The 136,825-nt window shown below is 64.0% G+C and overlaps 5 protein-coding genes across 14 annotated transcripts; 3 read left to right on the top strand and 2 right to left on the bottom strand.

The window, feature by feature from the left end:
* The first annotated feature begins 24,521 nt into the window (after positions 1 to 24,521).
* Positions 24,522 to 32,269, top strand: SEPTIN5 (septin 5). 2 transcript variants are annotated; one of them, XM_025267149.2, is made up of 12 exons: positions 24,522 to 24,672; positions 24,818 to 24,828; positions 28,742 to 28,838; positions 28,933 to 29,019; positions 29,215 to 29,338; positions 29,414 to 29,548; positions 29,649 to 29,766; positions 29,854 to 29,955; positions 30,639 to 30,735; positions 30,820 to 30,955; positions 31,078 to 31,180; positions 31,309 to 32,269. In XM_025267149.2, exons 1-12 carry the CDS (start codon positions 24,630 to 24,632, stop codon positions 31,363 to 31,365), a joined length of 1,110 nt encoding a protein of 369 aa, XP_025122934.1. In that variant the 5' UTR covers positions 24,522 to 24,629; the 3' UTR covers positions 31,366 to 32,269. The 2 variants fall into 2 exon arrangements, with proteins under 2 accessions (XP_025122934.1, XP_025122933.1); XM_025267148.3 differs by lacking the exons at positions 24,522 to 24,672; positions 24,818 to 24,828 and adding an exon at positions 27,926 to 28,145.
* A 128-nt stretch (positions 32,270 to 32,397) lies between these two features.
* GP1BB (glycoprotein Ib platelet subunit beta) lies at positions 32,398 to 33,516 on the top strand. The gene is made up of 2 exons (XM_006065537.4): positions 32,398 to 32,532; positions 32,732 to 33,516. Exons 1-2 carry the CDS (start codon positions 32,523 to 32,525, stop codon positions 33,337 to 33,339), a joined length of 618 nt encoding a protein of 205 aa, XP_006065599.1. The 5' UTR covers positions 32,398 to 32,522; the 3' UTR covers positions 33,340 to 33,516.
* A 23,312-nt stretch (positions 33,517 to 56,828) lies between these two features.
* On the top strand, positions 56,829 to 64,782 carry TBX1 (T-box transcription factor 1). 4 transcript variants are annotated; one of them, XM_025267145.2, is made up of 9 exons: positions 56,842 to 57,139; positions 58,156 to 58,266; positions 59,389 to 59,746; positions 61,396 to 61,497; positions 62,132 to 62,303; positions 62,715 to 62,870; positions 63,434 to 63,501; positions 63,580 to 63,680; positions 63,961 to 64,574. In XM_025267145.2, the coding sequence occupies exons 1-9, from the start codon at positions 57,097 to 57,099 to the stop codon at positions 64,431 to 64,433; spliced, it is 1,584 nt and encodes a 527-aa protein (XP_025122930.1). In that variant the 5' UTR covers positions 56,842 to 57,096; the 3' UTR covers positions 64,434 to 64,574. The 4 variants fall into 4 exon arrangements, with proteins under 4 accessions (XP_044785792.1, XP_025122930.1, XP_044785794.1 ...); XM_044929857.1 differs by lacking the exon at positions 63,434 to 63,501 and having other exon boundaries at positions 56,829 to 57,139; positions 63,961 to 64,782; XM_044929859.1 differs by lacking the exons at positions 56,842 to 57,139; positions 63,434 to 63,501 and adding an exon at positions 57,294 to 57,652 and having other exon boundaries at positions 58,159 to 58,266; positions 63,961 to 64,782.
* An 8,210-nt stretch (positions 64,783 to 72,992) lies between these two features.
* On the bottom strand, positions 72,993 to 101,775 carry GNB1L (G protein subunit beta 1 like). Of its 2 annotated transcripts, none has more exons than XM_025267142.3 (7): positions 101,208 to 101,775; positions 83,418 to 83,535; positions 82,908 to 83,033; positions 81,245 to 81,407; positions 79,015 to 79,113; positions 76,462 to 76,677; positions 72,993 to 73,455 (listed from the first exon to the last, which is right to left on the bottom strand). In XM_025267142.3, exons 1-7 carry the CDS (start codon positions 101,596 to 101,598, stop codon positions 73,204 to 73,206), a joined length of 1,365 nt encoding a protein of 454 aa, XP_025122927.2. In that variant the 5' UTR covers positions 101,599 to 101,775; the 3' UTR covers positions 72,993 to 73,203. The 2 variants fall into 2 exon arrangements, with proteins under 2 accessions (XP_025122927.2, XP_006065596.2); XM_006065534.4 differs by lacking the exon at positions 101,208 to 101,775 and adding an exon at positions 99,053 to 99,610.
* Positions 101,776 to 108,202: 6,427 nt separating this feature from the next.
* On the bottom strand, positions 108,203 to 135,059 carry TXNRD2 (thioredoxin reductase 2; the record flags this gene model as incomplete). 5 transcript variants are annotated; one of them, XM_025267134.3, is given in 17 exon segments in its annotated part: positions 108,203 to 108,365; positions 109,220 to 109,400; positions 110,073 to 110,170; positions 110,484 to 110,555; positions 111,756 to 111,848; positions 112,066 to 112,161; positions 113,215 to 113,351; positions 119,629 to 119,803; positions 120,940 to 121,031; positions 121,636 to 121,655; positions 128,791 to 128,861; positions 129,740 to 129,802; positions 130,199 to 130,277; positions 130,905 to 130,979; positions 131,345 to 131,486; positions 131,606 to 131,662; positions 134,995 to 135,059. In XM_025267134.3, coding segments are annotated over 16 exon segments (1,459 nt in total), but the record flags the coding sequence as incomplete, so codon positions are not given.
* Between the last annotated feature and the right edge of the window lie 1,766 nt (positions 135,060 to 136,825).

The raw sequence follows: 136,825 nt of genomic DNA, 5'->3' as shown, positions 1-136,825 counted from the left end.
CCTGGGCGTCGGCAGGACGCTCAGCTGTTTCGATGGCTTGGCGTCCTCCAGCCCAGCATCTGGACGGCTCCCACCTCTGGTGAAAGCCCGCAGTGGCCGCCTCGACGGTAGGGCTGGAGGGTCAGGAGAAGTGGCAGAGGCCCCTTCCTGACTGACCGCCGGGGTGACTGGCCGTGCCCCACGGCTTGGCCGAGTCGCCCCGTTCCCCAAGCCTCTCTGGAAGCTGTGCTGTGTCAGTTCCCGCGATTGGCCTCCGGGACGCGGGGACCATCCAGTGTGCGGCCCACAGGAGCCTCTCCCCACACCGAGGACGGGGGGGCCGGCGCGTCCTGGAGGTGCTGGGTCACCTGCTGTTTCAATGAGGCCGCAGGACGCCGAGGAGGGAGAGGGACGCTCAGAAGGTCACCTCCAAGTTAAAAAACACGTGCAGCCCAGTGTGCGTGGCAGCACCACTCGCGGTAGCAAAGCGTGGAAGTGACTTAAGTGTTACTGACAGACGGGTGGACAAAGTGCGGGACGCGCATACAGTGGAGCACGGCTCAGGCGCAAAAGCAGTGATGCGATGCCGCAGGCTGCCACCGGACCGCGCTGGAGACGGCCACCCCGGGCAAAGCGAGTCAGGGAGACAGACGCCACGTGCCGTCACTGACGTGTGAACCTGAAACAGCACACAAATGAACGCGTCCACGAAAGAGAAACAGACTCAGAGGCGTGGGCAACACACTGGTGGCTGCTCGGAGGTGACAGAGGCCAGGACTGGGCGTCGGGAACCAGCAGAAGCAAACGCGTCCTGGCCATCCGAGCACGGGGCTGGGAAAGAATTTCTAGACACACGGGATTTCAGAAGGGAGTGAGTTTATTCAGAGCAAAGAGCAGAGATAATGAGTGCAGCCGGCCAGGAGCCGATGCTTTCCATGGGCTGTGTGTGTGAAAGTGTTAACTCAGTCGTGTCCAACTCTGCAACGCCGTGGACTGTAGCCCGCCAGGCTCCTCTGTCCGTGGGATTCTCCAGGCAAGAACACTGGAGTAGGTTGCCGTGCCCTCCTTCAGGGGATCTTTGAAAGCCAGGGATCCAACCCTGGTCTCCCACATTGCAGGCGGATTCTTTACCGTCTGAGCCACCCGGGGAGCCCCAGCCTTGATATGGGACTCCACAAAACTATTACATATGAGATGGGTAAACACAAGGCCCTACTGCAGAGCACAGGGAACTATGATGTAGTCACTATCTTGTGATGAGCCGTAATGGATACGGATATTTTAAAAAGAATCGTCTGTACGTGTATAACCACATCACTTTACTGTACAGCACAACATTGTAGATCAACGATAAAGTGGAAAATAGTGAAAGTGAGGTCGCTCAGTGGTGTCCGACTCAGTGCAACCCCTTGGGCTGCAGCCCACCAGGCTCCTCCGTCCATGGGATTTTCCAGTCAAGAGTACTGGAGTGGGGTGCCATTGCCTTCTCCAGGGGATCTTCCCAACTCAGGGATCGAACCCAGGTCTCCCACACTGCAGGCAGACGCTTTACCATCTGAGCCACCAGGGACAATTTTTTATAATTAAAACAAAAAGGAAGAAGGTGGCATGTGCTGTTGGCTGAGCTGGTCTGGCCCGATGGGTGGGCATGCACTGCTCTCTAGTGGCGACCCGCGGCAGGACACAGGGGCTTTCTGGGAAGCCGGTGACCCCCCCCTCCGTGGGTATCACCCGCCGTCTCAGCTCCACGCGTGTTGGCGCGTGTTCTGTGTCTCGCGCTGCAGTCGGGCCAGATGAAGGACACAGCGTTACAGGCTGTGCTGTGTCTGGATAGTCATCCTTGCCGCCCCCCGGATGCCCAGCACGTCGGCCCCTGGAGTCGGGCCCTGATCCTGTGTGGCTGGTTCTTTCTGAGAAGAGCGAGGAGGACTCAGACGCACACAGGGATGACCGTGTGAGGACACGCAAGAAGGCGCATCTCACGAGGGGAAGGTCATCTTCAGGGGCTTCACCCCAGACCTGTGTCCTTGGGGGCTGGGCTGCCCCGCGGCCCCTTTGGTGCTGGGACTGAAATTCAGGCCTGCCCACCCCCGACCCCACTCTCAGGTCAGGCGCTGCTCTGCACCCTGGGAGTGTCCAAGGATGCCCCCTGCTCTGGGGGCTGATGAGGGCACCCCGTAGGGCCTCTTCCCATCCTCTGGCCAGCCCACCACGCACCTAGGGCTTTCCCAGGCCTGCCGGCCAGGAGTCAGACCCCAGCTGCTTGGGGCTAAGCCCCACCCACGTGGTTCTGTCACGCTGGAGCAGGTCCGAGAAAGCCCACAGGCCCCTGAGCAAGGCTGGTCCTCAGCTCAGGTGAAACCAAATCTCATCAGGCAGGCCTGGGGGATCTGTCTTCACAATACATAGAGAACTGCAACTCAGGAATAAGAAGATAAACAACCCAATTTAAACACAGGCCAAGGACTTGAATAGACGTTTCTCCAAAAGATACAAAAATGGCCAATAAGCACGTGAAAAGATGGTCCATGTCATTAACCACCAGGGAGATGCAAGTCAGAGCCCCAGTAAGATGTCGCTTCACAGCCACCAGGACGGCTTTTGTCGAAAAGAGACACAATGATGAGGATTGGCAGGAACGCTGGGACACGGGAACCCTCAAACACCACCAGTGAGAATGTAAAACAGCACAGCTGCTGCGGAAAGCAATCGGACAGCTGCTCAAAAAGGTAAACACAGTTGCTGTGAAACCCAGCAATTCCACACCCAAGCACACACCCAAGAAAACTGGAAGTGCGACCACTCACACACACTTGTACACAAATGTTCACACCTGGCTCCTAGCAGCCAAAAATGGAAACGACACAAATGTGAGTAAACAAAGTGTCACATACACATATGTGTAATGCATGTGCATATACACGTATGTGCGTACACATGTATGCCCACACACATGCATACAATGGAGTGTCCATCAGTCATATAAAGGAACAAAGTCCTGATTCACGGGGCAACACAGGTGGACCTCGAGACCCCGATGCTGAGTGGGAAGAAGCCAGACACTAAAGCCCAGGTATCGGCCTTTGTTTCTGTTTACGTGAATGAGACGGCAGGTGAATCAGAAGTTGCCAGGGGCTGGGGGAAGGGGAGAATGGGAGTGACAGCGGATGGGCGCAGAGCTTTTTTGGGAGGTGATGAAGATACTCTGGAGTCTGGTAGTTTATGGTATTACATAACTTTAAAAATATATCTGTTGTTTAATTATTCAGGCGTGTCTGACTCTTGCAACCCCAGGACTATATAGCCCACCAGGCTCCTCTGTCCACGGGGATTCTCCAGGCAAGAAGACTGGAGTGGGTGGCCGTGCGCTCCCCCAGGGGATCTTCCCCACCCAGGCATTGAACTCATGTCTCTAATGTCTCCTGCATTGGCAGGCGGGTTCACCGTTAGAGCTGCCTGGGAAGCCAAATAAGAGATCAGTGATGTAAAAATCACTTTGGCTAAAATAATTTGTATTTCTTTCTAAACTCTTCTTCCAGAGTAAAATAAGCGTCTTTCTGGTTATGAACAGGTTCTGTAGTAGGGGATCTGTTCCCGGTGGGGCTGAGGCCCCCCCACGCCGCCCTTCCACACGGCGCTGCAGGAGCCACACGGGGGCGCTGTGGCCCCCACTCCGCTCAGGGCTGAGGCCGCGGCCGGGTCCCCAGGCCAGCTGCCGTTGGAATCCTTGCACCTCAAGGCAGAGGGCGCCCGGGGAACCCGGGGGGAGAAGCCGGGGTGAGCTGGCTGGGCGGCTGAAAGGAATCATGTTTCCCTGGGTTTTATGTTGTCAGATGTGATGAGGGTGTGGTGATCATATTTTAGAATTTGCATCTTTTAATGTCTCCCAGAATATTTAAGAGTGAAAATATGCCTGGTCCATGCTGGAAAATACTTTAGCAGAGGGCGTGAAAGAAACGAAACAGATATGAACCAAATGTTAATAATTTTAAAGTTTCCCTGATGGGCGTCATTGCTGTCCTGTAGCCACTAAGTCGTGTCCAACTCTTTTGCTCCCCGTGGACTGTAGCCCGCCAGGCTCCTCTGGTCCATGGGATCTCCCAGGCAAGAATACTGGAGTGGGTTGCTATTTCCTTATCCAACATGTATCTAAGATCTTTATCTATGTATCTATATCTATCTATGGATGAGATAATATTAAATGAAACCCTATATATCCATCAACTGATGAGTATATGGGGGTCCATTTAATATTATTTTACTGTAATATTATCTCATGCGTAGATAGGTGGTGCTCGTGGTAAAGAAGAAGCTGCCTGCCAACGCAGGAGGTGGAGGGTTCGATCCCTGAGTCAGGAAGATCCCCTGGAGGAGGAAATGACAACCCACTCCAGTATTCTTGCCTGGAGAATCCCACAGACAGAGGAGCCTGGTGGGATACAATCCATAGGTCCCAAAGAGTCGGACATGACTGAGTGACTAACACTCTCACTTTTTCACAGATTGCTGAGATGAGCACACACGGAACATCATCCCCAAGATGCCCCAGCGCTCTGTCCAGTGGCCAGGGGTGACGGCCAAGCTGGTGACGGGCTGGGAGTGAGGCTTTCAGTGGTGGCCACTTGGGGACCCTCTCAGGAGGGGACTGGCGGAGTGCCCGAGGTGGGCAGGCCGAGAGTGTCTGGGGGACCGGGATCCGTCAGCACCCAGCCAGGCAGGACGGCTTGTTCGGCCCTGTGCGATGCAGTCAAGTCGCGCAGAGCGGCTTGTGGGAGGACCTGCTTGGTGTCTGGTCAGCCGCCTCCCCAAGGTGAAGACAGGTCGGGCAGGTTGCTGGATGGCCTGGCCTGGGACACACCCTCCCAGGAGAGGCTCGTTTATCTGATGAACAGGTGACGGGGTAGGGAACCACTGGGGATTTCCATTTTCTTCTTTATGTTTTCCTTTTAAGTTTTCAAGTTTTCTACAGAGACATTTTACACTAAGAAAAATAAGCGAACGGCACTAAAACTAACATGACGTTGTGAATCAGCTTTACTCCAATATAAAATGTAAGAATTTAAATAATAGTGAGTGGTACTTTCAAAAGCCAAAGTGTGCAGAGCTGCAGGAGGGTTCATTGCGGCTGGTGAGGATGGGAAACGGCCTAGTCGCATAGGAAGACCGTTAGGCAGGGCCTGGCACAGCTGGACACACTCCTGCTCCACGATTCGCAGTCGTGCTCCTTGGGGTTTATTTAATCAGAGGCGCTGGAGATGTCTGTCCACACAACAATTGGCATGTGGGTGTGTGTAGCTGCTGCTTTATGGATAATTGCCCAAACTTGGAAGCACTGTTCCAGGAGGTGAATGGATAAAGAAAATGTACAGACAATGGAATATTATTCCGCCCTAAAAATAAATGAGCTATCAAACCATGAAAAGAGGGACTTCCCTGGTGGTCCAGTGGTTAAAACCTCAGCTTCCAGCTCAGGGGGTACTGGTTTGATCCTTGGTTGGAGAGCTAAGATCCCATATGCCTCCTGGCCAGAAAATGAAAGCATAAACGATATTGTAATAAATTCAATAAAAACTTTAAAAATGGTCCACATCAAGAAAAAAAACTAAAAAAAAAAAAAAAAAACACATGAAAAGACAGAAGAGACTTAGATGCAAACTGCTGAGTGGAGGAAGCCAGCCTACACAGGCGGCACACCGTGACTGCCAGTATACGAGGTTCTGGAGAGGACAAGGCCAGGGAGACAGGGAAATGACCCTCGGCTTCTAGGGGCTGGGGGAGGGAGCTCTGAGTAGGGGGAGAAGGAGGGTGTTCAGGGCGGAGACACTGCTCTGCCCCGTACTCTAGGGGGGGCACGCCATCACACTGCTGTCCCCCTGTGGCGTGGGCAGGAGGGGCCCGATGCAGACCGAGGACCCCCGTGAGGCAGACACGTGGGCGGAGTCCTGTCGATTGTCGGCGATGAGTGCCGATGGCGGGGGAGGGGGCGTGGGAAACCGCTCTGCTTCCTGCTCAGTCGTGCAGTGACCCTCAGCTGCTCTAAAAATAAAGCCTATTAAAACGTTTTAAAAATAAAAGTGAATGTGAGCCCGCGGAGGCTGGGTCTCAGTGCGGCGGCGGCTCCAGGCCCAGCGCGAGGGCTCGGGGGCCCTGGGCGTGGGCAGAGTCCGCTCCCGGCCCGCCCCGCGGCGGGACCCCGCTCGGTCGCACAGCGTGTTTGAGTCTTGAGTGTTTTTCTTGGCTTGGATGGACAGGGTAGGTTGTGCTCTTTGTCAGTTTTGGAATTGAAGGTATTTCTAAGAAACGCAGCCAGGATCGTGGGAACATCCTGAAGCCGTTGGCGTGTCTGGAGTCTGGAGTCAGCCTCTCCCGCCCCCTCTAACCTTCCCCCTCAGCCTCTGCCCTCCAGCCTCCTCCCCCCACCCCAACTCGGACAGCAGCTCAGTGCCTGGCCTGTCTGGAGTCTGCAGTGGGCCCTGTCCCGCCCCCCAGCCTCCCCCGCCCCGACTGCACCCCCACCCCTGGGCAGCTCAGTGAATGTCCTTCACTTAGGTTTCAAACTCAGGCGTGGACAGTCGAGGAGACTGCCCGCACCCTCCCCTACCCCCGACCATGGTCACTTCTTCTTTCTCCTGATCCCGACCTGTGCCAGCAGAGTGGACAGTTGAAGGGGCCAGGCCACCTGGTGTGTTCCAGGCCACTCCTGGCCCGCCCCCCCCCCCCCGAGTTAATTGCAGCTCTGGTGGAGCACAAGCTGAACAGACCGGAACCCCCTCAGGAGCCATTACATTAGGAAAGAGGGGTGCTCCCTGGTGGCCCGGTGGTTAGGACTCCCCACTCCCACTGCAGGGGGCCCGGGTTCCATCCCTGGTTGGGGAACTCAGATCCTGCTAAGGAAGGCAAGTTACTAACTGCTGCTTTGTAATGAACTCCGCGTCTTAAACAGCACAGTATCCTCAAGTCAGGGGCCTCTCTGCTCAGCATCTCTCTCAAGTCACTGACAAGGTGTCGGTCTGGCCGTGGTCTCTTTGGAAGGCCCCACCAGGAAGCAAAGGTCCTCCATGGACTCTGCTCCCCGGATGTAAGATGAACTTTCCAAAAATCAATTACATTTTCTATATGTTAGAATGAAACACACAGGCTTCCTCAGTGGCTCAACAGTCCACCTGCAATGCAGGAGATGCGGGTTCGATCCCTGGGTTGGGAAGATCCCCTGGAGGAGGGCATGGCTACCCACTCCAATATTTCTGCAGGGAAAATCCCATGGACCGAGGAGCCTGGTGGGCTACAGTCCATGGGGTCGCAGAAGTCGGACACAAATGCGGCAACTGAGCATGCTCCCGCAGAATGAAGCACATAACATTTGAAATTCTTCACAAAATGAGATACATGCAAATCTGACAGAACGTGGACACAGAAGACTGAACAGGACTGCTGGGAGAAACAAGGGATGGGTTATCCCTAAGCACAGCCACCTGGACTAGTCACCAGAGAAATACGTGAAAAACAATCCCAAAAGGTCGGATGATGCGGGAGACCTCCCAGGGACTGAGGGTTTGGTTCCAGACCACTGAAATAAAGCAAATACTGCAACAAAGTACCTCACACGGAGTTTTTGTTTCCCCAGTGCAAATAAAAGCGGCGTTTACACCAGACTGTAGTCTATTACGTATGCAACAGCATTATGTCTTAAAAAAATGTACAGGCCATAATTCAAGAATATTGCTGAAAACTTCTAACCATCATCTGAGCCTTCAGTGAGTCAAAGTAGCAACATCACAGATCACTGACCACAGATCACCCTGCAAATACAGTAACGATGAGAAAGTTCGAAATCTGGTGAGAATTACCAAAACATGACACAAAGACATGAAGTGAGGAAGTGCTGTTGGAAAAATGGCCCAACAGACTTAATCTACTCGGGGTTGCCACAAACCTTCAGTTTGTGAAAAAGAAAAACAAACAGAAAAAACGCCGTTTATCTGTGAAGCTAATAAATCAAGGTGCGCCTGCATACACGTCCATTTTCATTCATATAAACTGTTGAAATGAAAAAAAATGATGAGAATGGAGAGCCGATTAGTGGTTGCAGGAGGTAGGGAGGGGGTGGGGTAGGAGGGAAGTGGGCGTGGCTAAGAAGAAACAGCACGTGTCCCTCTGGGCGGAGACGTCACCGCGGTTCTGCAAAATCTAACCGCTGGAGGAGCTGAGCGAAGGCCACAAGGGCTGGCGCCAGGGGCGGCGCCGCTCGGGGGTCCTCACTTTGCGTGGGGGGCAATGTGGGGCCAGCCGCGTGCTGGCGTCCCTTCCGGAGACGGGGTGTCGTCTGCTCTCGGGGCAGGCCAGGCTCCCTGTGGGCTTACAGTTGCCGAAGAAGTGCATTGCACCACAGCGCGGCCTCCACCCGTTTGGGGAGCGGGGCCCCAGGACCTGCTGGGGGTGGGACGAGGTCCCCAAATCCCCCCACCACGCTCGCGACACGCCCTGTGCAGAGACCGCCCCCCCACCTCGCCAGCCCGTGTGCTCGGTGGACCGTGTGGGGGTCGGCGGGGGACACCTGGGCCCGGAGGAAGGCGGAGGAGCGGGGCTTCGCGGCCGCAGCACCCTCGCGCCTGCAGTTTGCCGTTGGGTTTGTGGCGGCTGCCGGCGAGTGTGGAAACCGTAGCGGGGCGGGCTCCAGCGGCGAGGCCGCGGGGTTGCTTCACATCCGTGTCCTCACTCCGCGTCTCGCCATCCTTCCGGCCCGCCCCGCTCCCCCGTCCCCGCCCGATGACCCGGCCTCCAGCGCCTCCTGCCTCCGGGGATCTAGGTGCCCACTGACCGCACGTTACTCCCCCAGAACACCGGCCTGGCCACGCCTTCCCAGAACCACCCTGGTCTGTCTCAACGTCGCAGTGGAGCCCTGGACCCCTCCAGACCAGCTCCCACGACCCCACCTGGCAGCTCTGCGCTGGGACTTGGTGCCGTTTACAGCCGCCCACTGGCCCTCTAGCCTGCCCTTCTTCCGGGCTCGCGGGCCACATGCTATGTCCTGACCTTGACCCTGACTCCCACCCCTCCCTTTTTGGTGGCAGGGTTTGCAGGCCTGTCTTATCCCAGCTTCCCAGGTGACTCAGTGGGTTAAGAACCCACCTGCCAATGCAGGAGACCCTGGTTTGATCCCTGGGTCAGGAAGATCCCCTGGAGAAAGAAATGGCAACCCACTCCAGTATTCTTGCCTGGGAAATCCCATGGATTGAGGAGCCTGGTGGGCTACAGTCCATGGGGTCCCAAGAATCAGACACGACTGAGACAACCATCAGCTTATTCCACAGAACAGAGCCTTCCGGCACCCCCTCCCGCCGGGCTACTGCGCTGTGGTTCCGGATTGTTCCAGGCTCGCGATGCCTGCTGACGAGGACGACTGCCCACATGTCTTCCCACTGCTGGACGTGAGCCTCAGGGCACGTTCCCAGAGGGGATCGCAAGTCCCAGGGGAAAGGGATGTCCCGTCTCTTCAGACGCCACCCTGCTGGTCTGGGCTGCCCCCACGTGTGAGCGTGAGAGCCCAGCCTGTGCCCGCCTCTGGCCTGCGGTCCGCCTGGCACGGCCACTTGCTTGGCCTCTCCCTGGCGTGAGTGTGCGTGAGAGAGTGTGCGTGAGTGTGCATGTGTGTGCGTGAGTGTGCACGCACACGCGTGTGTATATGCGTGAGTTTGTGAGTGCGTGAGTGTGCGTGTGTATGTGCGCGTGTGAGTGTGCATGTGTGAGTGTGCGTGTGTATGAGTGTGTGTGTGCATGTGCATGAGGGTGAGTGCGTGTGTGAGTGTGCATGTGCGTGTGTTGCGTGAGTGTGCGTGTGTGTGCGTGTGTGTTCACGTGAGTGTGTATGTGTGAGTGTGGGTGTGAGCATGCATGTGTGTGCGTGTGAGTGTGCGTGCACGTGAGTGCGTGAGTATGTGCGTGAGTGAGCATGAGCATGCATGTGTGTGAGCGTGCGTGTGAGTGTACGTGAGTGTGTGCGTGTGAGTGTGCATGAGTGTGAGTGTGCGTAAGTGTGTGTGCATGTGTGTGTGTGAGTGTGCACGCGCGTGAGTGTGCGTGAGTGTGAGTGTGCGTGAGTGTGTGAGTGTGCGTGTGTGCGTGCATATGAGTGTGCGTGCATGAGTGTGCATGTGCGTGTGTTGCATGACTGCGTGTGTGTGCACGTGAGTGTGCGTGAGTATGTGAGTGTGCGTGTGAGCATGCATGTGTGAGCGTGTGTGAGTGTGCGTGAGTGTGCGAGTGTGCATGAGTGTGTGTGTGAGTGTGCGTGTGTGAGCATGCATGTGTGAGCGTGTGAGTGTGCATGAGTGTGTGTGAGTGAGTGTGAGTGTGCGTGAGTGTGTGTGGCCCGTTCTCGTGCTGCGTGTTGACCATCATCTGCATTTTACAGTCTCCTGTCTCCACACCCGACTTGCTGGGCGTCCTTAAAAGTTCCCAGTGTTGGCACATCAGCCCCTGGGTGCACCCCGCCCCGTCATTTTCACCTCTCCGGCTGCCTTTCAGGCGGGCGGGGATGCGATTTTCTGTCGCTGCCTCTGTGTCTTTTATCATGTATGAGTTCTGCGTGCTCAGGCCCCGTCTGAAGGCACTGGCCCGGGTTTCAGAGTGCAGGGCTTCTGTGGTTCCGCTCGCCGGTGCTGGTGTTGCGCCATTGTGCTTCCGTTTTGTGGCGGTGGGCAGCGTGCAGCCCGTGCTCCCTGCTTCTGCGTGACCCCCAGCTGTGTCCCTGTCGTTTTATTTTCAGAAAGCCCACCGCTCCCCTGCCTTCATCGTGTACTGAATCTCCAGATGAGCTTGGCTCTGCTCCTGAATTTTCTATCAATGCAAGTCACGTTCGTAATTTAAAAGTTTCTAGGGACCATAGTAAAAAATAAATAAAGAGAAACAGGTGAGACTAATTTTAATTTTTTTTAAATATTTTTACTCATTTGGCTGCACCAGGTCGTGGTTGCGGCCCATGGGATCTGGTTCCCCAACCAGGGATCGAACCCAGGCCCCCTGCATTGGGAGCGCAGAGTCTTAGCCTCTGGACCACCAGGGAAGTCCCTGACTGTAATATTTTTACCTGAATCTACCCAAACATCACTTGAGGTACGGTTGGTATAGGCACATGATTACTGGAGCGTGGGCTGCTTTGGGTCAGGAGACGGCGTGTGCGGCTCTGCGTCGGGACATCACACCCCAGGGCCAGCGGCCGCTGGGACACATGCCAGCCTGCCCCCCCAGCCCGTCCTCTCGGGGCTGCCCTCGCTGTGGCCACGGTGTGGCCCAGGGTGCGTGTGTCCGGCGGGCCTTCTCCTCGCAGAGCTGGGGCTGCCGTCTTCCTCCCCAGAGAACAGTCTCCCCTCCAGGGGGAACTGTCCTGTGGGGGTAGCTGGCATTTTGGTGAGAAAGCAGGAGAAATCCATTTGTTCTGGAGCTTGTCCTAGGAGAATTTGTCTCTCTCGTTTTGCTGATTGGAGGTCTGTTCATCTGCCAGGGATCGGGAGACGATTCTTCACTGAATATGAAATTTTCTTCTGCTTCTACCAACCAGCTTTGACATAGCTTCTTAGAAAATGACAAACTGGGAAAATAAAAATAGAAACCAGTGATGTACCTTCTTATCACTGGCTCATCTGCTGAGTGCCCGCCTCCTCCAGCGGCGGGGATGTGGATTCTGAAGGAAACGGGACTCTGTCTGTGTTCACATTTCTGGCTTCATGCTCAGGAGACTGTAATTGCTTTTCTGCAAACTTGGCTCTTTCTGTTTGCTCCGTGTCACTCTTTCTGCCCCAGGACGATTCTTCCCTGTGAGTCGTGCCCAGCCGAGCCGCAGATGGGCCTTCTGGGCGTGACTCTGTGCTCTGGGCCCGGAGTCCGCCTGGGGAGCCCAGTGCTTCCTGTCGGAATTCCAGACTCTGGGCTGGCTGCTGGGGAGACCGCCCGGCTGGCCCTCAGTGCGAGGGGGGCTGGGAGCCCAGCAGGCGGGGCTGGGGACACCGTGAGTCAGCTGTTAGTCAGCCCGTGCAGAACGGGCCCTGCAGGTTCTCACGGTGCGCAGGGCAGGGCCGCAGCATCTGCACAGGAGCCGGTCTGGGGCAGGGCCGCCTGGCCTTCCCTGCCCAGCGGACGCCCCTGGCCGGGTGGGGCCGCCAGCACCGTGGTTCCTGCCCTTTCCTCAGCTTGGCCTCCAAAGGCAGCCCTAACCCAACCCCAAGCCTGACCCTGAACCTAAACCATAGTCCTAACTCCTCAGTTCAGTTCAGTTCAGTAGCTCAGACGTGTCCAACTCTTTGCGACCCCATGCATCTCAGCACGCCAGGCCTCCCTGTCCATCACCAACTCCTGGAGATTACTCATACTCATATCCATCAAGTTGGTGATGCCATCCAGCCATCTCATCCTCTGTCCTCCCCTTTTCCTCCTGCCCCCAATCCCTCCCAGCATCAGAGTCTTTTCCAATGAGTCAACTCTTCGCATGAGGTGGCCTGGAGTTTCAGCTTTAGCATCATTCCTTCCAAAGAACACCCAGGGCTGATCTCCTTTAGAATGGACTGGTTGGATCTCCTTGCAGTCCAAGGGACTCTCAAGAGTCTTCTCCAACACCACAGTTCAAAAGCATCAATTCTTCGGCACTCAGCTTTCTTCACAGTCCAACTCTCACATCCATACATGACCACCGGAAAAACCATAGCCTTGACTAGATGGACCTTTGTTGGCAAAGTAATGTCTCTGCTTTTCAATATGCTCTCTAGGTTGGTCATAACTTTCCTTCCAAGGAGTAAGTGTCTTTTAATTTCATGGCTGCAGTCACCATCTGCAGTGATTTTGGAGCCCCAAAAATAAAGTCTGACGCTGTTTCCTCTGTTTCTCCATCTATTTCCCATGAAGTGATGGGACCAGATGCCATGATCTTTGTTTTCTGAATGTTGAGCTTTAAGCCAACTTTTTCACTCTCCTCTTTCACCTTCATCAACAGGCTTTTTAGTTCCTCTTCACTTTCTGCCATAAGGGTGATGTCATCTGCATATCTAAGGTTATTGTTTCTCCCTGCAATCTTGATTCCAGCCTGTGCTTCTTCCAGCCCAGCATTTCTCATGATGTACCCTGCATATAAGTTAAATAACCAGGGTGACAATATATAGCCTTGACATACTCCTTTCCTATTTGGAACCAGTCTGTTGTGCCATGTGCAGTTCTAACTGTTGCTTCCTGGCCTGCATACAGATTTCTCAAGAGGCAGGTCAGGTTGTCTGGTATTCCCATCTTTTTCAGAATTTTCCACAGTTTATTGTGATCCACACAGTCAAAGGCCTTGGCATAGTCAATAAAGCAGAAATAGATGTTTTTCTGGAACTCTCTTGCTTTTTCGATGATCCAGCGGATGTTGGCAATTTGATCTCTGGTTCCTCTGCCTTTTCTAAAACCAGCTTGAACATCTGGAAGTTCATGGTTCACGTATTGCTGAAGCCTGGCTTGGAGAATTTTGAGCATTACTTAGTAATTACTATTACTAGTAAGTGTGTGAGATGAGTGCAATTGTGCGGTAGTTTGAGCATTCTTTGGCATTGCCTTTCTTTGGGATTGAAATGAGAACTGACCTTTTCCAGTCCTGTGGCCACTGCTGAGTTTTCCAAATTTGCTGGCATATTGAGTGTAGCACTTTCACAGCATCATCTTTCAGGATTTGAAATAGCTCCACTGGAATTCCATCACCTCCACTAGCTTTGTTCTTAGTGATGCTTTCTAAGGCCCACTTGACTTCACATTCCAGGGTGTCTGGCTCTAGGTGAGTGATCATACCATCGTGATTATCTTGGTCGTGAAGATCTTTTTTGTACAGTTCTTCTGTGTATTCTTGCCATCTCTTCTTAATATCTTCTGCTTCTGTTAGGTCCATACCATTTCTGTCCTATATCAAGCCCATCTTCGCAGGAAATGTTCCCTTGGTATCTCTAATTTTCTTGAAGAGAGCTCTAGTCTTTCCCATTCTGTTGTTTTCCTCTATTTCTTTGCATTGATCGCTGAAGAAGGCTTTCTTATCTCTTCTTGCTATTCTTTGGAATTCTGCATTCAGATGTTTTTATCTTTCCTTTTCTCCTTTGCTTTCCGCTTCTCTTCTTTTCACAGCTATTTGTAAGGCCTAACCCTAACTCCTAGCCTGACCCTAAACTCTAACAACACTAACCCCTAGCCTGACCCTGACCCCGAAACTAAATACTAACCCCTGCAAGAGCCTGACCCTAAACCCTAACCCTAACTCCTAGCCTGACCCTGAGTCCCAGGATGCTCCCAGAAATTTCTCGTGTGGAGAGGCCCTCCCGTCGCGCACCGAGCGGCAGCTCCTGGGTGTCCCACCGGGCGCCTTATGCATGTGCCAGCCTGTGTGTGTCCTCTCAGGAGCTTCGTGCGTGTGCAAGCACACGAGTGTGCAGAAGTGCGTCTTCCCCGGGGCTGCCTTCCACACACAGGCCGCGCCTGTGCCCACAGGCCGGCGACTTTTTTCTCTTTGTTATTATTATGATAAACCACATCGTGGGCTCTGCTCTCATAAGTGTCCCACAGTTACGTTAACTCCAGGGGCTTCATACAGCAGATCCTAGAGCAAAACTAAGACTTTATACTGGACTATTTTTATTACTTATATTCAAAAGGAGTTACAGTAGAATGTTCATAACGTGGGCTTCCCAGGTGGCTCAGTCAGTAATGAATTCGCCTGCAATTCAAGAGACTCGGGTTCAATCTCTGGGTTGGGAAGAGATCCCCTTGGAGTAGGGACTGGCAACCCACTCCAGTATTCCTGCCCGGAGAATCCCATGGACACAGGAGCCTGGGGGCTGCAGTCCGTGGGGTCGCCAAGAGGCAGACACGACTGAGCGTGCACGCACACACCATAACACAAAGGCCACCATCGTAGCCACTTCTAAATGCATGGTTCCGTGGCTTTGAGTCCACGCACATTGTTGGACAACCCTTCCCAGCATTATCTCTAGAACTCGCCGTCTTCCCAAACTGATGCTCCGCTCTCTCCCCACCCCCCACCCCGGCCCCCACCGTCTATTTCCCGTCTCTTTGAAGCTGACAACCCAGGGACCTCGTGCAGGGTTTGTCCGGGGTCTGCCCTTTCCACTGGCATCGGGTCCTCAGGGCTCATCCTCGTTGCAGCCTGAGTCACGTGTCCTTCCTGCGGAGGCGCACGTGTCCCACCACAAGCCCTGACCACGAGCCCACGGCGCTCCCTACGGCTCCCGGAGGGCAAGAGGAGGGGCCACTGAAGCTGTCGGAAGCCGACTCCGTGGCACTAAGGGGTGTGCCTAGGCACGCCCGTCCTCGTTCCACACACAGTGGCCACAGCCCTGCCCTGGTGCCTCCTCCCTCCCGGATGGAGGAGCCGGACGATGAGCCCAGGTGATCAGGGATGCAGAGCGGCCTCAGGGTCCAGTGACTCCACTCCCTGGACACCTAACTCCACAGGGGCGGAAACGTGTGTCCACACAGGGCTTCATCCCGACTGCTCATTCCAGCCTGTGCATGCAGACGAAAAGGGGAACCACCCACGTGGCATCAACACACGGGGGGACAACACGTGGCCCATTCAGTCAATGCAACGAGGTTCCGACACAGGCTGCCGCGTGGCGGGCCTCGAGAGCTGCTTCTCAGAGAGGGCTATGTATTGTGTGATTCCGCCTGTAGGCACCGTCCAGAGCGGGCAGATGTGCAGACCTGGGATGACCAGGGCCGGGGGGGCGGGGGGCGGTGGTGGTGCCCGCGAACGGGTTTCCTTTGGGTGATGGAGGCAAAGCTTTGGAAGGTCCTGAAGCCCTCGGAATGACACCCTGTGTAAGGGAGGGCCTCCTGGCCTGTGAACTATGCCTGCGCAGGACGCGTCCTCGTCGTGGCCTGTGGCTGTGGCTGCCCGGCCCTGTGTGCACCCTGGGAGCCTCTGAACGCACAGGCTAGGTGGTGAGTGGTGTGGTGATGAATTGTCTCAATAAAGCGCGTGGCCAGGGGCCCGGGGCGAGCGTGGTGTTTCCGAGGGAGGCGAGGCAGCCTGTCGGCTAGGGTTGCCTTGGGAGGCAGGGCTCAACTCCCGGGAGGGGCTGTGTGTACGGCAAGGGTGCAGCCTGAGGCCTGAACCACACAGGGTCTCAGGGGTCCCCACTGTGGAGGTGAGGTCAGTGTGGCCAGACCCAGGTCCGAGCCCGAGGGGCGCAGAGCAGGTGGCCGTGGGTGGTGTCGTGGGCTGAGCCGTGTCCCCAGGTCCATGTGTTGAAGCCCCAACCCCAGTGCTTAGAATGTGACCGTGTTGCAGACGGGCCTTGAAAGAGGTGGCTGAGTGAAAAGAGGTCACTAGGGTGACCCCACTAGGGTGGGGCCCCAACCCAAAAGAACCCAGGACCTTTTGAGACAGGAGGTCAGGACGCAGACACACAGAGGTGAGGATGCGGGGAGATCATGGTGGACACTCGCCAAGGAGACGGAACTGCCCCAGCCTCAGGCTTGCAGCTCCCAGACCATGGGGAAGGGACTCCCGCCGCTGAAGCCCGGGGCGGGGGTGCTAGGTGCTGGGGGAGCCCTGTGAGGAACTGCGGGCGCATTGCTGAAGCAGAATCCATGCTGGATGTGGAGCGAGAGGGGAGGGGACGACCAGAGTGGTTTGGGATTCAGATCCGAGCTGCTGGTGGGTGGGGACCCCGCACGTTAGACGGTAAACCAGGCAGAGCAGAGTGGTCCGCTGGGGGCTGTCCAGGGACCCCCAAGACCGTCCCCAGCCTCTGCCAGGGGGGTTGAGGACCCAGCAGCCCTGGGCGGCCCCCAGCTCCTTCCGCGCCCCCTTCACGGGCTCCAGCACCAGGGACTATCTGCACGGGCAAGTGAAAGCAAAAGCCAGAGATGCCCGGGGCTCAGCGAGGACCCCGAGGTGGGAGGGGGAGAAGGCAGAGTCCAGGGGCGCCCGGAGGTCAAGCCCAAGGTTCCCAGAGCACCTCCGCCATCGTGGGGAGGACCCAAGGGGCCAGCAGTTTGCTGCAGGCGGCGCGGCCCCTCTGAGGAGGGCCCTGCCCCTTGCCGCCTGCCAGCAGGGGCTCAGAAGGGTCTCCTTGGATCCATGAGTGGGGAAGCGGAGGGGGTCGTGAACGCAGGGAGCATGGAGATGGTGCCAGATTTTCTGAGCCCTGGAGCGGGGGCGGGGTGTCAACGTTCCAGATAAAACCCCCAAAACACAGCCCAGTGCCCCGCCCCAGCTGCTCTGACAGCGTGCGCTGGGCTGGTCCTCAGCGGCCAGGCTCTTGGGTGGCCCTGCCCGGGAGTGTGCCCCCTCACTCAGCACCCGCCCTGGAGCCTGAGACGTCGCCCTCGGCTCTGACGTCCTCCCCGGAAACCCCTGCCAAGCCAAACACGCCTGTGTGGGGCTCCGTCCTGAGTCAGAGCCGTGTGGCCACGGGCTGGGCTGGGCTGTCCTGTCCCTGAGCCCGGCCACCTGCCCCCGATACATCCCCATGGGTCCCAGGCCGCACCCAGTGTGAGGTCTCAGAGGCACGTGGGGGTCTACAGGTCCCACGCCCACCCCCACGCCCGACCACGCGCCTCGGACGGCCACCCCTCCCTCCTGTCCCGCAGGCCTCAGGGTAACTCACCTTGATGGGGCCGTCCCCCACCTCCGGCCCTAGTCCACCCCCGGCTGCTGGCCAGAGACAGGTCAGTGTCCATCATCCAGGCTGTGAACAGAGAGAGGACTGGCCAGGAAAGAGGAGCGTTGGCAGATTTTATTTTTCAAAGACGGGCCTGAGAAGTCTTCCAGGCCACACCTTCTCCTGGAGCTGTGACGCCCCATGAACACGAGGGTGTTCACGGACAGAGGGTTATAGGACAGGGACGCTGCACAACCTCCCCGGGGGCTTGAGGCCCCCGCGTGGTCAGGATGTGGGCCAGCCCCCCCAGATATGGTGGAGAGAAGCCACAGGGCTTAAGGGAGGTGTCCAGCTGGCGGCCCCAGTGGCAGACACCGAAATCACACAGCCGACCCAGCTGAGCCCTCCTGAGGTTCTGACCCACAGGAACCACAAGAGATTAAAAAATGACTACATTGATGTTGGACTATAAAGAAAGCTGAGCACCAAAGAACTGATGCATTTGAACTGTGGTGTTGGAGAAGACTCTTGAGAGTCCCTTGGACTGCAAGATCCAACCAGTCCATTCTAAAGGAAATCAGTCCTGAATATTCATTGGAAGGACTGATGCTGAAGCTGAAACTCCAATACTTTGGCCACTGGATGCTAAGAACTGACTTACTGGAAAAAACCCTGATGCTGAGAAAGATTAAAGGCAGGAGGAGAAGGGAACGACAGAAGATAAGGTAGCTGGATGGCATCACCGACTCAATGGACACGAGTTTGAGTAAACTCTGGGAGTTGGTAATGGACAGGGAGGCCTGGCGTGCTGCAGTTCATGGGATCTCAAAGAGTTGGACACGACTGAGCGCCTGAACTGAACTGAAATTGATGTGTTAAGTCACTAAGTTTCAAATTGTTACGCAGCAACAGATAGTCATTTCAAAACAGACTAGAATTCAGAAGGAGATCTGCGAGAAAGCTAAAATCTTGAGTTTCATCAGCCGTGTCACGGCAGTTCGGTGGGGAAGGTTAAATTGTTTCAACAAACAGCGCTAGAACAATTGGATAAACTTTGATCTCTACCAACACCATACACGCAGATGAGTTCACAAGGGGTCACAGACCTAAAGACAGTGCTATAAATACAAAGCTTAGGGAAGAAACAGAGAGAATATGGGTCATGACCTTGGAGTAAGTAGGCAAAGATTTCTTGGAGAGAACAAAAGAAGCTTGAGGTAGAGAATGAAAAATCAATAAATTGGAACTTACCCAAATCACAAACATCTGTTTCTTTTCATTTTAATTTTTTTTTTGCCACATGGGATCTCAGATTCTGAACCAGGGATTGAACCCAGGTCTCCTGCACTGCAAGGCAGAATGTGAGCCACCGGGGAGGTCCCCCAACCAAGTTCAAAAGCAATTTGACAAGGAAGGAGCCAGCAAATGCTTTGGGAGCAAGTGGACGCTCACAAGCCATCAAAAACGTCAGCCAACCTCTTGTACCTCATACAAGAACAAGCTCAAAGTAAAATCATGGACTTAGACTTAAAACATAAAATTGAAAATTTAGGGGGAAAAGAAAAACGCTTTAGTGCCCAGAGCTCAGCAGCAAATTCTTAGACTTGGCATTCCTCTCCCTGCGCTGCTGTGTGACACCCCCGCATGGTACCCACTGGGAGGACCGGGTTAGCTATCAGCTGCGCACCCTGCCCAGGAGGCCGGGCCCAGCTGTCCACGGGGTGAGCACTCTGGGGTGAGATGGTCCAGGACCCCTCAGGGTGTACTGGCACCCGAGGGTGCTCGTGCAGAGTTGTGGCTGCAAAAACCAGCCTTTGGCAAGAGCTCACGGGAGGGGAGGGAGTCCTGGCAACACCTGACCCCTGGTGGTCCCGCTCGGGGGCCTCAGGCCCGGCTCCCAGCGCACCCCGGATCCGGCTCGCTCGGCCCAGTGGGTCAGTGGCCAGAAGCACTCAGGCTGGGCTCTTCCCGACTCCGAGCCACTGGTGACGGAGGCGTGGGGGCTCCTGCTGCCCTCCACTAGAGGGGCTCAGCGTGGCTCCCCTCATTTGGCTGCCTGGGGCGGGCACAGCTCTGCAGAGGAGCCCCCCACGGTCTGTGGCCAGAACGAGGGGCATGAGGGACTGAGCCGAGACCCCGGGGCCTTCCTGCCCTTCCTTGGATGCCCAGGGCCGGCCGCCCGCAGCCATGTCCATGCTGTTCACTCCCGGGGGGTTTTCTCACCTGTCCCTGGCCTGATGACCCCAGGACGGACATGGGGTTGGGATACAGCGGGGCACGGGGGCCAGCCTTTGGAACCCCAACACCCAGCCTTCCCTGGAGGGCAGAGGTGGTCACGGGGGAGGGCGGGCCTGGGTCTGGGTCACCGTGAAGCCCCAGACCTGCCTGCACTTGGTGAGGGGCCCTGGCCCTGGTCAGCAGCGCCCACTGGCTGAGTTACTCTGCACTCCGTCGTCTTCCAGATCCCGTCTCATCATGAAGGCGTGGAGGCCCCCCGCCACCGGCCCTCGCCAGGGAGGGGCGCTGCTGCTGCTCCGGGTCCCCAGGCTGGGCCCCTGGGGCCGAGCACAGGCGTCCTCTGTCCCTCGGTCCAGCTGTCCAGGGAACGGGGCCGCGGTGTGGACCAAGGCTCTGTCTGGTGGCATGCGGTGGTGCTGGCGGTGCCCTCCTGGCCGGGCAGCTGCCGTGGACGGTGTGTCCCTTGGACGGGGCTGCTGCCCGCTGGACGTGAGAGCCTGCTCGCCCTGTCACAGCGATCTAAGGGGAGGTGAGAGCAGGGCTCTCCACGGCCCCTGGCTGCACATACGAGCTCCTCACCCTCCGTATTGGGGGCAGCTGTCCCCACGGCCCCCTTGCCGGCCTGTCTGGGCAGAGGGCACCCCGGGGTCTGGGGTGGGTGGGCGGGGCTGCGGCCTACAGCGCAGGACGGCCACACCCCCACCCGGGCCGAGGCCTGCCTGCTGCCCCAGGGCCCTCGCTCAGGCCTTTGTCCTCCTTGCTCTGAACCCCACTTCCCGGTCTGTGCCCAGGCATGGTGCGCGCCCCCCAGCAGGGCTGAGCAGGCTGAGGCCCGCAAAGCACGCTGTCCCCCTCACCCTCAGGGTGTGGGGTTGGGGGAGGATGACTCACCTTTCTGCACACCAGGAAGCCCCTGGGAGAAGAGGACACCTGGACCCCAGCCTGGGCGCCCCCCACAACGGCCCCAGCATCACACTGAGAAGCGGGGACCTCAGAGGGGGACAGTCCTGAGCCAGAAGCCGGCGGGCACAGCACAGCCCACCGGGCGGGATGCAGGAGGTGGCTGGGCAGTGGCAGAGGGGCAGGGCGAGGGGGTGCCCACCGTTGGGGCCTGAGCAGCGTGCCCCCATCTGTCAGCGCAGCGGGTCCTTCTCTTGCGCCAGCACTGAGCCTGACCGGGGCCTGCTCTGCAGGGCCCCGCACCTGGGCACAGACTGCATGAGTGCGTGACCCAGGGCACCACCCTTGGGCCAGTGGGGATGGGCTACGGGAATCACAGCCCCTGTGTGCCGAGTGGGGGGGTGGGGTCTGTCTTGAGCCCCATGCTGTCACCAAGGACGGGGACCCCAGCCTCAAAGGGTCTGAGTTTCTGAGCGGGCTGGGACGCAGGGAAGAGGGTGTCCTGCACGCCACAAAGGTGCTCTCGGTGGGTTAGCTCCACTTTGAGCTGACTATGGTCCTTCTGTGTCCCCGTGAAGGGCAGTGTGGTTCTCCTCCTCTCCTCTGAAGCGGGGTTCAGAGCAGGTAGCCCTTTCTTCAAAGAGGCGGTCTGACCCCCGCAGCCCAGAGACGGGGTGTTGATGGCCACGCTGTGTCCAGCTCGGCTTCTGCCCTCGAACCTGGCCTCAGATGGACCGAATGCTCTGGAGTGTGTTGCCAGCGGCCCCCAGTCCCCTGGACAGGCTGCCCTGTCTCGAACCCGACACCTCCGGGCTTAGGGCTTACACAGAGGCACCAACGCCCACGTGACCACAGATGCCCACGCGTCTATGTTAACAGGAAGGACGATTCGGCACCAGCTAAATGCGGCCTCTGGAGAACTTCCGAAATAAAAAGAGGTTTTTTTTGTTTTGTTTTTCTGAAAAGCGTCAAGCTATTTGTAGCCCAAGCTGGTTGAGCAGATTTTTCTGGGTGTAGCTTATTTTTTCATTCATTACCTTCTTTTTCTTGTGAATTAGAAAGTAGCGTTCTTCCCACCCGGGAGCATCGCTCTGACTTCTCCCTGTACCACTGCCAGCTTTCCTGCTCCGGCGGTGGGGGCGGGCTCAGACCTGCTCCCCCCAGCCCAGGAGGCTGGGTTTTCCTTTAACCACAGCCCCGCAGTGGGAGGCAGGCTGGCCGGGCCCGGGCTCTCCTACCCAAGGTCACCCGCCCCCAGGGTCGTGACCTGCAGTGGGCAGGGGCCGTGGAAGGGTTGCACCAGGTGGTCAGTTGGCAGCATCCAGGCTGGAGAAACCGGAAGAGGCCCCCCTGCCATCCCACCTGGCAGAGCAGAAGACGGGCCTGTGAATCACTGGCCAGAGCCTACACACTTGCTCGGGCAGCGAAGCTGTGATCTGTCGCTCAGAGTCTCTCAGCTGGAGCGGCAGCCCCTGCATCTGTGGCAGGATTCGGGGTGTCCCCTGGACTCACGGCCGGGTTAGAGGGGAGCAGACCCTACCCGCTTCCCACCCCGCAGCCCGGGGCGTTTCGCTCACCCCTGGGCGTTTCACCAGAGGCCTGACCCAGGCCTGCCCTAGGGAGTCCTGGGGCTCCGGGCCCTCTTGCCATCAGCTCCAGGCCCAAGACTGGGCTGCAGCCCACCTTTGCTGACCCCACCCTCCCCTGGAGCACACATAGATGAGAAAAGAGCTGCCTCTGTGGTGCCCCACCCCTCCCTGCCTCTTGTCTATAGGATTGTTTTAAAACCTGTAATCTGCCAAGCTAGGCCCTTCCAGCAGTCCAGTCCCCTCAGGGCTGAGTTCAAACTCCCTGACCTGGGGCTGCCTGGAGCCCCTCCCAGACCCCCAGGACAGGGCGGCTTAGCCCTTTCTCCAAGTCTCAGGCCTGCCTGGGCCAGTTGGTGCTAACTTTTGAAGTGTCCTTTCTCACTGCTATGGAGTCCATGTCCTTTCTCTCTACCCCATGGACAGAGGAACTTGGTGGGCTACAGTCCACGGGTCACAGAGTCGGACACGACTGAGCAACTTCACTTTCACCTTCTCACTGCCGGATGGGACCGCTTTGCTAAGCTCCAGGTGCCCTGAGATGGGGTTTCCACAGAGGCCCCCAGGGTTGGTGAAGGCTCAGAAGTCCTGCCTCGCACTCCAAGTGTCCCCTCTGGCCCCACGCCTTTATCCACAATCCCGAACTCCCTAAAGCTCTGAAAGAAAGGTTTTCAAACTCTGGTGACAAAGCCAGTCCTAAACCAACATACACGTTTACCGTGGTCTTTATTTATTCCAGTTCATGGGAACAGTTGCGTTTCACTACCAAAATCTTAAAAAATTTTTTTAGTATTTCTTTTGGCGGCGTGGCATGGGGGGACCTTAGCTTCAAACCAGGGATGGAACCCGAGCCCCCTGCAGTGAAAGCAGGGTGTCTCGACCTCGGGCCGCTGGGAAGTCCCTCAGCACAAGAATTTCAAGGCACAGCCCCGGGGCCCTGTGAGGTATCAGGTCATCTGTGAGCGGGTGAAAGTCCTGAATTCCAAACCCTCTGGCCCCAAGGCCTGGGGCAGGGTAGGGGTGGACTGGCCCCACACCTCGTGGTGGACCGGGCGGGGGCCCCGGGGGAGGGGACCCCGACCAGCCGGGCAGCAGTGAAGGTGCTGCCCCCCGACTTTCACACTGAGAGGGGACACAGTCTGCCCAGCGCCGGCGCTCAGAGATGGCAGAGCCCACAGGCCAGCAGAGGGCCCAAGGGCGCAGGAGGGTGGGACAGGATGGGGCTTCCTGCCTGTGGAGGGGTCCTCACCTGGGGGGCTGCTGACCACAGGCCTGACGTCCCTCCCTGAGGGACTGAGAGCCCCAGACGTGCCTCCTGGGGGGCGCTCCCGGCGGGGTCCAGGCTGAGGGCACCTGGGAGTGTCGCTAGGAGTGTGGCAGTGACCGAAAGAGACAGGAGGCACCCGGCCTGGGGAGACCTCAGCCTAAGTGGGGTGCAGACCCTGGCCCGCCTTCAGAGCGCCCGGGAGGCCCCTTCTCAGGGTAGTCTCAGTGGGTCCACCTGCGGGTGTGCAGAGCACAGGGCACTGGGGTGGCAGCTCACCCTCACCCCTTACCAAGGATCCCAGAACTGGGGCGGACCGGCTGCCCAGGTGTGTGTACTCACAGAGCCAGGTACAGCCACCAGCAGCTGCCGGGGAGGAGCCGGGCTGGCCGCGCTCCAGGCATCAGGCTTTCTGCCTGGACAGGGCCAGGAGTGGGGCTCCGCGGGCCAAAGCCCCTGGCATCCATCCTGATGAGTTGGGGGGGGCATGCCCTGACCTCAGCTGGGCAGAGCCTGCCAGGCCAGCTCGGTGGTGGAGCATGTATGAGGCCCGAGCCTCTGGGGGCCGGCTTTACAAGGCGGGGGGCCACACCAAGGATGATCAGAGGTCAGGTGTGGGCGGGGGTCCCATGAGGGGGGAGGAGTCACAGCCGGGGTCTGGGTAAGGGGCCGGGGATCGGGCAGGGACGGTGTTGGGGGGCCGGGGGCCCTGGGCAGGGAGGGGGGGTGGTGGACAGCGGCCGCGGTCACGGGGGCCGGGTGCAGTGCGGGTCTCGGGTGCCCCAGCGCCCGGCCGGCGGGAAGGGAGGGCGTCGCCCCAGGCCGCGGGCGCGGGGCGGTGGGGGCGCCCGGGTCCCCGCCCCCGCCGGCCGCGCCGGGTCGCGCGTGGGCGCGGCGGGCGCCGATTGGCTGGCGGGCGCGCGGGCGGGGCGGGCGGCGGCGGCGCGGAGGGGCCGGTCACCCCGCAGCCCGGCCTTGGCCTCGGCTCGTCGCCGCCCCGCCCGCGCGCACGTCCCCCCGGCGGCCACCATGAGCACAGGCCTGCGGTACAAGAGCAAGCTGGCGACCCCAGGTGAGCCCGGCGCCCGCCCGCCCGCGCGCGCGCGCGCCTTTGTCCCCGCCGCCCGCGCGCCTCTCATCGCGTGTCTCGGTCTCTCTCCCGCCCGCCGGCCGGCCCTGGACACCGACCCGACCCCCGACCCGACCCGCACCCGCAGAGGACAAGCAGGTACGCGTGCGCCGCCGCTCACCCGGCCCGCAGTCACCCATTGTGCCAACAACCCGCGGCGCCCCGGCGCGACCCCGCCCCCGCCCGCCGTCATCCCGCCCTGTCGCGATAGCCGATCCTCAGCCCGGGTGCTGCCGGGCGGAGGCGGCGCCGTTCCGAGGTCCTGGATCCTGACCCTGGCTTGCGCAGCGTGGGCCCCTCCCCGATGGGGGATGGGCCGGGTGCCCCCTCCCACTGGTCCAGCGCCGGCCTCTCCTTGTTGAACTGGCCCGAGACCGCCTGCTGGGGGTCCTGAGGGAGCCCCTGGTCATGGAAGGCCAGGGGCGGGGGGAGGGGTCTGTGTCCAGCAGCCAGGGCCGTCCCAAAGCTGCCCCACACAGAGAGGGTGGGCAGCTGCTCGGGCCACCCCACCCAGCTTCTCTGCATCCTCTTCCCACTGAGCGATGTGAGTTGGCTGACCTGGTGCCTCTTCCCCAGACTGGGAGCCTCCAGGGCCTGGTCTGAGTCATCCCCCTGCCCAGCATGGATCTTCAGACCTAGGGGGTACAAACTGGTTCACCCAAGGGCCAGCCTGGACCCCCACCCTCCAGTGCACAGGTCTGGACAGGAGGCCGCCTGGACACCCACTGCTAACCTAGCTGAGGTCAGGTTTAAATATCGAGGCGACCCCACGGAGAGGGGCGCATCTGGGGAGCTTGGGGCCCTGGGGCAGCCCCACTGGCTGAGGTCTCTCTGCTCAAGCGCAGCCGTGTTTTGGGCAGAACAGGAAGGCCGACTCAGGCACCAGGGTGGCCTTGGCAACCCTCGTCAGGGATGGGGGTTCACACCCTGGGTGGAACCCCGCAGTATTGGCCCAGGTGTGGCAGGCGGGCGGAGCAGCCTGGCAGGTGGGGCTGGGGCTGGGAGTCGAGGGCTGTGCCCTGGGCTGGGTGAGGCTTGTGGGGAGGGGCCTCTCATCCTCACCCTGCCTGCAAGGGGCTCCCCGGGGAGCCAGGGCCGGGAGCTGCCTGCTCGTGCTGCGGGTCGAACAATGCAGGAGATGCAGGGCCAGCCCACCAGCCTGCCATTGTTCAGGGAGAGACAGGGGAAGCCCCAGGAGACCAGCCCCCCTGCTCCAGGGCCTGTGGACACTTGGGGTCCCCTGCTGGGGCTCCAGCCCCGCTGGGCCGGTGTCTGCCCCACCTGGAGCTCAGCTAGGACCGGCCTCACCCATGCCTGCCCCTGGGGCACGAGGCAGAGGGCGTGATGTGGGTGGGGTGTAGCTTCCCCCGGGATCGGGCCCAGGAGCCAGGCGTTTGGGGCAGGCTCCCCGTGGGTCTTCACTGTTCCATTGTTGGTGTTCTGTGCCTCAGCCTGTTGCCCCTCCAGGAAAGAGGGGGACTCTATGGACCCCTCCGTGCCCACCACCTTAGGCATTGGGTGGGGGGCTCTGGTGGTCCCCTGTGCCCTCCCCCACTGCACCCCCTCTCAGCGAAAGTGGTGGCCCCACTGGCTCTGGCTCCTGTCCCCAGAGCCGGTGGGGAGATTCTAAGAATGAAAACGCCTCGAGAGCATCAGGCACCAGGCGGTGGGGAGGAGGTAGGCGCGGCACGTCTGCGGCTCCAGGAGTCCTCAGCAGTGTCTGAGGACCAGACAAAGCGGGCGGCAGGGCCCTCTCCTTGGGGACCCCCAGGGAATCCCCAGCCCTGTGCAGGTGAGGTGGGACGTGGGCTGGGCTGGCAGGGGCTGGGCTTGTCCCCGGTCCCGGGCCTCCCGAGGCTGTGCCTTACCAGTGGGCAAACCGAGGCCGTCTGGGCAGTGCACCCTTCAGGCCCCAGGGTGTGGGGAGATGAGGCCAGGCCCGCTCTGTCCTCGGAGGTGCCCCAGGCCCGAGACGTCAGCTTGTCCACCCAGCAGGAGCTGGTCCTAGCAGCCATGTCTAAGGTGGTGCCTGGGGTTGGAGGCTGGGGGATACTCAGCCCAGAGGCCCCCCACAGGTCCACGTGGAGGGTGCTTTCTTGGAGCCAGGGTGGGGGGGCCGGGCTGTGGCCTGTGGCCCGCCCCCGGCCCCCGCCCCCCCCCCCCCCCCCCGCCCTGTCCTCTTGGATGAAAGGCGCTCCTGTTCCCAGAAGTGGACCCACCCCTCCTCCCCAGGTGCCAGAGGCCTCCAGGCCCCATGGCAGCAGCTCCGGCCTGGACGGGGGTACAGAGGCCTCTTAAGCAGGGAGCTAGGAAGGGAGGGTGGGTGGGGGTGTGGGGGCCTCCCAGCCCTACTGACGGAGTTCACAGCCTGTCCACCTCTTTGGATGCTCAGCTCCTTCCCATTGGTCTGGCCTATTCAGATTCTGGTGGGGGCCTGTGGGGTTGGGGAGAGGCTGGGTTTGGGGGCTCAGGAGACCCCCGTGGTCCCTGGCATCACTGCACAGGCGAGAGGGCGGAGCTAGCTGGAGCCCCCCAGGCCCCCTATTGCCCAATCCTGGGGGTGAGGGCAGGGTGGAAGCTCAGACAGAGTGCCCCCCGGGAAGGGGTCCGCTCCATCAGCCCCCCTCGGCTGGCAGTAGCTGTCTGGCCAGCAGGGCTGGCCGGCGGGTTTGGGGAGCCACGCACGGGCCACAGCTTCCGCGTTTGCAGAGGGGATGGGGGGCGGGCATCTAGGGCTCTGACCGCTCCCTCCCGCCCGACGAGGGCCTGGGTGGGGAGCGGGTCTCTGCCCTCGCAGGTTCCCCGCTGGTCTAGGCGGCCGCGGCGGTAAACATTCTCCGGACACACGCGGGGGGCGGGGCGCGCAGGGAGGGGTGCGTCTGTGGGGTTCGGGGGGCCGGGCGGGAGCGCGCGGATGGGGCTCCCTCTGGCGGCGGGCGCGGCGGCGCGGACCCGCCGTGGACCAGCCCCCGCCGTGCAGTCGCGGGGCTGACGGCCCGAGCCGCGCCGCTCCGCGCGCAGCCGCCTGCCTGCCGAGCTGGGCCCTGCCCTCCTCCGCTCCGATGGCTCCGCCCGCGCGGCCTCATTTCCAGGCGACTGTCTCCCGGAGACCGCGCGCTCCCGTCCGGCGCAGGGACCCGCTTGTGCCCGGGGCTGGCCGTCTGGGGCCGGACCCGCGGCTCGAGGGGGACCTCGGGGTCGCGCATCGCGTGAGCGCCGCCCCGCCCCGGGCCCCGGTGCCCGCGTCCGTGCGCCCCGGGGGCGAGAACACGCCTGGCGGCGGGCGGGCCTGACGCTCTGGGCCCCAGCGTGCGCGCGGTCCCAGGCTGGCGGGGATGGACTCGCTGGCAGCGCCCCAGGACCGCCTGCTGGAGCCGCTGCTCTCGCCGCGGACCCAGGCCCAGAGGCGGCTCAAGGTGTGTGTGCAGCGGGGCGCGGAAAGTGGGTCAGCGCGCGCCCACCCCGGTGTCCGCACTGGCGATATGACGGGGCCGCAGGGTCCTGGGGTCCTGGGCTGTGCGCGGGGCCACGGGGAGGCCGGGGGCTGCTGTCTATAAATAGCCGCAGCTCCACCGTCGCTGCAGCCAGCCGCCCCCGCGGCTGGATCCGGGCCAGATGCGGCCTCCCACCCCCTACTTTCGCGGAGGGGTGAGTATTGAGGTGAGGGCTTCTCCAGCTTCGGAGGTCCTTGGGCACGTCTGAGGGGTCCGGGTCCTGGTGCCCTCTGCCCCCCACCCAAGGACACTGGGCTCACTGGATGTGCCTGTTGCCCCCGCTCCAGGCACTGACTCGGCCTCTGTGAAGCCCTTGAGGGCACCACCACCCTCCAGGCCCACCTGCCTCCCACCTCAGGGGGGCCTTTGCCCACAGACCCTCGCCTGCTGCTGCCACTGAGAAGCCCCTCTCCCGGGGGACCCTGCCCTGCTGCCCCCTGGCCTGAGCTCGGTAGGGGCAGGGGCCAGGGCTGCTCCCGGAACAGGAGCATGCCCCTGACCTGCCCCACCCCCGCCAGGACGTCGACAAGCAGTACGTGGGCTTCGCCACGCTGCCCAACCAGGTGCACCGCAAGTCTGTGAAGAAGGGCTTCGACTTCACGCTCATGGTGGCCGGTGAGTGGCCCAGGCCCCAGGGCGGGCAGGGGCACGGGCAGCCATGCTCTGTCTGGGGCCTGGGACCTGACTTCCCCACTGCATCTGTGGGCAGGGGAGTCAGGCCTGGGGAAGTCCACACTGGTCCACAGCCTCTTCCTGACCGACCTCTACAAGGAGCGGAAACTGCTGAGTGCCGAGGGTGAGTGGGCCCCACGCCCCCTGCTGGGTGACCCTTTCAAGGGCTCCTTCCAGGTCCAGCCTCGATCCTCTGTCCCTGAAGCGTGGGTCCAGACCACCACCAGGCCACGTAACCTGGGAGTGTCTGGGGTGCCCGGGGGTAGGAGTCAGGGCCGCAGAGGCCACTCTAAACCACCCCCCACGCCCCCCGCCCCAGAACGCATCAGCCAGACAGTTGAGATCCTAAAACACACGGTGGACATTGAAGAGAAGGGGGTGAAGCTGAAGCTCACCATCGTGGACACACCGGGCTTCGGGGACGCCGTCAACAACTCTGAGTGGTGAGGAAGGCTTGCCTGGGCTGGCCTAGCCCCCGGCTCTCAGCCCGGCTGGCCTCACGTGCCCCCTACCCCCAGCTGGAAGCCCATCACCGACTATGTGGACCAGCAGTTCGAGCAGTACTTCCGGGACGAGAGCGGCCTCAACCGCAAGAACATCCAGGACAACCGGGTGCACTGCTGCTTGTACTTCATCTCCCCTTTCGGGCACGGGTAGGTGGCTGCCCTGGCCAGGGGGCCCGGCCCGCCCGCTCCTCAGGCACCCCCTCCCGCCGCCCCCGCCCCTCAAGCCCCTCACCCCGGCCCCTCACAGGCTGCGGCCGGTGGACGTGGCCTTCATGAAGGCCCTGCACGAGAAGGTGAACATCGTGCCCCTCATCGCCAAGGCCGACTGTCTCGTCCCAGGGGAGATCCGGAAGCTGAAAGAGCGGGTGAGCCTGCGGGGCTGGGGGTCTGCGCGGGGCTCAGGGGGGACTGAGGCCGCCAGCCCCTCCCCTGACAGTCCTCGCTGGCTGCAGATCCGGGAAGAGATCGACAGGTTTGGGATCCACGTGTACCAGTTTCCTGAGTGCGACTCGGACGAGGATGAGGACTTCAAGCAGCAGGACCGGGAACTGAAGGTGAGCCTGCAGCACTTGGGGGACCCCAGAGGCCACGCTACAGCGGGTCTAGAGGAGCAATGGGGCCCTGGTCTGACCTGGGGCGGGGGGGTGGCGTGAGACTTTCATCTAGGCTGTAGAGTCTTAGCCGGGGGTGGCTCAGGTCCCGGCTGGCCAGTGTGGTTTGGGTCCTGTGTGGTTCATGGGTCATGGAGTGCTTGCCAGGATACGAGGGCACGGTCACTGGCCAGGCCCCACCCTGGCCCTGCGCTCAGCCCCCTTCTCGTACCCCAGGCCTGTGCATGCCCCGACTACAGAGTCCTGAGCTCTGGGGGAGGGAGGTGGCTTTGAGTGGTGATGGAGAAGCCAAGCTGGGGACAAGTGGCCACTAGGCCAGGACCAGGGTGGGCCCTTCACCCCAAAGTCAGCAGGGGTATCACTAACAGCCGGCACAGGCTCCACTCTGGGGAAGGAGGGGGAGGGTACATCTGATTGGGCACAGCCTGGCAAAAGCCCTCCATGTAAGTGGCACCAGCTCTGGCTTCAGCTGGCAACAGAGAGGCCCAAGGTGGGGATAACAGGGTCTCTTTGGGGAGAGGTTATTGTTGGGGACACTGGAGGTGTGCCCATGCCCCTCTTGTACCGTGGACCTCACACCTATGCTAACTGGGCATGAGCCCTTGCACCTGCCCCTCCCCCCCCAGGAGAGCGCACCCTTCGCTGTTATCGGCAGCAACACGGTGGTGGAGGCCAAGGGGCAGCGGGTCCGGGGGCGCCTGTACCCCTGGGGGATCGTGGAGGGTGAGTCCAGGCCTGGGGCACAGCCTTTGGGTGGGAAGGCTCCCCTGGGCCGGTGGCCTACTCACCGGCCACCCCTGCCCACAGTGGAGAACCAGGCGCACTGCGACTTCGTGAAGCTTCGCAACATGCTAATCCGCACGCACATGCATGACCTCAAGGACGTGACCTGCGACGTGCACTACGAGAACTACCGCGCGCACTGCATCCAGCAGATGACCAGGTGCGCGCCCCCGCCCCGCCCGCCCCCAGTCCCCGCCCGGAGGTGCGGGAGTCGCAGGGCCGTGCTGGTGGCGAGGGTCAGCCCGGCCTCCAGCAGCCTTGTCCCCGGTGTCCACCCTGCAGCAAGCTGACGCAGGACAGCCGCATGGAGAGCCCCATACCCATCCTGCCACTGCCCACGCCCGACGCTGAGACTGAAAAGCTCATCCGGATGAAAGATGAGGAGGTGGGCGGGGAGTGGGGGGCGGAGCCAGGCTGGATAGGCGGGGTGGGGTGGAGCCAGGCTGGGCGCAGGGGCAGGCCCCGCCCACCGCTCGCTCACACCGCCCCCTGCCGCTCCTGCCCCACCCCCAGCTAAGGCGGATGCAAGAGATGCTGCAGAAAATGAAGCAGCAGATGCAGGACCAGTGACCCCGCCGCAGCCCCACGTGCCATAACTATACTGCCGGCTTCCGGGCTGGCCCTTCCCACCCCCGGACCCCGACGGGCCTGGACTCGACGCCGGATTCATCTGGATCGCCCATAGGCCCGGGCGCGACCCCCAACCCCAGAGTGGCCCAGACCTGGTTTTTTTCCCCTCCTGTTCTCAGAGACGCTGGGTCACAGCCCCCAGCCAACCCTAATTTATTCTCAGCATCGACCCCTCCCCTCGTTTGTATCTGCTTCCCAGGGGCCTGGACGTTGCCCCCCCCCCCCCCCCCCATCCAGACCTCTCTGGCTTTGGGGCGCTGGATCTAAGTTGGGTGGTGACTTGTGAGATCTGCCCCCAACCGGAAGGTCACTGAACTGACTCCAGGCCCTATTTACATGGGCGGGAGAACCAAGGCAGAGTGGGGGTGGGGGGCCGATCCCCGGGACCCTGGCCTGTTTCCCGACTCGGAGCCTCCCTTTGGGCCCCCGTGGGTCCTTCTTACCCCTTTCCCCACTCACCAGGCACCTCTGTGCACAGGTTGGGAGCGGAAGTGATTAGGCTCCCTCCCGACCTAAGGAGGTCAGCTGGCTGCAGGGGACCGTAAGGCGGCTGGGCTTCGCAGTGAATGCCCGCGATCCTCCCCCATAGCCTGGCCTGGTCCCGGGGGGCTCCAGTAGCAGCGGGTGGTCGGCAAACTGGCCTCCCCCGCCCCTGGCCCACCCTTTGCCCATCAGGGGCGGGAGGCCCGCTCTGCCCAGCAGCACTGTCGCTCTGGGTTCCTGAGTCCCTGGTCCCCGTCCCTCCACCCGCATGATCCCTGGCCCCGAGCCCCATTCTCCAGTGTGTTCCGTTGTGAATGCTGCACCCTGTCCTGGTGACAGGAGAACAATGTTGGTGAACGTCGAAGACGGTGTCCTCATGGTCTGTGCGCCCCGGGAGCGAGGGGCCGGAAGCTCGGTCGGCCGGCAACCTGGCGATAGCGCTCTATCTGCGCTGGCGGCTCGACCTCTGGGTTATTTCTGGCGGGGTGGCCGCGTTGTGGTCGGTTCGGCAGGCGCACCAGGGCCGGGGAGGGGAGGGGCGGAGCGGCCTTATCGCCCGGTCCTGCGACCACCGCCCGGAGCTCCAGAGCTGGTCCGGTGGCCGACCTCTCGCCATGGGCTTCGGTGAGTCTAGGGTCTGCCCAGGCCGCGCGTTCCCCGAGGACATCTGGTAGGGAGGCTCTCAGTCCTCTGGGCTGCAGTCAGAGCGGTTCGGGCCAGACCCGGAGGACCCTTCCAGCCGGCGGGCGGGTGGAAAGGCTCGCGGGCGGTGGCATCGCCCAGGACCCCGCGGGTCGGGCTCACCGCGGCGCTTCCCTTCCAGGGCTGCGCGGGGCGCTGAGCCTGCTGCTTCTGCTGCTCGCGCCGCCGGGCCGCTCGGCCGCGGGCTGTCCCGCCCCGTGTCGCTGCGCAGGTACACGCGTGGACTGCGGGCGCCGCGGGCTGACGTGGGCCTCGCTGCCGGCCGTCTTCCCGCCGGACACGACCGAGCTGGTGCTGACCGGCAACAACCTGACGGCGCTGCCGCCCGGGCTGCTGGACGCGCTGCCGGTGCTGCGCGCCGCGCACCTGGGCGCCAACCCTTGGCGCTGCGACTGCCACCTGGTGCCGCTGCGGGCCTGGCTGGCCGGCCGGCCTGAGCGCGAGCTCTACCGCGACCTGCGCTGCGCCGCGCCCCCCGCGCTGCGGGGCCGCCTGCTACCCTACTTGGCGGAGGACGAGCTGCGCGCCACCTGCCCGCCCGGTGCGCTCTGCCGCGGGGCGCTGGCGGCGCAGCTCCTGCTGCTGGTCCTCGGGCTGTTGCACGCGCTGCTGCTGGCGCTGCTGCTGTGCCGCCTGCGGAGCCTGCGCGCCCGCGCCACGCGCCGGAGGCCGCTGAGCGAGCCGCTGGCCGCCGAGCGCGCGACCCCCGAGCCGAGCGACTGGCGCTGAACCGTGCGGCCGGGCCCCCTCCCCCGTCCTCACGATCTCCCAGACCTGCCTGCCCGGCGGCCCCGCGCAGGGGCCCGACTGCTGCGCCACCGCTGGCCACACGCACCCATGCCTGGACTTGGACCGAGGAGCCCCCCACGCTGTCTGCGCTGCCAATAAACCCTGCTCCCCACCCGACCGATCTTCACCGTGTGCCGCGGAATCCCCTTCCCAAACCCAGAAAGAGCTCCGAGGGGGGAGGAGTTCCCACATGGCAGTTCATACACCTCCATATCACCTCCTGGTGGGGGAACATGGGGTGGGGGCAGTGAGTGAACTTGCACCCCGCCCCGACTCTCCCCAAAGTTCAAGTGGGGAGGTGTGGAAGGGCTGGAAGGACAGTGCTCACCTGGGGGGTGGGGGTGAGGACAGTGTGGGGACAGTCGGAGCTCCAGGGGCGGTGCATATGCCGAAAGCATGTGCTTGGAGTGGAGGTTTCTGGCTGCCAGGGCGGGTCTGCCTGGTGGCTCCAAGGATGGTTCAGGGTGTGAGGCTCCCCAAAGCATCAGGAGTGCTTTGGACCAGGGATGGTGAGGGCAGTCAGGGGCCCCAGCAGGACCTTCCTGGGCATTTGAGTAAGAAGATCTGGAGAGCAGGTAAGGACAGGGTGAGCCTTGTGAGCTGGGGTCCACAGAAGCTCCCTGCTGGAGTGAGGAGGCACAGGGGGTTGCAGGGTCTCTGAATCGTGTCCTCCACCTGGCTGCCACCTCCTGCAGGAAAGCACCCCTGACTGCTTCTCAGGCCCTGGTCTCCCCCATCCCAGCCCTGGATCCAGGCCGAGCCACCAGGGCCTGGAAAATCCTGAGTATGTGCCCCAGCGTGGCTCAGGCTGCTAAGCTGGACCTGGCAGCCCCAGAGAGACGGCGATGCTTTCCCCACTTCCGCTCTAGGTGTGGCCCCCACCTGTCTGGCCCTGTGAACAATGTAGGCCGCTGATGAGGAGCCTGGGGCCTGAGCCCCGGCTCCCGGGCCCAGGAAGGCCCCTGGCCCCGCTGACCCGGTCGGGGAGGCTGCCACTGACACAGTCTTTGTCTCAGCCTTTGTGGGACAAGACGGATGGCCCTCCGGCCGGGCCGATGCTATCTCGGGGCTGCCGGTGGGACGTGAGGTGGGAGCCACCCCCTCCTTTGTGGGCAGGTGCGTGGCATCCGGCCCATTGTGGGCTGCAGCTGACTGTCCGCTGTCCATCCAGGCTTATCACCAGATCTGGGATAGCGGCCCCTTCTGCACAAAGAAATGCCCCCTGCCCCCCAGGGAGTGGCCCGGAGCCCTGGTAGGGGTCAGAGGTAATAGTCATCGTGCAAGGTACACAAGCCACCCCCTAAACTCAGCCCCAGTGCAGTGCAGGAATGGGGTGTCACCCCTTCTTTCCACAGCAAGAAACCTGATTCTGAGGGTGGCGGGTCTCCCTGTTGGGCCCCAGAGCTTTCTCTGTAGCTGCCCTGGGAGCAGAGCTGAGACCAGGCCCCAGGGATCCCCTCTCCTCCTCGCTGAGGCCTCTGTGGGGCAAATGCAGGGCCCAGAGAAAGGGGCCTGGGGGGTCCTAGGTGACACCAAGCTAAGACAGGGAGGCCTCCCTGGGCTATGGGACAGGTCCCAGCAGGAGCTGGGAGTGACCAGTGGTGAGCAGGAGCCCAGCTTCCCAGCCAGTGTCCTGTTGAGGGGGCGGGTATGGTGGTCCCGGGGGCCAGGGGCTGCAGAAGGCTGGATCTTCTGACAGAGGAAAAGGCCGGCATCATGGTGTGGTCAGATCCGAGGAAGAACTTCCCCCTCAGACGACAGGGCAGCAGAACCCCGTGGTTACTCCAGGCTCGCCCTGCCCTCCTGCCAGTTCCCCGTGATTTCTAGGGGCTCCGGCCATGGTACTGACCACCAAGGGCTGCCAGCCCTTACCCTGAGCTGACACTCCACACACAGACCCTGGGGCCTCAGCCTCCGGGGTGTGGTGAAGGGGCGCGGTCCCAGCTGGGGACCCTGACCAGCCCAGAGCATGGGGAGAGCACAGCCCCTCTGCCAGCCCCGGGCCTCTGTGTCTCTTTCTCCATCTCAGGGAGGATACCCTGCCCCAGGGTGCCTTCCCCACTGACAGGCTGGTCCCCCCGGGGCTCAGACTCCAACCAGATGGGAACAGCCCTGCTGGCCCCTCATGCCTGCAGCCCCCAGGTGGGCAATGGGCCCCTTTGCCCTGCAGCTCCAGTCCTCTGACCACACTGGTCCCCAGTTTCTCGGGGTGGCGGGCAGCCTCAGAGCAAGGCCGGGCTCTTCCTGGGGCAGGCACGAGCTTCCTGCTGCCACTCTGTCCAGAGTATCCAAGGCCTCCCTGCCCTGCATCCTGGCCTACTCTGCCCAGACACGTGGCGCACCACCCCCGGCCGCCCCGACGCTCAAGCCACATCCTGGCGACTGGAGGACGAGGGGGTGCCTAAAGCGCTGAGTCCCTGCAAGGCCAGGCGGCGGCCCAGCCGGACACAGCCCTGAGCAGCGCGCGGAACCTCGGTGTTTTAGTCCCTGAAAAGGGCAGATGCCAAGGCCAGTCCTCCCCGGAGCGCGGCCTCAGCCCGGCAGCAGAGGGCGCTCGCGACCTGCCGAATGGCCCGCGCGGGGGCACACTGGGCGGAGGACGGCGCGGGGCGCAGGAGCCCAGAGGCGCGGGGGATGGAGGGGCGCGGGGGGATGGAGGGGTTTTGGGGGGATGGAAGGGTTTCGGGGGGATGGAGGGGCGCGGGGGGTTGGAGGGGCGCGGGGGGATGGAGGGGCGCGGGGGATTGGAGGGGCGCGGGGCGTTGGAGGGGCGCGGGGGATGGAGGGGCGCGGGGGATTGGAGGGGCGCGGGGGGTTGGAGGGGTGCGGGGGATGGAGAGGCGGGGGAATTGGAGGGGCGCGGGGGATTGGAGGGGCGCGGGGGGTTGGAGGGGCGCGGGGGGATGGAGAGGCGCGGGGAATTGGAGGGGCGCGAGGGATGGAGGGGCGCGGGGGATTGGAGGGGCGTGGGGGGATGGAGGGGCGCGAGGGGATGGAGGGGTTGCGGGGGGATGGAGGGGCGCGGGACGCAGAGCAGGACTGTGTGCGCTGGCTGGGCGGCCTCAGGGTCCGCAGGGCGCTCCGGTGGGGGCGGGGCAGGGCGAGGGCGCCCCCCCACACACATCGACAGCCGGTCGCGATCGCGGGAAGATAAGGGGCTTCTTCCGCCTGCGGCAGTGGCCCGGGACTCAGACCATTGAGCCCGCGGCGCGGCCGTCCGCCGCTCTTTGGCTCGGTGAGCACTTACTGAGTCCCTACTGGTGCGCCGGAGCGCGCACGAGCAGGCGGGGGCTGCGGAGGCGCTTGGAGGGGACCGTGAAAAGCTAGCCTCGCCGCCCGCCGGGTGCCTACGGAGAGGGGCACCTCTCTACCAGGCCGGCGGCGGAGCGCGGTCCCCGCGGCCCTCCAGCCTGCGGAGGGACCCGCCGCCCGCTGGGCGCGAGTTCCGAGGGTCCCGCGGACGAGGCCCCGGGAAGGGCTGGGGGCCAGGCCCTGGTCGTGCTGGGGGTGGGCCCGCCGCCCAGACGGAGCAACAACATTGGTGTGGGTGGCGGGGCCCTGGGGGCCCATAGCTCAGCGCACCGTCTGCGCCCACCCCCGGCGTTTCCGATGGAGGACAGGCAACGGGTGATAAATCACCAGAGCCCAGCCCCCCCACCGGGGCGGTCGTGGGGAAGGGGGGCTCCGTGTGACAGAGACGGGCCTAGAGCCGCGAGACTACCGACCGCAGAGACAAAGCAGCTCCTGCCGCCCACTGACCGCAGGGTCCCTTTACCGACCCCCCCACCCTGGGCGCCCCTCCAGACACCTCTCCACCGGCCCATCTGGAAACCAGCTGAGAACCGCCGCACCCCAGCCTGCTGACCCCCAACGAGGGGGAGGGGGGAGCAAGAACAAGGCTTCCGCAGCCACAGCTCCCTCCCCGGGGCGACCGTAAATCAGTGGGGGGCTCTTGCCAGCACCCCCCCCAGGCTGAGGGGGTCTGTGGGGTCCCTGGCCCTGGTGACTGGGCCCAGCCCTGGCTATGTCCCTCTGTCCTTGAATTGTCCTTGGCAGATTCCCCCACCCAGCTCTCTGCAATACAGTCACCAGCCCTGGGCTGTCTACACCCGGTGCTATCTACACTGGGCCTGTATATATCTGGTGCTGTCTACACCAGGGCCGTGTATACCAGGTGCCGTGTACACTGGGGCTGTCTACACCCGGTGCTGTCTACACTGGGGCTGGCTACACCCGGTGCTGGCTACAGCAGGGCTGTGTACACCCAGTGCCGTCTATACCCGGTGCCGTGTACACCCGGTGCTGTCTACACCCGGTGCTGTCTACACTGGACGCACAGCCTCACTGCCCTCATCGTCTCTGTCTGCAGACAGGAAATGTCTGCAGGGAGACATCCTGTTGCACCAGGAGACCCCTGGCTGGCCCGCAGGAACTGGGGGTCAGCGGCCTCCCCAGCACAGCCTCCAGGGGTCCCCTCTGCCCCGGGGGAAATGCTGTCTGTCCCTCCCTCCATCTGGGTTTCCTGTCCCTGCCGCGCCAGCTGCTGAGGGCCAGCAAGACAAAGAGTGCTGAGAGACGGGCCAGGTGGGCCCCGCCACAGGTGTGAGCACTCTCTGGGGTCAGGATGCTCCTGGGACCTGCAGGGGGAACCAGAGCCTGATCTTGGCAGTGCCTGCCCTGGGCGTCTGTCCTTCAGATGCCCCACTGGGCACAGGCGGCAGAGATAAGGCCACCTGTACACAGGTAAGCCCGCAGACGTCCACCATGACATCTTCCCTGGCTTGTCTCAAAGGGATGGGCGTGGGGATGGGGGCTTCCTTGTCTCAAAATACCTTTGGCGCTCTGGGAATTCTGTGCCTGAGACAGGCCCCGAGTGTCCCGGGGGCTGACCTGGGCCTTGTCACGCAGACGGTCCCCTCGATGCTCAGAACCAGCCCCCTGAGCCCCAAGCCAGTGTATGGAGGCGGGGACAGGGAGGGTCTCGGTCCAGAGGAGAGTGTGGGGGTGCCAGGCGCCCTGGTCTCAGCTTGGGGGAGGAGGGGAGGGCCTCCCCCTCATTCATTCCTGCTCACGTTCCCACTCGTGGGCACCCCTGCCCGGAGGCCGCCAGCGGCACGGTGCAGGCTGGGCTGCAGCACCTTGGTCCTCGGACCTCTGCCCAGTGGGGACCAGCCCCCCCAGCTGCCCAGGCGCTGCTGTCTGTGCCTTGTGCCAGTGTCCCAGGCCCATGGGGACCTTCACAGGTCGGGGGCTGGAGGGGCTCCCCCAAGCTTTGCCTGCTGGCTTCTCCAGGGAGCAGGGATGCAGACCCCAGGGGAGGTAAAGGGTTCCCATGGTGCTCCCTCTCCCGCCCAGTGTGGCCTGGCCTGGCATGCCCACACTGAGAGGGGGCTGCAGCCTGGGGCTGGGGGTCCTGGCAGCGTACACGTCACCCAGGCAGTCGTGCCCCCTTGGCCTCTGAGGGCCCCCCGCCAGAGACGGTGCGTCTATGCAGACGTCTATTTTGATGTGGTTTGTGTTGGGGCGTTTGCTTTTCTCTGGGCTTTGTTTGTTTAAAGATGCTCTTGAAGAATTCCAACCCGTCTGCAGGTCCTGAGGACCGGCTTCTGTCTGGGCGGGGCTGGGGACAGGGCCCTGAGAGCCACCTGTCTCAGCATGCCCGCCCGCGCCCCGTGCCCACCGGAGGGGCGCCCGCGACAGACCTGGAGCAGGTGGGGCCTGCGACGCCACCGCCGAGGGATGTCACACCGGCGGAGCCATGCGCCTCTGTGTGAGGAAAGCAGGGCCACCTGTGTGTCGGGGCTCTGGGTCTGCTGGTGCTAAATGCTGTGCGTGTCCCTACTGTGTGCGGCCCTACCGTGTGGGGCCCTACTGTGTGCGGTCCCACCATGTCGGATCCTACTGTGCGTGTCCCTACTGTGCGTGGTCCTACTATGTGTGCTCCTACCATGTGGGGTCCTACTGTGTGCAGGCCTACCATGTGCGGTCCTACTGTGTGGGGTCCCTAGTGTGTCAGATTCTGCTGTGCGGGGTCTCAACCTGCTCTGCAGGTCTCTTCTCTGTGGGTCCCTGGTGTGGGAACGTCTTTGAGGGGCTCAGGGCTGCCTCTTTATTTGGGGTGACATGGCTCAGACACTGTGACATCTGGGTCATCCGTCAGCCCCTCTCCCTGGGCTGAGGGTCTACCGGCACCAGACTCTCCTGGGCCGCACTCCCGAGCCTCTGCGGCAAAGCTGTCAGGAGGGGTGGCATCGTCTGAGGACAGCGGGGGCTGTGGAGTCTGCAGGCAGCCTTGCTGCGCGACGTGCCTGAGGCCTGGTCGGTCAGCAGTGATGCCGTCAGGAGCCCACGGCGTCCTCCCCACCTGCTCCGGGCCCCCCGCGTCCCCTCTGAGTGCTCCTGGGTCTCCCTGGGCCCGTCTGTGTCTCAGGCTGCGGTGGCTGAACCTGCAATGGTCCCAGCAGGTAACTGAGGTGGTGCCGGTGGGCCTGGAGCCTGGCCCGCCCCCCAGGCCCTGTGGGCGAGGGCGGCGGGCACGGCCATCTCTGGCGTGGTGGCAGGACTGTGAAGGGTCTTCCTGCATTGTTTCCCTCAACTCCCTGAGCACCAGTGTCCAGGGTGTGTCGTGGTGCCCCCAGGCCTCCGAGACAGTGGAGCAGGTGGGCCTGGTGGGACAGAGGCAACCTGGCCCAGCCCCGTTCATCTCCCAGCCCCCGGGCGCCCTGCATCCTCCTGGTCCACCCTGCCTCTGCCTCTGTGTGCAGCAGCCGTGGCCCCTTGGCCAAGACCTGCCTTGAGGGCACAGAGCCCGGCGGCCACCTCCCCACGAGGGAGCGCATGTAGGGGGCAGGACGGTCCTCACGCCTCCTGTGGGCGCACGTCCCGCCGCTGGCCGTGCCCCTGCGTGCCCTCGGCCGCTGCCCCTCCCCACCCGCCCGTCTGTGTGTACACAGGCTTGTTTTCCCTGCCTCGCGGGCCAGGGCTGTGCTCGTAAATCGTGCGGCCGATGACACATTTATCCCGCGGGCGGCCGGTGGTGTGAATTTATGGCTGCCCATCCCTCCCGGCCGAGGTGGGACAGGGGCCTGGACACCACACGGGCGGCCACCTCCGGGGGCCGTGGGGTTCAGGAGTGCCCCCAGGCCCAGCCGCTCAGGAGACCTGCAGTGCCCAGGGCGGATGGGCTCTGCCGGGAGTGGGCTGCTAAAGCGCCTACTTCAGTCTCCTAGCAGTGACCGGGCAGGACGGAGGGGCCACTCCCTTGGCCATGGGCTTGGCCCACTGCTGCCAGACCGGTGGGAGGCGCAGCGGGCAGGGAGGACTCTCGGGGAGGGCGGGAACCCCACGGGACCACCCTCCTCCTGCCCCCAGTAAAGATGGGGAAACAGAGGCCCGGGGAGGCACAGGGCCTCATGACCCAGATCCCACAGCGCGGGGGTCCCGGTGCAGCCCCCTCCTGCCCCGGACAGTCTCTCTGTCCTCCCCAGTTTGCGGGCTGGCGGAGATCACGGGAGCCGGGCCCCCTTGGGCTGCCGTGGGGGAGGGGAGGGGGGCTGTCCGTCTGTCCGTCCATCCGTCGTCTGCGTGCGGGCCGGGCCTCCAGGGGACCTTCTGTGGGCTCTCGTGCTCCCCGCCCTGGCCCCCAGCCTCCCGCCCTGCCCGCCCGCCTGTCAGGATGAGCGATGGTGGCGGCCCCCCCGGGCCTCGGCCCCAGGCCGGTTCCCGCTCATTAGCCGCTGACACTGTTTGCTTTCCCGCCTGGGACGCCCACCTCGTCACAGGCCATTTCTCGCGGCGCCCCCCACCCCTGTGGGCCGGCCCGGGGGTCCAGGGTGCCGGGCAGGACCTGCCTTCAGCTCCCAGGGACGGACAGACACGGCACAGTCCCGCCCCAGCCCCTCACCCCCACCCCTCACCTGTGGGCCGAGCACACAGTCAGGCCGCAGCGAGAGTGAGGCTGGTTTCGCAGGGACGCTCAGGGGGCTCGTGACGGTGCCAGCTCACACCCCGCCTCCGCCCATCTTGGCCACTGGCCCCTGCTTCTGTCTTGCCTCTGGTCTTGCCCACTGCCCCCCTGGAGCGGCCCCGGAGCCCCCAGCCCCATAGAGAAGGTGCCTCTGTCCCCCCAGCAGCCCTGGCCCATGGCATGTGGACCAGACGTTGAGTCTCCGATGCCAAGGCTCTGGGGAGAAGGCAGGCGGAGGGGTGCCCCGGGCAGAGCGGGGGTGCCCCAGGCCCTGCATCCCAGCTCCGAGCAGGGGAGGCGTCACATGGACGTAGGGGTTTGGCGTGGGCTCGGCCTGCAGGCAGGGCAGTGTGTGGGCATGGCGGAGGTGCCCATCTCTCCTGCTGCAGGCCACCCGCTGCCTCCGCACCCGTCCACCCCTCCCCCACCCCCACCCCCACCCCCACGCAGAGTGGCCACAGCTGGGCGGCATCAAGGCCCACAGGCCGGTGGCAGCCAGTCCTTCACTTAAAAATGTGTTTGTGATTTGGCGGCCGGGCAGATAACGGTGACGAATGGCCCGCCTGCCCCTCGGGGCCCCCAGCCCATCTGGTTTGATTTTGGCCCATCCCTGCCCTCGGGCACTGCCCTCCAGGGGAAGCCAGCCTTCATGGGCAGCCTCTGCAGACTCCGCCCCTCCGGCGCAGGGCCCCAAGGGGCGGCCTTGCTGCCCACTGGGCACCGACTGGTGCCATGGGGAGGCTGCACCCCGAGCGGGCTGTCCCCTCTGCCGATGCAGAGCTGTGGGCACCGGGCAGAGGGCGGCGGAGGGGTCTGTGGGGGCCGGTGGAGCCCGCAGGCAGTGCATGTGGCCCTCGTCAGGAGGGGTTTCTGACAGGCCTGCCAAGCCTCTCGAGCCCCCAGACCATCGATTATCCCTGCACGGCGGCTTCCGGGTCCAGCCCCAGGCTCGGCTGGGGCAGCAAGGTCAGCGAGCCCCTCCGCCCTCGACCCGCCCTTCCGCTTCTCTCTGGGTGCCTGAAGGTGGGCAGAGATGGGGTGGGGGGCCTGCTCGCCCCCCGGGAGCACCCCGTCCCAGCCCAGGCCCTTGGAAGTGGCCGCCCGCGTGGTCACAGTCTGCTTGGTTGGTGCTGCCCAGGGACCCGGGCTGCACCGGGTCCTGCTGCACCTTCTGTGGCCCAGGTCACAGAAGGGTGGGGCCCTGTCCTCAGTGGGACCAGGGTGGGCTTGGGGGTCCCCCCACCATCTCAGGGGCCGGGGTGGGGTGTGGGGAGGGCACTCTAGGCCCAGGAGCAGAGTTGGGGGTCCACCTTCACCCTGGACATGCAGCCTGGACCCCTTTGTCCCCAGGAGCTGTGTCCTTAGGGTGGCCAAGCCTGTGCTGGAGGAGGGGGTGGCTGGGGGAGGGGCCTCCAGGGAGAGGGGCCGGCGGGGGGAGGGGGCGGTGCTGCACCAGGACTCCAGCCCCCTCCCCCAGGCAGCAAAACCCCGCTCCCTCAGTATCACATTGTTGAGAATTAACTTTGTTGAAATAAAAATTGGTCTTGGTATTAACTTGGCCTCCAGGATTTTCTCCGGGGCCCTGGGGGCTGCAAAGGGGTCAGACGTCCATTCCCAGAGCTGGTGCTGGCTTGGGTTTCAGGGGCACCAACGACCTCCTCATCCTCTCCAGGCAGTAACTACCCACCGACTCGGTTCCCGGGGTTGTAGGGGGAGCTGCTGGGGCCCCACTTCCTCTGGCCCTGCCCTGAGGCAGAACCACGCGGGCAGCGAGGATCTGGGGGTCGAGCCCTGGTCCCTTCCAATCCCTCCCCCTCCCCCATCTGTCTGCCTCCCTTGGCACCTCTGCCTAACGTCCACGGGACTCCTCCAGCTTGCAGTTCTGCGTGGCCTCAGTTTCTCCATCTGTAAAATGGGAGGCTTGGCCCAGCCCAGGTACAGGAGGCCCTGCTAACAGATGGGCAGCCAGGCGGCCAGAGTGTAGAGCCGGCCCTTCTGGGAGGCGCCGCCCGCCCAAGTGGCCGCGGCCAGTCCTCTGGGGGGACGCGGTGGGGCCTTCACCATGGTAGTGGGCGCCCAGACCATGCGTGGCAGTGGGGGTGAGGACAGAGACCTGGGGTCCCCGAGACCCGCTCCCGGGGAGGCAGGCAGAGGCAGGCGCCCCCCCGCAGCCACCAAAACGGCGTCTGTCTGCACCTGCACAGGCCTGCCCGAGAGGCGCTGGGGGCCTCTCCCTGCACAGCGCCCCGCTGCCTGCCACGCCCCCCGGGGCCTGCCGCTGGTCCAAATGGGCTGTGTGCCCGCGGGGAGGCTGAGCCTGGGGCTGCGGCAGGGACGGGGCAGGTCGGGAGGGTGGGTGGCAGTCCGTCACCCGCTGCCCCAGGAGTACTCTCTGGCCCAAGGGCGGGTCTGTGCCCAGGTCGCCAGGGGGTAGGCAAGAGGTCCCAGCTGGTGGTCCTCTCGCAGCTTAGGCTGCCCAGGTCCTGAGCAGGGTTCTGGGGGGTGGGGTGCAGCCTGGGAACAGGCTGGGATGGGGGCCTGGGAATGGAGGCGGGGGCCCCGGGGGACGCTCGAGTGGGCCCAGCTGTTGCTGCCTGGCTCCAATTCCCGCTCTGTGCCGAGGCGGGTCCCCTGGGCCGAGGCCGGTGGTCTGCCGGGGGCGGGCTGGGCGGGCGGGCTGTGGGGCCTGGGCCTTCCTCGGGCGGTGGTCCCTGGGGCTGCGGCAGGAGGGGCAGCCACCTTCACGCTGCTGCAGCCACCCAGGAGGACTCTCCTGTCCCCTGCGCCTGCCGGGCCCCGGAGCCTGGCTCACCTGAGCGCCCGCATCACCCGCTGCCTGCGTCCAGCCCCACCAGCCCAGCCCCAGCCCAGACCCTCCAGTCTGATCCTTCTGTGCGGGGAGCCCGACAACCGGAACCAGGCCCAGCCCAGAACTCCTACTCATCCTTCAGGACCCCACGCGAGCGCCCCTGTCCCTGGTAGCCACCCGGATGTGGGCCCAGCACCCACCTGATGCCACCTTCTGTCCAGGGCTCCTCCTGCCTGGCCCTGAGGCGGGTCAGGCTCCACGGCCGAGAGGACGAGGCTGGTTCCCGGGCCCCTCTCCCCATCTGGCCCGTCCTTGGCTGCACCCTTCCCTGGGCCCTGCTGCAGGGAGTTTGTCCTCGAGGGGACCCCCCATTCCCAGGTCAGGAGATGCTAGTCCTTGGGGATCCGGAGCTTCTGGCAGGCCTCACAAGGCGCCAGAGGCCAGCGAGAGGGGCCAGCAGGCTGGGGGCCCATACCAGCCCCCCATGTCCTGAAGCTGCCCTGACTCTGGCCCCTCAAGGGGGCTCCAGGTTCAGTGACCCCCATCACCGGGAACTGTGGCCCGGGGGGCTAAGGTTGGCTTGTGGGCGGGGGTGACCTCTGAGGCCGCTCCCCCTCCACGAGGCCCGGGCAGGCGCCTCAGCTCAGCTTGGGTTCCAGAAACATTTGCTTTAAGTCTTAAAATATCAGGTTCCCGCATCACGGGCTTCCCTGGGGGCCACCGGGCAGGCAGGAGGGACTGAGGAGTGAGAGGTTCCCCCCGCACCCCCCAGGCCTCACCCCAGCAGCCTCTCTGCCAGGCCCTCGGCCGAAGCCAGCCGAGCATTGGGGGTCAGCCTTTTGCGGGGAGGGCCTGCGGGGGAAGCCCCAGGGTGCCCACAGCAAACCCCGCCTCTCTGGGGCTCCTCTATGCTTCAGAACCCTTCCCTGGGGGAAGCGTGGGTCTGCCCTGCCTGCTCGCCGTCAGGGTGGTGGGTCCGTGGGCTGCTCTGACCCCTGGATAGAGCCCAGGGCTGAGGAACCCCAGGCTTCATGGCCTGCAGGGCGGGGAGATCTGGGATGGATGGCTGTGCTGGCCTGGGTTGCAGGCACGAGAACAGGGCATCCGGGGAGGGGGGAGCAGCCTGGGGCTTCCCCAGGGGCCCGCTGGTTAAAGAACCTGACTTGCAACGCGAGGGACATGAGCGAGTCAATCCCTTTCTTCTTAACCTCAGCACAAGAAGGGGCCCCCCAAGGCCTGGATGCTGAGGGGTCCAGGCCCCAGGCCCTCTGAGCTCAGAGGGGCCGTCTTCTTCCCGAGTCCGCAGTGCCTGGAGCACCCAGGGGCGGGGGTGGGACACTGCAGGGTGGAGGGCTTGGGCCCTGCTAGGGAGGACGGGTCGTGTTCGGGGCGCTGGTGCAGCTGGGCCCCCAGCCTTCCAGGCACCTGTGCTGAATCCCTGGTCTGGTCCCAGCGGGTGGGGCTTGGCCACACCCGCAACCCTACACCCAGGGACCCATCAGGCACAGAAGCACCCCCGGGCCGGGCCCCAAGCCCTCCCCACCCCTCCCCACCCTGTCAGGCCACCCCCACTGCCAGGCCCGTCCCCAGCTGTGCGGGCAGACACACCGCCGCCTGCTTCGCTGCACTGGCCCTGAGGTGCAGGGTCCGTGGCGAGGAGCCCCGGGTGTCCTGAGTGCTCAGAGGAGATCTGGTTGGGCTGCCTGGAGGAAGGGTCACCAGCTGTTCAGGGCTCCCACTTCTTACCAGGCCCAGCGGGCAGACCCTGCCTGACGGCCCCACCAGGCTGTGGCTGGGGGGCTGTGCCCACCAGGGCTGAAGCCCACAGGCCAGCCCCTCCCTGGAAGCCACTGGCTCCGGATGGTCAGAGCCGGTGCCCACCACCGCTCCAGGAGCCCCTAGGAGCGCTCAGATGCCGTGTGGGTGGGAGGCCCCCGGTGGTAGCTCCACACTCCAGGGCCCCGAGGCACTGCCCCCTGCCTGCCATGCCCGAGGGACCAAGACCCAAACGCCTGCTTTCTGCAACCTGCCGGTTCTCCTGACCCCGTGACCCAGAAGCCCCCTGGAGACGGGATCCAGGGCCTCTGTGCAGCGTGCACTCAGGCCAGTGGGTGGACGGGGGTGGGCACGGACGGGAAGGGGGGCAGGCTGAGCCCGGGGATGCCCACGCAGTGGCCGTATGCAGGTGACGGGGTGGGGGAGGTGGGCGGGGCTCGGGGGTGGCTTTGCCCCTGGGCCCACCCTTTCCCTTGCTGCTTGGCTGCGGGGCCCCCTCCTTCCCCACCTCCCTGTCCCTAGGCCCCCGACCCTGCCTGGGCTCCCAAGCTCCAAACCAGAAAAACGAGATGCAGAATAAACAAGCAGGGCCGGGCGCAGCCTCACCTCCAGCGTGTCCAGCCTCCAGCACAGGTCTGGCCGTGGGGCTGGGTCCTGCCCTCCTGGGACCCCGAGGGTCACGGTGGACGAGTCACCCCTGGGAATGCAGAATGCTGGGCCCCTGATTGGCCCCCTCCCACCAGCTCCAGGGGGTCCGGAGCTCGCCCGGCGCGGGGATGTGGTGCTGGGCTCGGGACCGGGCCAGTGCAGGGCCTGGGGCCCGGGACGTCCTGAGGGGTTGGGGAGGGCAGCGGAGAGGTGGGGGGCGCACTGTGGACTGTGGGGTTGGGCTCCGGCCATGGACCAGGCCCCTGCCTCCCTGGGAGCCCTGACCCCCGGGCGTGGGGCCAGGACCTCCCCTGGCCGTCTGGAACAGCTCGAGGCTGAGGCAGGGGGTGACGTCCAGAGGGGTCCAGCTCAGAAGAGCCTGGAGGAGTTGGGGGAAGTGGGCAGACACACGGGTGGGCCCAGGGTGGAGGGCATGGGAACCCTGCAGGCTCCGAGTGACCACGTGCGGCCGGGCGGGAGGTCTGTCACCATGTGGGGCTAGAAGGTGCCAGGCCCCAGGGGCAGAGCCCCGCGTGCTGGGCCGTCATCCACGTGCCAGGGGGTGCCCCAGCCTTCCTGGGGCCTGTACCTCGGCTGTGGGGCACGGGAAAGGGCAGTGGCCGGCCAGCCCCAGGCAGCACAGGCCGGGCACCCAGCTGTCCCAGGAGGACACGCCGCCCTGCCTCAGCCTCACCACCGGACACTCACATGACCCACCTCGGGCAGCCCGCCCACCGGGCACCCCGCCTGTCACGCTGACCTTCTCCCCACCAGCACCTGCTGGGGGCTGACGGAGGTCTCTATTCCCGGGCAGGCGCCGGCCCGGGTTATATTTAGGCCGTGGACGGGGGGCAGTGGAGGGCGGGCTGCCGACCCCCGCCTGGGGCCCGGAGCAGGGCAGCAGGCTGGGCTGCCTGCCCAGGCTCCGCTAGTGGCTGCGCTGCCGCCCGCGGGCCTCTGGCCACTCCTGGCTGGGGGAGGCCCGGCCCGCCTCCCAGATCCAGGGCTCAGCTGGCCACGAGGCCATTCTCTGCCTGGACCCCCCAGGGCCCCGCCCGAGGGGACGCCCAGCCCCGGGCCCTTCCTGCCGCCCAGACTGAGCCAACCTCCCTCCTGCCGCCTGCCTGGCAGGATGTTCCCGAGGAGGAAACGGCCCCGCGGAGCCCACCCCATCCACGCTGGAGCCCAGGGCCCCACTTCCTGCCCCAGGCCCAGCAGGAACAGACCAGACTCCCCAGCCTATGGGCCTGAGCACCCCAGCTCTGGCACCACCTGCTGCCACATAGCCTGCCTCCCGGGGCGGCTCTGACCTCGGCGGTCCCTGGCCCGGCCCTGGAGGCTGCCCGCTGCTTCAGACCATCTCTCTGGACACGGCGGAGGTCGGCCCGCCTGGCACTCACAGGGCTGGCCCTGAAACAGTGGGCCTGCCTGGGTCCCAAGGGCATGAAGGAAAAGGTCACGACCCTGCCCTGTGGGCAGCCTCACCCGGGGGGAGGGCAGCTTGGCCCAGCCCTCTCTCTCTCTCTGCCCAGGACCCTCACGCCCTGTCCAAAGGGGTTTCCTGCCCCTGCTGACCACAGATCAGGGCAAGTCGCCGGGCCACCCTGCCCGCCTCCGCCCCAGGAAGCAACGCAACTAGAGGTGCGGGGCCTTCAGGCCGGCTTGGAGGCGTTGAGGGCAGGGCTGGGGGCTCTGGAGGGAAGTGGGCGGCCCCAGCCCGGCCCGCCCTGAGGTTCAGGAAACGGGGGTCTCAGAAACTTCCTCTCAGCCAGACGAGCTCCCGGTGGGCCGGGCGGCTGGGGGTCAGAGGCCTGGCCTCAGCTGCCCCTTCCTCTCTGGCCGGTCATCAGCTGGGTGGCCTGGACTGTGGCAGGCTTCAGGCCGGGAGTCTGGGTGTCCCTCGGGCCCTGCAGGTGGCTGGTGGTCAGTGGCGGAAGGTCCCTGGGCAGCCCGGGCTGCAGGCGTGTCACCCCCGGTCTCTGCGAGGCCCTGCCCACGGGCTCACCACCAGAGGCAGTGGCCACCTCCAGCTGTGCCCGGGGGCCCCACCCGGGCCTGGCCTGTGGTCCCTCCCGCTGGAACCCCCAAGCCTTGGTTCCCCTGTCTGTAAGACGAGGTGACCATCCCGCCCGGACACAGACACAGGGGCTGCCGGGGAAGCTGGAGCCGGACCAATGCGGGCAGATGCCCCGGGGCGTTGCGGGCAGCACCTGGACCCGGCCCAGTCTCACCCCGAAACCCGGGCCTCTGCTGTCCCCCGTCAGCGTGCACGCTGCACCTGCCCTGAGTGGGCTCTAGGAGCGGACGCCGGGCCCCGTGGCTGCCCTCTGGCACACAGAGAGGCTGACCATGGCCTTGGGGGGCCAGCCCGGCCAGGCCTGAGTGCAGAAGTCTGGGGAGGGGGCCCTGGCGCTCTTGGAGAGGCCACAAGGACCCTGCCAGCGGACACCTTGCCTTGTGCTGGGTGCACGTTGGGGGACTGCAGCTGGGCACTGACCGGCCCGGGACTCGGTCCGTCGGGTCGTCCGGCCCCAGAGGGTCTCAGGGTGGGGTGAGGCCAGCACCCAGCTCGCGAGAGTGCGTCTGCGTCCGCAGCCTCACGGGCCCCCGCCCCTGGCCCACACATGATGGGCGGCCGTCCGTCAGCACGGCCAGCCCCTCCAGCCATCAGTCAGCGGCCACGGCTGCGGGAGCAGCGGCCTGTTTGTTTTGCCGGCTCTGTGTCGCTCCCTGGGGCGTGAGCCGGAGGAAATGGCCGTTCTGCCTGGGCGGGCGGTGGGCAGCTGGGGCCACCGTGGGCAGGGCCTCGCCCGCTCTGAGCCTCAGTCTCCCCCTGGCACCGGGCGAGGGGTGCTGGGCGTCTCTGCCAGGCCCCATGACGGCCGTGGCCAGTCAGGTCGCTCACCCCTGCCCTTGCCTCTGGGCGGGGGCTCAGGTGTCAGCTGCCCCCAGGTGGGGGGTCCCCTGCTCAGAAATCCAAGAGGCCTGACGCTGGACGTTCACACCGGCTGCTGCAGCCGCTCTGGGCCTGGGTTCAGGCCACAGGCCAACCGGCAGGGAGTGGGAGGGTGGGACGGGCTGGTCTGGAGGGACCTAGGCAGCTCTCTGGAGACGTCCGGCAAGATCAGAGCCAGGAACACCGGGGCCACTTCAGAAGAGACTGCGCACGTGGACTGGAGGAGGTGACACGCCGCACCAAGAGGGCGGGGTGCAGCCCCCGCAGCCCCCTCAGGGGTGACCGCCGCAGCCCAGCGGAGAGCTCATGCCAGTGCCCAGGGCCCTTGGTCAGCCATCGGTTCTCAACGACCCCCGAGGGGCCCCCAGGCCGAGCTGGGACACGTCCGTCCCCAGTGCCGTCTGAGGCTGCCCTCATCCGCCGTCTATACCGCGGTCACTCCCCTCCACCCGGGCCTGGGTCTGCGGATGAGGGAGGCAGGCTTGGGAGGCCACCGCGTTGGGGCCACACGTCGCGGGGCAGGCCTCTTGCAGAGAACAGGCTGTGTCTGCGAAGCCAGAGGCTGAAAGTTGGAGTCGGGAGAGACCCCCCCAGACCCTATGCTCCCCTGGCCATCCAGACACGTCTCCACCGGGAGCAGCACCTCCCTCCCGTGTGCTCCTCCGCTGTGCCCGGGTGCCCACCTGCCCGGGGCAGCCTCTGCAGGACACCCCCTCCTTCTGTTGCTGGAGGCAAAGGTTGAGAAAGAATCTGCAAGATCCCCTCCACGGTGAGGTGAGCATGACTAATAGCGTCCCATCCTGAGCGCACAGGGAAGGCGAGGCGCTCAGGGCAGCCACATCCGTGGCCACGTGAGGGGACGGCCAGGGCGCTGAGCCCAGGGTTCCGGGAGGGCAGGGCCTGGGGGCACGGGGCTGGGGGCACAGAGCCGGGCAAGGGGGACGCAGGGCGGGGACCCTGCCAGGCAGGTGCTCTGGAGAGGGGCAGGCCAGGGCCGCGGATGCCCGCATGCCATGTGGGCTTGGCCAGGGCTGCCTCGGTCTCCCCAGGCGGCACCTCGGAGGCTCCCGCTGGCCCCGGGGCCCGGCCGATCCCAGCCGGGCCTGAGACAGCCCGGCGCCCGCTGACACCCCGCCCAGCGCGGGCGGCCCGTGCTCTGGGTTCTGGCAGGCACCCCGGCAGGAGGGGCTGGTGAAAGCTTGTGTCTGTCTGTCTGTCTGTCTGCACAGCTGGTGCCAAGCACCCGCTTCGCTGGATGGGGCATCCACCCGGCCCTGCCTTGGCCCTCAGGCTCAGGGTGCCCACCTGGCAGGCCTGCCCCGTGCCCTGCACCCGGGCGAGGACCCCCGAGGGGCCTGATGGCTTTGGTGAGGCCGGACGGCCCGAGTGGGGGGCTTCAGGGGAGACCGCGGGAAGGGCCGGCCCTGGGGGTAGCCCAGAGCCTCTCAGCCTCGTGGGCCGCAGGGTCAGTCGTGCGGGGGGAGTAGACGCCCGCTCCTGTGGGAGTGGGCCCGCGCGCAGGGCCCCAGGCCGCCCCCTCCCCGCAGCTGTCTCCTGCCCCTCAGGCGCCCGCCGCCCCCGCCCACCCCGACTCCTATTTCACTGAGGAGATTACGACCACCTGGCGAGAGCCCCCTCCCCCCTCGCCCAGCCCGCGGGCCCCTCGAGGTGCTCTCCGGGGGGCTCCCACCCCCACGTTCCCACGCACCCGGCCACAGCGCCATGAGCCCCGCCCCCTGTGCTCACCCACGGAGCCCTGGCCCGCAGGCGGCCCTGCAGCAAGCTCTGTCCACATCTGGGGTCCTCTCTGCCCAAGCGTGGGCTGCAGCCCCGGGCCGTCCTCGTGGGGTCCCAGGGGCTCGGCCGTGGGCCCCGTCCAGCCTGCCTGATGCTGCCTCAGACAAGACAGGAGGAATCTCGGCTCCCAAAACCACAGCTCTGAGCTGTTTGCTTTTGAGAAATTCCAACCTGGTTCTGCAGAGCTGCGGAGGAGGAAAGGGATTTGTCTGGCTGCGGCGGGGCGGGGCGGCGCCCGCAGACACGGGAGACCAGGGCCACTGTGGACACCTGGGCCGGGCAGGGAAGCTGGGTGGAGGGGACTCGAGTGGGCCTTGGGGGTAGAGCCAGGCGCCCCCTCCCTGAACTCCTGCCCAGTCCCCAGGCCCACAGACGCAGCGGCCGCCCTACCACGGTCCTGGGGGGCTGGCTGGGCGGTGGTGGGCCCTGGGCAGAGCAGCACCCCTCGGGAGCCGGGGGAGCTGGCTCAGCCAGATCCGGAGGTGTGGGGAGCGCACTGGCTGCCGGGCGGGGCACGTGCCTGACCCCGCGTGGCGCTGGGGCCACACCGTCCGTCCCAGCTCGGCCAGCTCGAGAGGCCCATCCCCTTCAAAACGTTGACCCCGCCGTCTCCTGGGCGAGCCTGCGGCCGAGGGGCCTGGCTGCCCCTGCCGCCCCCCCAGGCCCGGCCGCCCATGGGTCCAGGCCCTGGAGCCTCGCCACCCAGGCCCCTCTGCCTTCACACGACTCCGCCGTGGCAGCAGCATCCCCGCTGCCCGCGCGGTGTCCCAGGAGGCCCAGCCGGCCTGCCCGCTGCTGTCAGCCCCCAGGCATCGGGTGAGGCCAGCGTGAGGCAGCCTGCCCGGGCTGTGGGCACTGCGCTCGGAAGCCAGGCCTCTGTACCGGTTGAGCTTCTGGGCAAAAGGTTGCCCTGGGGAATGCAGGGGGGGCTCAAGCTTGGAGCCGACCCTTCACCGACTCAGGCCAGACTCCTGCCTGGGGCTGTTGCAGCAAGAACAGCTTGAATTTAAATTACCAACTGGATCAAGCATCTCATGAAAATTCCCAGTCTGACATACTCGGTTAGTCTAACTGCTCTAAGTTTCGAAACGCAGAGTCACAGCCCTAGGCTACGGCCCTGTAACCAGAGGTGCTGGGCCCAGCCCGGTGGCCACTGTCCATCAGCCCTGCCCCCAAGTCTTGCTTCCTGGAGCCCACCTGCCCACCAAGCCTGACTCAGGCCTGCGGCTTGAGCCAGGAGGCTGGCCTCCTGGGGACCTGCCTGGCAAGGTCCCCGCAGAGTGACCCGCTCCTGTCCCGGTTGTCCAGGGTATTGTCCCTGCCATTGGACCTGCCCTCAAGAAGGGCGGTCTGAAGGCATCATCTTCGGACATCATCCCGCAAGAGCAGGCCGAGACATTCGGACCTTCCTTCACCTCGGGGTGCCCAGGGCTCCACACGGACCTCATCCAAGCCGGGTGAGGCCGAGGCCCCCCGACTCACCAAGCTGAGTGCCCCGGACAGTGACGATTCCCACGGGGGCCCCGTGGGGAACACACTTGCACACATGTGCTCCTGTGCGTACGTGTTCTACATGAGCCCATGCGCGCACTCTGGCCTGTGTTGGTATATGCATGTGTAGCAGAGTGTACGGTGTGCACGCATATCTGTGGGTGTGTTACGTGTGTGGCGAGTACGCACTCACCGGCGTGTGCACGCAGTCAAGGTCCCCCGCCCACCAGAGGGGCCTGAGGAGACGGTCTCAGGCGTCCAGCTCCCTGCCCCTTGCCCCCAGCAGAGACCCCCAGCGGGGCCTGTCCCTCCTCCAATGGCGGAGGCGGAAGCCTCAGGGCCTCAATCTAGGTCCCCGGGGACTCCGAGCCTCGTCTCTGCCTGACAGCGCCTGGGGTGGAGGGGCCGGTGTGGCAGTAGAGGACAGACAGATGGACAGCCAGCTCTCCAGGCAGCTGGGTCCTCCCGCCAAGTGGGCAGCTAAATCAACAGGCCCAGAAATCGGAGAGGGCCCGGCCGCGGCCGCCTGTTTGCTTGTTCTTGGGGCGGACTTCCAGCCTGCGGGGGGCGGGGTGACACCGGGTCTGGCCGGCCCAGCCCCTCCTCACTGTCTCCCCGGTTCCGGTTCCGTTCTGTCCTCCTGGGCCTGGAAGGAGCACCCTCAGGGAGGGGGTGGAGGTGCAACCAGCCTCGCAGACCCGACCCTCCCGGCTCCGAGGGGCTGGGGTCAGCGCTGTGAGCCTCTCAGCGCTGCCTGTCCGCCCCCACTGTCGGCGTCCCCCACTCACTGCCCTGTGTTCACACCGCAGTCGCCCGCCCCCCAGGGGCCAGGAAGAGCTCCAGGCGATGCCGCAGAAGGGGTGGGGGCAGCCCCCAGACACAGGAGCTCAGCTCACCCCACTGAGACACCTGCAGCCAGTGAGGAGCGCACACCAGGGTGCTGTGGCGCCAGCCTCACCAGCACCTCCTCGGATGCCCAGGCCCCGCACGTGAGCCCGTGCACACCTGGGGCTCAGGGCCCCCGCGGGGCAGCCACCAGACCTCAGAGTTAGAGCCCCCACCCGGGCGGCTGGCAGGGACATGTGCTTTAGCTGGGGGCACCCTGTGCCAAGGGCCTGGGGGCAATTAGCGGCCAACAGAGCCACCCCTGGTCCCAGTGCAAGGAGCCCCCAGGCTGGCTGGGGAGTGCAGTTCCTCCGAACGCAGGTGGTGTCACAAGAGACTAGGTCAGTGGGGGCGGGGGCGGGGGGATGGGGTGCGGGGGAGGGGGATGGGATGGAGTGGGGGAGGGGTGGTGGGGGAGGGGACAGGTGTGGGGGAGGGGTAGGTGTGGGGGGAGGGAAGCCGCCCTCACCCGGGATGAATGGTGCCGCTTGCCTGCCAGACTCTCCTCCCAGCCCCAGCCCTGCCCTGAGGCCTGAAGGTCTGCAACCCCCCTCCCCGATGGGCGACCCCTAGGCCGAGAGTTGGGTGTATGGGAGCCTGGCTCAGATTGCGCCCACTTCCCTATGCAAGCAGAGCCCAGAGTCCTCTCCCGCTCCTCCAGCCTCTGCCACGCTAGGGGAGAAGGGGGCCTCCCGCCCGCCTCCGGGGCTCTGGGTCGCTGCCCATTCGTGCCCACGAGGGCCACCCAGAGAGCCGCCTTCATTGGCATTGCAGCTTCAGCAGCTTGGCTGGAGGGAGGCAGGTAGGATGTGCCCAGGGACCAAGGTCCTGAGCAGGCACCCTCGGGAGGGCAGGAGAGGAGGAGGAGGGAGCCACCCCAGCTCCAGCAAAGGCTGGTCCCCGCTGGCCTCCCGAGACCCCGCACTGCCCCCGCGGGGGAGTGACTGCAGGCCGCTCTGGGGTCGGCCTTCCTGCGGGGCCAGGGGAACTGCGGGCGTGGGGAACGTTCTGGCGAACCAGTCCTGAAACAGAGGAGCCTGGTGGAGGAAAGCCCAGCCCGCTCTTCCGGAACGCTGTGGCAGCTGCTGCCCAGCTCTGCGCTCTGGCCCCTGGGCCCCGCTGTGGCCGGAGACCCAGGCAGGGGGCGCAGGTGGAGCCCATCGTGTGTCCAGGAGTACTCAAGCACAGCGACACCCAAGGGCCCGCCGGTCCTCCCAGGGCTGGGTGTGCAGAGCGCTGGGGCGGAGCCGTGGATGTGCCTGCTTGGTGGTGGGAGTGACGTGTGGACCCCGGTGTTGCTGGCTCCCCTGGGGACCCACGTGTGCTCCAGGGAGGAGCTGGGTGCCGCCCAGCCACCCCGGGCTGCCCCTCAAGAGCTAGGGACTGAACCTCCCAGCTAGGATGCTGGGGGTGAGGGTGAGTGCGGCTGGGGCTTGTCCCAGAGCAGCCCCAAGAAGCAGGGGGTGGCCGCCTGCTCCTTCCCGCCAGCTGCCTTCTGCTCTTGGCTTCCCTCCTGGCCCCCACCCCCACCTTGCGCTGGGGGTCCACGAGAGCCTCGCTTCTAGGGCCTGTAACGTGGTTTCATCCTGGTTCCATCCTGCTGACTGGCGTGGGGAAAGGCGGGTCCTGTCTTCAGCCTGCGTCCCAGGTGGAGGGGCTCTTCGTGCCCTGGGCTCTGGTGGCGCCTGGCCCGACTCTCACTTCTGGCTCTCGGAGGCGCGGCCGGCAGGGGGAGCGAGGCGGAAAGGAACCATGCTAGTCCAGGTGAGGGAGCGCGTAAGCGGCGTGCAGGGGGCACCGCAGGGCACGTGCTCCCACTGGGCGGCGAAGGCACGGGGGGTGCAGTGAAGAGTGGCGGGGGGCCAGGAGGGATGGGCGCGCCCACCCCTGGGGCGCAGGAGGTGGCAACTTCGAGGGGTCCGGTCCCCTTTGTTCTTCGGCCACTCAGTCATGTCTGACTCCTTGCAACCCCATGGACTGCAGCACGCCAGGCCTCCCTGTCCATCACCAACTCCTGGAGCTTACTCAAACTCATGTCCATCGAGTTGGTGATGCCATCCAAGCATCTCATCCTCCGTTGTCCCCTTCTTCTACTGCCCTCAATCTTTCCCAGCATCAGGGTCTTTCCCGATGAGCCAGCCCTTCCCATCAGGTGACCAGAGTGTTGCAGCATCTTGAGCATCTCTGGCCCCTGCAGCTGGGTTCCAGCTGGGCCTGGCACTACCGCTGCATTCGGGGCCTGTGGTGGCGGGAGTGGGCAGTGGCAGTGGGGGAAGCAGAGTTGTGAGTTGCAGAAGGAGCGCCCTGACCTCGTCAGTCGCACTCCTAACCAGATCTGGCCCACTCCCTTCTGCGCTTTCCCCATCTGGCCTGGCTGCCCAGGTCCCAGCTCAGGCACCAAGGGGTTAATGAGGGAAGAGAGGATCCCTCTCCTGTCTCCCACCTCGGACTCCTCCTCGGAGGGCCAGGGCCCTCAGGACAGAGCCCCGGAGGCTGACCCTGCAACTCCAGAGGCCCCGGGGTTTTCACTTTCACTTCTGCTCCTTTCCCAACGCCGGCCTCTCCCTCGGACTCAGCACCTGCCCACTGCCTTCCAGTGTTCGCCCAGGTATACGGGAAGACTCCTCGGGTGCACGGGACAACCACGGGCACCCGCACACACCAGGACCACGCACAGCCCGCCCATCCGCCGCCAGTGCCCCTGGGGATGCCCCGTGCGCCCCTCTGGGTGCTGACCGCCAGCACACGCTTGCCTCCTGCAGCAGCAGCCCCCCTGCCAGCTGGTCCTTCGACCTGGGCTCCTAGAGGCCCCCCGGCTGGCCCTGCTGTGGGGGCGGCCGGCGGAGGGGGCGGGGAGCTCAAGCCTAGCTGCTCCCGCATCACCCGACTCCCTGAACCTGCTTCCTGGCCGCACAGATCACGGCCACGGCCACCCCGCGGGGAGGGCACCCCCCCCCCCCCCCGGCAACATCGCGCCTTCCCAGCTTGGTCCACAGTGCTGCAGGGGCCATCGGGGGGAGGGGCGGGGCTCAGCGCTCACGAGGTCACGGTCGCCCACCCCGTCACACAGCAGGGCCCACGTGCTCACCGCCTCCACTCCAGGCCGCGCCAGTCCTGGACCTCAGGCCCGGGAGCCCGTGCTTCCAGCTGGAGCGGCTGCCAGGACCCCCCTCCGCTTCTGGGCCAGCACGCCCTCCAGCCTGGGGGCCAACAGCCCCCAGAGAGGCTGCTGCCTGCCGCTCCATCCAGGCGAAGCAGCAGAGGCCTTGGAGACAGGCCTGAGGGCCAGAGGCTCAGCCCAGGGCCCAAGCAAGTCCTGGGTCACGGAGGCCTAGCGCCCTGCAAGGGGGGCGTCTGGGCTGGGCGGCCATGGATGCCCCAAACTGGGCAGAGGCGGCCCCGGAGGCAGGAGGTGCGCGGAGGGGCGGGCCGCGTCAGGCTTAGCGTCCGGGAAGCCTGGGCCTGCAGGCCCAAGTGGGCAGCCGGGCCTTCTAGAAGGGCAGGCCGGCCGCGGGGCGGGCGAGGGGCAGCGAGCAACCGGACCCGGCCGCGGCCTGAATTCCTCCGACGTGTCCTCGGCTCCCTCGGCCAGTCCAGGCCCCGCCCCCGGCCCTCCCTGCGCCCGGCCGGTGCTCGGGGAGGTCGGAGGAGCGGGCACTGCCCACCCTCCGGATGTATAAGCCTCCCGGCCAGGGGCGGGCGGTGCGCGGGTGCGCGTGACGCTCGGGTTCCCGGGCTAGGCGGCCTGGGCGGTGTCCCTCGGCTCAGGGTCCCCGGGCGCGACTGTGAGCCGCCCACAGGGGCCCGGGAGCCGCTCGCGGGGCCAGGTCCTGTCCCTGGGCACCGAGGAAAGGACGACCCTGCAGCCCTGGGGCCTTCCGCCCGTGGCCGCTGCCGGAGCCTGGACGGTCCTCTCCACGCCCAGGTTCAGGGGCAGCTGGGGAGGCGGGAGGAGCACAGGGCAGGGCCCGGCTGGAGCCCCGCGCCGGGGTCTGGGGCTGGGGCCGCCTGCTGCAGCCTCCCCTCCGGGCGGTGGAAGCTGGTGGCTTCGCTGTACAGAGGGAGGCCAGGCCTTGGGGAGGCGCAGAAGATCCGGGGGTGCTGGCCACAGAGGCCCCTGGGAGCTGAGGCGAAGGCCCGGGGAGCTTGAAATGCAGGAGGGCCCGCACCACCCCCCGGGGCTCTCCACCCACCAGGGCCCCCTTGGCCTGGGGTGGGGGGCCGTGACGCCATGTCCCCTGGGCACGGGGCCGCGGCAGTGAGTGGCACCGCGGGCTCCCGCCCCTGGGCCGTGGGCTGGGCCGGCCTCCGTGGGGCCGGGTGCATGCAGTCGGAGGCGGCGCCGGCCAGGCCGCCGGGCGCCTATGGACGCGCGGGGCCCGCTGTCTCCCCGGGCCAGCGCGTTCAGCATCGCCTCTCTGGTTGCAGCAGAAGCCACAGAACGCACCGCGCATCCGGCCCCTGGGTCCTCCGAGCCTGTGAAGCCGTTGGGATCCCCAGCCGGCATGCACTTCAGCACCGTCACCAGGGACATGGAAGGTGAGCCTCCCTGCTGCGTCTGGGCAGAGGCCTGCCAGACCCCTGCCCCTGGGGCCCAAGCAAAGAGGGCTGGGGGGATCGGGGGAGACGGAAAAGGCAGCACTGGCAGGGTGAGTGCCCGGCTTCCAGCCTGGACTCTGGGGCGCAGAGGAAGGGCGGCATCCTGCCCCAATCCTGTGCCCCCTTCGCCTGGGGACCCCGCTACAGAGATCCATGCAGCTGAGCTCAGAGCAGAAGAGGGCGTGGGAGGTCAGAGGGGGACGGGAGAGACGGACCAGAGGGAGTCGGCAGCGGGGGACGGAGAGCTCGGAGAGGTGGGGGGACAGGAGGAGAGCCCCAGAGAGCCGGGAGACTCGGAGAAGCAGAGAGAGAAAGCAGGAGGGGACCGCGGGAGGAAAAGAGCTGGAGAAAAGGAGAGGAAAACAGAACACCCGAAAGGGGAAAGAGAAAAGGAGATGAAGAGGCCAGAACCAAAGAGAAGCGTGCGGAGGAGAAGTTGAGAAAGTCGAGTCTTAAGGAAAGGAGTAAGTCCAAGGGAAGGAGTTCGGTCTTAACTTAAAAAAAAAAAAAAAAAAGTTAAAAGTCACGAATAATAGAGAGACGCACACAGAGAGGAGGGGGACAGGCAGACTAGAAGGAAAGACAAAGCGCAGAGGGACCAGCAGGAAAAAGAGGAAGAGGCGGAAAATAAACCAGAAATAGAGACGCGAGGCAGACAGTGCAGGGGCATCGGAGGATGCGGAGGGGAGACGCAAGCGAGGGGAACAAAGGTAAGGGAGCGACAGACTGCAGGAGCCCGGGCGGGCAGCGCCGCGCGGGAGGGCGGCCGGCGGGCGCTCGCGCGCTCGCCCGCCGCCGGGGAGCCGGTCCGGGCGGTCGGGGGCCAGGAGGGGCGGGGGCGGGGAGGGGGCCGGGAGGCCATTGTCTCGGCGGGGGCGGGGGCGCGGGGCGGGGCGGGGCGGGGCGGCTCCGCGGGCGGCGGCGCGGGGCGGCGCGCGCCCGCCACTCGGCCCGGGGCGCGGGGCAGCGCTTACCTCGGCGGGGCGCGCGGCCCGCGGGCCATGATCTCCGCCGTGTCCAGCCCGTGGCTCACGCAGCTCTCGCACTTCTGCGACGTTGCAGCCTTCACGGCCAGCAGCCTGAGCGGCCTGGGGGCGGCGGGGGGCTTCCCGGGCGCCGCGTCGCCCGGCGCCGACCCGTACGGCGCGCGCGAGCCCCCGCCGCCGCGCTACGAGCCGTGCTCCGCCGCCGCGCCGGGAGCCCCGGGCCCGCCGCACGCCTACCCGTTCGCGCCGGCCGCCGGGGCTGCCAGCAGCGCCGCGGAGCCCGAGGGCCCCGGGTCTAGCTGCGTGGCCGCCGCCAAGGCGCCGGTGAAGAAGAACGCGAAGGTGGCCAGCGTGAGCGTGCAGCTGGAGATGAAGGCGCTGTGGGACGAGTTCAACCAGCTGGGCACCGAGATGATCGTCACCAAGGCCGGCAGGTCAGGGCGCCCCTCCTTGGCCGTGGGCCGCCCCAGCCTGGAGGGGCCGGCGAGTGGGGCGGGGGTACGGCCGGCTTCTCTGCTCCGGGGTCCCGGCTCCGGCGACAGCCACCTGGGGAACCGGCGGAGGGGTCAGGGGAGAAGCGTGGGGTCCTGGAGTCCACCCGCCGCCCCGGGACACCCGCGGCCTGAGGCAGGGGCCGGCTCAGTTCTTCCGGGCCTCGCCAACCGGCGGATCCCAGTGGATCCCAACTTTTCAGAGGAAACTCCCCTCTCTGGTTCCCCAGTTCAGTCCACCCGGGTTAGTTGGAGGCTCCGCCCGGCAACGGGGCAGTGGGTGGGAACCGCTCTGGGACAGTTAAGACCCTCTCAGACGGGCTGCGTTATGGGGAGGCCGCCACCCCGTTTTCTCAGGCCTACATCTCTGTTGACGGGGCCGCCGCCTTCCATTGGCCTGTGTTTGTTTGAAGGGCCCGGAGAGAAGGGGAACAAGTTTTGCGATGCAGCCGATGTGACCGGCAGACAAAGGCGGGTGCCGGTCTGTGTCTAATGTACACAGGAGACACCGGCTCTGCATCTGCACGGCCTGGGAGGGCTCAGGGCCTGTTTGCAGAGCCCGCGCGGGGCTCCTCCTGCCCTGTCCCGGCGTCTTCCCTGGGGAGCCCGGGGCCTTCTGCAGGCTCTCCTGCTGGCCCTGGGTGCTCAGCCTCCCACCCGGCCCAGCCAGCATTCTGCAGCCCCTTCTGGCCTGCAGGGGCAGGCGGTAGGGGAGGCTTGTCCAGGAGGGCTGGCGTCAGCCCACCACCCAAGAGGAGGTGCCTGTAAGAGGCAGCGGCCGGACAGACGGGCGGGGGCCGGGGGCACGCTGTCCTCCCAGCCGGCAGCCGGCACCCGGGACTGGACTAGCCGGCGGCCATCGGCCCGAGCTGGGATTGCGTGCAGGACGAGTCGGAGCTCAGGGGACGGGGAGGTCAGGGGACCCCAAGAACACAGGCCAGGCCAGCCTGGAGTAGCTGTGTCTGGGGAACTTGCCTGTGTCCTCGAGGAAGGTGGGGAGAACCCCAGGACCCGACGAGAAGCCTCAGGCCCAGGGCTGTGGACTCCCTAGCTCGGCCTCTGGGGGGAACCGGGGAAGCAGGCGCAGACTCCGCGGCAAGGCCGCCGGGGCTCCTGGAATCCCCCGGTTGTCCGCCTTGCTTTCACTTTGTTCGAGCCGGGAGCTTAAAGCGATGGCTTAGATCAGGCGGCGGGGGGGCGGTCCTGCTGACGGCCCAGGACCGGGACTGCCGTTGCTGTGGCCCCCTGGGCTGACCCGGCCCCAGACGGCCAGATCGGCAGTCAGTTAGGCCGGGTCCGCGCGGGTGGAGGTGCAGTAAGAAGCCAGAAGCCGAGGTCAGGGCCTGCAGGCCCCGCTGGCACGCTGATTACCCATTTCTGTGTTTCTGACGGGGTGGGGGGGCAAGAGGCTGTCCTGCCATCCACTCGCCCTTGGTGGGGCAAGGGGCCTAGTCAGGTCAGTCAGGCAGCCCGGTGAGGGGAGATATGACCAGGGCCCAGGCTGGCCGGCCGGCCGGAGGCTGCGTCCTGGGCCGCTGGAAGCTGGTGGCCTGTCCTCCCGTCCCGAGCTGACGGGGTCTTGCCGCCCCCAGGCGCATGTTCCCCACCTTCCAAGTGAAGCTGTTTGGCATGGACCCCATGGCTGACTACATGCTCCTCATGGACTTTGTGCCCGTGGACGACAAGCGCTACCGGTGAGAGCCCGGCCCGGCCCGGCGGGCGGAGGCGGGCGGCCCAGGATGCTCGTTGGTGACCGCTGGCCAACTCTCCAGTCCCGCCAGCCCCCAGCCCCACAGGTCTCATCCGCCCCCAGCAGTTCTGGGGACTGGTCCTGAGGGGGCTCACATGTGCCTGGGCTCCCCACCAGCCTTGTCCATGTCCCTTTCCACCCCCTCCCCGGGACGCCGGCCCCGGAGCTGGCAGGAAAGGTGGGGTGGCCGGGAGAGATTACGCTGGGCGGGCCTGGCCGCCCGGACAATTAACAGCAATTAATAAAGAGAGCCCGGTCCGCCCTGCGCCCTAGGCCCTGGCGGGCCAGATCCAGGCTCCCCTCCTCCTCGCCGCACCGGCTGGTGACTCGGGAGGCTGCAGGCTGGCGGTCCGGGGAGGCTGCAGGCTGGCGGACCCGGACCCGTGTGCAGCGAATCCTGGCGCCAAGGCCGGCCGCCTCCCTGCTGGCGCTTCCTGCCGCCTGTCGGGATGGTTCCGTTTCCTTGCGGCCCCCTGGGCAGCCCCCCATCTGCCCCGTGGGAGCCTCGGGCACCTCGGGCTCCCTGGGCAAGGCCCTCACCCGGCGTGTCGTGGCCCCTGCCCCCCACCGCGGCCCAGGTATGCCTTCCACAGCTCGTCCTGGCTGGTGGCCGGAAAGGCAGACCCCGCCACGCCGGGCCGCGTCCACTACCACCCCGACTCGCCGGCCAAGGGGGCCCAGTGGATGAAGCAGATTGTCTCCTTCGACAAGCTCAAGCTGACCAACAATCTGCTGGATGACAACGGCCATGTGAGTGGCCCCCCGAGCTACCGCCTCATCCCCTGGCAGGCCGAGGGGGTCCCTGCTGACCCCCGGCAGGCTGAGGAAGTCCCTGCTGACCCACGCCACGCCATGGTAGAGTGTGAATGATGGACAGGCCAGGGAGAGCCAGCCCTCGGGTCAGGGGCCTGGGCCTGGGAGAGAGGGCTGCACTGGTCCCTTCACCCTATTCTGGGCTTTTGCTGGAGGCATTTTCCCTGGAAAAGATGGGGGGCCGTGGGGTGGGGCGGTGGGCAGCAGACTTTGGAATCTAGTGGTGAGGCTCCTAAGAGGCTGGCCTCCTTGGGGGAGCGCAGGGTTGTGCCGGGCTGTCGGGAGGGAAGTGCGCTGCCTGTCTGGGCCCCGCGGAGCTGAGCTCGGACCTCACCACCTCTCTTCCAGATCATTCTCAACTCCATGCACAGATACCAGCCACGCTTCCACGTGGTCTACGTGGACCCACGCAAAGACAGCGAGAAGTACGCGGAGGAAAACTTCAAAACCTTCGTGTTTGAGGAGACGCGTTTCACCGCAGTCACCGCCTACCAGAATCACCGGGTGAGGCCCTGGGACAGCCCGCTCAGCACCCCTGGGAAGGGGTGATTCTCAGTGGCTGCCTGGGGAAACCCCGCCAGGATGGAGCCCAGCCCCCCCCCCCACTGCGGCCTCAGACCACCCCCCTCTCCTCTGTGTTGCTGTCCGGACCAGCCTCCTATCAGGTTGACCCCTCAAGCAGCAGCTATCTCTGAAGCCTGAAAGTTTGTTTTCCAAACCATTCCGGAAGCTCCCACTGGGGGCCTGATGCGTGGTCTACCCAGATGCCTGGGGTGCCCTCCAGTCCAGATCTCGCGGCTGGGGGGTGGACCTAACTGCATTGCTAGCCCAGCCTGGGGGGCACTTGCGGGTGCGAAAGAGGAGGAGTTCCTTAGCCAGAAGGAGGGCTTCCCAGCCGCGGAGAGATGCAGCCCCCTGCGGGGGAGGGAGCGGGTGTGCTCCAGCGGTTTCTGGTGGAGAAGGGAGTGGGGGAGAAGCAGGAGAGAGTGGTGGGCGCTCCTAGGGCTCCCTCCCCTCCGGGTAAGTCCCGCGGCCCCCAGGGCGAGCCCAGTGCCCGCTTCCCGCAGATCACGCAGCTCAAGATCGCCAGTAACCCCTTCGCCAAAGGCTTCCGAGACTGTGACCCCGAGGACTGGTGAGTGTCCCCCAGGAGACCGCGAGAACGCGGGCGCCCCGCTGGCGCCCCTGACCCCCGCCCGCCTCCCTCCCGCAGGCCCCGGAATCACAGGCCCGGCGCGCTGCCGCTTATGAGCGCGTTCGCCCGCTCGCGCAACCCCGTGGCCTCCCCCACGCAGCCCAACGGCGCGGAGAAAGGTAGGCCGGGGTCGTGGGATCCGGACAGGCGGCCGCGCCCGGCCTCGCCCGCGCCACAGGGGCGCTCGCGGCCTTCGCGGCGGTTGCACAACGACTGCGGCGGCCGGGCAAGCGCGCACTCGCCCGTCGGCCCGACGGCTGCGTCCGCCCGCCCACCCCGCCCCGCCCGCCGGCGGGCGCGGGCCCCTGGGGAGGGCCCGGAGCTGGGCAGGGGCGCCGGGCGGGGGCCGGCGCGCTCTCGCCGGCTTCACCGCGGCTCAGCCGTCGGCCCTCCCCGCAGACACGGCCGAGGCCCGGCGAGAGTTCGAGCGCGACGCGGGCGGCCCGGCGGGGCTCGGGGACCCGGCGCACCCGCCGCAGCTGCTGGCGCGGGTGCTCAGCCCCGCGCTGCCCGGGCCCGGGGTCCCGCTGCCCGGTGCGCCCGGAGGCCGGCCCAGCCCCCCGCACCCCGAGCTGCGCCTGGAGGCGCCCGGCGCGTCGGAGCCGCTGCACCACCACCCCTACAAGTACCCGGCCACCGCCTACGACCACTACCTCGGGGCCAAGAGCCGGCCGGCGCCCTACCCGCTGCCCGGCCTGCGCGGCCACGGCTTCCACGCACACCCGCACCCGCACCCGCACCCGCACCACCACCCGGCTGTGAGCCCCGCCGCCGCCGCTGCCGCGGCCGCTGCCGCCGCCGCCGCCGCCGCCAGCATGTACTCGTCGGCCGGGGCCGCGCCGCCGGGCTCCTACGACTACTGCCCCAGATAGTGCGCGCGCCTGCCCGGGACCCGGGCCACGCGGCCGCGGGGCCTCCCCCTGCCAGCCCCAGGGCGGCCCGAGGACCCCGCTCCCAGGCCCCGGAACCCCCGGGGCGCGCCGTCAGCGCCGAAGTGCGCGGTGCGCGCGGGAAGGAAGTGGTATTTATTGTTCTCGGCGAGGCCGCGACGGCCCCGGCCCTCCCGCCCTCCCCCCCTCGCCCCGGTCTGGCCGCTGCAGCGGGACGACCCGAGAACCCCCGTCTGCAGGCGGTGTGGTGTAGATACTTGTAGATATTTGTAGATAAACTGTAGATACCGCGCCGGCGCCGCCTTGATAAACGGTTTCGCCTCTTTTGGAAGCTGCCTGAGTGTCCGTTTCTTTGCGCCGGGTTACATCGCGCGGGGTGTCTGGGGAGAGCCGGACTTGGGGACCCGCGGGTTCTCCGGCCAGGCCAGCCGCAGGGCCAGGGGTCCCTGCCTCGCGCCCCAGCCCTGCGCCCTGGAGCCCGCGCGCCGCCCCGCCCCCGGCCCTCCCGCCCGCGCGCCCCGCCCCCCGCTTCCACCTCGCGGTCCCCGCGGCCGGAGCTCCTGGTCCCAGGTGTGCATCCGGCCTACATTCCTGCCTTGACGGCTGTCCCTCTGCCTAGGGCCCGGGCCCCGCCCGTGGCCCGTTTTCAGGACCGGTACCTGTCCTGTTTTTCCATGGAAGCTGGGATAACAGTCCTGGTCGAGCAGGATGGACACTGTCCGTTGGGGGCTGGGAAAGGAAGAAACCCGGACTCTGATCGGGAAAGACAGAGACTGGCAGCTCTGCTCTCAGAGCGCTCCCCTGGCTGCCCCGGCCCAGGCCTGTGTTTTTCCCCTGTTTATTGACTCTCTTTGCTTCGAGGGTCCCCATGGGGTGGCCTGAGCGAGGCCACAATGACAGTGGTCATGAGTCATCCTGAAACCTGCCTGGGAAGCGTTTTTCCCAGGCCAGGTGGTGTGGGACCTCTCCCCATCAGCGCCACACCGGACCTTTGATGCGGTCCCTTCCTGAGTCCAGGCAGGAAGAGCCAACAGCCCGTCAGCGTCAAGGTTGCTGGCCTGGACTCGAGAGGGACGGGAAGTGCGAGTGGCCGAGGCCCTGTCCCCCTTCCTGGCCTGACCCGCTGCGTCTGTGGGCCTGGGCCACCTCTCCCAGGGCATGGCTGGGCTTTTCTGATGTCTGCCCTCGGCCGACCCTTTCTTTCCGGACGTGTCCGCCCTGGGGGCGGTAAGTAGAGCTCAGCGATCAGCCGGCAGGAGCCATTCTCGCGTCCGGTCTAGGACGGGACGTGGTGACCACGGCTGCTGAGGAGCGAGCAGTGGAGCCAGGGCCCCCAGATCCTCGCAGGGCACCTGGCACTGGGTGTGAAGACTCCTGCAGCGTCTGCCTGAGTGGCCAGCAGGCTCGGTGGACAGAGCTTCAGGGACGCAGCCCTGGGCGCCACCCCAGTGGCTCTGCCCTAGTGGACAGTCTGCCCCCAACCCCAGGTCTGCCTCTGAGTGAGCCAACTGTGCCCCTGGCTTCCTCGCCTGGGGCCACAAATCCAGCCAGCCCTCATCCCTGGAGGAGAGACACACTGCGGTTTGCTCTGACCAGCTGGTCTCCGTGTGGCGCTCCGGCCTCCCACGCCCCATCCAGACCAGGGAGAACCGCAGGTGCAGAGGTCTGTTTTGGGTTTGTTCAGACATGAAGTAAGGACACGTGTTCCCTGGTGCCTAGCGTTGGCAGATGAGAGGCGCCTCCCAAGACCACCCCCTCCCCAGACTAGAGCCAGGGTCGCTACGCCCACTGCGGGGCATGCCCATGCCAAGCAAGACGGAATAAAGGTGGATGCCAGGCTCCCACCAGCTGTGTCCGAGAGCCAGGCACCTGCGGCTGGGCTTTGCAGATGCTTGCCTGCCCTGGGGCGCGACCCCGGCCCCCAGAGGTGTGTTTTCTCCCACTGCCCCTGCGGCTGAGTTGTTCTGGCTGAGACCTTGTCACGGGCTGGCCGCGAGCTGGGGGCCCCTGCCAGCCACTGCAGACCCATGTCCAGACTCACGTGAGGGGCGCTCACTTATTCTCGGTGGGTGTTGGGCTGTGCTGTGCCCCCCACGTTGCTGTCGCCCTGCCTCTCATCCTGGGGTCAGAGGGAGGCCTGGCTCAGGTCACCAGGCCTCTGAAGGGCACTTGGGACTCTCGGTCACTTGTTCCCAGGTGCAGGCACCTCCCTGGGACAGGCCATTTCCTCCCCACCCCCCCACCCGGCCTGTGCTTCCCACTACAACCCTTTTCTGGGATGGGGCTGGGATCCTCCTTGGGGGCTCCCTCCCAGCTGTTGGACACTCTGAGCATCCTCCCTGTATCCCCGCTGGCCCAGAGACCCCGTTCCGGCCCCGTGTATGTCTCCAGGGCCAGGAAAGACCTCTCAGAGACCTGGTCCAGGGGCTCCAGACCCTTCAGTCCCGAAGTTCTTCGAAGAACCTCGATGTCCACCATGTGAAGGAGGTAAAGGCAGGAGTGGAGGGAGGAGCCCCCGGAGCCCAAGCATCCAGGGGTGTGGGGGACCACGTCCCGGGGTGGGCGGTTCCCTGCTCCTGCCACCTCCCGGGGTGTTCAGGAACCGCCCGCCCCGGCCCAACGGTTACGGTTACGGTGACTCGCCCGGCACCCCTTCACCTAGGTCCCCAGAGGCCTGCTGTAGGAGTCCTGAGACTGTGCTGACCTGGCCGCACCCCGTGAGGACGGGAGGCGGACCCCCTCCGTAGTGAGGCCCTCGAGGGGGTCCCTCTGGTGGCTGTGTTCTGGGTGGGGGGCTGGCAATGTGGCCTCCCAGGGAGGCCTCAGCGGTGCAGCCTCTGGACAACGGAGGTCTCTTGGGGTCTGCAGGCCCGTCCCTGCCGGGGAGGCCCCCAGAGTGTGTGGGCCACATTGTGGGGGAAAGTGAGGCAGGTCTGCTGCAGATGAAAGCTGCGTGCAGGCCGCCATGGGAGATGGGCCCAGAGCTGCTTCACGGACCGAAGCAGTGATCCCAGGGAGGCAGGAGCGTGACCCAGCTGGGCTGGGTGCGAGGGCGGCTGGGTCTGCAGCGGGGGCCTCGATTTCCATGCTGTATGACTGGGGAGGGGGTGCGTGGGGGGGTCTGCGCCTCAATCTCCCGTGAGGTTCTGCGGGTCCCAGGGTAGAACCTCCGACCAAGCCTGGCCCCGACAGCAGCCTCCCAGCTGGGAGCAGGCCAGGGTGGGGCGTGGGGTGCGACACCGCTGCTCTGCCCCCCGCGCTCTGTACTCTGAGAAACAGCGATTGTGCCTTTGATGCAATTCCCTTTCCCGCTTGTTGTCGTTCTTCAAACCAGATGGGTTTTTGAGATGAAACTGGGGACAGTTGGAGTCTCCACTCAACTGCTGCCAGGTCTGCGCGGGAGTCGGCAGAACCAAAGGGGCTCCGATGGATGCGGCCCACTTTGGGGGAGCTTAGGTCTTAATAGCAGCGATTAAACGATCTTCTTAATTATACAGGGGAATGTTGACATCGCTTCTCCATCAGATCTCAATCACAGGGAGCACACGCCCACCCCCTCCTCCCAGCCCCAACTCCACGCCCCGCCACCTGCCCCGGCCGGGCCTGCGGACAACCGGGCACTCCTGTGGCACGGCCCTGGGCACCGGCAGTCCTGAGGCGCCATCGCCGATGTCCAGGGCCTCAGCCTGCCTCGGCGGCACCACCTGGAGCCTCATTTTCTCAACCACGTGGTTGTGCGTGGTGGGCCGGGCCTCTGCTCCGGGGTGCCCTCTCTCCTGGAAGACACCCTGCCGTGCACTGGCCCCTCCAGGACGCTGATCCTCCTGGCTCCTCCTCGTCATCCTGGCCTCAATTCCTCTCCCTTTCGTCCTGCCTCTGAACGCAGTCTTTATCCTGGATGCATTTCTGAGGTTCTTCCCCAGAACCTCTGTGAGCTCATCACCCAGCGAGGGTTGTGGTGGCAGCCAGGACGATGAGGGCCTCGTGCAGGGCGGGGCCGGCACGTCTCCCCACAGCCTGGGATGCACATGGGCCTTCCCTGAGCAGGCTGTGTGCCGCGGGCAGGCAGGCGGTCCACGTGGGGATGCCTAGTCGACTGGGCCCTCCCACATGCCTCAGCCCTGGGACGCCCTGTGCCCACGGGCCACCTGGCCGTCGGCTCCTGGCTGCAGGAGCCCCGCAGGCCGTGTGCCCTTGACCAGCCTGGGTCAGGTGAGCAGGCACCCCGAGGCCACCTCCCTGCTCTGAGGCGGCACTGGGAGCTGCTGCGTGTGTGCAAGTGGCCTTCCTTCTGGTAACAGCGAGTGGATCTTCTTAACGCGAGAAGGAAATCAGGCGGCTTCCTTGAGAGGCAGCTGGCCAGATCTAGGGGCTCTAGGGCGGCCATTCCCCGGGAGAGCCTGTGGGGCCCTGGGCTGCCAGCTGCACCCCTGCCCAAGGGCCTCTCAGTGAGGGGAGGACACGGCCGCAGGGGCCACAGGCCTCCCTGAGTGAGGAGGCCAACACCCAGCATCCAATCCAGGGCCCCGCCCACCCCCACCCCCACCTCACCTTCCATGCACCCCTGTGGTACCCACTTACCCACTGTCCACCCCCGACCCCCCCAACCCCCACACCCTGTGGTCCCCACCCCTCCACCCACCCCCCTGTGCCCCTTGTGCCAGCAAGATGCCTCCGGCCATTGAGGGTGAAACCCCATCTCCGTGGGGTGGCTGAGGGGGGGCCACGGGCCCCACATAGGCTGCTGCTCCCTGGGCCGCGGGACCAGAGGCGCTCCTGGAGAGCTGATCCCTCCCCAAGCAGGTGGGTGGTCCTGGGGCTGGGAGTCCCTGCACGCTTCCTCTCCGTGGCCCAGATGAGCAGGCCCTCTGTGACTTCAGGTGGCCAGCTGGGAGGGTGCTCTTAGTGAGGGGCCAGGACGCCGTTGGCACCCGCTTGGGGAGGGCTGGGGGCCGTGCCCACCATGTGCTCTCCCAGGCCTGAGGCTGCTGGCGGGGGCCCTGGGGCCCCAGCCGCCCAGCACCGTGGATGCCGGGAAGGGGCCCAGTCTGGGGTGGGCTGGACACCCGTTCCCACCCACAGGAACGGGAACAAGACAGGGCGGACTCGCCCTGGGAAGCCGGCCCAGGTCTGCTCTCTGCTCCTGGGTCCCTCCAGTGGTCAGCGGCTGCCGTGCAAGTGTGCTGCCCCAGGGAGTGAGCTCCCAGAAGACGGAGATCCTGTCATGTGCATACCCAGAAAGTAACCGAGGGTGAACGGAGAACCCGGATAGACCACGGCAAGGAGCAGCTCACACCCACGAGGGCGCTGTCAACGGCAGAAACCAGCAGAAGACAGCCGGGCAGCGGGCACAGCTGGTGGACAGAATCCCACACGTGGTGTGGACCCAGGAGGGCTGGGAGCGGGCCCTGAGCCCACACATGTCCACCCAGGCTCAGGGCAGCCCAGCCCTCGAGCAGCGGGAGCTGCACCCCCACGGATGGCTCAGCAGATGAATGGACAGAAGGCCCAGTCTGCCCACAGGGGATGAAAACGAAGGATGCTCTGGCGCCACGACATGGATGAGCCCCGAGGGCCGGATGACCGCTGAAGCGCCAGACACAGGACAGACCCTGCCTGGCTCCACATGCACAAGGTCCCGGGGTCGTCAGATTCACAGAAGAAAGTAGACGGTGGGGACCAGAGCGGGGGACGGGGACGGGGCAGAGCGTCAGTCTGGGAAGACGGAAAGCTCTGGAGCTGTGCGTGCTGACCGCTGCAGGACCCCGTGTGGGTCCCTGATGCTGCCAAGCCGTGCACCAAGTAACAGCCGAGACAGCAGTGACTTTTAAGTGTATTTATGTATGTTTAACGATTTATAACCCCTGGATTACCCACAGTCTATTAAAACCATGCTGTTCACCTCGAATCGATCAAGCAGGTCCCCATACACGTGTGCACGCTCAGTCGTGCCTGACTCTTCTGTGACCTCATGGTCTGCAGCCCGCCAGGCTCTTCAGTCCATGGGACGCTCCAGGCAAGAACACTGGAATGGGTTGCCATGCCCTCCTCCAGGGGATCTTCCCGACCCAGGGATTGAACCTGCGTCTCTTGCATTGGCAGGCGGGTTCTTTACCACTGCGCCACCTGGGAAGCCCCAGTCAGTCCTCACGTGTCTGTAAACCGGCAGTTTCCCAGGGTAGTTTCGTGTCTGGAGACGCCTGCCGGTTGTCACCCTAGGCGGCTGGAGGCCAGCCCGCTGCGGGCACAGGAATCTTGGGGGCACAGGTTCGGGGTCAGCTCACAGTGCAGCCCGATGTTCTGAGCCCCATGGCCTGCCTGGCACGCACCTGGACAGCAGCTGGATGGGCGTGTGTCCCTCCCGTGGGAGCCCCTCTCTTGGCTGTGTGCCCACCAGGCTGGGTCTACCCGCCCCGCTGAAGCCCCCGTTCCCAGGGGCCCAGACTCACCATGAGGCAGGCCATCCAGCTGCGGGCTCCAGCGGCGTGTGGGCTCGGGACCCCCGGGAGAGGGCTCCTCCAAAAGCCCGAGCCTGGCCAGTCCTGCAGGCTCTGGAGCAGAAGGGGCCCGTGGGGCAGGCCTGGGGTGGGGACCCTGAGAAAGGTCCCTGAAACCACCAGGAAGGTTGTTGAAGCATCACAGTCAGAGCCTGTGCCTACCCCTGACCCTGACCCTGGGAGCGGGGGTCCTACCGACCCCGCCCCTTCCTGGCCCGCCCAGCGTCTTCCCCTCTGTGTGGGGCTCCCACCCTCGATCCTCGGGGCCAGGCCGGGGGAGGGGGATGGGCTGAGTGGCACCTCCAGCCCCACGGCGTCCTCAGAGAGTTTCTGCGCTCGAGCACCGCATGTGCCCAGGGGAGACAGCAATGTCCACCAGGACGGGAAGTCGCCGTGCTCCGGGGAGAGCAGGGCCGGGACAGGCTCGGGGGGTCCAGGCCCAGCGCTCGGGCTGCACACGGCCAGGCTGGGTGGGAGGGGGCCTCAGGGGGCACGTCCACCACGCAGGACGGACAGACAGGGATGCGCCCCATGGGGTCCCTCCGTCCACAGGGCCCGGCCCAGATGAGGGCGACGGTGGCGTGGACGGCTGAGCACCATGTCCACACCCAGACTGGGAGAGGTGGCACTGGACGCCGGGAGGAACGGGGCAGTGGGGCCAGGGGCTGTGCCAGGTGGCCCGTGGCTTTCCGCCTGCCCCCGCCCTGGGCCGGGCCCGCTCGCCCCCGACCCTTTCCTCCCATCCCTGAGCTCGGCAGTGCAGCCTGGGGGCTCAGTCACTCCCCCAACCATCTCCTGCCATCCTTCTCCAAGGCGCTGAGCTGAGAGGTGCATCGAGGCCCAGGGAAGGCCCATAGCCTCGGCTCGCCCAGGCCCCCCGGACGGACTCTGGAGCTGGCCTGACGCCTGGAGGCCAAGGCCTCGCGCTGAAGCTGGGCGCAGGCTCCGTGCTTTTCCCCTTCACTTTGACCTATGCTTGAAACTTCCAAATAAAAACAACATCCAGACTGATCAGCTGGACGTTGTGCAGTGATAACCCCCCATGCCGTCACACCCCACCTCCGTTCATACATCAGCTTATGGCTGTGATAGAGCAGAATCCCCGACACACCGCTGGCTGTAAGGTCAGTAACAATGCTGAGTATCCAACCACAGAGCTCTCTGAGGATGCAGGTGCCTCTCAGGGCTGCAAGGAGCTGCGTCCTCTGGGGGCAGGGGGCCGGTCTCATGCGAAGCCCCCCAGCCCCCTTGGGCCCTCCTGCCAATGCCCCACGTGATGCTGGCATGCTGACCGCACTTGCGCCGCTGCCTCGCCCCACCGGCCACCTCGCTGTCCCCTGGCCCTGCGCTGGACCTGGAAGCCAGACCCTCCGGCGGGGCCCTGCCCCCGCAGTGTGCATCCCGCCACCTGGATGCACACGCGGGCTCCAGATGCTGATGGCCGGGCGGCACCCCTGGAGCACAGGCACCGCAGGCCCACCCTCTCAGACCCGCCGGGTAAAGCGCAGTGCAGGGTGGGGGTCCTGGGCGCCCCTCGGGGAGGCCTCCAAGGCCATAGCCAGAGCGGGGACTCCTCCCTGGCCAGGCGGCAGGGGCTCCTTCACAAAAAAGCCCATGGGACCAACGGGCCTGTGGTCTGGGCTCTGCCGGGGTCTCCCACAGCCCCCACCCCAGCGCCAGGGTCTCCTTCCTCCCAGCCCACAGCCTGGCAAGGAGGGTCAGAAGCTGCCCCGGGTCCCTGTCTGTCTGGCTCAGCCGCCGCGCCCCACGCCCGGTGGCCACCTTAGCCTCACTCCTGGGCTGAGTCCTCCTCCTGGGACCCTGCTGCAGGCCTGGCCCCCTCCCCAAAGCCCCGGGGGCGTCCTCTCACTGGGGCGCACGCTCAGCCCTCAGCCTTGGCTGTCTGCGGGGGGCTGGAGCCCGGGACCGCGATCCCCAGCCCTGCCATGCTGCGTGGCCGGCTGCCTGCCAAGGGATGGCCCTGGCTCTGACACCCCAGGGAAGCAGGGGCCACCTGGGAGAATCCACACCTCCATGCTGCAGGTCTGCAAACAAGTTTACTGTCAGGCACGCGGCGCGGCCCCTTGCTTGGATGGCAGGCGCCCAGTGTCCAGCCTGGCTATGCCGTAAACAGTAGCCAGCAGGGCCCACACAGCTGTGTCATGACGGGGAATTGGTCCCGGGTAGAAGGGGGCCTGAGCGACCCGGGGGGCCCAGGACCCACACCTCTGTGCCTGCACCCTCTGTGTGCTGAGTCACTTGGGCGGGTAGAGTGACCAGACGCTGATGCGCTGGTCCCCGGAGCCCGCGGCCAGCAGGCCCGTGGCGTTGAAGGCCACGCAGTGGACAGTGGCGCTGTGGAAGGCCAGCACGGCCAGCGGCCTCATTGTCCGCCACTGAAACACGCGGACACGGTGGTCCCAGCCCGCAGTGGCCAGGATCTTGCTGTCTGGCCGGATCTTGAGGTCGGCGATCCCGGGGTTGATGAGCTCGTGGGTCCCACGCACCTGCGATCAGAAAGGCAGGGAGACGTCGGGTGGCTCCTTAGATTGGCTCCTGACGCCCACCCCCGGATGCCCTGCCCCCAGGACATCCCATTCCTGGACGCCCCGCCCTTAGGACCCCCCCAACCCGCCATCCGGGACGCCCCTCCTCCTCCCCATCCATGGTGACCAGCAGCCCTGCGTGTCCCCCGCCCTCTGCCCCTCTTGCCCAGGAATTCAGGCTTGGGGCTCAGCGCCCCAGCACCAGAGCAGCCGCTCCTCTGCTGCGCATGCAAGGCCCCGAGGGAGCAGGCAGAGCACACACGGCAGGCCTGCGCCCCTGCTCTCACGGGCAAGGACCTGCCCGTCTCTCCTGGGAGCTCTAGCCCTGGGATCAGAGCGGTGGACGCACTGGAACCCACGTGGCCTGCTTTGGGGGGCTGTTAACAGTGGGGACCGAGAGGGGGTCCCTGCGGAGCAGGGTGCGTCCAGGCCAGCGTCACTGCCTGGGAAGGACCCAGGGGGAAGGGGGGACCTTCCATCCTCCTCCTGGAAGCTGGGAATGCCTGGGCTGGAGAAGACGGGCCATCCTTCCTGCCGGCTCCAGGGATGGTCAAGGGGGCAAGGCCCTGTCCCTGGTCCCTGGATGCGTGGGCAGCGTCTCCCGCCCACTGGCCTGTGCATCCCGCTGCCAGCTTCCGTGGGGTGCCCCTGGCAGGGTCAGGGAGTAGGCGGGCGGGCCGCGGCCGGCAGCGGGGCGAGGGGATGCCTGGCCGACCAGCCCAGGCATGGTGGGAGAGCCGCCTGACTGGCGTAAATCAGCCTCTTCAAGGATGTGGACCTGCCCAAGGAGGGAGGCAGGGCAGTCTGCACACCACCTGTATGAGGGCGGCCACGGCCCAGAGCCTGCCTGAGGGGCAGAGCTGGGACCCCCAGGTGGGTGGGCGCACAGCGTCCTGGCGAGGGTGACCCAGGGCCTGGGCACCATGGGCCCCAATGAGCCCGTCCAGACCAGGACCCTGGGGAAGGACCCGGCCACCAGGGCTTGCTTGGCGCGTGACCTCAGGTGCTGGGAATGTGCTGGGCCCATCTGGTTCCCATTACCTCGCTCCGCTCCGCGCGGAGCCCCAGCTGCGTCTGCAGCGCTGGCCCGCCTGCCTGCCCGCGCGGAGATTGATTTGGGCTCGTTGGAGCCGTGGCCACGAGGCGAGGCACATCTTTGTTCACGAGACTCCAGGGCGACACCGAGGGCCCGTGACTCGCGTGGGCACCAGCGTGCCCAGGCCCCCGAGCCCTCTGGGACCGGCGGCTCTGGAGATGCAGCAGCAAGTGGCCAGGGGGAGATGCGCCCCCGGGACAGCGCCGAGTGAGGCCCAGCAGCCTCCCTGCTTCCCTCTCCTCAGGGTTCCCAGTTCGTTGGCGAACGGCACCTCAGTTCTGCGCTGGACATGCCACACGCACTCTAAGTCTTAAGTCTCTATCACTGTTTCCCCCACAACGCAGGACGGATCAGGCCGACCTGGGCCAAGACAACAGGAGGGGCGGGGGGCCTGGGGTGGGGCCTGGGGTCGCCGCAGCAGGTAGGGCCCTCCAGGGAGCCGCCTGGTCCCCAGGCCTCAGCCACTTGGGCTGAAGTCCAGGTGACACCCAGAAGGGGTGCAGAACCCCACGGTGCTGGGGGGGCTGCCTCGGCCCCACCAGGCAGGAGCAGAGGCGGAGGGTACCCTGATGTCCACCTGGCGGGCCCTCCACCCTCAATGTGAGATGAGCACGGCATGGCCCCGCCCACCTCGGGGATGTCGGCTCCCACCACCTGTGTCTGGGACTCCGAGGCCTTGGCGACCGGAGAAGCCCCACCTCACAGCAGAGTGCCCTGTGGGGAGGTGGTCTGCCCCACTGCACGGGGCCGAGGGCTCGCTGGGACACAGGCCAGGCAGCCGCTGTGCTGGTCCGTGGGCGTGGCACAGGCAGGGCTGTGGGGGCAGGTTGATGCCAGGGGAGCTAGGGCGCCACCCTGTCTGCGGGGACACGGGCCCGGCTCAGATGCCACCTGCAGCCACGACCACTTGCTCCGCTTCCAGCGCAGGCCTCCTGAGGGGGCGCTTTTCCGGAAGCCAGTGCCCTCCCCAGCCTCTGGAGTCCAGCCTTAGCCCCCCTCTCCTACTTGGGGCTTCACCCTGGCAGCCCTGACCCACGGTCCTGCCCCCAGGAGCGGTGATGCCTGCGGGCATGAGGCCTGTCCCCATCTCTACCCCGGCCCGCCTCCCCAAGTGCAGGACCTGCTCCCTGGCCATGGGGGTCTGGGCTCCTGGGCGAGGGCCCCCTATGGAGGGTCTGAGAGACACCCTCTTCTGCAGCCTCCAGTCTGCGGGGAAGCCTGGGCCACACAGCCCAAGAGGACGCAGCCAGTGTCCCACTTGGCTCCCCCCGGGGCCCTGCTTCCCCACACCTGGGCCCTCGGAGCCGGCTGTGGACAGGTCTCAGCCTCCCGAGGCTTCCTAGCTAACTGGGGCTCCAGCCCCACCCAGAAGCCAGCGTGCACCCAGGCTCCCCACAGGGCTGGGCACTGGGCACCCAGACGTGGTCCCAGGGGCTGCGCAGCCATGGAGGGTGGGCAAGTCTCCGGTCACTTTGCCCCGAGGCCCACCCTGCCGGGCAGCTTGCAGACGGTTACAGGCGCCTCACTAGGGGATTTCTCCACGTACAGTTTGGTTCTTTTTTTTTTGATTAATCAGTTCCTTACTGACCAAATTCCTCTGAGTTTTCAAACTGGCTTGCACAGCCCGGATCCCACATGCCTTTCCCCTAGATGGACGAGACGTCACCGTTGTCGGCCAAGGCCCGAGAGAAACCCAAGCCCTGTGAGCGGCTCAGGAGTGCGGCCCCTTGCCCGCTGCCTGCCCGCGCCGGCCCCGATGATTAATTAGCCGGGGGCCTGCACCAAGTCCTTTTCATGCCTAAATATTGTTTCAGCCCATCAGACCGCCAGCACGGAGCAGGATGGATGAACCCGCGGCCCGGCCCGCTGACCTGCAGTGCCTGCTGCCCCTCCAGGCTCCAGACGGCCAGCACCTTCTCCGCAGAGCCCGACACACCCCTGGCCCTCCGCGGGTCCAAGGCCAGGGCCATGACAGGCTCCGAGTGGCAGGCGACACGGCTGCACACCTTCCGCGCGGAGACGTCCCACAGGGCCAGCGAGCCGTCTTCGTAACCGGCCAGGAGCAGCGGGTGGGGGCTGGACTCAGCCTGCGGGGAAAGCAGGGTGTCAGCGCCAGGGGAGAAGGGGCTGGGAACGGGCCGGCCACCCCGCTGGACCCGCGTGCCTGACATGCAGTCTGGGCCAGCTCCGGGGGACACGGGCCACACTGGCCCTCCGGCTCCTTCCCACTGCTGACATGCGCGGCCACCCCTGGGCGGGGCCAGCCACCTGTCTGGCAAGCCAGCCAAAGAAAACCACGAGCTCCGTCTCCATGAAAAATGAACCTTCTGCACTTTGTCAATGTCGCCGCGAGCCCCCCGCCTCCAACCATCAAGCCCGCGGAGTCAGCACCCCACCCGCCACGTGATGGATGAGGGCGCAGGTCAGAGGCTGCATAGCGGCCGCGAGGGGTGGGGGCGCGTATGGACCCCGGGCCAGCCTGGCACCAACTGGGAGCAGCTGCCCTGCGCCTGGTGGCTGCCCCGGGACTGCTGGCCCAGCTCCCGGGTCTCAGAGGTGACTGAGAATGCCCGCCCCTCAGCTGGGCTGCGGGACTTCCCTGACCAGGGGCTCAGCGGCCGCCCTGGGCCCCGGAGGGCCGGCGGGGGCCTGGCCCGGGGTTGCTGAAGCCCCGAGGAGGGAGGCAGGTGCTGGATGCAGCCTGGGCCTCGCTGGACATAGCCCTCCTGCGGGCCCGGGGCTGCACCGCAGGCATGACCTGAGGGTGCCAGGAACAGAAGGGGGCGGGGAGCCCCGCATGGGCCCACCCGGGGTCTGGAGGGATGGGAGGACCTGTGTGCCTGGCTGTCTGATGACCCCAGGAGCACCCGGGAGAGACAGGAGGAAAGTCCAAGGAAGCGGCCGTGAAGACTGCTGGGCCTGGGTCCACCCCCTGGGGGCTCCGCCCTGGCCCTCCACTGCCCCCACCCGTACACTCCCCCTGCACTGGGGGCTGCCCCGCTCCTGGGCTGGGGCGCCCCAGTTGAGTGAGGGCTGCATGCTGCTGACCCGTCCAGGCCCCACGTGGTGGCGGGGGCACCAGAGCTCCCGGTCCAGGGCCCACCACCCTGCGCTGAGGCCCCCAGGCCCCCCGCTGCACACAGGGTCCCTGCGGCCCAAAGACCGCATGGGCAGGCCCACCCCACTCACGCAGCATCCCCGCCAGCCTCTGGGTGTGCCAGCCACAGGGGCCCCAGCACCTCCAGGTTTCTGGGGAGCCCCTTGGCCAAAGGGCGGGCATTGGAGGGCCAGCCTCCAGGTTGGGTGTGCATGACCTGTGACCTCCCATGTGACCATCCTCCTCACAACACAGGCCATCCGTTCTCAGGAGCTGGATGGACAAGAAGGCCTCTGACCGACTGGTCAGGGCCCCCGCCACACTTGGATTCATCAGTGGTAGGCAGTCCAAGCCCCCAGGCCTGGAGATGCATCCAGGGCAGACTCTGAGCCAGGGGCTCCGGGCTGGATCCAACGTCAGCCAACGCAGCTCGGCGTGTCCGTCAGCTGCGTCGGTCACCTTGACGAGTTTGTACATCCTGTTTCTACACGTGGTTCTGATGGAATTCCTACACGATTAGGCAATGATGCTGACGGCGTCTCCAGGGAGAGTGAGCGGATATGATGCGTCCCCTCTGGGGCCTGTGAGCACCCCGCCCCCCCGGCACCCACAGCCTTGCTGTCCAGGAGAGTCTCGGGGCCCACGCCGCCCCACGCCCCCGAGAGCTGCTGCTCTCAGTTCAAAAGCTGTGGGGGCAATGAGTGTGAGGAAGGGCCAGGAGTGGGGCGCACAGGCCCGTTCACCCCGCGGGGCTGCATCTATCTGCAGGACTGGATGGCTCCCCTGGTCCCAGCGGCACAGGAGAGCAGCCCCGGTCAGCGGCCTGCTCCCCGCGGCGTCTGCAACTGCAAGGACACCCCCTGGACTCTGGAGGGCCTGCCCTGGGCCGTCCACTCATTGCCACCGGAGCAGAGACGCCCCGGTGACCGAGGCTGCCCCCACCCTCGCCACAGCCTTGGAGATGCCTCCTGACTGCGAATGGTCACCAAGATCAGCTGAGCAAAGAGGACACGGTCGCTGGACAGCGCTGAGCCCCCACGGGCTGGAGAGCTGAGCAGCTCGTCCGGCAGTCAGAGGCCACATGGCTTGCATGGTGGGCCAGCACCGCCCCCACCGGCCCCACGCAGACCAGAGGACAGCACGTGGCTCCCCAGGGAGGTTGCCGCTGACCCCACCGCCCGTGGGGTCTGGAGGCGCCCTCGCAGCAGGAGCAGGGCAGGATGGGGATGGCATAGCGGGGGAGGAGGGGGACCAGGAACACCGTCCCCAACGGGCATGACTCACGCCCGGGGGCGTGGCCGGGGCGTGGCCAGGCATGGGGCCTTACCTGCCAGAGCTGCAGGCACATGGGCATGCCCAGCCTGGCCCCCGCCTCGGGCTTCAGGCAGCTCACCGACGTCTTGGACGGCAGCTCCAGAACTTGGACCTGACAGCAAGAAAACAGGCGGGTCTGGGCTGGAGCCAGGTCGAGTCTGGGCCGCACACGCAGGAGGCTCAAGGCTCAGCTTGGTGCTGTGGGCCTGTTTGCGCCTCTGCACGACCCCCTGGGTCCCAGGCCGTGCAGGACGCACGCGTCACTCCCGGGTGACCTGCGGGGCCCTCGAAGGCGTCGTTGTCCAGCGGCCACCTGGGGCCTCCCTCGTGTTGACCTCCCGGCCGGGCAGGCGGCTCGGCCCGACGTGTTGACTCAGCGCCTGGCGCCCCTGCCCTCCTGGCGCCCCCGCCCGGCTGGGCCTCACATGCGGACGGCCTGGAGCCTCCGGGCTGTCCTGGGCCCAGTGCCCGCTGCTCCGCCCATGTGTAACCTGTGCTCAGAGTCGCCCACGCCAGCACAGACCCTCCTGGGTGCCCTGCCTGGTGGCCACCCTGTGGGGGAAGCGCCACGGTCAGTGTGCCAGGGGGGACATGGGCAGCCCAAGTCTGCAGACGGCGAGGCTGTGGTGCAGATGGGCTGTGGCGTCAAGAGGAGGGACGCCTGCTGGGAACACAGGACCCCCGGGAGGTGAAGCAGAGGTGCCAACGTGCGGGGCGCGGGTGACGCTCTCACCAGCACCACACGCGTGCACACACGCCCTCCACACAGTCATGTCTGCAGGGCTAGCTTCCGCCCCGCACACCTTGTCCTCACTGCCCCGAAGACGCAACAAAGAACCTGAGCCACGAGAGGGCCGTCCCACCATGAGCTAGGAACGCTAGGTGCCCCCACGGCAGCCGTGAGGCTCAGGACAGGCGCCAGCAGGACGAAGGACGCTGGGAGGACGCAGAGGCCCAGGGTGCGGCCTGGACATGACCGGGCAGACCAGGAGGACACGGGGGCCTCTCGGGGGAGGTCCCCCAGGCCCCGGAAGTGACCGGGCAGACCAAGAGGAGGCGGGGGCCTCTCGGGGGAGGTCCCCCAGGTCTCGGACATCCAGGCCCACGCCGGCCAAGGGCGAGGCCTGGGGGCCTAGTGCCTGCATGTCAAGGGGACTGGCCGGGGGTGGGGTGGTGCTGGCATGAGAGCTCTTGGCCACGGTCCCTGTGGTCAGGGGTGCGGGGGGGGCCTCCTACACACTGCTGCTCCCACCTGGCGTCCAAGGGCACGTTCTGCTTTCAGAAAGATATCTGGTTTGGGCAAGCGTGGCCACCCAGACGGCTTGGCTGGCGGGGCGGGATCACGTCCTGGTCACATCGGGTGCCCCTGGGCCTGCGGCCTGAGTCCAGGTGGGAACACAGGGAATGGCCCACCCCCAGGAGGCGCCCGGCCCTGGCCCAGACCCCGCCGCCTGCTCAGGAAGGGCAGGCACGGAGGAGGCTCAGCACCGTCTCGCTGCTGCCGCGGGAGAGCGTGGAGCCCTCTCTCTTCACATTAATAAAACTTTTAACAGGTTTTTGGCAAATTGGCAACAAAAGCACATGTAGCTCCTAATTGGAGATTTAAGCGCCTCGGCGAACAAACAGACGCCTGTTCCTGCCTCGTTATTTATGAGCTGGGTCTGCTCTGAGATTCACGGCTCCTCTTGGGCGCTGGCCAAACTTCCCGGGTGCAGGGCTCGAGTGCCCGCCCAGCCCTGCCCGCCAAATGGCCCTCAGGGAGCAAGGACAAGGTAGGGGATGGAGGGGGTGCCACCCCCGGGTATGTGGCTCCAACACCCCCCGACCCCCACCCCCATAGGCCCCACCCCCAGGCGCAGCTGACCAGTCCCCCACGGGCCCCACCCCCAGGCCTTGCTGACCTGGCCCTGCTCAGCCTGTGACCCCCCGACAGTGACCCTGGGGCCCTGCTCTCTGACGTCCCCTCTGTCCTGCGGTCGCCACCCTGGTGCGTGTCCCCCAACAGCGTCCCAGCCCTGCCCAAGGCCTCAAGTCGGTGCCCAGTTCTGACCTGAAAGGCCGCCTCCCCTGCTGGCCTGGCTCTGAGGCCCACCTGGACCACACCTGGACCTGCTCCTGACGCCCTGAGGGCCTCCCGGAGACCCCGGCCTACCTGGGCCCCCTGCCCAAGCCCAACACCAGGGCCACCCAGGCAGCCGGCCACAGCTGCTCGGAGACCCCAGAGCCGCTCGGGGCTCACTCACCTCGTCACTGCCCCTCCCAGGCACTGCCAGCATCCAGCGCTGCGGGCCCTCGGCCAGGACGGAGGCCCTGCAGAAGCCCACGCTCTCCAGGTGCACGGCATCCACCACGGCGTTCCTGCCTTCCGCCAGGTCCCACACGCACAGCTGCAGGTCGCGGCCCTGGCTGCCAGAAAAGGAGGCGGCAGGCCGTGACCCTCCCGGTGGAGGCCACAGGACGGCAGGGGACCCCTCGTGGGGAGGGCCCCGGCTCCTGCGCTAAGAAGGGCCACACTCACACCTGCGGCCCAGACGCGCCGGCCTGAGGTCCGCGGCAGACGAGGAGCAGACACCAAGGACCCCACCCACCGTCTGGCACTGACGCTCCAAAAGCTCAAGCCTGCGTCCCTGCAGCGGCCCCTCGCTGGCCCTCAGGGCTCCCATCCGAGTAGCCCAGGAGGAGGGGGCCGTCGCTGACACGTGCCCCGCGCACACACCCCTGGAGGACGAGGCACGGACATGGAGGGTCTCCTCCCGACGGCCTGCCTCAGCAGTCCGACCTGAGAACCCCAGGGGTCCAGAGCAGGCAAAAGGGGCCACCCACGGGCACAGGTGCGGCCTCGGGTGTGCGAGCCGGGCCGGTGGGGGGGGGTCTGCGGGGCATGGTGAGGCCGGCCCGGGCCCCAGCTTTGTCCTCCAGCCCGACATGAAAGGGCACCTTCCCTTCAAGGGCCGTGCAGGAGGCTGGACTTGCAAACACAGCTGGGCCCCGGCCGCCACTGCAGCGGCACACACCTGGCCCCTCAAGCACCTGCGTGTTCTGCATCCTGCCTGGCGGGGCACCGCGGCCAGCTGTCAGGCACACACGCCAGCCCCCCCACAATTGTCCCGCACGCGTCCGCAGGCCGGCTCTCCAAGGGGCCTGCCTCCCGTGGGGACTCCCCCAGGACAGCCCAGGGTGCTTGGGGGAGCAGGGGGCCCGGAAAGGCCTACGCCTCCACTCAACACCCAGGAGGAAGGTGGGGGTGGCTCAGTGGGGCCCTCGGACACGGCCCCTACTCCAACCATCACGGAGAGAGTGAGCCCCATGTGCAAGGTGTGCGTCTGAGCAGCTCAGGGGACGGGTCGAGGCCCTGAGGGGGCTGAACGAGCATATGCCCAGGGCATGGCCGTAGACTCGCCCGGCCTCAGCCGCCCCAGGGCTTGCGAGCGGCTTGTGTCCAGCACAAAAGTGCTTTGAAGCCCCCTGGGGCCTAGAGGCCTTGTTTTCTGGGGACCAGCCTCCACGGTGCCCAGGTTTCAAGTCCAGAGCCCCAGAGCTGCCCTGTCCGGGAGTTCCGGGGCAGAGGGTACCCTGAAAAGCCCTCTGATGTCTCAGCTATCTGGGGGTGTGACCCCTGAACACGAGCAGAGAGCCCCCAGACAGCAGTCACTCTGGCAGTGGGGCCCCCATCCTGGCCCTGCCCCACCCGCACCGTGTCTCTCTCCAGGGGAAGGTGGAGGCCCCCAGAGTGCCCCACACCCCCCAGCGCCCTATGGCCGCCTCTCGGCCGACCGCCCAGCCTGGGCGCGTCCCATCACCTCCACAGGCCCCTGCCCTGCTGCCAGCCCCCAGCCCCTCCGGGGATGCACAGGCCAGGTCCACTGCGGCCTCCCCCCACCCCCAGTCAGCACCACCGCGGCCCACCTGAGCAGCTGGGGTCCCTGGGGCAGTGTGTGCAGCCAGGTCACACACTGGCCCCCGTGGCCATCCAGGGCGGCGAGCGGCCTCCGCGTCTGCAGGCTCCAGACGTGCACCAGCCCACGCAGCGACCTGTTCAGACAGTGTGGTCAGGGATGACCTTGGGGGTGGGGGGTGGGCTGCAGTCAGGCTGGGCTGGAGTCAGACTTGGGGGGGTCGGGGGGCTGGAGTCAGGCTGAGAGTCAGGGTGCGGCCTGCAGTCAGGCCTGGGGGTTGGGGGGTGGGCTGGATTCAGGCCTGGGGGTTGGGATGGGTTGCAGTCAGGCCTGGGTGTGGGGTGGAGGCTGGGGGGGGACACCACTCGGCTGGTGAGCAGGAGCTCCAGCCAGCAACTCGCAGGGGACGGCTGGCCACACGCGCCCAGGAGACACGCTCTACTTCCAGGCAGGGCGGTCGAGGGGGCAACAGGTGGGCCCTTCCCCCACCTGCTCCTGGCTGCCTGGGCGGGGCACTCACCCCGAGAGGAGCAGCGGGTGTCCCTGGGCTCCCTGGCAGAAGTGCAGCGCATGCACGGCCGAGCGGGCACCGCGTAGGACGAACTGGGGGTCGGGCGCGGGGGCTGCCATGTGCTCACCTGCGGACGGAAGGGGGCGTGAAAGACCGTGGGCTCCTCAGGACGGCACAGGTACTCCTGGGTCCCCCAGACAGCAGGCCCCCCTCGCCTGGAGCCCCCGCCCTGCCCTCTGCGCCCCCCAGGGGCCCTTCCTGCCCAGCCCTCCCCGTGCAGTCAGAGGCGTGAAGGTCCAGTCCTCACGGGGCTGCGGGCTCAGCCCCCCGCCCTCCCTGCTCAAGCAACGGGCCAGCCAATGGCCTTGTCCAGCCTGGACCCTGCATGCCCCCACGGTGTGCAGACAAGACGCAGGCCTGGTATCCTGCCACCGCCCGGGAGGGCCGCTCTCACAGAGCACGTGTCTCGTGAGCAAGGCCTGCGGGTCCCCCAAAGGAGGAGCTGCCGGGGCTCCTCCAAGCCCCTGCAACCACCCTGCCCCAGTCCTGCTGGTGGCCATGGCCACGGCCACCCGTCTGGCCGCAGGTCCTGAGCCAGGTTGAGGGCACAGCAGGGAGCAGAGCCTGGGGCGGCCGAGGGGCCGTCCTGCTGGGCCCCAGGACAGTCCCCCCAAGTCTGCACACAGCCGTCAGAGTGCCATGGGGCAGGGGCCGAGGGCTCCCACAAGGCAGGCCCCCGGGCACACGCACACACGCAGCACCAGCAGAGGCCCAGTCCGCACTTGCCATCGCCGCGGCCTGACGGGATTTTCCAGAACCTGCATGGGGCTGGCTCCAGCAGATGAATCAGGCCCCCCCCTTCCCGACCGTTTCCCAACGGAAGGACGCGGGGAACAAACCCGTCACGTTGTTACAACAGCCGGACGCTCAGGCCAAGACGAAGCCTCAGCAATTAAGGGCTTCATCGTTTCAGGCAATTAAAGTAAACGCTTTATTTAAAAACTAATTAATTCTAGCTACATATTTTTCCCATGACAATACCCCATGATGACTTGATTTATGACGCCTAATTATTCTTTATTAATCTAATTGAGAATAATCACATCATCCCATCTCCTGGCAGGGGGCCGCCCAGAGCGGTGAGCACCCAGCCGCCCGGCAGCCTCACCCCTGGCTTGTCACTATCCCCCTCGGCGGGCAGAGGAGTCCGACAGCTAATCCACAGAGCACAGGCCTGGGTCTGCGAGACACATTCCTTCAAAAATTAAAAAGGGAGAATCTGACGGCTCTTCCACCACTGTGACACATGCCCCTGGAGGCCCCCAGACGAGGAGGCCACGGGGGTGACGCTGTGCAGGGGTCCTGACCTTCTGCAGGCCCCCCAGCCCCGCCCCGTGTGGGCACAGTGTGGGGCAGGAGGGGCAGGAGCCTGTGGCTGACCCCTGGCCACGGAGGACAGGGCCCAGGGTGCTTGGGGGCAGGTGGCCTCACAGGAGCAGCCCCCGCGCAGGTGGGGCCGTCAGGCTGAGCCGGAGCTGGAGCTGTGCCCACAGCTGCCCGACGTTGCCCCGCAGCTCTCAGCCCCCGCGGGCCCAAACCGCAGCCTGAGCGTCATTCACGAGGACCCGAGACGAAGCCTTGGCGGTTCACACGGAGCGCCCTGGGTGGGCCCCGTCACCAGCACGAGCAGACGAGGAGGCTGGCCCCACAGGGGGCCTGCAGGGGCCACAGGTGTGGAGGGACCAAGCAGAGCGCAGGGCTGGGGTGGACAACAACGCTGAGCGCCTCTGAGGCCAGAGACGGCCTGAGCTACATGGAACGCGGCCCGCTCAGATCCGGAGAGACCCGGCCGGGAAGAGGCTGCTGGGGGCAGGGGGTGCGCTGGGGCTGCAGCGGAGACGCTCCATCCGTCATGGGGGACAAGGACAGGCTCCCTGTCCACCACCTCCCGGGGGACAAGAGAGGGCAGGCCCCCCGTCTACCACCTCCTAGGGGACACGGGAGGACAGGCCTGCCCGTCCACCCAGGCCTGTAGGAACCTCCTGAAGCACCCACAGGGACCCAGAGAGGACATTTGGCTCAAACTCAGGGTAAAGGTCAAGGTCAAGGGAAACAGCAGGGCAGCTCTAATGAATTCAGAGAGTAAGGTGCACACTGACATGTAGCCTCAATGAGGTCCTGGTTTACATCGAGAGCCCAAGATAAAAAAGGATAAAACAGACTCAAACATTCAAAGGAAACTTCAGCACGGTAGCAGCAAAGAAAACCAGCAGCGAGAACTCAACAGGCTCCTTGGACCCACAGAGCATGCCATCAGAGAAAACTCCATTACAGTCCCAACTAAGAAAATGAAAGACTTAACCATGAATCATTTAACTGTTGCACATCATAAGAACTAAAAACCTAAAGTATCTTTAAAACACGTGGAAGTCTTCAAAACGAAGGGAGAGCTAAATACCAGATAGAAAACTGGGCAAAAGACAGGAACAGACAATGCACACACGGAGGCAGGGGAATGGCCTTGAAGGTAAGGAGAGGTGCTCCCGCCTGGGACTGACGCTGCCCCAGCGGCTCTGGTTGTGGCCGGATGGAGTGGGCTCGATGCTGACTGTCGCCTCTCTGGCCAACTGCAAAGAAAACCTCCAGGCAAAACATAATTAGCGATCACCATAAGCTCCAAGAACGTGGAACCTGGAATAGCTCCTCTAGGCCCTCCTGGGCCGGTGCAGCCACCGCCCCTTGGAGGTGAGTTTGCTCCTCCCGGCCGCTGCTCCTGGCCCTCGGGCGTGGGGTAGCTCCTCTCGGCTGCTGCCCCTGACCTCAGACATGGGGTAGCTCCTCCCGGCCACCGCCCCTGACCTCGGATGTGGGGTCAACCTCTGTTCGTTTCCAAGGCAAACCATTCAATATCACAGTAATCCAAGTCTATGCCCCAACCAGTAACACTGAAGAAGCTGAAGTTAAACAGTTCTATGAAGACCTACAAGACCTTTTAGAACTAACACCCAAAAAAGACGTCCTTTTCATTATAGGGGACTGGAATGCAAAAGTAGGAAGTCAAGAAACACCTGGAGTAACAGGCAAATTTGGCCTTGGAATACGGAATGAAGCAGGGCAAACGCTAACAGTTTTGCCAAGAAAATGCACTGGTCATAGCAAACACCCTCTTCCAACAACACAAGAGAAGACTCTACACATGGACATCACCAAATGGTCAACACCGAAATCAGACTGATTATATTCTTTGCAGCCAAAGATGGAGAAGCTCTATACAGTCAACAAAAACAAGACCAGGAGCTGACCGTGGCTCAGATCATGAACTCCTTATTGCCAAATTCAGACTTAAATTGAAGAAAGTGGGGAAAAACCACTAGACCATTCAGGTATGACCTAAATCAAATCCCTTATGATTATACAGTGGAAGTGAGAAATAGATTTAAGGGACTAGATCTGATAGATCGAGTGCCTGATGAACTATGGACTGAGGTTCGTGACATTGTACAGGAGACCGGGATCAAGACCATCTCCGTGGAAAAGAAATGCAAAAAAGCAAAATGGCTGTCTGGGGAGGGCTTACAAATAGCTGTGAAAAAAAGAGAAAGTGAAAGTGAAGTCGCTCAGTCGTGTACGACTCTTTGTGACCTGTGGACTGTAGACCACCAAGCTCCTCCGTCTATAGGATTCTCCAGGCAAGAATACTGGAGTGGGTGGCCATTTCCTTCTCCAGTGAAAAGAAGAGAAGCGAAAAGCAAAGGAGAAAAGGAAAGATATAAGCATCTGAATGCGGAGTTCCAAAGAATAGCAAGAAGAGATAAGAAAGCCTTCCTCAGCAATCAATGCAAAGAAATAGAGGAAAACAACAGAATGGGAAAGACTAGAGATCTCTTCAAGAAAATTAGAGATACCAAGGGAACATTTCATGCAAAGATGGGCTCGATAAAGGACAGAAATGGTAGGGACCTAACAGAAGCAGAAGATATTAAGAAGAGATGGCAAGAATACACAGAAGAACTGTACAAAAAAGATCTTCACGACCCAGATAATCACAATGGTGTGATCACTGACCTAGAGCCAGACATCCTGGAATGTGAAGTCAAGTGGGCCTTAGAGAGCATCACTAAGAACAAAGCTAGTGGAGGTGATGGAATTCCAGTGGAGCTATTTCAAATCCTGAAAGATGATGTTGTGAAAGTGCTGCACTCCATATGCCAGCAAATATGGAAAACTCAGCAGTGGCCACAGGACTGGAAAAGGTCAGTTCTCATTCCAATCCCAAAGAAAGGCAATGCCAAAGAATGCTCAAACTACCGCACAACTGCACTCATCTCACACACTAGTAAAGTAATGCTCAAAATTCTCCAAGCCAGGCTTCAGCAATACGTGAACCGCGAACTTCCAGTTGTTCAAGCCGGTTTTAGAAAAGGCAGAGGAACCAGAGACCAAATTGCCAACATCCACTAGATCATCAAAAAAGCAAGAGAGTTCCAAAAAACATCTATTTCTGCTTTACTGACTATGCCAAAGCATTTGACTGTGTGGATCACAATAAACTGTGGAAAATTCTTAAAGAGATGGGAATGCCAGACCACCTGACCTGCCTCTTGAGAAATCTGTATGCAGGTCAGGAAGCAACAGTTAGAACTGGACATGGAACAACAGACTGGTTCCAAATAGGAAAAGGAGTACGTCAAGGCTATATATTGTCACCCTGCTTATTTAACTTCTATGCAGAGTACATCATGAGAAACGCTGGGTTAGAAGAAGCACAAGCTGGAATCAAGATTGCCGGGAGAAATATCAATAACCTCAGATATGCAGATGACACCACCCTTATGGCAGAAAGTGAAGAGGAACTAAAAAGCCTCTTGATGAAAGTGAGAGTGAAAAAGCTGGCTTAAAGCTCAACATTCAGAAAAGTAAGATCATGGCATCTGGTCCCATCACTTCATGGGAAATAGACGGGGAAACAGTGGAAACAGTGTCAGACTTTACTTTTTGGGGCTCCAAAATCACTGCAGATGGTGACTGCAGCCATGAAATTAAAAGACGCTTACTCCTTGGAAGGAAAATTATGACCAACCTAGATAGCATATTGAAAAGCAGAGACATTCCTTTGCCAACAAAGGTCTGTCTAGTCAAGGCTATGGTTTTTCCTGTGGTCAGTATGGATGTGAGAGTTGGACTGTGAAGAAAGCTAAGTGCCGAAGAATTGATGCTTTTGAACTGTGGTGTTGGAGAAGACTCTTGAGAGTCCCTTGGATAGCAAGGAGATCCAACCAGTTCATTCTAAAGGAGATCAGCCCTGGGTGTTCTTTGGAAGGAATGATGCTAAAGCTGAAACTCCAGTACTTTGGCCACCTCGTGCGAAGAGTTGACTCATTGGAAAAGACTCGGATGCTGGGAGGGATTGGGGGCAGGAGGAGAAGGGGACGACAGAGGATGAGATGGCTGATGGCATCACTGACTTGATGGACCTGAGTCTGAGTGACCTCTGGGAGTTGGTGATGGACAGGGAGGCCCGGCGTGCTGTGATTCATGGGGTCGCAAAGAGTCGGACACGACTCAGTGACTGAACTGAACTGAACTGAAGCTCCAAGAAGTGAAGGACAGCAGACAGACTTTGGAGGCAGGCAGGAACTTGGAGAGCTGAGCTGAGTGGGGACAAGCTTCCTGCTTCTGTGTTTGCGTCCTGGGGCACTGCCTTCAGGCTGGGTTGGGCTGCAGGGCTGCGAGGCAGGGGTGGCTAAGACTTGGAGAGGAACTAACTTCAGTGCAAGGAAAAGTCTGAGTCCTGGACTGAGCTAAATACGTAATACACGGCAGAGAGAGAGCGTCAAACAGCCATCATGACCCTGGATTCTGAAGAGTTCGGGTCTGACTCCCCGATGGTGTCTGCTTCTCTCCTCTCTAGGCCCTGCCCCAGGCGTGGCCCCAGACATGGAGCTGTGCAGGAGAAGTGGCTCTGAGGGCCACCTCAACTTTGTGGCCAGAGGGACCGCGCAGAAAGGGCCCCGCTGGATCCTGTGTGAGACAGACGGCAGAGAGCAGCGGGCTACAGACAGGCGGTCATGGAATGAACCCTGGAAAGCCTGAGCTCACCTCTGAGCTGTGTGGGGCGGGATGGACCCACAGCAGCACCAGCGTCAACACCTGAGCTGGGACCACTGAACACTGCCCAGGGCTCAGGCTGACCTGAGTGGCTGGTGCGCGGGCCCAAAGCAGAGCACTGGAAGCTTTGGAGATGGACATGTGAGCGAAAAACTGCGGTCCACGCGGGGGGAGGCCATCTGACGGGGCGACAGCCTGCTGACACGACACTCAACGTTCTCCAGGGGACCCGAGATAACAGTCCGTCCAGGGTACAACATAAAGTTATTCCACACACAGAACCAGGAAATGAGATCAATTTTCGCAGGAAAAGACAATTTACAGATGCCGGCCTTGACGGTTCTGAAGTTGGGAACATCAGATAAGGGTTCTGAGCGGCCTCTATGCTTGTGCTCCGTGAGGTGAAGGTAAACACTCCTGAAAGGAACAAAGGGAAGTTCCCAGCAGACAGGGTTCCTGGGGCTTCTCTGGCGGTCCCGTGGCTGAGACGTCGCAGTCCCAGTGCAGGGGCCCAGGTCTGATCCCTGGTCAGGGGACGAGGCCGCGCAGGCTGCAGCTAAGAGCCGGCGCAGCCGCTAGTAAATCCAGATAAATGTGTGTGTGTGTGTGTGTCTTAAAAAAAGAAGATATGAAGTGGCAAGTCAGGACACGAGAACATACTTACCGGCCCTGTGCGTCAGGGAAATCTAGTGACAGATGCAGCCACGTGCCCTGCAGGCTCACGGGAGCGGCCAGTGTTAAAGACGGGCTACACCGCTGGCCGCTGGGACGCGTGTGAAGCGGGGGGAACTCTCCTAGGAGTATACTGGTTCAGTCACTTTGGAACACAGTTTGGCTGTGGATGGTCCTCACACCCACGGAGGCCGAACACACGGTGATGGGCCCTACGCCCCAACAAAGCAGCGCTGACCAGGCTCCCCGCAGGTCAGCCTCAAACTTGCGGAAAAGCAGCCTGTGGAGGCGAGGGGACACCGTGATGCCGTTTAGATGAGACTGTAGAAAAGGCAAGCCGCCCAGCGGCCACAGGAAGCAGCTGAGGGCCCCTGGGGAGGGCTGGTGCGGGAGCGGGAGGCCGGGTGAGGTCGGGAGGCGGCCCTAGGCGCTCCCCCAGGACGACGTGCGTGTGTCTCCGGGGCGTGTGTGCCTCAGGTGCGGCAGTGCTTACACAGGTGCTAGAACGAATCCAGTTATCTACTTCACGTGTGTGCTTGATTGTACGTCAGTGTTATTTAAAAACACTCAACAGTACCTAAACCAACGATGTGCGCAGACACTTCACCTGTAAGATGCGCAGACGGTGAACACGCAGCTCAGCGCCCTTAGCCTCGGGGAAATGCAAACAAAAGCACCGCAGCTCAGGTGAGGCCGGCAGAGCCGCCGAGAGGACGGAGCCGCAAGCGAGCCCACAGCCCGCTGGGAGGTCCATGGCCAGAGCAGCAGAGTTGGTCGCCAGCGCTGTGACCGCGGGACATCGGCTCTGCAGAAACTAAACCGTGCCTGAGCGGTCTGCTCTGTTCACATAATCTCTCAAATGCAAAATGACGAAATGACCACCCACCCTCAAGCAACAGTGTAGGAACCCAGTACTGAGGAACGCAACGCTGTGGACGCGACCACAGAGGACGGGAGCAAGGACCAGCCTACACTCTGCATGGCCTGGTTCACTGGGCATGCTGGAAATGGCAGGTGCCAGGGCTCAGGGGTCAGGATCCAGGGTGCGCAGAGGGGAGGGGCCCCTGAGGGGGTTTCTGCCTGCATGCTGGAACTCCCCATAAGCATGTGTCGTAAGGATCAGCCTGAGGCCACAGTGATGAAAAAACAGCTGAAGATATGGGCCAGCGGGCAGAGACCTGCGAGGAGGCGGGCTGAACCCCACTCCGGAGGCCACCTTCCTCTGGGGAGATGGGGCCCATGTGGACAGACGTTCCCTGGGTACAGCGCGTGCAATGGCCCTTTATGTGGGAGGTCCTGCTCCCTGAAACCAAAACCCCAGGCCCGTCCTGAGGAACACAGGTGGCAAGTCCCAGCTGAGGGCACTCGCTCAGAACTGTCTCGGGCACCACAGCCCACAGGAGCCCCCACGGATGTGACGACTGAGGGCCGCGTCCCAGCTGGGACCCTGGGGAAGGACTAGAGGGAAAACAAAGGAAACTGGAATAAGCCCGGGTCTGGGGGGGCCACAGTGTGTGAGATCGCTCATTCCGCACGGGATGACCGCATCAACTTGGGGGCGAGCACCCTCCTGCCATCCTCAAGGAGGCCAATCTCCAAACAACGCGGCTCGGGGAATATCTGGGGGCTGCTGCTTCTCGAGGGACTCACCACCAAGACACTATGAAAACCCAGCTTCCTACCTACATTTTCTGGTTTTAGATCCAATTTCTCATTCCAGTTAAGGGGACTTTCAAACAGACTCACTGCCAGTTTTTAAGTGCTTTTCCTATTTAAAGTGATTTCCCACCCTATTTTTGCCCTAACAGACTTAGATCCTAAAATGGACTGGAATGGGTAAATTTAACTCAGGTGACCATTATAACTACTGTGGGCAAGAATCCCTCGGAAGAAATGGAGTAGCCATCATGGTCAACAAAAGAGTCTGAAATCCAGTACTTGGATGCAATCTCAAAAATGAAGAATAATCTCTGTTCGTTTCTAAGGCAAACCATTCAATATCACAGTAATCTAAGTCTATGCCCCGACCATTAACGCTGAAGAAGCTAAAGTTGAACAGTTCTATGAAGACCTACAAGACCTTCTAGAACAAACACCCAAAAAAGATGTCCTTTTCATTACAGGGGACTGGAATACAAAAGTAGGAAGTCAAGAAACACCTGGAGTAAAAGGCAAATTTGGCCTTGGAACACGGAATGAAGCAGGGCAAACGCTAACAGTTTTGCCAAGAAAATGCACTGGTCATAGCAAACACCCTCTTCCAACTACACAAGAGAAGACTCTACATATGGACATCACCCGATGGCCAACACTGAAATCAGATTGATTACATTCTTTGCAGCCAAAGATGGAGACGCCCTATACAGTCAGCAAAAACAAGACCGGGAGCTGACCGTGGCTCAGATCATGAACTCCTTATTGCCAAATTCAGACTGAAATTGAAGAATGTGGGGAAAACCAGTAGACCATTCAGTATAACCTAAATCAGATCCCTTACGATTATACAGTGGAAGTGAGAAATAGATTTAAGGGACCAGATCTGATAGACAGAGTGCCTGACGAACTATGGACGGAGGTTCGTGACATTGTACAGGAGACAGGGATCAAGACCATCCCCATGGAAAAGAAATGCAAAAAAGCAAAATGGTTGTCTGGGGAGGCCTTACAAATAGCTGTGAAAAGAAGCAAAGCGAAAAGGAAAGGAGAAAAGGAAAGATATAAGTATCTGAATGCGGGGTTCCAAAAAATAGCAAGAAGAGATAAGAAAGCCTTCCTCAGCAATCAATGCAAAGAAATAGAGGAAAACAACAGAATGGGAACGACTAGAGATCTCTTCAAGAAAATTAAAGATACCAAGGGAACATTTCCTGCGAAGATGGGCTCAATAAAGGACAGAAATGGTAGGGACCTAACACAAGCAGAAGATATTAAGAGAGGGGGCAAGAATACACAGAAGAACTGTACAAAAAAGATCTTCATCACCTAGATAATCATGATGGTGTGATCACTCACCTAGAGCCAGACATCCTGGAATGTGGAGTCAAGTGGGCCTTAGAGAGCATCACTAAGAACAAAGCTAGTGGAGGTGATGGAATTCCAGTGGAGCTATTTCAAATCCTGAAAGATGATGCTGTCAAAGTGCTGTACTCAATATGCCTGCAAATTTGGAAAACTCAGCAGTGGCCACGGGACTGGAAAAGGTCAGTTCTCATTGCAATACCAAAGAAAGGCAATGCCAAAGAATGCTCAAACTACTGCACAATAGCATTCATCCCACATGCTAGTAAAGTAATGCTCAAAATTCTCCAAGCCAGGCTTCAGCAATACATGAACCATGAACTTGCAGATGTTCAAGCTGGTTTTAGAAAAGGCAGAGGAACCAGAGACCAAATTCCAACATCTGCTGGATTATCAGAAAAGCAAGAAAGTTCCAGAAAAGCATCTATTTCTGCTTTATTGACTATGCCAAAGCATTTGACTGTGTGGATTACAATAAACTATGGAAAATTCTGAAAGAGATGGGAATACCAGATCACCTGATCTGCCTCTTGAGAAATCTGTATGCAGGTAAGGAAGCAACAGTTAGAACTGGACATGGAACAACAGACTGGTTCCAAATAGGAAAAGGAGTACGTCAAGGCTGTATATTGTCACCCTGCTTATTTAACCTCTATGCAGAGTACATCATGAGAAACGCTGGGTTAGAAGAAGCACAAGCTGGAATCAAAGATTGCCGGGAGAAATATCAATAACCTCAGATATGCAGATGACACCACCCTTATGGCAGAAAGTGAAGAGGAACTAAAAAGCCTCTTGATGAAAGTGAAAGAGGAGAACAAAAAAAGCTGGCTTAAAGCTCAACATTCAGAAAAGTAAGATCATGGTATCTGGGCCCATCACTTCATGGCAAATACATGGGGAAACAATGGAAACAGTGGCTGACTTTATTTTTGGGAGGCTCCAAAATCACTGCAGATAGTGACTGCAGCCATGAAATTAAAAGACACTTACTCCTTGGAAGGAAAGTTATGATCAACCTAGACAGCATATTAAAAAGCAGAGACATTACTTTGCCAACAAAGGTCCGTCTCATCAAGGCTATGGTCTTTCCGGTGGTCATGTATGGATGTGAGAGTTGGACCATAAAGAAAGCGGAGCGCCGAAGAATTGACGCTTTTGAACTGTGGTGTTGGAGAAGACTCTGGAGAGTCCCTTGGACTGCAAGGAGATCCAACCAGTCCATCGTAAAGGAGACCAGTCCTGAGTGTTCATTGGAAGGATTGATGCTGAAGCTGAAACTCCAATACTTTGGCCACCTCATGCGAAGAGCTGACTTACTGGAAAAGACCCTGATGCTGGGAAACATTGAGGGCGGGAGGAGAAGGGGATGACAGAGAATGAGATGGCTGGATGGCATCACCGACTCAATGGACATGGGTTTGGGTGGACTCTGGGAGTTGGTGATGGAGAGGCCTGGCGTGCTGCAGTCCATGGTGTCGCAAAGTCAGACACGACTGAGCGACTGAACTGAACTGAGACTTAGATCCATCAGTATCGGCCCCCACAGAAGGTAGTCCACACTCAGCTAACCAGCTGCCTGGGAACCTTCGTCTGAACGCTCGCAGCTCCTCCCGGAACAGAGGGGAGTCGGGAAGCAAGAGGCCTCCCTCATATGATGTGGTCCTGCTGGCAGGCATGCCCTGAAGAACGCCCTGTGGTCCTGCAGGCAGGAGGAATCGAGACCCGTCCCTCCCGGCCTCCCGAGCCACACCTGAACAGGCCGTCATCCTCACTGTCCCGATCAGCCTGGACCTCGGCAAGGCCTGAACCCAGGACTGGCTCCCGGAAGCAGCATCACACCCGTCCTGGCTGGATGGGGGTTCTGCCCGCCACCCCCCATTTTGGAGCTGTGGGGAGGTCTGCGGAAGCCTGCAACACGCCATGGCGCTCCTGTCGCCGAGGCCCATGGGTCAGCGTCCTGTCCACAGCGCTGGCTCACTGGTGGGGGCGGCCCCGCCCCGAGCCTCCAGGGAGGCCAGTCCTGCCACGACGCTGCAGGGAACCCTTGGTCCAGGGTCCAGGACAGAGCCCGGCCGGGTCCCTGCAGCTCGCTCCCTGGGCCCAGGACACGCGCCAGCCTCCCTGCCCGCCCGGGAGGCCCTCAGCTGCCCGTTGTGCCCATGGAGCCCTGGCCTGGGCCGGTGCAACCGCGGGTCTGCCTGGGTCCCCGACTGCACAAAGGAGCGCCTCTGGGACGGGCGGCCGGCTGCGGAGTCAAAGGCTCGCGTCACAGTCCTCCCCGCCGGGCCCCTGCACCTTTGAAGCCTCGGTGAGTGATTGAAGCGTCTCCTTTCGGAGGGCAGATAGTGCTGCGAAACCCGACTCTAAGCTCCGGGATAAAGGTAGTTTGTTTCCTCTCAGCCAGTCTGTCAACACCTCCTCAGTAATTAGCCCTAATTATTACCATGGGCCGGCCCCCACTTGGTTATTAAATCAGAAATAGTATCATGGCCGGCCGTCTGTCAGCGCCTGCCGGGCGACCTTGGATTCACTGGATCCTCTGTCAGTATCCATGGCTTCAAAGACATAGGCCTGGGAGGAGCTCGGGCAGGCAGCTCAGGGCTGCAAGGGGGTGGGGGCCAGGCCAGTGCCCCAGGTGGCTTCGGGGCCCGGGAGGCAGGAACCAGGCACCCATGGGCCCCAACCTGCACCCCGTCCCCGACCCACCACCCCTGCCTCCCAACCCGGCATGGCTGTGTGTGGGGAGGGCGGTCAGGAGCAGCCCAATGGCCCAGCGGCCCGCCTCAGCACGGCCCACTCCCCGAGTGCCTCCATGGCGTGGCCTCACCCACACAAGCCGCAAGGGCCAACCGGCAGCCGTGCGCGCGCAGCCACCCATCAGACCCCCTGGGACGGCGGGACAGGCCAGGAGGAAATGCCAGGGTGAGGGGCCGCTGCCCCCGGAGCTGGATGCAACAGGAAGGCAGGCCACGCGGGTGTGCTCAGCCGGCTGCCGGCACCGGAGGGCAGGTGGGACCCCAGCCAGCCGTGGGCCTCCGGCCTGTGCGTCCCCGGTGTGGGCGTGGAAAAGCCCCTCGTTGCCCAGGACGTGGGCCCATTCCCGGGCACAGGCCTCTGGGCCCACTCCCACCAGGAGGTCTGCCCCCCAGGGCACGGCAGCCGAGGGCTGACCACGCTGCCCGACGGCGCTCCACAGGGCCTGGGATGCGGCCGACACCCACGGGCTGGCACCAGGAAGCTCCAGGGAACTTGGAAGGACCCATACCTGCAGGGGTAAAGGGCGCGCCCACTCGGGGCCCCTTGGCGGCCAGCAGGCAGCCCAAGCAGGCTGCTCCCGCGTGGGCTCACCCCAGCCGCTGGCTGGGCCAGCGCTGCTGAGACGCGCAGGTGGCCAGGGAGAGGCGGGCCCGTGACGCGGAGACCGGACCGGAAGGGCGGGAAGGGGCTGGCGAGGGTGCCTTGCAGGCCAGGCGACTTGAGTCACGTGAAGGAGGAGAGTTCAAACTGGGGGCACAGGGTGGCATCCCAACACTGCTGCCTGGGGCTGAGCAGCTCAGCAAGCAGGGCGATGTCTGAGGGACACTCACACCGGCACCCAGAGGTGGCCGGGACGCGAGACCACGCAATCCACGTCAGGTGTCAACAGACCAGCCGCGCCACCAAGCCCACACCCATCGGAAAGGCCGGGTCAGCGGCCTGCCACCCTCCCAACCCACAGCAGGCCAGGCCACGGCTGACCGGGCTAGATGGAGGAGGGCCAGAGGTCGCGGTGTGACCAGGTGGACACATCCAGACTCCTCCATCCAATCAGAGACGGGACAACACTCACTTCCCGTCTGCATGCTTGCTTTGCTGTAGCAGCCTCCTCCTGCCAGGCTTCCCAGGGGGCTCGGTGGTTAAGAATCCGCCTGCAATGCAGGGGACACGGGTTCAACCCCCGCATCAGGAAGGTCCCCTGGAGCAGGAAACGGTGGAAGTAGCAACCCACTCCAGTACTGCTGCCTGGGAAATCTCACAGACAGAGGAGCCTGAGGGGGGGCAGTCCAGAGGGTCACAATAGTCGGACACGACTGAGGGACCGAACAGTAGCCTCCTGGCTTCCAGACTCGAAGCTGTTCTGCTCACGTGGTGTCTGTGCCGTGAGATGACGCACACGCACCCAGAGGCTTTTCCATCACGGTAGAGGGTGAGATGACACCAGCGTCTGTTTTACTTAAAACGTTTAACCAGCTGGTTATTCATTTTTCCTAGAATGACTTCTCAGCTGTGCTTAGGTTTCGACTGATCCTTCTTCGGTCTTCTCCAGAACTCTAAGACCCACAGGGCCCTGAAGCGCTGGCCCAGCCGCCCATGGGAGCGGGCCCGTCCACCTGTCTGTGCTGACCTACCCGAGGTGCCTCAGCGCGCGTTACCAGGACCCCGCCCCAGCCCCAAGCAGAGCGGGCCTTGGTCACTGCGGCTGGCCCCGAGCCTCACACCCGGTCTGCAGCCCACTCCTGCCCTCGCCGCTGGCCTGGAAGCCGGTCCTCGGGGCCACACTGCTCCCCTGAGCCCCTGCGCCCCCCGCTTCAGCCCCAACTCCTTCAGCCAGACCTCGCACCCCCCGCGGCCCAGGCAGGAGCCTCACCTGCAACGCCAGTGACCATTCTCACGCTTGGCCACAGATCCCGTGCACGTGTAACAGCCCCGCCCAGGGACACCAGGCTGACTGCTGGAGGCCCCGCCGCGGGGCTTCCCGTCTGCTGGGGACACGGCCGTCACAGCACGGGTGTGTGGGCTGAGGCAGAGGCGCAGTGGGCGGGACAGCTGAGGAGGGCAGCGGGGCCCAGAGGAGACCGGACCTGGGAGGGGTCCACCTGGCGGGCAGGCGGCTGTGAGCCCCAGGGGCACCCTTCTCCACCAAGGCCCTCCCGCTCCTACCTAAGACTGAGAACAGCCACTTCCTCCAGGCGGCCTTCTTAACTTCCTGCCCCCAGGACGGACGCACCAGGGCAAAGCCTGGGGCAGTGGTGAGAGCAGACGCCACACAGGAGTCAAAAGGGCTGGCACGCAGGCCGGGGCACCCCAGCACTGAAGGGGCGGGGACCAGGCCACATGGATGTCCGACAGGGATGATCCAGGGATCTCGGTCCACCCGCCAGCAGCACCCCTGCCAGGTCCACGGGCCCCCGGGGGCTCGGAGGACAAGGGGCACAGGGCAGAGACCACCACGCCGCTGAAGCTCCCCCTGGGGTGGGTGCGGGGCTCACGGGGAGCTGTCTGCGCCCAGACACCCTGAACACACGCACCTTCCACCCAGCAGCGGGCCCAGTTGTCAGGCACCACCTGGAACCACACCAGGCGTCAAGCAGGGCCACCCCACCGAGACGGGGGCACGTAGGCCGCTTCACTGGGGTCACCGCCACACCTGCGTGGCCTGTGCTCAGATGGGGGCTGCAGATGGGGGCGCGGATGGAATGGTGGCTCTCCTGGGGTCTTGGTGGTGTCCACCGCCCCCCGGGGGGAACCTAACGAACGGTAACTCCTAGACACCCTGGGTGAGAGGGACCTGGTCTCTGGGCAGGGGCTCGGCTGATCCTGTACGTGCAGGGGAAGCTTTGGGGGTGCCTGCCCTGGCTGGGGGGTGGCTGGCCCCATAGGACCAGGACTGTGTGCAGAGCTGGACAAGGCAGGAGGCCCTATGGGCCTGGGCTGCCCTCTGTGGCCAGCGGCTGCTCACAGCGAGTGTTTCCGGACGTGGAGTTGAACTAGAAACAGCAGAGGCCCAGAGCAGTGGGGCCAGGCCTGGGCGGAGCACCCGTGTTGCGAGCCGGGCCTCTGAGAACCTAAGTGAGCGCTCTTACCACGGGCAGCTGTGGGGCCACTGGTGGCCGGCTCGAGGCTGGAGACAGGGCCCAGGGCACTGCAGCGCGGCACTCGGCAGGGCTATCTGGGGCTTGAATAACCCCCTCAAGATCCTGGGGATAAAGCCCAAGGTCGTCCCCAGTCCCCGTCGAGGCATGGGGCTGCCCACGCCCAGGCTCGGTTCGCCAGGTGCCTGAGGTTGTCCTGGTGGTGTTCGAAGTGGGAGGTCGGGTAACTGTCCAGCTGCATCAGGAATCGGTCCAGCAGCCAAGGCGTGCCGTCGAAGGCGCCTGGGGCTGAGCCGAGCATGCAGGGGCGGCCCTCTCTGCGACACAGCACCACTCGCTGAGCTCGTCTGCTCCACAGTCGTGTACACGCATGGGGTCCCCACATTGGACCGCTCAATCCAGGGATCCGCTGTGGGGGGCGTCCACGACCCCGGGAGAGGCCCCGTGCATCTGCTGCCAGGGGTGTGCGTAGCGCAGCTGGCCGCCACCCGGACAGCACAGCGAGGGCCCTGCCACCAGCGACGAGGCATGCTGGGAGTGGACGGGAGCTGCTGCGCCAACCAGAGAGGACGCGAGGAGAGGGGTCCGGAGGGCGGGCAGAAGCAACAGACACACGGGCAGAGGCGGCTGAAGAGGGGCGCTCCAGGCAAGTGCTGAGCGGGCAGCTGACCACGGCCGCCTCAGGAGAGCCCAGGAGAGCCGATGGGACCGAAACCCGCAGGCCACCATCCGAGACAATCTGTCCAAAAACAAGGCAGGAGAAGTGGGAAAGAGGCCCCACCATCGCCGCTGGGCGGCCGACCCTGGGCCCCACTGGACCTCTCCGAGCAAGGGGCCTGGAGGCCCACCAGGGAGGCCAAGAAGGCAGGCAAATGCCGCCTGGCCCCTTCAAGGACAGGGTGTGATGGGGGCCACGTCCACCCAAGAGAAGGAGGGCCCAAGTCAGGGCCCCCGGGCTTCCTGGGACAGCCTGGATGGCTGTCAGGGAATTTCAGGGGGAGGCTGACAACAGCAAGGCCACGGGGGCTCTATGCATGGCCAACACTGACCCTGACGAGGCTGGTCCTCTTGCCATGTCTGAGGCACGGTGCTGAGTGAAGTCACTCGTCTGCAGCCACGTGCCAACCACTAAGTGAAGGTACAGCTGACCCTGGCGTACTCCAGCACACATCACCCCAGTCACCCACGGCGAGTCCGAGTCCCACGGACGGATGCCCTCCACCGCCAGCCTGCACTGTCATACGCTCGGTATCATGAGACCCCCAGAGCACGGCAGCTGTTACCCGTCTGCCCTCCAGCCCACCCACACCCCCATCCAGACCCCTGTCCCTACTCACAGAGCAGCCACCCCCACCTCAAAGGCCTCCTCCCTGCATCCCCCTCCCTGTCAACAGCCCGGCATCCAGCCTCTCCGGGCCGACAGCTTTAATTCCGCTTGCTGTGTCTATTCTCGCCACTCCATGGTCACCACGCAAAGGGCCACCTGCTTAAGTGGACCAAAGACACACAGCAGAGAAGCGGCGGTTCCCATCAGATGCCGGAATCTGCCTAAGGGCTACCCCCTCCCCAGTCTCCTTGCAACAGGACGTCCACCGGTGGTCGGCACAGCGCGACCCGCTTCACCCCTCTGGGGGCGGTTTCGCCAACAAGGCTCCACACCCTCCCCCTCCACATGTCGCCCACAGACGCCGGCCTGCACTCACCTTCGGGGCGGCTCCCCGCGGATCCACCTGCCCCCCCCCCCCCCCCGTCTGCCGGAGCTCCTCCAGGGGGCACGGCCTGTAGGTCCTTCCGCCCCGCACCCCAGGGTGGCCCCCGGTACCTCCCTCCGCACCCACTCCTCTTCTGTGCGTGTTGGGGTGGGAGATACTCCACCCAAAAACCCCTCCCATCCTGACACTAACACTCTGGGGCGGCAGAGGCCGCAGGCGGCAGGTGAACGCCGTGCACGGCCCTGCCCAGCAACCCAGAGTCCCACCGGCCGCTGACAACGCGCTGCCCACGAAGCACTCCGGCCCCGGCCCCGGCCCCGCGAGGGGAGGGGAGGCAGCGGCCGCGCCGCCCGCCCGCGCTACCTGAGGGAGCCGGGTGCCCAGCCCGACCGGCCCTCCCCCGGATCGCGCGCCGCCGCACCAAGCCCACCTACCTGCGGCCGCGCGGCGCCACGACTGTGCCGCTCCCTCGACGGCACGCACGGAGCGGGCGGGACCGGCGGCGCGGGCCAAGGTCGGGAGAGAAGGAAGGACGCAGAACCAGCCCGCCGGCCCTCTGAGGACCACAGACCTAGCGGCCAAGCTGCCGGCCCCGCCGAGACGTGAGCCCCGCCCCCTGCGTGCGCGCGACCGCCTCTTACGGCCCCCGCAGGGCGCGGCCACGCCCCACGCCGGTCTCCCGGTGGCGCCCGCGCCTGCGCCCTGCGCCCGGGAGCTGCGAACGCGCAGGCGCTTCCGGCCCCGCCCGCGGGCGGCGCGGCGCGGGGGTTGATGGGAGCGCGCCGTGCCGTGGGCCCCGCGGAGCGCTTCGCGCTGGGGGCGCATGCGCAGGCGCGGCCGGGGCTGCGTCTGGCGGTGGACGTGGCGCCGGGCTGGGGGCTGACTCGCTGCTGAGAGACCGCGGCGCCCTCCGGCCTCCGGGGGCTGAGGCGCGTCCCTTGCCCTCAGTTCCTGCCGAGCGCCAGGAGGGGTACCGGGAGGGTTGGCACAGAAGGGCTGCGTCGCCCGCCCGCCCGCCGGACGGCGTGTCTGCAGAGTGCCCGTCGTGGAGGCCCGGCCAGGGCCGAGTGCGGACCTGCGCCCCGGAGCGACAGAGCGGGGCTGTCCGAGGACCGTCCGCCGTGGGCGAGCCGGGGGGAGCCGACACGGACCCCGGGAGCGCAGCTGCGGGGGCCGCTGGCGCCCTCCGAGCCTACTCCCCGGGGCCGCCCCCTGCGGGCGGGTGACCAGGGCCGAGGTCACCGGGAGCGGTGTCAGACGAGCCCCCTCTCTGCCCTGGTCTCGCGACTCCTTTCATGAGACCGTCCCTGAAATGTTATCTGCGTTTGCACCCAAGCTTACTTGCTTTGATCCTTGAAACGGAATCAAAGGTTACATTGTACCTTCTCAGGGTCTATGGGCCTTTCAACAGCCTCGCCAAAAATAACAAGAGGTGGCACCCAGCCAGGAAACGCCTCCTGGAAGTGTGAATGAAACTTGTATTTTTCGGTTGTGTCTTTCCTAATTGACCTGATAATTTAAACTTCCTGCTTCAGAGGAGACGGGGAGTTCCCGACTTAGGCAGCTTAGGGAGGTCAGTGGAGAGAGTGGGCAGCTGGCTTTGTGCAAGGCACTCATCCAGCTGGGCCATGCCGTCAGAAAACACATTCTTGGGTCCAAAACGCTTTTTTTGTTGTTGTTGTTCAGGTCATCTATGTATATGTATTTTAATTGTGGTAAAATGTAATAATTAAAATTTATCGTAACTATTTGTAAGGATGCATTCAGTAGCATTAAGTACATTCATATTGTTAGGCAAACTTCACCACCATCATCTCCAGGACTTTTTCATCCCCATTAAACACTCCCCACCACCCCTTTCCCAAGCGCCTGGGGATCTCAGTGCTACTTTGTTAGTTTGCCTCTTCTAAGTATCTCATGTAAGTGGTGTCACGTATTTGTCATGTGGCTTAGAAGAATGTTCTAAAGGTTCATCCACGGTGTGGCACCTATCAGAATTTTTGTTCCTTTTTAGGGCTGGATAGTATTCCTTTGTACGTGTATACAACATTTTGTTTATCCATTCATCTGTTGGTAGACACTCGTGTTCCTCCCGTCTTTTGGCTGTTGTGATTGATGCTGTTGTGAATGTGGGTATACAAATATCTGTTTGAGTCCCTGTTCTCAGTTCTTTTGGGTGTATGCCAAGGACTAGAATTGCTGGGTCACATGGTAAGGCTATGTCTAACTTTTTGAGGAACTGCTAAACTTTGCTGCAGTGGTTGCATGATTTTTCATTCCCACCAACACTGCACAAGGGTTCCAATTTCTCTGCATCTTCACCAACAGGTGTTCTTACCTATTTTTTTTTTTAAATAATAGCTGGCCTAATGGGACCTTGTGGTTTTAATTTGCATTTCCCTAGTGACCAGCGATGTTGAGCATCTCTTCCTGAGCTCATTGGAGCTGGGTGTGTGTTTGAACTGGGGAGCCCAGAGGCCGTGGTCAGCCTCACGTGTTCAGTTGGTGTCAGGTCTGTGGCTCCCCAGAGCCAGGGCAGCCGGGAAGCAGGGACACGCACGGCCGGGAAGAGGCTCCAGGCCCCGGTGTGGGCCTCTCCCTGGCAGGACCCGGTACTTGGGGCCCTGGAGGGCGGGTGGGAGGGCCTCCAGGTGCAGCTCCTCCCCTGGTGGGCCCAGGCCCCAGGCGCTGATGGGCACACGCCTCTGGGAGGAGGCAGGCGCCGAGCGGGCCTCTGACCTGCAGAGAACGGCTGATGGGAACAACACTGCACTTGTATGAGGTCTTCCCTTTGAAAACCAGATACTCCCTGAGCTATGGAAACCCAACTGCTGGCTGAGCGTCAGGACGTTATTATTACAATCACCCGGCCCGATTCCAGCCACCGTGGCAGGACAATGTCCCTTTGAGGCCGTGCGGAGGACTCGCCTCCTGTCCACCCTCTCCCACAGGCAGGGCCCTGGCTGTACCTATTGCCCGCGGGACTCCTGCCCAGAGGAGGTCTGCTCATCAGTCTATCTCATCAGGTGGAGCCCGAAGGAAATGCGTCCAGGTGTTGCTTGACTGCCTCCTGTCCTGTCCCACGTCTCCACCGTGCTGGGACCTCAGGAACGACTTAGGTCTGCTTGGGGGAAATTGTCGGGTGTGAAGAAGTCTTCAAAGACACGAAGACCACTGGGGCCTCTTAGCCACCCTGTCATGGGCTGTGTGCCTCGCTAACATCACTATGAAACGGGGCCCGTGGAGGGCATGCCCAGTGCTTGGAGCCCTCGCTGGTTCACTGACTGGCAGCTGGGGCAGAGAGTGGGGCCTGCAGGCTCCTGACCACCAGCTGCTATGTAGCGAGGCCATAGAGCCTCTTGTTATTGGTCCCACTTTGTTCCCAAGCTTTTGGTGTTATTTGATCATCAGTTTTATGCCATAAAGATCCTGATTTTATTAGGAAAAAAAAAAACCAACAAACATAATCTTGTGGAAGTGCAAGGCAGGATCACCTTCCCATGAAACCCTAGAGGCAGAGCCTCGAAGCTTGAGACAGGCCTGTGCATGCTCAGTCGTGTCCTACTCTGCGACCCCAGGGACTGCAGCCCACCAGGCTCCTCTGTCCATGGGACTCTCCAGGCAAGAATACTGGAGGGGGTTGTCATTCCCTCCTCCAGGGGATCTTCCCGACCCGGGGATTGAACCCGCCCCTCCTGAGTCTCCTGCAGGTGAGTTCTTTACCAGTGGGCCACCTGGGAAGCCTGAGACAAGCCTCCCTCTCCTGTTTGCTTCTGCTGTCGCTGCTGGGCAGCCTGAGGAGTGGACGGGGCAGGACGCGCCAGGCAGTGAGGGCTCCACGGTTCCTGAGTTCACCTGGGTACGTCAGGGTTGGGTCTTCACCCTACAGGTGCCCTGATCCCACCGGGGGTCGGCTGCAGACAACAGGCACATGGAGGGAGGGGGCGCCCTCCTGCTGCCGGTTTGACGGCGCTGGGACCCCAGCTTGGTCTTCGGGATCAGGGACACCCGAGCACCATAGGGATTAGGCAGGCTCAGCTCTAAGAGGCTCTGCTGGCCCCAGGGAGGCACAGGTGCTTGGCTGGGGCCCAGGGCATGCAGAGCTCCCAGAGCCCTTGGGGCAGGCCTGGAAACCCGAGAGCCCTCCAGGAGCTGGTGATGGAGGAGTGGGCTGGGGGAGGGCAGACGGGGAGATGGGGGGGGCGGCGCGGCAGGGGTGGGGAGCAGGGGGTGGTCTGCAGGGGGCGGACCCCCTGCGCTCCCTGACAGACGTCAGACCCAGGTCTGGAGGCTGTGGCCCACCTGTCCTGAGGCCGGGCACCTCGCAGTCTCCTCCCTCCCAGGGTTGCCCCAGAGACCCAACAGGTCAGCAGGAGGAGGACCCTGGACCCTTGGGGGCAGGACGCACACTGCTGTCCTCTCGGTCCCCAGGCACTGCAGGAGGTCAGGTCCAAGGGGTGCGGTCCGTGGCCATGGGGATAGGGTGTTGGTTCCAGCAGAGACGCCTCCTGACGGGGCCAGGCCAGTGGTGTGGCGTGCTGTGGGACCTCGGCGCGACAGTGGGGGCAGGACAGGGACACTCATGGGGCTGTCTGGGCTCGGTCACCTCAGGCCTAGACAACCTGCTGGCCTGCTTGCTGGGGTGGAGGCACCTCCCAACCTGTTTCTGGCAATGACCTGGACCCAAGGGTGTTCTGAGTGGGACCAGCGGGCGTGGGCCCAGGTGAGGGCACCCAGGGACCCTGGGCCAGGCAGGGGAGGGAAGTGGCTTCCAGGGAACTCAGGGACAGGTAGGGACAGCCCCGAGCTGGCAGGAGCGTCTCGTGGAGGACCCGTCAAGGATCAGATGCTTCCGAGAATGACGTGAGCTGGGCGGCCCGTGACTGGAGCAGGGTGCCCGAAACCTGAGCAGGGTCCGCAAGGCTCAGTCACATAGCCTGGCAGCCCTGGCCCCTGGATGAGTACACTGCTCAGCCAACTCATGAGTCCCTCTTGCAGAGCCTGGGGCCGCCTGGCAGCTCTGCATCAGGCGATGAGTGGTGGGTGAGGGTCTCAGGCCCAGTGCGGGGGCCTGCTTCAGGCCAAGGCATCACCCACGTCTGAGCTACCGCCTGACATGTGGCCACACACCCTGACCTGCAGGTGCTGCCTGATGCCAGCTGTTGTTACAGGAGATCTCCATCTGGAGGGACCCTGGACGCACCTGGCGGGTACCTATTCAGCCAGGCCTCTGGCCACAGGAAAGCATGGCTGAAGCACGTGTGGGGTGGTTGCTCCCTGCTACCCACCCAGGGATGCTGGGGGTCCCAGCAGGGCTGTGGGATGCTAGGGGCACCCTTGGCCTACAGAGGTTATGAGTCCTCAGCACAGCCCTGGGGGACAGGTCACTCTCCTGTCTTATTATCTACCTCCCCAGGGACCCAGAACGTTGGGGACAGCACCCCAGGGGGCTGGAGGAATACCTCGGTGGCTGGAGGGCTTGGCAGATGAGGGCAAGGCGGGGGAGGGGTGGGCTGGCTGCGGCATTGGCAACTCCTCTCACATCCCTGCACAACCTGCAGCCATAAGCCGAGGAGCGCAGGACGTCCTGGGGGTAATTGTAGGTTACACGAAGCAACCGAGGAATTAAAGTCATATTTTCATTGCACCATAAAAACATGCCAAGGCGCAGGAGAGCACCTGGCCTGTGGGCTTCTGGCCCCTCCCTGCGCCCTCCGGGGGGAGGGGCGGGGCGGGGCCGGGCCGGGGAGCAACTGTGGAGCCAGGCAGGCCTGAGGGACGCCCAGGACAGGACCCGCTGCGGCCCAGCTCAGGCGTGAAACCGGAGAGCACGTGGGAGCCTCCGCGAGCGCGGGGCGCAGGTAGAGGGGCCTGGGTCCACGCGGCCCGCCCCGCTGGAGCCCCCAGGGCAGGGTGCACTGGGACGGGTCCACTCTGCGGCCCTGCGGCTTGCGAAGGGGCTAGGCCCCGGCCCGTGACCGCGCTGGATGGCGGGGTGCGGCTGAGCCCCGCGCTGGGGAGGGGCCTCCAACAGGCGGCGCCCCAGGGCTGGCCCGAGCACCATGAGGGGTTCTGCTCTCCACTCGGCGGCCACACCAACCATGTCAACCGGCCCGGACGTGGATGCCGCAGGCACAGCTGGAGCAAGGCCGCCCAGCTGGGGAAAGGGGTTGCCGGGCACCGAGGTGAGGTGGCCGCCCAGCTGCGTCACCCGGAGTCACGTGAAGCGGTGAGGCCGCCTGCATCCCTCGCCGGCCCCACGCGGTCGGCCTGGCGCCCGGGACCCAGCCAACCCCGAGCCGGCGGAGACCACGCCCAGAGGAGAGGCCCCGCCCACCTGGCCGGCTCACTCGTAGACTCCGAGCCGGCGGAGGCCACGCCCACCTGGTCGGCTGACTCGTAGACCCCGACCCTGCGGAGGCCACGCCCGGCAGGGAGGCCACGCCCACCTGGTCGGCTGACTCGTTAGACCCCGAGCCGGCGGAGGCCACGCCCGGCGGGGGGCCACGCCCACCTGGTCGGCGGACTCGTTAGACCCCGACCCTGCGGAGGCCACGCCCGGCAGGGAGGCCACGCCCACCTGGTCGGCTGACTCGTTAGACCCCGAGCCGGCGGAGGCCACGCCCGGCGGGGGCCACGCCCACCTGGTCGGCGGACTCGTTAGACCCCGACCCTGCGGAGGCCACGCCCGGCAGGGAGGCCACGCCCGGCAGGGAGGCCACGCCCACCTGGTCGGCTGACTCGTTAGACCCCGAGCCGGCGGAGGCCACGCCCGGCGGGGGCCACGCCCACCGCCGGAGCCCCTCCCACAGCACCGCCGGCCGGGCGTTCAATGGTCGGCTGCTCTCGCCCGAGGCCCGGTCCTCGGCGTCTCGCTTGGGCGTCTGCGGCGGCCGCGCGCGCTTCACGCGAGCCCATCCAGGCGCAAAGACATTCCTTTGTTCGCTGACAAGCAGGGTCCCACCCAGGGCTCCCGGGCGGCAGACTGAATGATGTTTTCTTAGGGAAGACACGAGATTAACCGCCGCTAAAGCCCCAGCGCAACGCAGGGCCCCGCCCGGCCTGTCAGCGCCGTCTCTCCGCCTGACTGACAGGTGCCGGGGGCCTCGCTCCCCGTCGGCCTCCGTGCGCGGGATTAAGCCTGAGCCCCGCCGACAAGCTGGCTGGGGCCCCGGGGGAGCGGGCCGCTCGGGGGACGGGGCTTCAGCGCCGGCCACCGCCTGTCACCGGCCACGCCGCTGGCGGAGGCTCTGCACAGAGCCCGTGTTCCTGGGAGCGGAGCGAGGTGCCCCGTGGCGGGGCTGCTGGGGGCCCCCGACCCCGCGCTCCCCCACCCCAGCGGCCCACTGCCGCCACCCACAAGCCGCCACCCCTGCGCCCACGCCGGGGAGGTGACGGGCCTGTGGGAGACATCACAGGCCGGGAACGCTTCCGGAAGACAGCCTCTTTATTTGCGCCGGGGGATGCCAGGGGCTCAGACATGGGCAGCCCGCGGGGGGTTTCCGCACAGGTCCTCATCATCTGGCAGGGTCCGGGGTGCGTGGTGCCGGCCTGGGCCATCCTTGCCGGGCGCTCGGCGTCAGTCCAGTGTCCTGCCCAAGATGAGGGTCAGTGTGGGGCGGCCTGCGTCCCCACACCCACCCACACGGAGGGCCCCTGGGGGTAGGATGAGACAGCAGGCGAGGGCGGCCCTGCGCCATCAGGTGGGCATCGTTGTTAGAAATGCCCGGAGTCGATGAGGCTCCTCAGAGGCCGTCACAGGCTTTGTGAGGAAACCAGTGTCTGAGTGCCTAGGAGAGGCCGGGGCCTGGCGCGCTAACCCTCGGCCGCGGCTCAGCCTGACGCATCAGATGCCTGCAGGCATCTTCTGTGCGCTCACGGCTCTGTCCACAGCCCCCCGGGGCCCTGGGGACCCCAACCCAGGAGGGGGTGAGGGCCGGGTGAAGCCCTCCAGCTGACAGGCAGAAAGGCCCGGACCACAGGCACCCTGTAGGCCAGGGGCAAGAAGGGGTTTCCTCCAAGAAGAGGCTCAGGACCAACGGCACACCAGGGCTTCTGGCTGCCCACCCGGCTGGCTGTGCCAAGCCTAACAGAACCAGACTCAGAGTCTGCTTTCTGAGCAGAGGGAAGGGACCTGGCAGCCCTGGGCGGGGCAGGCCGGGGGATGGGTGGGGGGGGGCTGCTTCCCCACCCTGTGTCCCCACCCCGCCCCCGGGGACAGGCCGTGGGCACACCTGGCCTCCAGACACCCTGCTCGGCAGCAGTCGGGCCGGGGTCTGGAGGGTCCAGTGGAGGTGGGGCCCTCAACGGCCTCCCTTCTCAGCTATTTCTCTGGCCACAGTGGCCCGGGCGCAGGGCCCACCTGCCTGAGGTCACCTGCAGCTGGAGAGCAGTTGGCGGTGGCACCCAGCCCCCCTCAAACACAGGACCGGCCCCGCACGCACACCTGGCCATGGGGGCAGCAGCGGGCCGAGCGCCCTGGGCTGTGGATGGCCGCCTAGCCTCAGCAGCCGGTCACCGTGGGGTCCAGGCCGGAGCGCTTGGAGATGCGGAGCTTGGCCACCTCCTCCGCACAGGTGGGGTGGATGCCCACTGTCCGCATCAGCTGCTGGTAGGAGGCCCCACACCTGCACGCCGGGACGGGGGTGGAGGGTGAGTTAGTGCAGGGAGGCAATGTTTGCACACCCATCCGCCCCCCAGAAGAAGTTACCAATGGCAGGACTTGGGGGAGGGCCCGGAAGTCAGTCTCCTCACTGCCCTCCAGCCCCGGCCCCCACCCTCTTCTCCAGCCAGCAACCAGGAACACCTGCCATCTCCACCTCCCACCTGCCGGCCTGGCCCCCTACTGCCCCCTGCTGCCCCCAGGCCCACATGGCCCTCCGTGAGTCCAGCCTGCTCCCCTCTGCCCTCCTGCCTCTGACAGCCCTCACCAGCTGCCCGGCCCCTTCACTCCCAGCCCCGCTGGACCGGCCACAGCACGGGTCCCGGGACCCCACTGCGGGTCTGGCCCCAGAGGATGTGTGCCCGCTAGGCGGCCCTCCCGGTACATGCGATGCCAAGCTGCTCCCGACCGCCTGGGCACTCATTCTGAGCAGAGAAGACCCACAGGGACCCCTTGGCCAGTCGAGGACACAAGCCTGTCCCAGAGATGAACATGGCCACACCCCAGGTGACTGGACCTGGCCCGTCGGGTGGATGCTGTCTGAAAACACCACTCCACGGACGAGTGGCCTGACACAGCAGACTCGACAGCCGAGTGGCCTGCGAGTGGCGTATCGCTGACATTCCCGTGGACTCACTTGATCCCCAGGGCAAATCCCTGAATAACTTCGCCTGCGTTGGGGCCGAGGAAGTGCAGGCCCAGCACTGGCTGCGGGGGCTCCCGCAGACACACCATCTGAAAGGCACATGGTCAGTGGGGGTGGCGGGGCCTGCGTGCCCAGGCCAGGCCCACAGGGGGCTCCCGCAGACACACCACCTGAAAGGCACATGGTCAGCGGGGGTGGCGGGGCCTGCGTGCCCAGGCCAGGCCCACAGGGGGCTCCCGCAGACACACCACCTGAAAGGCACATGGTCAGTGGGGGTGGCGGGGCCTGCGTGCCCAGGCCAGGCCCACAGGGGGCTCCCGCAGACACACCACCTGAAAGGCACATGGTCAGCGGGGGTGGCGGGGGCCTGTGTGCCCAGGCCAGGCCCACAGGGACGCTCACCTTTATGTAGCACTGAGATGCATCCCGCTGGGGGACAGTGAACTCCAGTGGTTTATAGAAAGCGTGGTAAACCTGGGCACCAAGACAGGGATTCCCGGGTCAGTGGCTGCAGCACAACAAGCCCCGGGATCTCCTCGAGCTGGTCAGGCTGTGGGTGCGGCGGGGGAGCCGCAACCACCCACTGGGCCTGCAGGCTGCGATGCGGGCCGAGGACAAGGCCCCGCTGGCCTGGAGGCAGCCTGCGCCCCTGGGCACCGCAGCCTGTGGCCAGGCCCGAAACCCTGGTGAGCTGCGGCAGCAAGGCAGGCTGCCCTCTGACCTGCCTCAGAGCCCGGGGCACAGAGCAGGCCTGGGCACCACCCAGGCGGACGCTGCCCAGGCTGGCACTGGAGGGGGGCCAGCTGCCTGTCCTGTCTCCCTGGGGCCCCCAGTGCTCTCCAGGGCCCTCACTCCAGCCAGCAGGGGGGCAGGCACAGCCCCCACTGACTGCCGGACAAAGGCTTTCAGCGCCCGAGAAGGGCCGACAGGGTGGTTGGGGCTGCGGCCGCGTAAAAAATGAGCAGGGCGCTCACATGTGCTGCACAGCCATTATTAATTAATGCAGCTTCAGAGAATATTGTTCTAACGAAGACAGGATTGAAAAGAAAACAAACAAAGGGCATTTGGCCATTCAACATTGTGAAACATAAAACAACATCACGGAATGCCACGACACATGTCCCAGGGCCCTTGTGATGAATTAAACAAAAATAGCAAATAAAGCACAGTTGATGGAGGACGGGGCAGGCCCTGGAGCCCAGGGCTCGCTCCCAGAGGGAAGCTGGCCACGCTGGTGGCCACGTGGGGTCCAGTGTCTCCCGGCCCGCCTCCAAGCTGCAGCCAAAGCAGACCCCAGAGGCACCCGTCTGGTGACCAAGCCCTCCCTCTGGGTGACGCCTATGCTGGGCTGGCAGAGGCCCGTGAGGACCAGAAGTGGGCAGGAGGGCAGCTGGGGAGGCAGGCAGAGGGCAGGAGGAGACTTTCCAGATGGAGGGAGACACATACCCCACTGAGGGGGCCGCTGCTCCAAGGCCCCCTGGTCCCTGCCATGCCTGCCGACACCCCCAACCTGTCACACCTGTTGTGCGGGGCCCCATGCCGCCCTGCTGCGCCTCAGGCCCCGGGAAGCAAGGCTCCAATATTCCTGCTTGCCCTCTGGCGTCTGTGGGGGTGGCCGTCACTAGGGTGGGGGCCACAGGGGCCTGCATGCTGCCCCCCCAGGCCTGGACTCACCTCCACGTATTCTTCTCCGTGGCAAGCCACGGCTGCCTCCTCTGACAGCCCCACGCAGCCATATTCCAGCGGGGTGAAGACGGTCGTGGGGACCTGGAGGGCAGACCTGCATCAGGCAGGCTCCTGGGGGCCCAGGGCGAAGACCCCCCAGGGACAGCGAGTGTCCGGTCATGCATGCATGCTTGCACACACACACATGCTCACACACGCACACGCTTGCACACACACACACGCTCACACGCACATGCCCCCAGAAGGAGCTGCAGCCTTGCGCAGGCTGGGCATGGCTGTGGCGAGCAAAGGCACTCACGCTGCCGTAGTCCATCAGGTCTGAGGTCTGGCCGCTCAGCCGCTGGGCCAGGAGCCGCCCGGCCATGATGGCCGTGGGCGTCAGCTCCGGCCGCCCCTGGAAGCAGGGAGCACAGGTTACTCCAGCACGGCCCATGGTGGGGGTGCCGCCTTCCCGAGACCCCCCAGATGCGGGTTGCCTCTGTTGCTCTTGCGTGCTCCCCTCTGTCCCACCCTGGAGAGCTGCCAGTCTCCCTGGAAGAGGGGGTGGGCTGCTAACAAGCCTGGCCACACCAGCCACGCTGGCCAGACCAGTGGCACCTCCCACATCCACAGGGGCTTCTCTCGGGACCCTGCTTCATGCCAGTGCCCTTGGAGAGCGTTCCCACAGCAAAGCCCATGTGAGACCCGCCGCCATTCACTAGATCCCACTGACTGGGGTTCGGGCTAAGACAGGCCCAAGGAGCACCCGTGGGCCCCGACACACAGCTGGTCTGGCACACCAAGCCCAGGACAGCCCGGATGGGACCGCGTTCCGTGGAGGCCCCTGCCCTGGGGCAGGGCTACCACAGCCCCGTGTCCCCTCACGCGCTAGCCTGGGACTGGGGGCTGATCACCCACAGCAGCGGGAAACACCTGCGACTGACGTTCTGGAAATGACAGGGATCGGCAGCGAGAAAGCACCCCACCCGCCTGACTGACACACACGTGGCCCACACAGCACACACGTCTTCCTGAGCCACGGTGCCCTTGCTGGACCCTGGGGGTGAATGCCTCTGACTGCTGAGTGACTTTTAGTCATGACTTTTAATCAATGGTCTTCCCAGGTGTCTCAGTGGTAAAGAACCTGCCTGCCAATGCAGGAGATGTAGGAGACACAGGTTCAGTCCCTGGGTCAGGAAGATCTCCTGGAGGAGAAAATGGCAACCCCTCCAGTACTCTTGCCTGGGGAATCCAATGGACAGAGGAGCCTGGCGGGCTGCAGTCCATGGGGTCACAGAGTCCAACACGACTTAGCGACTGGGCACACACGCGTGTTTTAATTAACACACAGCACTGCCTAAGCAGCCAGGCCCCGGGGCAGCGAGCATGCATGAAGCTTCGTCCACAGCACTGGGCTGACAGGGTGGCCAGGGTCAGAGGGACAAGGAGCAGGGAGCGCCGGCCGTACCTCTGCCACATCGCCGATGGCATAGATGTGGGGGACGGAGGTGGTTTCCTGGGCATCAACGAGGATCTTCCCAGTGACGGGGTTCGTATGCACACCAGCCTTTTCCAAATTCAGACTTGCGGTTTCTGGAACTCGGCCTGAAGGACACAGAGCAAGGTGGAAGGTTTCCATGAGAGGTTCTGATCAAGATTCCGGGTTTATTTAAAGCGCTTTGCAGAAAGTCCACTTAGAATTGGTGAGACGCCAAGCACTGACAGTGCCACGGGCCTCAGACATGTATGCATACACACACGTGTGTGCGCGTGTGTGCGCATGCACCTGCATGCACATGCATGTACGCATACACACATGTACGTGCACACACCCGCACGTACATGTGCACACACGTGCAAACACGCTGCACAGGTGCTCACATGCACGTGCATGCACATGCTGCACAGGTACATGTGTGCATGTGCGTGCACATGTGCACGTACACGCACTACACCCATACAGTTTGCACATACACACATGCAATGTGTACACTCACTTTTTATGTACACACGCATGTGTGAGTACATGCACACATACATGTCTATGCACGCACACACACATCCGCACAGAAAATGAAAGGACAGTGCAAGAACAGGAGGAAGTGGGGCGTATGTGCAGAGTCTGGAATAAGAAACCCTAAACACAGCCTATGATACAACTTTGGTTTTTTAAATTATACACAGTTAATAGTCATACATATTCAAAAAATAAACGTGGAAAAAAACCCCTATAACCGGTGAACCACCAAAAGGGCTTATTGGTTTTTTGTTTTAATTTTTTACTTTTTATTTTCAAAAATATTTACTTATTTGGCTGCGCCAGATTGTCTTTGCAGCACGTGGGATATTTAGTTACGGTACGCAGCATCTTGGTTGTGGCACATGGAATTTAGTTCCTTGACCAGGGATCGAACCTGTGTCCCCTGCATCGGCAGGTGGATTCTCAACCACTGGACCACCAGGGAAGTCCACAAAGGTGCCTGTGGTAACAGATAACTCGCTGGGGAGACCTGGGGGGCCACCCTGGAACTGTACCTCTGCAGGTCACGTCGCAGCAAGTGAGATGACGTGTCACTCAAAGAGGACGTTCAAGCCCCATAACGCTGACTTTGTGCGGGAGAGCTGTGATTTCTTTCGAAGGTGCCTGGCTCTGACAACAGAATCGTGTAGAAGCAGCAGCCAAGCGCGATGTGCCCCCAGCCCCCGACCGGATCCCTAAGCCCTCCCCACTGACGGCTGCGCGTCAAGGGCCAGGCCCCCCAGGTCACGTGGCGGAGCGGCGCGGGAGAAGGGCCAGGCCCCAGGTCACATGGCGGAGCAGCGCGGGAGAAGCGCCAGGCCCCAGGTCACATGGCGGAGCGGCGCGGGAAAAGGGCCAGCCTGGCTGCACACACAGCCCGATGGGGCCACGCAGCCTTCGAGGCATAAGCCTGAGGGCAACTCGGAAACTCCAGCCCATCCCTGCGTGCACCCCTTGGTGGGTCAGGGCGTCTCAGGGGCCCTGAGGTGGCCTCCCTGGTCCGGGGCGTCCCCCCAACACTCCTGGAGTCCCTGCCCTCTACCTGCCAGGTCACCCCACCTGCCACAAAGCTGCATGTGCAGGATAGGCGGTGCCTCATGTCCCCAGCCCCTGGCAAGGACGTCCGTCCCCGATGCCCGAGGAGGGTGAGCCGATCCAGAGGAGGCAGATGGTGCGCTCAACCGCGTCCTGCCCAGGGTCCAGGACAGACCCCCGCTGCCGGCAGCCCCAGCTTGAGGCGTCCAGGGCTGGCAGGCACAGCCACCCGTCCTGGGGGGCCATCAGCTTGTGGACTCCACCCTTGGAGAGAGGCCTGGAGGGGCACTGCTGGGCAGACACCCCAGCACTGCCAGCCGGTGTGCTCACAGCCTGGGGCCTCGTTCAGACGACAAGGCCTCTTTGAGCGGGGGTGGCGGTGGGGGGGCAGTGGGCACCCCGTCTTCCCGGGACTGGGCGGGGGATCCGGAGGCGGGAGGCTCGGCTTCAAAGGCACAGATCCCACAGCTCCCACGGCTCAGGCCCCCGGGGTCGGCAGGGGCTGGTGGAGCCAGGGAGGGGAGCCTTAAGTCTCCAGCTGCTGTCCCCGCGGGAAGTCAAAACACAGGCTCAGCTAAACCTCCTTCTCAGCGATGACTCCGGCTTGGCCCCAGGGATCAGGGGCTGAGGGCTGGCGCCCTTCTCCAGCAGACCAGACACGGGCCCACTAGGACAGGAGGGCCCCGCCTCTGACCACACCGATGCTGGCGCTCCAGCTCTGATGGAGGCCCATGAGCCTGCAGAGTGTGATGTGCCACCTGCCAACATCCTGCCCAGGGCCTGGGGGCCCAGCGGGCACCTGGGAATGGGTTGGGCCGTGCTCCAGCAAGGAAGAAGTGGGCCCCACGGGTGGGATGGGGGGTATCAGTGCTGCAGGCAGGGGCTCCTCAATCAGCCCCTGGGTTCCTCCCCAGGTCCTGGGCCGAGCTTCCCAGTACACTGGGCCGGGCTGATGAGCCACAGGCAAAGCGGGCCACACCCGGGCCAGGCACTCCGACACGGCCACGCTGCCCCCAGCTCACCCCTGCACCCCGCCCGGCTGGTCACAGGAGGTCAACAGCGCTTCTTCCCGGGCCTGTGGTAACCATGGTAACTGCACACCTTGCAGAGACTAACAAACCACATCTCAGGTCCCCGAAGAAACAGAGATAAACTTGAAGGCAGAAGCAGGAGATGGCGGCCATGTTGGCCCCCGTGGTCCATTTTGAAACCAGGATTTTATAGGACGTGCTGCCTACGTAAGTGGGAAAGTATGTGGAATGTGTAAGCCAGGCCACGGGTACAGAGAATAGCGCTGGACAATGCCGGGTGGCGCGCTTCCAGGACCGACAGTGGAGGAAGGGAGGCCCTGGACAGGGGTCACAGAGGGTGGACGGGCCCCGGCCTCCGCCGCACTGCCCCGTGTTCTCCGAGCCGGGGGTCACGCTCCCCGTCAAACAGGCCTGGAGCCCCAGAGGCAGATGGAGACGGAGAACGGGTGGGGCGGGGGGCCCAGCGGCCGGCTGCTCGGACGCCCGCTTGGACCAGGCTGGGCTTGAATGGCAGTGGTCATGCCATCCTCCATGGCCTCCCCAAGGGCAGGCAGTCCTCCCCAGTGACGGCTCACACGCCGCCCCATCCAGCCCGCAGGCCGCCCGCTCCTCACCCCGGCGTGGGGTTGGCAGCTGGTCCCTGGGGGAGGCCCTTCCAGACAGGCGGCCCCCTTGCTCTGCACTCTGCTCCTTGTCAGGGTGGGGAGCTGTGAAGGTTCAACGTGCGCTTCTTCAATGAGTAGTAAAACGCAGTGTCCTTTGGCCACATGTCAGCGAGCTGGGCTTCCTCCTGAGAATGACTGATCCGGCCTTTTTTGTCCATTTATATGATCCCGTGAGCGTCTTCCTTGGAACATGCGTGACTTGCTACCGCGGTTGCAACAAATGAGCGCACTGAGACCCCAGCCCCCCTGCCTTGGGGCTGCCCCTCGCCTGCTGGCCAGAGTCCCTCAGGGGGACCTCATGACCCTCGCAGCTTGGATGACCACCCAGGACAGAGCTCTTGGTGGGCTGGGCCAGGCCAGCCTCCTCTGGTGGCACTGAGGGAACCACCTGCTGGCTGTCGTGACCTGCTCCGCGCACCCGGGGACGCAGAGGAGCAGACGTGCCCCGTCACAGGAAGACGGGCCTCCCTGCAACCTCCCGCCTCCATGGAGCCCACGTGCTGGTGCGCAGGGCATCCCGCGACAAGGGTGGACTTCAGGGCCGGCAGGGGCATGACAGGTGAGCGCGGGCTGTGGTTGGACAAACCGGGGAGGCCACACGGTCAGTCCTGGGCGCGGCGCTGGAGGCTGGGCAGGGGCCCAGGCTGGAGGCCCGGTCAGGCTATGGTGGGGCCCCCACCTGGAGAAGAGAGCCCCACTCGGGTGTCCTGCAGCCGCAGCAGGATGCGGTTCCGGGGGCTGGCCGGGTGGCTGCCCCAGCGGGCTGCATCACTGCTCAGACCTCCAGCCTCCGGGTGGAGGCCTTGGACGGGCCCCGGCCGCAGCCAACCTCGGCCCCTCGGGCCCGGCACGGTCTCCTTGGGCCAGCCTTCATCCCGGGCTGCAGTCTACGTGCGCACCAGCGTGGGGACAGTGCTCAGAGTGGCTGGGGCCTTCAGGATGGGGGTCGGCCAGAGGGGGTTGGCTGGGACCCACAGGCTTGCTTCCCCCGATGCTAGAGGCTCCCACGTGACACAGGTGAATGGCAAGAGCCCGCTGCAAAGAAAAAGCCTGAAGAAAAAGCGCCGGCTTCGGGGGCTGACTGCCCATGGCGCCCCGCTGCTTCACCACCTGTGGGTGGGGCTCCTCTGGCCTGAGCCTTCCTCCAGCCTGGACACTGAGCCATGCCTGGAGGCCGCTGATTATGGGGGGCAGGGGGGAGGGCGCTGGGGACTGTTTTGGCTCCGGGTTTTCCCGAGGCCAAGGTGCTCAGGCTGTTTTTAAAAACAAGAAGAAGTCACAGCGAAGCCAAGGGTCCCTGCTCAGAGGTGTCCACTGGGCTCGCCAGTCCCACTCCACGCACCGCCTCCCCAGCCGGGATCCAGGCCACAAGTGGTTAACTGTGGCGGCCGGAGCCTGCGGGGCGGGCTGACTGTCTTCACTCATCACAGTAATCGGCGCATCTGCAGACAGGAAATCCTCCTCCCCAGCTCCCGGCCTGTTATCTAAGACACCTGGTGTGAGCGGGTGATTCACAGACAAACAATGAGCCGGCCCCCTGCACAGCAATTAACTGCTTTAGCTGCTAATGTGCTTAATCCACCTTGTGGGGATCAAGGCTGCGCCGCGGAAGAGGCTGGCAGGCTGCAGGCCAGCCCACTCTGGTGTCCGCGGGTGTCCACGGGCACGAGCCGAAGCCCGCCCTTCTCATCTGTGACACATCGGGTCCGGTGGGCGCCCGGGCGGACCCAGGGTCTGCCAGCTCCCGGCCGGCCGTGGTGTTCGGACCCCTGGGACCACCCTTTATCGCACGCAGAAGTAATGCCCGGTTCCAGGCTCTCCAGGTAAAGGGCAGAGAACGTTCCGGTTGCTGAAACGGGACGTGGCTCCTGGATGTTTACAAAACCCGCTGCGAGCCGTGCCCCGCCAGCACTTGCCCGCGGCTGGGAGGCGTGCCGGGAACCGCAGCGCCGCCTCGGGAAGCAAGGTCAGAGGCCAAGGACTGTGAAAAGCCCCCACCCCCGGCATCAATCACACCAGCAGACCGTCTGGGGGATGCCAGTTTTGAAAATACAGAAAACAAAACGGACTCCTGGTGGGGGAGGGCTCCCAGGGCCTCACCCTGTAGCCCACCAGGGCCGTCTGGATGCAGCGAGGACCCCGAGGGCCCGGGGGGAGGGGTGGGGTGCAGGCGAGGGGCCAGGCAGGAGGCGGGTGCAGCCCCCTCGGCCTTTAGAACCAAGCTGCAAACGACAGCCATCAGTTTACCTCTCCGGGTCTGAACACTCAGACGGCCCTTCACAGCGTTCATCAAACAAACCCCCTTTAGGTCTACTCTCTCGATTCGATCAAGAACATTTCCTCTGGTAATTTAGCGAATCTTGGCCAAGAGTTCGCTCCGGGGCGTCTCAGATCTTTGCGTCATTCCTAAAACCTGCTCCCATCAAGCTTCAACAGCCAGGCGCTGACCGCTCTGGGCTTTATCTCGTTTTCGGATTTCCACCCGTTCTGAGCATTTCGGAAGCAGTAGGCTTCTCAGAAGTACACCCCACCCCAGCCCCACCTCAGGGCACGTGGGGACCTGGGCAGCTGGGGTGGAAAAGCGTGGGAGGCAGGCCCTCTGAGGGCTCAGTGGACATGTCGAGAGCTGTGGAGCCGGATGTGGGGTCTGATGGGCACAGAGACTCAGAAGCCAGGCCCGGGGGAAGGGGGTGAGAGGCCCGCGGGCTGGAGACACGGAGGGGAGACCCTGATTGCCTCTAGGTGTAACGTGCACACAGACGGGTCGCGAGAACGGGTTCCAAACACGCAGGCCACAGGCCCCAAGGCAGGAGGGTGTCCCGGCAGGTGGGCCCAGCACCCTCTGTGCAGGGAACCCCTGGGGCAGGCCCGCCTGCCACGGCTCTGGGCTCCAAGCTGTGCCCTCAGGGCCTCTCCCCTCTAGGCTGGCCGTCCTGGGCCCTGCAGGGGCCCCAACGCCCTCCGCAGGGTCAGCCGGGTGCAGGGGGCCCAAACCTGGGAGTGTGTCCCACACGGTCACCCATGAGCTCTCTGCATTGCCGCCCGGGGGGCGCGGGGAGGGACAGGGAGGGGTCCAGACACCCGACAGCAGGGAAGGGGGCACCTGGGCCCCGGGGCATGCACGTCCTCACCTATGGCCCAGAGCACCGTGTCAAAGGTGCCCACGTCCTTCCGGTCCGAGGTGAGGTCCACCCAGGTGACGCGGAGCTGCTGGCCTGGGAGCTTCTCTACCCTCTCGGGGGCGCAGCCCCGCAGGATCCGGGTGCCTTGGCCAGCCATGTGCTCGGTGACCAGCGAAGCCATTTGCTGCAGAGGGTGGAAAGGGTGCGGGGTGAGGGCCCGGCGCTGGGGGGAGGGGGGCCCGCAGAGACGACCTGCCTGAGCCGGACGTCCGGGGGTGGGGGCAGGCCTCACGCCCCGCTCTGGGGACCCTGCTCTCTGCGGAGCTGAGGACTAACCCGGCAGAGATTCTGGCACCCCCTGCCCCCCCAAGTCTGCGGGCCCAGGCCCCTGGCCTGGGGTATGTGTGACCTCTGGACACTTCTTAGACATTAATGAACTGAGTCTTCCCTGAAGGGGCTGAGACCCGCCCTGGGCTCTGTCTGCCAGGTTCTGCCAGGCGCGGCGGCCAGGTAGCTGTGAGCAGATGTGGGCACCTCTGCCCCCCTTCTCATTCCTGCGGGCCTCTGTCTCTCAGGCCCTCTCTGCCTGCATCCAGCCCGAGGCTCGAGGCCGTCCCCGGACGTGTGTGCCAGAGGCGGGCACTCGGGCATCTGTCCAGGGGGTGACAGGACCTCGGCGGGTGCATCGCCCCGGAGCCCACCCACCGTCCTGCTGCGCAGACACTTGGTGTTCTGACAGCGATAACCCAGACGTGGGCTTTAAAGTGACATCTCTTCCAAGGGATTTTGGCTTAAAAAGAAAGTACATGTGCTCATCACGTGGGCACGTCCATTGTCAGCAAGGGTGCCCGCGCCCCAGGCTGGGAGGCTGTGGGGCCGCCTGCGTGGTGGACGGGGAGGCCATGCGGCCGCAGGGCCTGGCTCGGCTTGGCGTCCTGTCCGTCCTGTGTATGGTGGCCAGGCTGCCGTCACCCACGACGGTCACGCAGGGCCTCTCTCCCCACCACGCTGGCCCTGGAGAGACACACCCCTCGGGCCCCAGAGGCTCAGCAAGGGAGCTGGGATGGCACGGCTGCCCACGCTTGCCGGCCGCTGCCCTCCCAGTTTGGGGCTGGCCGCTGTGTCCGCTGTGAGCTGACCCTTGCTGCCACCCGCCAATATGTGTCTATGTCGCCAACGGTCTCCTCACTCGACTTGAGGGCCGGTTTCTAAAGACTGAGACCTCGGTGCCAGTCCACACCTGTCCCCGCCCAGGTAGGGGGGTGGGAAAGCCCCCTCACGACAGCAGGGACACGGGTGGGGGCGCCGGCCTGGCGTTACCTGGTCGAAGGCCCGGAGGGGCACGCTGCGTATCATGACAGTGGTGTCCAAGCCGAGCCCGGTGAGGAGGCCCGCGCACTCCAGGGCTACGTCTGCCAGGCAGCTAAGGAGTACTAACGATGCTGACGTTGGGGCCGGGCAGCAAGACCCCCATGCCCCGCCAGAAGCCCACACCCCACCCGTCCCCACCAGCCCAGAGGAGGCTCCGACCCGGCTGCAGAGACCACCCCCCTGGTGCCATCTTAGACATACGTCGAGGGCCAGGTGGGGGCTCCATGCACGGGCGCCTTCCACGCACCTGGAGGCTCACCCGGGCCACATGGGGATGGTCGGGAGCCAGCGCCCGGGCCTCACACCTCTGTCTCCCCTGCCGTCACCCCTCCGGGCCCCCTGTCTTACTGTTCCATCTGAAGGAACTGGCCAGAGGGGGCTGGTCTCCAGGGAGGACCACCTGCCTCAAGGCTGTGTCCAGCTGCCTGGCCAGTGAGCGGCTCAGGAAGAGCCTCCCGGAAGCCCCAGACTCAGAGGTCAACCTCAGAGTGTCCCCTGAGCACAGAGGACAGAGTGGGCCTTTATAGGTCGCAGGGGGCAGCCCCCACGGGAGGGGCGAGGGCGGGGGCCGGACCCGAGCGTCCACTCTCGGGACGGTGGGCAGCGCCGTCCGTCTGTCCATCGCCTGCATGCAGCAAAGGATACAGCTGGCCCCAACAACCAACCTGTTGGAGGGACAGACAGAGATACATGGGTCACATGGTCACAGGCCGTGAGCTGCCCCCAGGTCTCCGAGGGCCGGGCCTCGTGCGGGCGCCCGGCAGCTGCTGCGTACTGTCCGACAGGCCACCCCGAAGGATGACAGCCCCCCCAGGGCTCCTGCCACAGTGACAGCCAGCTGCTGGATCGGGGAACTGCCTGGTGGCGAGGGAGGGGCGGCTGGTGACAGACCAGCGTGTCCAGGGACGGGCCCACAGGCAGGACCGACGTGGACCAAGCCCAGGCGTTGCAAGCTTCTCCTTGACTCCCACTGGACCCTGACGCCAGGCTGCAGACAACCAGGGAGGTGCGGACGTGGGCAGTAACGCTCCGGGGCCACGGAGGCCGGGCGGAGGGCCAAGGCCTACCTGCCCCAAGTCCCCGCATGCAGAGGCTGGGAGAGTCAGCACGGCCAGCAGAGAGCGGCCACGGGACCCAGCAGACCTCCCGTTACACACCCTGTGTGCATACACATCTGAGCATACGTAAACACACGTACACACACCTGAGCACACGTGCACACACATGCTTGCACACGTGCACCGAACTGAACCTGAGCGCAGACTCCCCGCCCAGGCAGTGTGTGGGTGGGCTTGTCAGATCACCCTCAGCCTTTGAACGAGAAGAGGTGACGCGGGGGAGGATCAGCAGATGTCAGCTTGATCCCGGCAGGTACTAATGATATAATTCCATTTCAAACAGACACTCATCCCAGGAGGACTGCCGCTGGCGCCCTGTGGGGAGCTGTTGGCACTCAGCTTCCTCGGGACGGGTCGGGGCCGGGGGCGTCTATGTGGGTGAGTGGGGAGAGCTTGGCATGTGAAGCACACACACAGGCACACGCACATGGGGCATGTATGCAGGCATGCACACACGGGGCACACATATGCACATGTACACAGGGCATACATGCAGGCACATGCAGGCACACGCACACGGAGCACACATGGAGACACACACGGGGCACACACACATGGGGCACACGCAGGCACACACACACAGGGCACACGCAGGCATGTGCACACGGAGCACACATGGAGACACACACGGGGCACACACACACGGGGCACACACAGGCACACGCACACAGAGCACACATGGAGGCACGCACACAGGGTGCACACACTTGGGGCACACACAGGCACACGCACATGGAGCACACATGGAGGCACGCACACAGGGCGCACACACATGGGGCACACGCAGGCACGCGCACACACAGGCACATGCACACGGAACATACATGGAGACACACGCAGGGCACACACATGGGGCACACACAGGCACACGCACACGGGGCACACATGGAGACACACACGGAACATGCACACACGGGGCACACACACGGGGCACACACACAGGCACGTGCACACAGAGCACACGCAGGCACGTGCACACGGGGCACACACACACGGGGCACACACAGGCACGCACACACAGGCAGGAGCACATGGGGCACACGCACACAGGGCACACACGCAGGCACGCGCACATGTCCACACGTGGGCACACACACACGGGGCACACACAGGCACGCACACACAGGCAGGAGCACATGGGGCACACGCACACAGGGCACACACGCAGGCACGCGCACATGTCCACACGTGGGTACACACAACACAAGATGGCCTGCTCTCCCTCCGTCTGGACGTGAACGGCGAAGGGACAAGCCTTCCTTCAAGACAGAAACTGCAAGGCTTGGGCTGTCTTGAATATCCTGCCCCGACGCAAGAACCAGTGAAGGGCGTGCGTGCAGACCTCGTGGTGTTGCCCTGTGCCCTGCCAGGGCGCCCACGGCCTGCGCGGCTGAGCCATGCAGGCCCGGGGAGCCTACTGACCACCCACTGCGCGGTCGGGCCGTCCAAGTCTTCCTGTCTCCACAGAGCAGACTCTGGTGGGGGGTCTGCAGCCTGAAGCCCACAGCCCAGCTCCAGGCAGAGCAGCAACGTGGTCTGATTTTGGCAAAGGCGTTTTGTTTCCGCAGCTCCTGAGCATGCTCCCGAGCCCTGCACAGGCAGGTGGGGAGTGGGCGTGCGTGAGGGTCCCCCCAAGCCCTGGGTGTCCCACTCCCACCTCAAGGTCACGGGGCCCCGCTCCCAGGCTGCTGGCTCCAAGCCACCAAAAGTGGGTGCATCAGGAGAGCACGTCCTTGACCAAGTGTGGGCGGGAGAAACCTCCCAGGGGGAGGGCGTGTGCTGGCGCCCATGGTCACCTTGGTCTCCTCAACGGGGTTGGTTTTCACTCCACCCCTGGCCCCCAGTTCATCAAATAAGCAATTCATTATCAAACAACAATTATCTGAAAAAGGCAGGATCCAAGGTCTTAACCAGAGAACTCCCTTCAGGAGGACTCGATGAGAAAACACCCAAACCAGGGCTGGACTCCAGCGCTGGGGGCCGGCGGGTCTGAGCTGCGGGTGGGCTTTGCTGGCCCCTGAGGACACCCTGTCCCGGGTGAGGCCAAGGCTGGTGCCTGGCAGGTGCCCGCGGCAGGCCCTGGGGGCGGGGCGGGCCTCCAAGGCCTGTGCCCCGGGGTCCCGCGGCTGCGTGTGTGTTCGGGCAGCCCCCGTGTACCCCTGGGCGCTGCCAACACAGCACGCCGAGGTGTAGCTGCTGCAGGCTTACCCTGATCACGGGCTGGCCGCTGCCTCACATCTGGAGGCGGAGGAAGCAGCAACAAAGCTTCCCCAGGTGTGAAGCCCCGGTTTAAGGAGCTCTCCACCTGCCTCTCGGGTCTGAAGGCCCCAGTCCGCACCCGGGGGGGGCGGGGGGCACCCACACAGCGCGAGGGCCCACGGCCACCCCGCCAGCGCAGGCAACGCTGAGGCCCTGCAGGCAGGGGCCCCGGGAGCAGCTGGACATGGGCTGTCCAGAGGGCTCCCAGACCCCTGGGGCAAAGCAGGTGGGTCACCCGTGGAGGCTGCTGGCCACCCCGTCTCATGAAGGTGACCCTGAGGGCGGTCCACACAGGGAGGAGCTGACCAGCGGAGGCCCCGCAGCTGCAGGCTGAGGCGAGGCTGGGCATGCTGGGCACCCTGCTGGCCGGCTGGCCCCCTGGATGGGCCCCGGGACACAGCCCGCCTGGCTTCGCGAGGCCTCCAGGGCGGGGGCAGCCCTCGGGCCCATATTCATTTCAGCTCCATTTTAAAGGCGAGTTAAAATAAACACCAGGAATATTTATAAGGCAAATAAATCTGGTAGAAACAGCCCCTCAGAGTGTGAGTGGAGGCCCCCAGCCCGGCCAGAGCTGATAAAATACAGAAATGCTACTGTCGGCCCTCCGGCTTATTTTGACTGCGCGCAGGAATGTAACGAGTAAACAGTGCCTCCGTATCACACTGTTACAACTTGCATTCACAGCTCGGCACAAAAGCTGCGTTTCACAGAAGCATCGTTCGGGGATGTATCTCCAGCTTAATTTTTTAAAAAAAAACCATTTCCTCACATAAATCATGCTCAGAACGGAATGGGTGACTGATACATTGCAAACACTTTTTTTCCTTAAACAATAACATACCTAGATTCCTTCTAAACGAAAGAGCTAAAAAAAAAAAAGTCTTCTAAATGGTTTGGTTTTTTTTTTCCTGAAGAAAATAAACACTTTGCTGACCCCGATATCTGGGGCTGTCTTCCCTGGCCGCGCACGCCCCGGGCCCAGCACGTGGTCAGCAGGGCGCCATGCGGGGCCCTGCACCCGGACCTTTCCGTGCCCAGGCCCCGGCGAGCCGCAGGCAGTGAGGGCACCAGACGGCGGCCCCTCTTGGTGGCTGGACTCGGCATTCAGAAGGCAAAGTGGGAATAACAAACGAAAGAAAACGAACACACGGGAACGGAGTCAACGAAAGACCAAGATTCAGAGAGCGCTGGCGCTGGGCAGACGCGACCGAGCCACAGTGGTGGCCTCGGCCAGGACACAGGCCCCACGCCATGAGCCAGCATCCAGGCGGCTGCGCCGTGAAGGCCACCAGCCACAGTCTCCACGGCCCTCCGCGGACCTGCGTCACCCCCAGAAACCCACGCCCAAGAAAACGACGCAGGTCCAAAGCCTGCCAGACGGGACCCGGAACAGGGCCAGAGCAGGGTGGTGCCCCCTCGGAGGGGCTTCCAGGCCGACCGCAGGCGCTTGTGGTGGGTGCCTGGGGCCCCGTCCTCACGCAGGCAAGCTGCAGACGCCCACCAAGGCCCTGGGACCCACAGGAAATCCAGGGCTTTTGTCAAAAACCATCTTGCTGGGGGGGAGGCTCTCCTGAACATGCAATAAATCTAACAGCAATTAAGCGTAAAAGAGCCTAAGCCACACTTAAAAAACCCAAAACACTGGTACGTTACTGGAGTTAAAAGACACGACAAGCCGAAAAAATCTGCAATTGTAAACAACATGAGATTTCAGCTCTGACAGCAAAGCTGTGGGCACATAAGAAAGAGGAAAGCAGAGGGCAGTGCCAGGGCAGGGCAGCCCTGCTTAGAGCCACACACGCTCAGGGCCACACACTCACAGCCACTCACAGACACACACGCTCAGAGCCACACACAGACACACACGGCAGCCCTGCTCACAGCCACACAGGCTCACAGCCACTCAGACACACACGCTCAGAGCCACACACAGACACACATGCTCAGGGCCCCACACGCTCACAGCCACTTACAGACACACACGGCAGCCCTGCTCACAGCCACACACACAGATACACAAACTCACACAGATGCTCACTGACACACATGCTCAGAGACACACATGCTCACAGCCACACACACAGAGATACACACGCTCACTGATATACATGTTCAGTCACACATGCTCACAGACACACAGTCTTACATAGACACAGCTCACAGACACACACGCTCACACACACATGTTCACACACACATGCTCACAGACATGCTCACACTTGCACACTTCACAGACACACATGCTCACACTCATACAACATGCTCAGATATACTCTCACAGGCACACTCAGACACACGCTCATGCTCATAGACACACAGGCTCACAGACAGACACATTCACTGACACACATGCTTACACAGATCCACAGTGTCACTGACACACACACAGAGCCACACACATTCACACTCACAGCCACACATTCAAAACCCACACTTAGACACCCACACTCGTTTTAAACAGCTAGTGCTGCTGCTAAGTCGCTTCAGTCGTGTCCGACACCAAAGATGACATAACAGCAAATGCAAAAGAAACCACACCACATTTAACCTACTAGTTAGAGATAAGAGAATTAGCCCAGATACTACGGAGTAAACAGATAATGTGGTAAACGTGACAGAAAATTATATCCTACTTCAGGCGGAAGCGCCCGGCACAGCTGGAGCCTGTGGAGGAGGCGGCAGCGCGACCCGGGCTGTAGACGGGAGCGGCCGAGGGGCCCCACCTGGCAGAGGAGGCCCGGTCCCTTCGGCCCACGAGACAGCGCCCACCTGGGACTGCAGTTCTCAACTGGACACAGCCCCGGCCGTGCACACGGCGCGGAAGAAGCCAGGGATGGTCAGGACCCGCACACGGGGCTTCTCTGCAGCCAGTCCGACCAGGGAAGAGAAAGGGGGCTGGGGGCTCTTAGGAGCCCCTCGCGAAGGGCTGCACCTGGGCCTGAAAGGGCGCCTCGTGAGGCCAGGACAGTGAGGACGTGCAGAGCGCACGGCCCGGCACGCACACACGCTCATGTGTTCACACACAGGCACACAGGCTCACACACAGGCACACACACATGTGCGCGCACACACACAGGCACTCACACACAGGCACACACACACAGGCGTGCACACACTCACACCAGGCGCACCCACATACGCTCACACACAGGCATGCACACACGCTCATACACAGGCGTGTGCACACACACATGTGCACACACATAGGCGCACACAGGCGCACACGTGTGCACACACACGTTCACACACAGGAGCACACACGCTCACACACAGGCATGCACACATGTGCACACACAGGCTCACACACAGGAGCACACAGGCTCACACCAGGCGCGCGCACGCACACACACAGGCACACACACGTGCTCACACATGCTCACACACAGGAGCACACACACAGGCACACACACATGCTCACACACAGGCACACATGTGTGCACACACACGCTCACACCAGGCGCACACACACACATGCTTGCACACAGGCACATACACGTGTGCACACACACGCTCACACACATGCTCGCACACAGGCACACACCCACACGCTCACACACAGGCACACACATACACGATCACACAGGCGCACACACATGCTCACACACAGGCACACACCAGGTGCACACACACACGCTCACAACAGGCACACACACACACCAGGCGCGCACACACACGCTCACACACAGGCACACACACGTGTGCACACACACACCAGGCATGCACACACGCTCACACACAGGCACACCCACACACGCTCACACACAGGCACACACATGCTCACACAAGGCGTGCAACACACACCAGACATACCCACACACGCTCACACACAGGCACGCACACACACTCTCACACACAGGCACACACACATGCTCACACATAGGCGCACATGTGTGCACACACACGCTCACACCAGGCGCGCACACACACGCTCAAACACATGCTCGCACACAGGCACACACCCACACGCAGAGCCTGCACGTGCAGGCCTCGGGCAGCAGGCCTCCCCAGCCCGGCCCTGTGACAGCGAGCCTCTGCCGCCCTCTGGTGGCCTGTCTGGTCCCTGCAAACACAGGTCCCTGAGACGCCCGGCAGCAGTGCCCAGAGCTGGACCCCAGGCTGGGAGTGAGCTGGGCCCCTGGGCCCTGCCGACCTCAGGGGCGCCCAGGACACTAGTGGGGCAGGTGAAAGCGGGACATCTTTCAGGGCTGGAGAGGGGCCAGGCTCCCCCCAGCGGCCCGCGGGAACCCTGATGAATGCCAGGCCTGCGGACAACAGCCACGCCCTGTGACACGGCCCTGGGCAGGAGCAGCCCCGAATGCACGGTGCGGCCCGGCTTTCCGCCTTCCCTTGGTGGGAAGGGACACAGGCTACCCAGCCGCCCTGTGCACAGGGCAGTGGGCCCCAGACACCCCTCAGGCCTTACGTTTTCCCAGGGGATTCCTTCAGCCAGAAGAGGTCATCGCTCGTGATCCCATATTCCAAGGCACCTTCGATCTGTCCAGGAGAAGGGTTGATGTGAGGTGGCATCTCTGGCCCCTAGGGTGCCCAGAGAGGACGCCGGCTCGCAGACACCACCCATGAGCGGCTGCACCTCCCCAGGAGCGGCTCTGGGCCGGGGGCCGGGGGGCTGCAGCCTCTTCCTCCAGCTCTCCAGGACCCCCGGATCAGACCCAGGGCTGGGGGCGGGAGGGGCGAGGCCAGGTGGGCCTGTCCCCAGGGCTCTGGGCTGAAGGCTGGGCAGTCCCTGAGGGAGAGTGCGGTGGGCCCTGCGCCTGGGGGCTGTGCAGGTCACCCCATGCCCCAGCAGGTGGGGCACGTGGGACGTGTGCCCTCCCCGTGGCCCTTGGGAGTCAGAAGTGCTGGAGAGAGGAAACGGATTCCAAACTGTTTACAGTTCCAATTGGCAAAAAAAATAAAGTTTCGTAGGTTTGCTCAAGGGAGACCGAAAGGTCTGGGTAACACAGGGACCAGAACACAGGCAGACTTGGCCGGCAGCGGGGCGAGCAGCCAACGAGTGGCCTCCCCAGGACCCGTGGCTCCCACATCAACCCCCAAAGCCCTTTAGGGGGCAGTGGGGTGAGAGCGGGCCAGTCCGCATGTGGGCAGCCAGGCAGCCGAGCTGATCGCCAAGTCCTGGGAGCCGACCACAGCCGTCAGGGACTTTGAATGCAGCCTTAGTGGGCCCAGCTGCGGGTGGGGGTCACTGATGGTCACTGCTGGGCCCTGCCTGTGTGGTCACTCGGACAAGTGCCCTGCCCTCCTTCGGAGGCCTGTCCAGAGCCACCAGTCACAGCCGCCAGGTCCCCTGCCCTGGAGGCAGCTCTCGCTGGGCGGACCGCAGGGGTTGGGGCGAGGGCTCCGGGGACACTCACGTGCGTGGGGTACCGCGGCCGACCTCCGGTGGCGATGACAATGTGCTCGGCCGAAAGCAGAGTCTGGGAAGAAACCGAGGAAGCCGCGGTCACCCAGGCACCTCGCGCAGGCTCCCCTGTGCCCCGGTCGCAGCCGCTGCCCTGTGGCGCCAGCCCCGCGGCAGCCCCGAGACGGGTCTGAGCACCAGCAGGAGAGCTTCCCAGTTTACACAGCGTCCCCGGGGAGAAGGTCTCCAGAATCCCACAAGGCCATGCTGGGGTGGGCCGCCTGAGCCGCGGGCAGCCTCGCGTGGTCGCTTCCTCTGTCACAGAGGATTGGACCAGCCTGGGCCCCGGAGGGATGTCCTGTCAATCCCAGCGGCACCGATCGCTGGGGACCGCGCAGAGGCTGCGTGAACCCAGGGTCTTCCCACCCTGGCCACAGACCAGCCCCTGGGAGCCCTGGAGGCAGGTGCTCACCTCCTCCCCACCTTTGGAGACACCGCAAACTGTGTGCGTGTCGACAAAGCTGGCCTTGACATTAAAATACTTGACTTTCCTGCAAAATAAAAACAGGATGCTCAAACGTGACCTCAGGGCACCCATGGCTCAGGGACAGGGGGCACGGCTGCCGTCTCCCCAGACACAGGGACCACAGCCGCCATGCAGGGACGTCCCAAGGCCCAGTGCAGCTCCGGTGTGTGGGGACAGAGGCGGCCGGGCCTCTGCTGAGCTCAGTCCTGTCACCTGGACACGCTCCACCAGGAAGAGGAGGCTCTCACATGCACCCAGTACTGTCCCCCCAAAACCCACTGACGTCCTGCTGCCAAGGAAGGGGGCCAGCAGGCAGGGGACTGTGAGGCCAGGCCCCAGGAGGGGTGAGGGGCACCTGGTGCCCAGAAACTGGCTTTCTTTTTTTTAAAAAAAAAACTTCCAAATGGTGCTGTGTCTTTACTTTCTAAATATTTACTTATTTATTTGGCTGTGCCGAGTCTCAGCTGCCGTTTGCAGGGTCTAGGTTCCCCGACCAGGGATTGAACCCGGGCCCCGTGGTGGGAGCATGGAGTCCGCCGCTGGAGCAGAGGGAGTCCTGACGACCGGGCTTTCTGCGCAGTTCTCCCCACCTCCCCAGCCTGGGGAGTCCTCAACACCCACGACCGCCCAGGGCCCGGCGCAGCAGCGGTACCTGTCCTGCAGCTGGACGCGGTGGCCCCAGTTCAGGGACTTCACGTGGTTCTGAACGGCGTCCGCCAGCGTCGCCCTGGTGACACACGCAGCGCCCGGCCGCACGGTTCAGGGCGGGTCCCGGCAGGACGGGCGGCGAAGGGCCCTCCACAGGCGCACCCGGGGCCACGCGCTTCTCAAGGTGGTGGGGGTGGAGGCCGTCCCCGGGCCAGGCGAGGGGCTCCTGACTGGGGGGCCTTGAGCAGACCCCCACCACCTGCTGGGCCTGGCACCCTGAGGTGGGTCCCGGGCGCCATGGGCGCAGCAGGGCCCAGACCCCACCCAGGGGGCAGGCAGCCTCTGCCACCCACCCTGGGAGACAACCAGAAGCCTGGCCCACACGTGGGGGTTAAGGGGCTGCCTGGGGGCTGCAGGGACCCTGGTCCCCCCATCGCCCCTCACCAGTCGTGCGGGGCCTGGGCCACGCCCCAGCCATAGTGGGGGGCGTCGCGGATCATGCCCCCCAGCAGCGCCGCCTGGTGCATCAGCTTCTTGGGGATGCAGCCGACATTCACGCAGGTACCGCCAAGGCCCCACCTGGTGCCTGGGGGGTGGGGGGAGCTCGGGTGAGCCGTCACCCTGCTGACCCCAACTCTGCCAGCCAGCGGGCTGGGCTCAGCCCCTCAGGACTGATGCCCGCCCCCACCCCCAGGACTGGCCTACCTCGGGGGGAAGGTTCCACGTAGTCCAGCACGGCCACCTTCTTCCCCAGCTGGGCGGCTAAGGACGAGGAACAGGCAAGTGAGCACGCTGGGGACCAGTCCACCCGGGGGACTCAGGGGGCCCAGGAGGCCTCTGCCCTCAGCCACGCTGCCCATGGACAGGCACCCGGACTCTCCCTGACCGCCCACCAGAGCAGCGCTGCCCAGCCCACCCCGCCACCCTGCTCCAGGGCAGGCCAGACCTGGGATACCACAGACAGGCCCCTGGCCCCTCTCACTCTCCGCTTTCCCGGACACCATGGGGGGTTCCCATCCACCTACACACAGTACACAGCTGGGCATTGCTGCCTCTTCTCAGGAAAGCGAAGCTCGGGAGTCAAATGGCAGGTCAGCCAGGCCCCGAGATGGGGAGCAGGACCGGACCCCACACTGCACCCCCGCCTGGAGCCCCCTCCGCCCCACGCCCTGCCCCCCAATCCCCTGCCTCCGCTGTCTGCAGATCCCCAAGCTGCGAGCCCCGCATTCTGAGCCCAGGGACCACTGTGGGCTTCCCACTGGCCCTGCTGGGGCACAGCAGTGGCCAGCCCCAGGCCCTGGACCTGAGCCCCGAGGGCATGAGCGTCTGACACCACAAAATACGCTCGACTCATGGCTACCACGATCAGAAGCGAGTATACAAGTCTTCATCAACAAAACCACTTCATTCAGCGATAACCGACGGGACCCCGGCACTGGATTTAAAGGCTGCGGCCGAGGGGACTCCTCAGACACAACCACACCCAGCTTCTGGGCCTGACCAGGACGGGGCAACGGGGACCAGAGTTACTCTCCTGCTCAAAACAACCAAACATCCTGACACAATGTGCAAAATACTGGTTTCAAGAAACTGAACAGAAGAAAACAAAGGTCCGTGATCTCTGGGAGGCAGGAGCGGGCGGACGTGAACCCCAGAAACAGGGGTTCCCCAGGACCCAGCCCGGGAGAGCCGGGCGTTCCCGAGAGGAGGTGGGGTGGAACTGCTGCCCAGTCTCCTGGGGCAGTGGTGGGCTCGGGAAGGTCGTGTCTCCCAGTAGTCAAGCCTGGACTGGGCCCCGCACCAGGCCTGCCTAACAGTCCTCACGCAGAAATTTAGAAAAGACCAGGCTGTCCCTACCTACATCCCAGGACATGCTCTGACACATTTCTAGGAGTACAAAAAAGACCCAGGACCCAGCAAACGAAAATGAACGAGTGTAAGTCACTCCGTCGTGTCCGACCCTTTGTGATCCCATGGACTGTAGCTCACCAAGCTCCTCTGTCCGTGGGATTCTCCACGCAAGAAGACTGGAGCGGGTTGCCACGCCCTCCTCCAGGGGATCTTCCCCACCCAGGGATCAAACCCAGGTCTCCTGCATTGCAGGCAGATTCTTTACCAAGTGAAGCCATCAGGGTAGAGTCCAAAGTGTCTGGCGCTCTAACAAAAATTACCAGGCACACAAAGGAGCAGAAAAATGCAACCAGTCCATGAAGCTGACCAGAATTGACAGGGACGTCAGGATCAGCGGAAAAGAAAGCAAAGCAGGCGTTACAACTGTACCCCACGTGTGCGCAGAGCTAAGAAGCCATGTGAAAGACAGAAAAAAAGTGCCCACGTCAGAGTGTAGCGATGAAACTGCACCCAGCAGCAGGAAATCCAAAATGGGGGGAGCCATGTATGCGTGCGGCTGACGCAGAGGAGACGAACGCGACGTTGTAAAGCAACCGTGCTCCGATAAAAACTGGGGGGAGCCGTGTATGCATGTGGCTGACGCAGAGGAAACGAACTCAACATTGTAAAGCAACCGTGCTCCAATAAAAACACATTTAAAACCTGCCCCACGTGGGGTTCACGGTGGAGCAGACGCCGCAGACTCTTTCATTAGGGAGCCTGCAAACAGGTATGGAAACTATCCACAATGCAGAGAGCTGGGCGAGCTCGGAGAGGAGCCGGATCAGCGGACGCACGTGGACTAGCGTCGCCCCCGTGAAAGAGCGACTGACAGTTGGACAGCGTCATGGATCAGTGAAAACTATGACCCAGCGGTCTCCCCATCCTTTTTGGCACCAGGGGCCGGTTCTGTGGAAGACAACTTTGCCATGGATGGTGTCAGGGGTGGTGTCGGGATGATCCAAGCCCATCACATTTATGGGCACTTTATTCCTATTGCCATGACATCAGCTCCACCTCAGGCATTAGGCCCAGAGGACAGGGAACCCTGACCCACAGACCCACAGATCTCGATGAACTCCGGCAGGAAGAGGATTCAGCACGCACCTGAATTGGCATGCTATCGTTAAACTGCTCAAAAGTAACGGAAAGAGAAAACCCTAAAAGCAAGCAGAGGAGAAAGACGCAACAGAGGAACGAAGATACAAATGGCAGGTTTCTCATCAGAACGGATGCAGGCGCAGACAGGGCAGAGCCCTACGGTCCCCTGTGGGGCAACACGCAGGCGCGGGGCGAAGTCGTCGCCTCTGGGTCGGGGTACTTACGTCTCTGCGTCACGGTCCCCCTTCTGGTGAGCCTCTCCCAGTGGGGAAGAATCCACGCGCGCCCTAGAGCCTGCGCTGCACAAGCAAAGAAGCAACCGCACTGAGAAGCCCCCCAGCAAAGAGCAGCCCCGCTCCTGCAACCAGGAAAAGCCCGGACAATGGACACCAGCACAAACAAGAAACAATAGAAGATAAACTCGGGGGTGACGGTCGCACAACTCTGCGAATGCAAAATCCACCGCATCAGGCAGTTTACACGTGTGATCTACACGGTGTGTGACTTACGTCTCAACAAAGCAGTCTGAAAACCATGAAATAATCAGGGATAAAGCTGACATAAGACGTCAAAGAGCTGTTCATCGAACGGCAAAACCCCGCTGAAAGAGACAAAGAGCACCTGAACGGGAGGCACACCGTATGGCCCCGCTGTTCTACTTCCAGGCGACTCTCCAGCAGACTCACAACACGCATCCACACAGAGACACACGCACACACAAACGTTTCCAACAGCCCAAAACAGGAAACAACCCAGTCCACGGGCGAACGGACCAACCACAGGTGAGATGGACGCAAAGTCCACGCAGCCGCATGAGAAGGCAAGACTTGGATACACGCAGCAACACGGATGATCTCCACATGACGGGGCCCGTGGGAGAGGCGGGAAAGTAAGGATACTCGCAGCACGAGTCCATTGAGACAAAATTTCATAAAATGCAAGGTGATCTACAGCAAGAGAAAGTGGGTCACTGGCTGCCTGGGGAGGGGGACCAGGCCCGCGGCAGAGAGCACGCGTGCGGGGCGCACCCCCAGTCCCCAGAGCTCCACTGCCTTCCCGGAGGCCCTGCCACGCCGGCCGCATGCGGGACGCAGGACACGCACCTTCCTTGGCGCAGGCCAGGCCGCCGGATCCGCCGCCGATCACCAGGAGGTCGTAGCATTGCCGGGCTGCAGGGGTGAGGGGGCATCAGAAGGAAGGACCAGGAGGCGCCACCAGGGAGGCCGCCCGCGTTCCGGGGCGGTCCCGCAGCCACACCCGGCCCTGTGATGGTCTGGGGTGAGCACACGTCCCTCAGCATGCACTGACCCCCGCCACCCACATCGAGAAGGCAAGTGAGCCGCCCTGAGCTCGACGTCACCCAACGTCCTAGTAGGAGCGGGCGGGAAAGCTTCTCTCAAGTCCACCGGTCGGGCCGTGAGGCTCAGCCGCTCCGAGGGCCCGCAGACCCTGGTGGGGCAGCGGCTCTGAAACGCTTCTGGGCCCCTTGGAGGCCGCTTGCAGCCCCCACCCCTGACCCTGGCGGACCGGCCGCCCCGTCTTCTCTCCGTAGAAGGCTGTCTCTGCAGATGCTCCCATGGAAAGCAGCCCAGAGACAACAGAACTGGGGTCCGCAAGAGGGGGCGGGGGGGGTGTGTGTCTTCAGGGGCGGCCAGCTCCGAGCCAGGGACCCCCAGCACCAGGCCTCGCCCGTGGGCAGAAAGAAGATCAGCACAACCCCGGGGCCTCTCTCCTCTCCCCTGCTCAGGGAGGCGGGGACCGGGAGGAGGTGCCTACCGTCCATGGCCAGGGCAGGTCCCTCCTGCCGCCCTGCAGTGTCTGTAGGGTCTCCCTGGCCCGCAGAACCCCTCCGCCAGCCCCACTCTCCCTGCCCACGTGAACAGATGGCGCGAGGACTGTGGGCTTATCTTCAATGGTCTGCTCTTCCCATGGGGCACACCCAGCAGCCCCCTCGTCTGATAAGCGGGGAGGAGGCGGGCCAATGGGCCTCTGTAGGCCCCACTGCGGGAAACCACCTTTAAGACCTGTGGGCTCTGGGCAGCCTGTCTGCAAGGAAGGGCCCCAGTGGACCCCAGAGAGGGCACTGCCCTTGGAGCGCCCGCTGGGCACGCACCGTGTGCTCCAAGGCTCCCCAGGGCGCCTCACAGCCTGGGCCCTCTGCTCGGCCTGCAAGGCCTGTTGCCGGGTGTCCTGAGCCCTCCTCCGCCAGGCTTTCTGCTCAACCCTGAACTCAGGGCCTGCACAGGGCCAGCAGAGCCCCCAGGAGCAGCGCCCCCCCGCCCCACCTAACAAGCTGTGACCCTCTGGCCAGACCCCGTGACCTCCCCAGCCCCACGCCCTAAGGCCCCAGCTACACACAGCTGGCAGGGGGCAGTGCTCTGCCCAGGGCGCCTTCTCCAGTAAGGGGCGCGCCCCGCCTTCCCCGCGTGGTCCCCCCAGGGCAGGGATGTGCTGGGAGAGGTCGGGGTGTGTGGTGCCCCCGAGGCCACCTCTGGGGGTCCCCCGCCCCGCCCCTGCTCAGGACCCTGGAGGCGCCCCCCGCCCCTGCTTGTGGCCCTGGGGGCACTGTCCGGGTGGGCCCAGGACCCCTGGCCGTCCAGGGGGTCCGCAGTGTCAGCTCCCTCCCCCAGGGCGCCCCAGCATAGCGAGGAGCGCCCACCAGCAGAGGGGAAGGGCCCCTCCTGAGTCCCGCACGTGCAGGGATGGGGCAGGGCCTTGGGGAGGAGCGGGGAGACCGGGCCGGCGGTCACCGCTCCTGCTGAGCCGGGAGGTGACCCACCCCCACCACGGTCGGCTCCCCGGTTAACGCCGCCGCGGGGATCGCCGCTCCACGCCCGGCCCCGGCCCGCGCCCGCTGACCTGCGGCGCCCCGCGCCCCTCCCGGCGCGCGGCCTCGGAAACGCGCGGCCGCTCCGCGCAGCGCCGCCATCGCCG

Source organism: Bubalus bubalis, chromosome 17, assembly GCF_019923935.1.
Source record: "Bubalus bubalis isolate 160015118507 breed Murrah chromosome 17, NDDB_SH_1, whole genome shotgun sequence".
NCBI lineage: Eukaryota > Metazoa > Chordata > Mammalia > Artiodactyla > Bovidae > Bubalus > Bubalus bubalis.
This window is presented reverse-complemented; position numbering and strand designations above follow the sequence as displayed.

What these genes read in the sequence shown, in the direction of transcription:
- SEPTIN5 (XM_025267148.3), top strand. Translation starts at nt 28,065, where the DNA reads ATGGACTCGCTGGCAGCGCCCCAGGACCGCCTGCTGGAGCCGCTGCTC. An exon ending in AGGCCCAGAGGCGGCTCAAG is followed by an intron (nt 28,146 to 28,741) that starts GTGTGTGTGCAG and finishes CACCCCCGCCAG; the next exon opens with GACGTCGACAAGCAGTACGT. An exon ending in CCCCTGGGGGATCGTGGAGG is followed by an intron (nt 30,736 to 30,819) that starts GTGAGTCCAGGC and finishes CCCTGCCCACAG; the next exon opens with TGGAGAACCAGGCGCACTGC.
- TBX1 (XM_044929857.1), top strand. Translation starts at nt 57,097, where the DNA reads ATGGATGCCCCAAACTGGGCAGAGGCGGCCCCGGAGGCAGGAG. An exon ending in CGTCACCAGGGACATGGAAG is followed by an intron (nt 58,267 to 59,388) that starts GTGAGCCTCCCT and finishes GCGACGTTGCAG; the next exon opens with CCTTCACGGCCAGCAGCCTG. An exon ending in ATCGTCACCAAGGCCGGCAG is followed by an intron (nt 59,747 to 61,395) that starts GTCAGGGCGCCC and finishes TGCCGCCCCCAG; the next exon opens with GCGCATGTTCCCCACCTTCC.
- GNB1L (XM_025267142.3), bottom strand. Translation starts at nt 101,598, where the DNA reads ATGCGCCCCCAGCGCGAAGCGCTCCGCGGGGCCCACGGCACGGCGCGC. An exon ending in GTGGCGCCGCGCGGCCGCAG is followed by an intron (nt 83,536 to 101,207) that starts GTAGGTGGGCTT and finishes TTCCGTCCGCAG; the next exon opens with GTGAGCACATGGCAGCCCCC. An exon ending in CTGGGAGGGGCAGTGACGAG is followed by an intron (nt 79,114 to 81,244) that starts GTGAGTGAGCCC and finishes TCTTGCTGTCAG; the next exon opens with GTCCAAGTTCTGGAGCTGCC.